This window comes from Danaus plexippus (genome assembly GCF_018135715.1).
Source record: "Danaus plexippus chromosome 13 unlocalized genomic scaffold, MEX_DaPlex mxdp_15, whole genome shotgun sequence".
NCBI classification, from domain to species: domain Eukaryota; kingdom Metazoa; phylum Arthropoda; class Insecta; order Lepidoptera; family Nymphalidae; genus Danaus; species Danaus plexippus.
This window is the reverse complement of record NW_026869849.1, coordinates 1,277,618-1,421,796: the sequence shown is the minus strand read 5'-3', so window position 1 is coordinate 1,421,796 and position 144,179 is coordinate 1,277,618. Positions and strand designations below refer to the sequence as shown.

The window sequence follows — 144,179 nt, the reverse complement described above, 5'->3', positions numbered from 1 at the left end:
TGAGTAGGAGATTTTAAATTGTTATGCTCGTTGCTGATATTAATAGTAAAACGAGTGAGTGTAAATTTTATTTGAAATTCATTTCTAGGTGCAAATTCGTTCAAAGTAAATGTAACGTATTCCTGTTGCAAAATGATAAAATACTTTGCCCTTGCTTTTGCACTTGCAAATTTTTTGGTGTGAATTCCATTTTTTAAATCGTCATCTTTTCGTGAGAAGCTTTGTAAATCATTTGACATTGATTTTAAAGAAAAAAAAAAATCATTTGTCGCTTGAACTGCAACTAGAGGGAGTAGAAAAATTTTACATAATTTGAATCTTTGTATTGTGCAATGTGAATTAATTTTGTTATCCTTTATTATAATAACATTAAAATTCAAACTTAAAACATATTTTTTATCGAAGAAAATGAATAATTTAAGGCTCAAAAGCGTGTCTCGTCACAGAAAGTGAATTCAATGTTAAGGAATAATATTCGTTACTGTTGTTTTATCAGACTGTAGACGACTAACATTAACATTAAATGTTTAGACTGTGAATTCATCGTCTAGGGGACGTAAACGTTTAAAAACAAGTTTTATTAAATTACAAAGACAGAAAATTATGAGACAGTTATAAATCCTGGGTGATCCTATTAGTATTTCAAATGTACTGTCTATTTCTATGTCATGACAACTAAAATGTTAAGTAGAAATTACAGTATTATATGATGCATGATAAATATTTAAAGCAATTTAGTACAAACCAAAAACAACAAAGATTTATCGAGAAGAAATATTTATTCTTATTTTTTTGTCACTTTTATATCCGAGTTATACATAGTTCATAAAATATATGTCGTATTTTTATATAGAATTTTGAGATGACTAAAATATTGTATAACGAAAACATTAAGCAACAAATTCTCAGATCTTTGTGAGGTGAAATAGGAAAGCTGGGATTTAATTACTTACACCTGATACTCAGCACACAACGAAATAAATTTTACTCTTGCTTTGTTCTTTGTAAATGAAATAAATCAATTAGGAAATAGGATCGAATTGTAAAAAAATGGAAATTTCCGTTGAAAACTGTTTTACTCCTTTGCTAGTTTTGTCTGTAGAGAAGTGTATAACAAAATTAACGAATATCTCTTAGACTACTTGTGTATTACTTTTGAAATTACTTTGAAAAGATAAAAAATAATATTATTTATTGTGTATTAGGATAAATTTAAGCTCAATCTGCATGTACGATGTTTTTTATGGTACATAAGAAAATATAAATATGTTTTAGATTTAGTTTCTAGTCCGCAAAACTAATAATTATATAAGTTGCAAAATTGATAACACAAGTTGACGGTGATTGGAGTTCTAGTGAGCAAAGGCAATTAACCTCTCAGTTAAAATTTGTATTCAGATAATTCAAATTTTTATATGTAAGTTATGATATAGATAAATAAGCCTTTAATAGCATTTCCTATGATGTTTATGAAGCGTGTAAAACAAATTACGTCTGTGGCGTTATTGAGCTCAGAGAACTCTCGAGGGAAAATATTTGACCCGAAATAACGAATCATCGTCCTTCAAGTCGAAACGGAACACATTTGTCACTATTGCAAATTAAAGATTAGTGCGATTCATTATATACAGCGGTATTACAGACTCCTTGTGTATAAATGAAAACAATTACTCTTTCTTTTCAGTGCCTTATTTTGGTCATTTCATTAGACCAATCACGTCACTTAATTTGTTGTGATACATTTTTATGTATTCTATCCCAGTTGTCATTCCTCACTTAAAAAGATCCATCAGATCAAAACGTAAATCAGATACAATTAGTGCTTCTTTTCCACGCTTCGTGGTTCTGATCTGATTTTATTACTTTAAAATTTTAATAAGAAAAATATTGTCTCGAGTTGATATCATTTAGCAAAACAGTGTATGTATGTAGATATTTTTTTTTATTTACTGTTCTGGTAATCTAAGATGAATAGCTTCATGTTTATTGAGACGTCCAATCAGGTTGTAACTACGCAGTTACTGTAAAATTCGCTTTTTAAATGCATTTTATTCAGAAACTGTATCATTCTGATGCTTGTGGATGGGTACGGTAGCTGTGAATTGAATTTACTTTACGTTGAAGGACATTTATTTATAGATAAACAAATAGAACAATTAAATTTTATATAAAAAAACTGTTTATTCAAATTGAAATGTAATATAGATTTAAATGAAATTAATATATTTTCGGATATAATACGCGGATTTTATTATTTTAAACTACATAATCCCCGACGTTTCGGTTACTTTTCAGCAACCGTGATCACGGGCAGACGAGATGTGTCGTCATCAAGACGCGTAGTATATCCGAAAATATATTAGTTTCATTTTAATGAATAAAACTCGCGAAAGTCTTAGATCTCATTATGTAATAGAGATTTTGAAAATCTTAATTTATCAATCCTTTAATGATGTTTCGTTGAAACTACTACCTTATGGGTATTATTTTGCAAGATAAGAATTAATAATACCTCCTCGGGTGGGTAACTTTGGGAATAAAATATATGAATTAACCCTTTATTTGGCTTGCCAGAAGATGTTGGTAATTTTTTTTAATACAAAATAAATCCTGTATACAAACTAATGATAGTAGAATGCTACAAATCGGGGGTTGAATTTTGACTGAGTTATTACAAGTAATTACTGATGTGAATTAAAACACACAACAATACACAAACACGACCTTACTGCTCAAAGCCGGAAACGTAGTAAATGAATATCCTAGTAATTCTCAAGTCTTAACCCAGTAGTCAGTTCGAGTAATGAAAAAGTAGAAAAGTGAATTAAACAACTACAATTACTTTGTATATTTATAATCGTGAGAGATAGTATATGTGCAATGACATTAAAAAGGATGCTTAAATAGAGAGTAACATAAATTTTCCGACATTTAATTTGCCAAATTGCTGATAGCGATTCAATAAAACGAATTGAAATATCTATACCGAATATATTTATGAAAAAATTACTTATAGGTACATAATAAAGATAATTTCCCGTCATATAGACACTCAAAAAGTTTTACATTACTCCTTGGACACTATAAATTGCAGAAAATCATATACATAAATCACCGTATCACCGTGCTTTTTAAAAATATCTCCTCTTTTTTGGAGTAGTCCCACTAGACTTGATTAAACATTCAGGATATTTGTTAAGGTGACCAAACCTATGTGGTTTCATTATTATATGTTAAAACCACTTAGTTGATAATCCAAGAAACTGATCAGTTACATCTGAAAGTCTTTATTTCAATTGTTATTTAGAAAATCACATGTTTTACTAAAGATAAATGAATATTAAATACAAAATGATTGATGTTTATGTTTTTTTGTCTTATCACTTTTATCGGAATTTATCATATACATAAGTGCAAAACATGCGAAGAAATACAAATCGAGAAGAATACATTTTTCTGGTGCTTTTTAGTATTTTTATATATAAAAAAATTATGCAATTAATTCAATACCTTTAAGAATCATTTTGACTGTAATATAAAAGAGACATAGCAGCTTTATTGAACATTTTCTGCTTTACACTTTCTTTGGGACTGAAGTTATAGCTAAAAAGACTTCAGATTAATGTCCTTTTCTTTATAATTTAATACTATTTTCTAATTGACTCACGTCATCTATTGGTATTTTATAGTAAGTGTTTTTAATTAAGTTTCTGGTGTAGTTAGAAAATATCCCAGCATAGCGTTCCTTTTGCGCTACAAAAAAATCGAAGGATTTATCCTTAAAAGTTTTGTATATATAATTCTCTCAAAATTATATTTACGAGTGAAACATTTTTCTTAATAGTTTCGATGTAGTATGCAACAGTGCTTAAAATAATGACATTATAAAAAAAAACTAAACAATACCAAGGAACAATACAGGATTACACAGCTACAGTGCATGTATAAATATAAAAGTAATATAGAAGAAAATATCTTATCTTCTCTGAGTATATAATGAAAGGAGATCTATTGTTATTATGAATATTGTCTGTATGTTTTACAAGCTTATTAAAGTTTTAAATTTTTAAAATTATTATTATATTATAATTTTTATTAGAATTTTGTTTTAATATATCAATGTGGTTCAAAAATGATATTGATCACTTCACATAAAATTTCTGTGAAAAAAAAAAGTTTACTTAAAAACGTCATTCATGATAAATCCTATGTTTTTATAATCTACCTATAAAATAATATGTGGGCCCCTTAAGCCTACATCTGTGTCTGAAGTCCCAGACACCGTTTGAATTTCATCTCCTTGCAAAGGAATGGTCCCGGCCCCAGTGAATCCATGGAATGCTCAGAAGTTTCGTCTGTCTTTTAAGAATTATAACCTATCTAAAATAATGAAACCAAAAATTAACAAATTCTAAATTAAATAATAAGGTATGGAATCTTGGGAATTTAGATTCAGTTTCAACTTCGCAAGTTATAAATTAAAGAATCTAACACTCGTTTTATTAATGTCTGTTTAAAAATGTGTCAGAACATTTCACCCCTCTTCTTTGTCGGTTAAATTTGGGCAAATAACCTTTCACTGCGTCGTCTTCCGTCTATTCAAAATAAACCCAAAATTAAATTAATCACTATCGTGATCAAAGAACGTAGGATATGTTTTAAAAAGGTAGAGAATCTTAAAAATTTCCTTTTTAGTAACAAACTGACGTGATTTAAAGTTTTAAAAATATATACCTAGTAAAGTTTATTATATTATTAAAGTACAAAATAATATTTAAACTTATTTAAAATTATTTACTTTTCAAGAGTACAGTCTAAGAAAATGTTGGCCAGTTTCTTTTAAATGTAATAGCTAATTTATAACAAATCCACAAGAGACGTAAGTATTAAAAATAAATAAACTCTAAAGATATCCGGCGATACTTAGTAAGAAATCAACTTTTAAGAAATTTTTATCTATGCTAAGACTTTACCATCAGAATAAAATTTAAAATTAACGAACACTTAAACTTACTGGCGTTTTAAATGATGATTATTTTCAATACATAATAATTGAAACTAGAATCAGTATAACTACTGATGTGTAAGCCAGTTGTATGTAAATCATGTTGTGCATAAGAGGTATAGGTATATGTAAAAAATATATTCATACGTGAGATTGTTTTCAATTGGTTTTAAAATGTTATAATCACTATAATTAGTGAATAAAAAACCTTAATTGAAGGTACAATTGCAGAAGAAGATTAATACAAATATGTGATAAATAATTTAACAACCAACACCCTGAATATAACAGAAAACAATTACAAGATAAGCCTTCAAAACAACATCGTTCCGGTCGCTACGTGTTAATTCCAAAATATAATTTTGTTTCACCATGATATCAAAGGGTATCCAATAAATAAACATACAGCCCGATTTACCATAAATTTTTGATATATCAATCTATTATTTTGACATCGTCGTTTACTAATTGAATTTCTCAATTTCCTATTGAAATATATAAATATATATATATATATATTTACGTAAACTCATTTAAAACTTGAAGCTCATGTAGATATCGTTGAATGTTTTTGTTAATGAAAATATCATAGCATATAAGAGGATAATGGCAATAAGACTTTTTAGATTATAACCGGAATTTTTTCTTTCATTTCTGTGGAATAAGCGATAAAGGAAAAAGCCATATATTATATCACCAATGGTTCAGATAGAGTGTCAAGTTATGGTAGAGACATGTAAAAAGAAAATATCGTTCTCGAAGACTCAATTCAGAAAATGGCGATTTGCGTTGTAAAATAAATGTTTATTTGTCTGAATCATGAAACTTTTGCTGAAAACGGCATTTGACATTTGGTAAAATTTTTAAATCTTTACAAAGTCTGAGGAAAGTGGTATGGTGAAGAAAGGAAAGTATGGTGAAGTTTAAACAGAAAATGTAAACATGAATTTATTATACGGAGCAATATCCTTTCCAATTAATTTTCCTACCGGAAATGAAAATGCTCCTCCGGTTTTTCCCTCGGCTATGAAGACAAAGTTTTTTTTATATATATTATATATAATTTGTGTAAATGTCAATTTCTGTGTCTTATAATTTCGTTTTAAAGAACTTTGCCATTACACTATTATCACATTTTGAGTATCTATTTTGTTTTTTCTAATTTTTTTAAACATGTTCTTTAAATATTAATGATTATTATCATTAGCATTACCTTTTTTGCTTTATAAAAATTCTCTATAAACAAAATATTTTTTCTCGTCTCACCTTTTTGAAATAAATGAAAAGAAAAAAAAGAAACTATTCTCAACAAAATATATTTATTGTTTGTTCAATATAAATCTTTAATTGTTATAAATGTTTTTATGACATTTTGCTGGTACTTGACGTTAGTTTGACTATTTTATCCTTAAGTAACTGATAGTAATGCAAACCTTTTGTTTACTGACACTATTATTTATTTTTGAGTATATCTTCTTTACTGTAGTTATCCGTGAGATAGGATAAGAATTACTACATTTATTGACTGTTATTGACATTTCAATCTAAATGTCCTGTTTTTTAATCGGCAGAAACAATGTCACGTTGTGAAAAAAGATTCTAGTCAAATGGAAAATCAAATCAAATCAAATCAAATCTACTTGTAGAATTCTTCTTTCCGCTCTTGAGTACAGGGAACACTTTACTTTTAGTAGGTTTACCCTAAGTCGTCGTGACCACGGATATTACATCATTACTCGTCTCCAAAAATCAGAGAATTCCTTGGGCAAATGGTTTCGCCATAGAGAGATTCAACTCCTTAGCCTACGCACTTACTTCAGGACGATCGAAGAATTCTGGACGATTCAAGACCAATTTTTCAAAACATCATACCCTTAACTAATAACACAATATCCGTGAGGGCAACACAACATGTCACACTCAAATCATATACCACATATGATAACAAAATAAACGACAAATAAATTTTGCAACATAAACATTCCGAGTTTATAATTGCAAGCCGCATTACTAACGATCGCCTCATGCAAGATCGCGTGATCAAGACCGCTATAACATTAAGAGGCTATTACTCTAAATAACTAAAGATTTAATGAGGTTACACTAATTTAATTTATTTCAAATTACCGATTTTTCCTTACCTGAATCAGACCTTAAAGAGAAAAAAAAATGACAAAAAATTGTCTTGAGATATACCTATACTTTTGATTGTTTCGATGTGTAAAATAAATAAAGTGTAAGTTTTTTCTCAGCATCGATTAATGTTCTTGGAGCTGTAGTTACATATAAAAAAGAAAATATTGTCCATATTATTATAATAACAAAAGTTAACAGTTACATTTTAGTTATGTACGTGTAACTAAACCCTTTTCGTCACGCTCGATAAAATGCCACAAAGTTTAAGTGAGTGGGTAATGGTTGAACTATTAAAATAAAATATAAAATTAGGACAAATATTTCACCAACCACGCAAGAGGTGAAATATTTAACAAACATTATAGGTTACACTAAGATTAATGTGACATGGGGACAATTATTCATTGTTGAGTTATGTATGGACTAAGATTGAGCGCTGAATTTAGTTTACGGGATCAGTTTAGTTTAAGGAAAAAATTAAAGAAAACTGCTATTCTATGTATGTTAGGTTTACAGTTTTCTTTATTTAGTTTGAGTGAACAGTTATAAGAGCCGCTTTATTGCTGGTACTGTTGCAGAACTGATTCAGAGAAAGTTGAGCTAAAATGAAAAGCTTGATGAAATATAAATTCTACTGCAATGTGTTTTAAGTATTGGGTATATACAGACGCTTTACTTCTAAAATTTTTATTACAACCTAGGGAAATATATATTACAAGAGCGGTGTTATGGAATAAGCCGTAATTAGGTACAATTTTTATTTAAGGAAAAAGGAAACATGTTTTTGATTCTTCTATTTTTTTTTTACGGAATTATTTCTAAAAATTTATCGTATAGATTTAATTATTATACCGTTTTTTACTGATATTAGTGATTCTCAATAATTTTGAGTGTGATTATGTAATATACTTATAGTCAAACATAGTAACAACATTAATAAATAGCCAACGAGACGATCTTTAAATCTCAATAACTTACTTAGCAGAGATTTATAACTTATTTTCCTTTCGTTTTAGATTTTTTTGTATCTTGTATTTCACATACATATTAACCGACATACTTATCAAGAAGATATTTATATAATTATACAATTTGTTTCAAGATCTTCTCAGGCATTATTATATTATTCGAGATGTTAGTGGTGACAATATGACTGGCAATTTAAATAAAAGATACGATCAGCTCGCATTCTTTCAATGCTCAGCAGGTCGATAGATCAGTGTTGTGCGCTGACCGTTTCAGATCAATTTAGCAATGTTTGGTTGATTGAATCTAATATGAAAATAAACAAATTTCTAAAGCTTCGTAATTCTTAAGACACGTTAATATGTTAGCCTCGTCGTGTTTGGTATAGTAATCGTTAGGTAAATTTAGAAACATTCGTGCGAACTGAAAATTCTGAAACTGAAATTAAGTAACAAAATTATCTACCTATTTTATACTGCTGAACTTTTTAAAACTTTCCCATTTACTTGATTGTATCCGTACTTAAACAGTTAAATATTTGAATTGTTATGTTGTTTCGAAATACGATCTTGTAATATTAAAATAAAAAGCTTGTATATATATACATATATCGGCGCAAGCAGCTTCAATGACGGATGCAACATGGAAATAACTGGCATCAATTATTATAACAACTTATTGGTCGTCGTTACTATTGTTAAAAGTTAAACGAAATCAAAGAGAATAGAACTATGTTTGAATTCTGGTTTAAATATGACGTCTGGACGCACGATAGCGGACTGCAGAGTTCAGCGAGTGCGGAGCATAAAGAACCTTCGAGAAATACAAGAACATTTAGAACAATTGAAGTTTCATTTTAAAATATCTGGAGCTTACTGAAACAAATGACATTAGAGACGTCAGCGAGGCTGGCGTCCTGTCTTTAAAATAATGAATTTATAATAAATCCGATATATATATATATATATATTTATTTGGGAGGCGAATAATCGTTAAATAGGGTTGAATAAAGAATTTTAATATAATATTGCTATCAATAAATTCTTAGTCTTTCCATTTATTTTTGTAAAGGTTTTAGTATTTATGTTATAAAAAAAAAATGGTTTTATATAACTTTAATTATAATATTTTTTTGTTTTTATTAATTATAAACGATGTTGAAATTCATCACCATAGTTTTTCTTTACACAGTTTTAAACACTTATCAAATTTTACACAATATTTTTTTTAAAGAAGGGTTGAATAAAAATAAATAACTGAAATAAATGTAAAATAATTGCGCTAACAGAGCTGAATATATTATAAGTAATAAGAATCCTTATCACAGCTGCCTCCGTCTAGAATCAGTTTATTACGCAGGAGCCATTACTTTTATCAATATTCATTGTATTACTTAATATATTTGAATTGGAGGAACGTAAATGAAATATATTAACGATGTTCTGTTATTTCACGTTTAAATTTGAAACATCTACAAATTTCTAAGATTTGACCTTCCTCCGGACTAAAAAAGGTGTTATATCTACCCTCCTGTCCCAGGGAAAGCGCTGTAATTATGTAGGATTTGCAATACTAAATGTCTAGGATGCACAAAAAACCCAAAGTTAATCCTTATTGTCAATTTGAAGCCCTTCGGGATTGCTTTTCCATAAAATATTTAGGTTATGCAGGATTATCCTAGTGGGAATGCCTCGGGTTACTCAAGGTAGCCCTTCTATCGTAGGTAAGGGGGCTCATTACATACTTACATACATTACATACTCCTTCCTAGCTATCTCTAGCTAATCGGATCGCCAGAGACCTCTTCCTCCGTGATCCGTTCTACGGTTCTGGTAACTATTATCTGGTAACTACGCAGAAAGATGCCATCACGACCCAGTATTTATTGATGCGGAGTATAATCTTGATCAACCTCGAATATGAGAGGTTACTGGATCTTAGAGTTTAGGACGCATGGTGTCAATGGGGGAATGGTACTTATGAAAGGCGAGAACGTATCTATCCTAGCTAACTGGTGCAGGACCCAGGACCAGAGAGAACCTGCTTCAACCTGCGTGAAAAAATTTGTGTTGTCTTTTCAACCAACAGCCGAGGTTGGGCCTTGTCACCTCCACCCTCGACAACCTGACCCTTTCTCATTTGGTATATTATATGCGGGGAGACCATTGACCAAAATAGGATCCACGTATAATGCCATGTTCCTTACCATAACTTATGGCTAACGGTTTAAGTGGTCACCTGCTGAAAGTGTAAAAAATTTGAAATTTTAGTTATATATAATAGATACTCGTATTATCATAGAGAAATCCTTCTGTTGGAGAGAAATTTCTGGAGGGTATATTAAAAATATTTTTATCGGCAATATAATATGAACGCCTTTCAATTTCATATGCGTTGAGTCCGAAACTTAATGGCCAAGAGCTCACAAATTTTTGGCTTACAATGTAAACTGATTTATTTACAAATTAAATGACTTAGTTCAAAGACAAATTAATCATGATAGAAAAAGCCAAGCTTTTTTTTTGTTTATAATTATAATACTAACACAATCTTCATTCAAACGCTGCATGACCTGAGACATAATTATTACAATTCAAAACATGACAGTAAATGTAAATATAATTTAAAAACACGGGTATTCGCTAAATATTATTAAATTGCCTTACCTGCCGTTTTGGCCACGTTTCACAAGCTGTGGTTAGTAACTGACTGTAGCAGCACCTGGCCGAAACTTCTCAAAGCAAGGTAAATTAAACATGATTGTATTAATCCAGGTGTTTTAATATATATCATATATATTTGTTATCAAGTGAAGCGAACGTTTCAAGGCTATTATGACAGTAAATATTATATTCTTTTTATAGAAGCGATTAAAAAGTTATGTAGTTAGCGATTAAGTTATTGATAGGAATCTTATTACAAAGTAGGGCGTGGGCACTTTAAGATCATTAAAAATTCTATTTCTGTGAAATTTTGCTCTGTTAGCTATTATTGCCCTTTCATAATATAAATAGATAAGCCTTTAAAACGTCTTATTTTATTTATATCCAAAATATAAATAGAAGTAGGTTAATTTTAATTTTCGGGGTCAAATACGGCTGCAGGAATTTTTTTATTGTCATTAATTGTAGGGTTAGTGTTCAATATCTAAGATTCACTTTGATTTCTTTGATCTCGACAGTTTGTCGAATCCTGAAGTCCATTACTTTGCACTGACATTAAAATCGTCGAGCCTTTATGTTTTAGGTTTTCTGAGTTATGCTTCTTATATTGAAAATAGCACTAGTTAATAATCTTACTAGGCCAGAGATAGGTTAGTAGGAGGCTGAAGGTTTCTTTATTTCACTCAGATGAAGATGTAGCACCTGTTTCAGATAATAAGCTAATTTATCTATGATGATTGAAGTTTCATAACAGTAGCAACGGTTATTCTGGAGTGTTTTTGGTGACTTTTAAAAAAAAATTTGGCTTTCAGTAGCCGTTATTAGTTCTCCTCCGATCTATTGGTTCCAAGTAGACTATCCCGTAAGGACTAGCCTTTATGCTTTCAGCGAAAAAGAGCTATAAATAAGCGGTATCGCATTCCCTACCGCATAGATTCTTAATAATACAGTAACCAAGAAGAGCTTAAAGACTATCAAATTTATTAAAATAATATTTTGGCAAATAAATTCACGTAGCTAATGAACATACCTAAACGGATGTACTGAAATGTCAAGCTGATACAGAACGGGATAATTTATTTATTATATCGTTTTCTCACAGAAACTAAATATCGGTAGATTATCCTGTGGACTTTCAGCCTCGAGCTGCTGATAACGGCTGTTAGAAGACTTGCGGTGAAAGTAGTTTCACGGATAAAATAATATTGGTTGTGTGACGTTCAAGATTTCACACAACAATCACCTAAATGGAGTATCGAAACGGGTCTTAATGCCCTAAAAAAACAGCAACCAGTCTCGTTGTTTAATATAAATATATCAGTTTAAAACAAGGAAATGTTATTACAACTATATTTTCTATTGAATAAGTCCTACGTTTTATTAGTCCTATTAATAATAGCTATACTTTTATTTTAATTCACTTTATATTCAGTAGTGTATTTGTATTTAGGTTTTTTAATTTATTCAATGTATCGGTAATTTTTCAGACCGTCTCATGGTTCAGAGCGGAATCATTTCTCAACGTCTTTCGCTCTTCAACCATCCAATTCATCTTAATGATAAAACTCCATGTCTTTAATTTGCCACATACGTCTTTGAGTCCTAGTATGCGCTGGAATTGATTGTCTTGTACGCGATACTTTATTCTTTAAATTGTAATTTTTCTTGTAAAAAAATAAGAGGAAAATACATTTGATATTATATATACAATATACATTATCCTACTTCTTTCATTATTTAACATTCTTGTGCTTTAATTTCCTTCAACTGTATACCTGTCAACCTATGTAATTCATTGTAGCAATATATTTTATACGTAAGTAAATTTCTTCTAAATATCTATTTCGTATATTTAATAGGGATAAACTAACGAAAACGAGACGGAGAGGGAAAGATTTTAAAATTGTTTTTATAAATGGATAGTTTAATACTAAATTAATTAAATTGTTATTACATTTAAGGGAAAAATTTACTCTGTAGATATACATACGGTAGTTTATACATACATACATATATATATAAAGGCGGAGTCAAAAGCTGGCTTCTATAACAAGTAAGATATTAAAATGTACACGCCTTTTAAAAATTATTATTCCAAAAATAACTAAAAGCTTTATTGATTTTTATATAAACAAAACTAGTATTGTTCCATCACAATCACTAAAAGACAGACTTCGACATTGTTCAATTTAATCATGGTTACATATGTAGGTACAGGTGTTTTATAATTTTGGCCATTCTGAAACTTTCGTACAGACAAGAGAGGAACATGGAGATTTAGGAACAATTTGTAAATTTGACCTCACACTGACACATTTGGGATAATTGTGGTGGTCATTTCTGTGGTCAGGAGACAGCTCGAGTTATATATGCCACCGTAAGAAATCAATGTCTCTGACTTTCTTTTGTCCCTTAAAATAATAACTTTTGTTAATACTCACTATTTATAACTTGTTTCCTGATACAATATTTTCCTACAACTTTACTTTAAATATATGTCTATTGTTATGGTTATTCTTCTTTTATCCTACTAAATGCTGGTTTAACCAAGTTTTAAAATTCAATTTTATATGATAGACATCGTAAATTTTTCCCTTTTCTTGACAAACAAACAAATAAACTCATATTGGCATTTATAATTATTATTATTAATAATAACATTATAAAAATCGGAATGCAATATTCCATATCGCCCCATATATTCATAGAAAGTTTAAAAAATATTTTTTTATGCCTTCAACTTATTCTATATATAATACATTATTCAAAACTCCAAGAAGACAATATAATAATCATTACATTTAAAATGTTTATAGTTATATATACTCGTATTATTATGCGACTTATAACTTTATTGGTAAATTAAAAAATCGTCTAAAATAATAACAAGGTTTGCGTTCCGTTTAATGTTCGCCAAAGTTATTTCAAAGTTTTTATGAATCTCTTATTCTTGAACATCTGAATAAAGATAATAATTTTTACTTAGTGTGGCTTACATTCAAATTATAAAAATACGATGACTTATGGCACTGATTTTATATGTAGATTATAGGCTTCACTGACTTTAATTTAATTTTCTTTATCTTTTGAACATTTAGTTTAATTTAATTTTACAATAATTACCAACGATAGACAAGACATCGATTTACATAGCATTATTAACACTATAATCTATTCACTTTTATTAAAAGACTCGCTATGTATATCAGGTTAACTTTGTATATGAAAAATATATCACAAATTGAATTATTCAAAATTATTCATTATCATAATTTTTATATAAATATGCTTAGGTAGGGAGAGGAGCTTGGACAGTGGAGGTGAGCGTTTAACGCGCGTTAGTTAGGGGCCCCTTAAACCTACACCCGGGTCGCAAGTCCCAGACACTGTTGAAGCTCCACTCCCTGCAACGCAATGGACCCGGCACCCGCACGGTGAATCCATTGAATGCTAAGAGGTTTCGTCTCTTCTTAAAATGATAAAGTATCAATATGTCCTTATTGAATAATTCTTTTTTCATTTGCGTTAGATTATGCAAAAAAAATCTTATCTATACTAGAAGACGTATTGTTGCTATTGAACCTGTAACAAATAGCAATTTAGTTTATTAGAATTGAAATGGTCTATCACGTCGTGGAACTTAACTTAAATTCAAATAGAACGTGAAGAAGAATTTGTGATTAGTCTTATTATTTGAAAAACTCGATTGAGTTTGACGAGTTGCCTTTGACTAAAGCTGTTATTGAATGTCATCAGCATATTTCATTTCTTTGAAATACTTTTAGCCTTCAATATTGAGTGTTCAGAAGTTATTACTTAATATAACGTTAAATATATTAGTCACTAAGGTACATCTATATATCTAATAAGTCATTGCGTATTAAGAAACGGTTATCTTTAATATAAGTTAATTATTTTAATACCTGTGTTAAAAAAATATTTCTTAAATAAGCAACAATACATTTTTTATATAACACATGATGATCAAGTAAGCCGTTCTACTTTTCCTGGAAATACCGACTGGAGGTGCCACGCAATCACATAAAATTACCTCAATTATAATATAATCGTTTATTTCTATTTAATATTATTAATGGGCAATAAACTAAATTACTGAAATGAAATGAGAAAATAAAAATTAATGCAAATTAGTTCTCTATATTTACAAGAGTTCAAAAAATTAAAATGCAAAGCATAGTATACATAAATAACAAATGATAACGAACAGGGTAAACACAAACATATATTCAATAATCTATAGCCTTATATAGGGTTTTCCATTAAGGGCGCTTAATCTTTGAAATGCAAAAAAAAATACATGTAGGAAAGATATTTGCGAAATTTTTTTTTTATTTGGAAGGTCTATCGACCCCATTATGTATGAAATATGACATCATTCAAATGACCGCCACGGCTTCGGTTGGTGGCGCGCACACGAAAGGTCCAATTTTCGATGACTCTGGCGCACAAATCGGGCTGTATTTGATCGATGGCGTGGCGTATGTTGACTTTGAGGGCATCGGTGGTTTGCGGCTTGTTGGCATAGACCTGCGACTTAAGAAAACCCCACAAGAAAAAGTCCAGCGGGGTCAAATCGCACGATCTCGGTGGCCAGTTCACGTCGCCTCCGCGCGAGATGACCATGTCCAGAAATTGCTCGTGCAGAACTTCCATCGTAGCGTGTGCTGTGTGGCACGTAGCGCCGTCCTGTTGAAACCACATGTTGTCCAGATCCATATTCTCGATTTCAGGCCAAAAGAAGTTGGTTATCATCGACCGGTATCGCTCACCATTGACGGTGACGGCCACACCATTATCGTTTTCGAAAAAATACGGACCAATCAGGCCTCCGGCCCAAATCCGCACCAAACAGTCACTTTCTGCGGGTGCATTGCCACTTGGTGAACCTCGTGTGGATTGGTCTCGTCCCAAATACGGCAATTTTGCTTGTTGACATAGCCATTCATCCAAAAATGCGCCTCGTCGCTGAAGATGATTTTTTTGCCAAAATCGGCGTCAACTTCCAACTGCTCTAATGCCCAGTCAGCGAACACACGGCGCTGTCTATGGTCATTAACCTTGAGCTCTTGGGTCAGCTGGATCTTGTACGGGTGCAGGCTCAAGTCACAACGCAAAATTCGCCAAGTTGTCGTCTGCGAAAGGCCGAGTTCCTGTGCGCGACGCGGAATTGACTGCCGCGGGTTTTCGAGGACACTGTCGCGCACAGCGGCGATATTCTCGGCAGATCTCGCGTTACGTTGACGCACGGGAACCGGCTGATTGTTAACTGACCCGGTTGACTCGAATTTGTCCACCAATCGACGGATAGTCGACTCGGCAGGACGATCATCGCGACCGTAAAACGGGCGAAGTGCGCGGAACGTTGCTCGAACTGAAGACCCATTTTCATAAAACAATTTTATGATTTGCACGTGCTGCTCGACACTGTAACCTGCCATGGTGGTTTGGGAGGACGGAATGAATATAACACACTGCATTTGACAGCTGTCACTCAAACAACATGGCCGCAATCAGCTGTCAAAGTTCAAGCGTCCCTATTGGAAAACCCCATAGGTGAAATCCAATTAAGTAAGTTAGATATATTTATTTATGAATGTCAATTGTAAATTATGAAACTATTTTAGTGTGAGATACAATGAATTATGTAGGAGCGGAAACTGAGTTAGTTATTAAACTATTGGGAATCTTTCTGCTAAGACTCTGATAGATAGCTGTCAAAACACTATTAGCAAGTTTACGGGGAACGGACAGAACACATAAATCCCTTAGATAACTTTGGTACTGACGCATATCATATAAGGAAGCTGTATCTGCTATTTAATAGTTTTAAAAAAGTTCAATATGCAATATTCATAATACCTTAAAATTTTTTTCAACACACTTTGCTCTGGCCTCATATTGAGATTCTATATTTTTTGTCAGTAAACTTTTATGTTTAATCCAATAACTGTTAATGTGGTAATTTTTAGATATATGAGCTTTGTAAACCTTGAATTTATTGGAATTATAAATATTGCGAAGCAGATTATTTATGTCAAAGTAAGAAGGGTTAAGAAAGATCTTGTAGTATGCCGAAAATGCTTATCTATTCAAAATATCCAGTGTCCTTCTTAAGGATCATTGTTGAGTCCTCCTTTGTTATATTAGGAATATCTTTTTTATGAAATTACTTACTCAAGCAGAAAATATTTAGACAAAAATTTATCGTGCCCTTATAAAGTTTGGGCATTTTCAGAACTTATGTTATTTTGTCACAAAATTGAATGACATTGTCTTAAAATAAAGCTAAAGATTGTATACCTTTTAACCGGTTCTTTGTGTAATTAATTTTGAAGAATCCTTAGACCTTAATGGAAAAGTTAAATGAAGCAATTAACACTTTATGGCGTTTCAAGAAGAACGTGAAATATACATTCTTTACCAAAAAGGAAAAACTCATTTTTTTTCCTAAATAGATTGTGCCCTTTTTCTTGTCGCTACCCGAAAGTTCGGTCCATTGTGAAGTTAAAGCAAGAAATACTTGAATATTAAAAGAACTTATAATTTCAAACGTCTGTCGTTATTTACATGTACTTATGTTTATTAATTGGAAAGTGGAAAAATAAGTAACGTTGTTTTAATGATGGAGAACATTAAAATAAATAATGTGATTCATCTACGTCTTAACGTCAATCTTATTATTAAATTAATCATCTAGTCTAATCTAGTTTCATACTCTCAAGAAATTTATACAACTAAAAAAATGTAGGATGATTCCAACATTGTTCGTAAGAAATAAGTCAGTAAAATATATTTTCTTTCAGTCAGTAAAATAAAGATTCCTTAGTAGTATGAAGGAATCAGGGAGATAATTAATCTATAAAGGATGGAGGGCGGGTTAGGATTTATATGAGATGATAATCATATGAATTAGTTTCTTTTATTTTTTTGTAATATAATAATCTGAAAATATTAAGACAATTTATTCATTCTTAGAAAATACTTCGAAGGCAGCCCTAGTAGGTTATTTTCAAATTTGGTTAGGTAGAGAGATGAGTTTTGACGTTGGAGGTGAGCGTTTAACGCGCGTTAGATAGAGGTCCCTTAAAACTACACCTGGGTCGCAAGTCCATATCACTGTTGAAGCTCTTCTTCTTGAAACGCGATGGACCAGGCCTCCGCACGGTGCATCCATGGACGCTGAGAAGTTTCGTTTCTAAAGGAATAGAACATTTTTTATATTCATCAAAAAATTAGTTAAGAGTATTGGGAATTGATAGTATTTAAAGTGACTTCAATTTCGAGAACAAAAAGTAAAACATAGAGAATTTGTTGCTTGAAATACTAGACAAAATACATGCTTTTAAGAAATTTTTATAGTTCTCAAAAATAATATTTCGTTATGCGTCTCTATATAATAAGTGTAGTTTGAATAATTTTTGATTATTTCAAGTTTTATTGTGACGTATGTCTTATAACCATGTTGGGGACAAATAAGAAATACCCCACCATCAATTCATTCGTATGAACAGCACATATTTTTGCAGTATGGTATCCTCGACGCGGTTTCATTTTAACAAGTCCACTATTTTATACATCCAATGTAATTTACTTAGATCATTCGTACAATGACACAGTGGAGCCTAACTTATATCGTTAGTTAAACTTTTTGATTAAATTCGTTCATTAATTTAGCAGCTGTTGTTTTACCTGAAGTATTTCATATAGTTCTATCTAACCCCAAATATTTGTAATAAAAAATATTTAATAGTATGAGAAAATGCTTAGTATATGAAATCTGTGAATGAAAACGTTTTACAGGGTCTTACATGCTGAATTTATTTAAGTCTCTGACCTTTTATTTATATTTTAATTTCAAATAATAGAGCTGAAAATACAAATATTATAAATAGGGATATGATTAATATGAAAGAAGCAACGTCAATAGTTCTGGAAATGCTTACAGCGAAACGTACAGAGACAACCTTTTACAGCAAAATAAACAATTTTAAATTAACGTTTCTTTAAAGGTGAAGTAAGTAGTTTTTATAACTTTAAGAAATACACTAACGATATATAATTTTTAGGAAATTATAAATTTCGACTAAAATAAACTTAAAAAGAATATCTATTACTTATACATATGTCAAAAATTATAATAGTACATGTATGAAAGATAAAAAAATAATTAAAATTTGACATAAATACACAGATCGTGAGCAAAGGCTGTCCTAGTATAATAATTAAGTATCTTTTCGCCTTACTTGCCGGAGATTGGAGCTTTAATGAGAAACGGTATTATGCATACGTGTTAGTTATAATGTCGTACGTGTTATGTAAGACACATTATTACATAAAATTTCAGGCGCACCCTTCCACGCCTTTTGCAATTTGCCATTGAGTTTTGTTATTTTAGATACGTCTGAAACACGAGGTGACGTGGGCTTTTTAGCTACCTGAAAACGATTTATTGGAATTGAGTTGTAATTACAGTAACAAACAATACTGGGATCATATCTTATGTCACATGTTCTAGGAAAAACTTACACAGTTACGTTGTATTGTAAGGAATAATATAATTTGAACATAAGAGTCAAAGTAAAGTCCCCTTGATAATTTACATTTTCAAATGAGATTCGTTGATGTCATTTCGTATATATTTATACAAGTAAAGTCACTTAAAAACCAAAATCAATTAATTAATCCCATTTAAAGTAAATTAACATTAAATATTAATACTTACACATAATTATACATAAAGAAAAGCTCGGATACATTTTTTTCTTTACCATTTTGGGAAATCCTGTATCTATTTTGTTCATGTGTGATTGATAATGATCTGTGTGTGTGGGCGTGTGCGAGTTTGTTTAATATATCAAGGAAAGATAAAAAGTATGTATGTGATTTATACATTTGGTTTGTTCTTAAATGATAGTGATAGTGAAATTTACAAAACTCCGTATAAGCATAATTTAAAAATAGAAATTATTTATCTATGTCATATGGAGGAGTAAATTAAAATATGGAATTCGAATTCCAAAACTAAGCTACGCCAGTCTATTCTATTAATTGATTTGCACATAACGTCTACATTGTACATACGAATCGGTTATAACATGTGCCACATTATTCCTGTAACCTAATGTTTGCCAAAATGTAATTCACTAATGTGAAATTATGGTAATTCTATCTAAATACGGTGGAAATTTTAGTAGGCTAATAGTTTACGAATAATATATTACAGATAATATGAGTAGTTGTTAACTAAAATGAAGATGTTTGTATCTTCTTTTTTTCTTAATTGTACCAAAAAGTATGGTTTATTACATTGTGACGAAGGAGTTGCATAATAATAAAACACTATTTTAAATACTATTAAAAAATATTTTGCCACAAAACATATGGGTAGAAACCGTGTTCCTTGATTATCGGTGCTGAATAACAACTAAGACGTATTGACCACCCAGCGCAGACACACACACACACACACACACGCACAAACACGTACATACACACAAGCAAGTACACTCACACAAGCTCAAGCACACAAGCACATACGGCAACCTACACACACATACAGTTGGGTTTGTTAGCAATGCATTGTTTATTTCTAAATATAAGAACGTTATCATAAAGCAACGTTATTGGAAATTGAAACAGTTTTTCAATACATTAAACACTGAGTGCGTTAGGTTTTACAACTGTCATAGAATACATAAATAAACATATAACATATGAAGTACACTCATTGTATTAGTTCATAAATCAAGATTAAAATTAAAATTTAAACGAGACGAAACCTCTCAGCATTCCATGGATTCTCCGTGCGGGTGACGGGTCCATCGCGCTGCAGGGAGAGGAGCTTCAACACTGCCTGGGACTTGCGACCCAGGTATAGGTTTAAGGGGTCCCTATCTAACGCGCGTTAAACACTCACCTCCACTGTCCAAGCTCCTCTCTGTGCCTAACCAAATTTGAAACGAGCCTGTTAGGGCTGCCTTCGACGCACGTTCCAAGAATGAACTGATGTTAGTTCTTGACAGGCCCAAGTCTTTTAGCAGGTTGTAGAGAGATTTGGCTGTTATACCTCACGCTCCTATTTCTACCGCGTTAAAATTTTAGTGAGTTCGTTAGTGAGCTTGTGATACTCGTTGACCTTGATGGCATGGTCTTTGTGAATATTTTTATGTTTATCATTAACTGCACACATTAAGTTAAGTTAAGCTGTATTTCCGTTTCATTGGTGTGCCATAAATGTAGGATAAATACAGTTTTTTTTTTGTATAGCAATAAGGAATGCTGATTTGATGCAATGGACCAAAAAAACTATTTAAATAGATGAATCAATAATATACATCATATCGCAATATTATTTAAATGAATTCATTAATTTCAATGATTACTAATTATTGGACTGAATATGAACAAAGTCGCTGTACATCAATCATGTGTTACGGAAATTTAATGATTAAGAAAAAATTTTTTTTAAAAGGCACTTATGATATTCTTTCGTAAACACACACAACATTGTTGAACTAATTTTGACTACGTGCATATCAAATTTCAACGGAATTGATTTGGTGTTCACACTTGTTACATTTACTTAAATATTGAATGCTGACAATTAACATATTAGTATATGAAACGATTTTTATTACTTATGTAGAAACCAATAAAAATGCTTATACATTGCAATTGTTAAATACACTAAAAGAGAATTTAATTTTGGCTATAACCGTTTGTTCTTGTTATGGGGTGCTTGGGTTTGATGAAAGTGTGTAAGTGTAATTGATTCAAAACAAAATTGGTAATCTTATTTTAGAGAATAGTTAAAAATATTTTTTATATTTGTAATCCCACCTATGGTAAAATGAGTAATAAAAAAATTTAAAATAATGAATATTTTGAAATTCAATAGTTCATCATAAAATAAATAAATTATTTATATTCTTAAAGTAACGTAATATTTATAATAATAATTATCCTTAGACTTTTAAATTACATGTTCATATATTATTTCTCTGCGTGTTTTGTAGTTTACTGATTTTTTTCAGTGAATTTAAAAAAAAGTGAGCATTTTTATTGATAATATAAATATAAAGGATTTATAATCCTTTTGGAAATATCGTTATTCTTAATCCAACTAATAATAAAAATATCTTCTATATTTTACCTTCAGTATAAGTTCATACCTCATGTTTAAAAAACAGAAATGCACACGTTTTCTTTTAATAAAGAGATAGAAAGGTCAGAGATAATTTTATAATACTGTAACTTTTTTTCTAACCGTTTCTAAATACCATTTATTGTTGTCTTAATAAAAATAATAAACTACAGGTAACCTCCTAGGTACAGAGTATAATTTTAATATTAATTTTATTTATTATTTTAAAATTAACAAAGTGAATGTAAATATCTTACGTATCTTAATACTATCGGTGTTTAGTTCAGACACACGATAAAATCTCTTACTAAGGATACCAGTGTAATACCCATAGTGTAAAGGAGATTCAAAGGCTCAGGTCAACATTGTTATCTCACTATACAGGCTTAAAGGCTTACGAAGGGTAATGAATTTCGTGTTTGTTTTCCTTTTCCGTCTTTTACAATGTATGAAACGCTTAGGAAATAATTAAACAATTTCTTCTAGTTAATGTATTCCTAAATGGATATTTGTAAAGGATGTTTGGTCTCAGGGATATCTTTCCAGGGTATCGTTAGAGCTCGATAACTTAATTGGCAATTAGAATTTTAATTAAAGCGTAAGCCTTCAATTTTTTATACCTTTATAATTTAAATATAGCATTTTTTTTATATTTAAATATAGCATTTTTCTTAGATAAAGCAGTTAGGAAAAGAATATCCTATGAAATTAACTCCAATTTAATCCTTTGTTACTATTTGATTATTGCTTATAAATTTTTAGTTTGGTAATTTCGTGTGTTGCCAATAAAACCGTATAATATATATATATATATATATAGATATATATATATATATACATACTCGCGTTGTCACGACGGGGTTCTGAAAATCATACTTGAAGCGGTTAGTCTTTCGGTAGCTAGAGTGCAAAAGGAAATAACCGCAAACGAGCGATCAGTTGGTTTCGTGAGAGAAGGCACTAGGGCTATTAAATCAAACGGCAAACCTTACTAAAGCGGCTTCATATTGGACTATAATGATGGATACGTATGATAAACAATATAATATCCCAGAGGATATTTGTGCGTCAACCTCCAGACCAGACATATTTATGTATTCGCGAATTTTAAAGCGCGTTGTGATTAAGGACAATAAATATTACGAGCTCACTAGAAATAGGTTCGTCGTGGGTTGTACGCGGTAGAAGTGGGAGCGAGAGGTCTAACGGCAAAATCTCTCTACAGCCTACTAAAAGACTTGGGCCTGTCCAGAACTCATATCAATTCATTCTTGGAAAGTACTTCGAAGCAGCCCTAGTAGGTTCTTTCCAAAGGTTAGGTAGAGAGAGGAGCTTGGACAGTGAGCGTTAAGATAAACCCATTAAACCTGGGTAGAAAGTCCCAGGCACTGTTGAAGCTGCTCTCCCTGCAACGAGTTGGACCCGGCACCCGCACGGTGAATCCATTGAATGCAAAGATATTTCGTTTCGTTGTTCATCTTAGTGCTCCAGATGGTTTTTCAATATCGACAGTATTATTCGAGTCCTTTGATGACAATATGTCCCAAAATAATAAAAGCGACCTATTTCAGGAGAATGTTTTTATCATCCAAATAAACTTTTATTAGATTATGAGATTTTAAAAAGTGGATTATGGTAGACAAATATGTAGTCTACATTTGTACTAAAATATTTAGTTTATATATAAAATTAGTGTTGATTGAAATTAATTTTTAAGTAAATTTCTTCTGAACCTTACTTTAGGGAAACTTCCGAAACTTGAAGCGAAACTTACTTCACCTTTGCTAAACAGTAATCGAAACTTCGGAAACATGTAGGAATAAAATAATAATAAATGCTTAGTTATCCGAATAACATATAAAACAAATACCTTTCAATCGTCATTCCTAACGAGAAAAGTATTAATAAACGTATACAAAACTTGTGTATCTTTCCGACTAAAGCATCCTTTCTTAGAAGATCCCAATGATAATAGATACTTGTCTATAACAGCTGTCTTTTTTTCGATAAGCTGCGGTGTGAAGCTAAAGGATCGCTTATCTCTGTCTTTCCATACCAAGCTGTTTAACTCTTTCTTACCATCCTAAATATCTATATATCACTGGCGTCCATTGTCGATGGTAACTCTGTGTTACATAATTTGTTCATTATAAAATTAAAAAAAGAATACAACAAGAGCCAGTGACAATAATCCCATAATATTTCCTACAAGCTACAGCGCTACGTTGATCACAGATAGTATATTTTTGTTAACTGTCAGTCATGATAACATTTTCTATTTTCAATTATATCAGTTTTATGAGTGAAAATATTTTCAGAAACTTCATAGCAACTCATTTATAAGTATCATCAACTGAAAACAACTTAATCACGAGTTAAATATAATAAAATATGTTGAGGTTTTCTATATACAGCCTCCTTAAGATGCATTAACATAAAACTAAACTACTAATCTTTGATTTCGACCTATAACACAAGTTATCTAACACTTTTGAAAATGATATCTAATTTTCTGGAATATTTATTATGTTTTTCTAAATATTCTACCTCATACTAGGGGAATGCAGAAACGTTATACGTGTATTAGTCATTCAATCACGCGAAGCCTAGCGTAAGCCTAAACCCTTTGGATAAATATTTGTATTTACGTTTCTCTACTGCAGGAAAAACACATTTTTATCGTATAAGGAGGTCCCTTGTGACAACAATAGCCCATTTTAATTCAAATATCTTCATTAAGTGATTCTAAATAATAGCTTTTTTTAAATATCGAATTTGAAGCATATATTAGACAATAAAGAAATTTTCTTTGCTTGTGAGATGTAGGTTTTTATTTTAGTTTATATTCGTAGTAGAGAGAAATATAAAGAGTAACTATAAATGGCTGAATAGCAATATTTCCATACTGCATCGTGACTGAGTTTGGTTAATCCAATTTACCGCTGGTCCGCAAAATGGCATCCGACATTTGTATTACTGGAAACGGTTTGTATAGAACTGAAAAAACCTTATTATTTAAAAAATTTCATATGAATTGCAATAAACTAGACTGAAACATATAAATAATACATATATATTGTATATTATTACACTTTTAGTCTGTCTTTTCTTTATAACTTTATTTTTAAATCATGCTTTGAAAAGAAAATTTTTTTTTGCCAGCTTCCATGACCGAAGCTGTCACAAACAAAATGTGTTATTAGAATAACATAATATGTTCTTTACATGCTATTGAGAATTTTTTATCACACAAAAAAAAACTCCTTCGTATTAACTACGTGTGCTTTTATACATAAGTGAACTGTTTATCATTCCAGGCTTTTTATATCAATTTTTTGCCTACATTTTCATAATTATTCGTGATGTCTGCGGTATCCACTGCCAGTTTTATAAACAATACAATTGAATATCTATTATTTGACCTTACAGTATAATTTATTGAAGGTTAATTGATAAATGTCATATTTAGTCAGCTGTAATAGCAGGAGGAGCACCTTGGTATAGTTAATTAATAGGTTAGGTACACGACATATTATTTGATCAAAATTAATGTCTAATTGTATTTAAATTCCACTCTAATGCGAATGTTGTATATTCTGTGAAATATTTTAAAAATATTATGCGATGATACTTTTATATTTTATTTAATACCTTATATAAAAGGATTAAACAATTTAAACTTAAGCCAATGTTATATCATCAACCATTTTCGGGTAAAACTATCTCATATTTGTATAAAAATATTATTAAATTTTTACTATCAATATGTTTAAGAATTTTTGACGAAATTATTTTAAAAATATTTATTCAAAATGAATAATATAGAATGAAAAATTCATCGATATTCTTGGTGCCTGCGACTTCAGATATCGCGTTTCTGTCGATATGCTAATAGTATATAGGAGTGAATTTGAGTGGATGAATTTAGCATTATCGGTACGGAAGCTCCACCCGGTAGATATTCTAAATAAAATGTCACTTTTAAAATCTATTTCACTCCCCAAGTTACAGGTTTAATTTCTGTTCATATGGAACGGAACTTTTTCATTCGAATCTTTCAAGAATTAACATTTTATGATATTTCTTTTGGCATTTTATCAATATTATATATTTTTTAATAACTAAGATCAAAATTTTCAGTATATCCTATTTTATGGTAGCCTGTTATTGTTTAAGGTTGTAAAATAATAATAAACATAGTTATTGGCCAACGACTGATTGAAGTAACTGCTAAATAAAAATACAATATTTTTGAATTTAAACAACTTTCATGTCTTTTAATGATTCCTTTCGTACACGTGAGGTTTTTAAGGTTTGTAATTGAGTATTCATAGGCCAAAAATTATTGTTATCATTTTGGAAAAAAGCTGACACTTTCACACTGCTCTCCCAATATTAACCAAACATAGCTAAGAACTAATACAAGGAATCTGGTTTCCGATGAAAAAAAACTCTACTAAAATCGGACGATGCATTTGAGAGCTACGATGCCTATAACACACATACATACACAAATATATCGACGTAAAACCTATTAAGCTGCCTTTTTGCGATTGGGATTAAAGATTAAATAAGTAGTCACAAACATTTCAAGAACTTATCCTATGACACCTGACCCTTATATTTTAGTTTTAGTTTCTTCTTGTTCGAAACAAGAAACTGAAGCTTACTAAAACTTTTCTACTAACCGAGGCTTCAGTACGAGAACCTCGAGTAAACTTTGTTTCGGATTATGTGTTGTTTATAAATACTTCGTTTCGTATTAATACGAGTTTATAAGGGAGTCGAATAGGTTTTGTAAATATTTATACTATGCTTATGACAATGGACGTTCTTGAGAGCTTTCATTTATTGTACGTGACGTTTGGGACCAGTATAACATTTGACATGGTAAATATTTATATTTATATAAAATGATTTAAGCAAGTAGTTTTCCTAGCAGTGATTTAATATAAAAATAACCATTATTAATAGACATAAACGTTTTATATCAAGTCTAGTTTTTAACGAAGCAGTTAATTATTTCAAAAAAATTTTTAAACTATACTCGCTTCAAAATTGGACAAATAGAGCCTGAACGGAAGTTGGATGTCCAATATTTAATTTTTGAGGAACCCAATTTGGTTTACAATGAATATGCCTCGAAGTGGAATTGTAATTGATCGCCGATAGCAATTTTTAATTGCTGAGAATGTTTTAATTGGGGAGTATTTTATGTCATAATTGACTTGAAAGATAAGTTACTATTTTGTTAAATCATTATGCCTTGTTAATTTTCGTCCCGTTAGACGTTGTTAATATATGACGGTTTTATTTTATTTATCAATAACTGATACAATCCACATCGCAAGAACATGTAGCTGTTATAAAAAACCTTGTGTTTTAAACTTCTTACTTCATAACCTACGTCAATACACTAGTGTGCGAAGATTAAAGGATTTAAAATTGGAAACGTGTGATAATGAAAATATGTCATAAGAATACAGAGGTCATAGTTTTATTGGTATATTCTTTAATAATGTTTTATCCCCGGATGCTGGGTATATTTTTTGCTACATCAGAGGCTCTGTATTGAATAGTGATAATTGCCAGCTTTAATAAAGCACCCACGAAATACATTGTAAGTTTCACATTGATTTATTTTTATTGGTAATAAATACTCAGTTGAATTTGGGAACACGTATATTAAATTACACTTTATAGTTGAACTCTCAAAGGTAATAGAATTTTGAAATATGTTTTAATTAAGTAATATATGTATGTATAATTGTACATACAAAATTATTCAATATATGTTAACAATAATATATTTGAAATATGATCAAAGTGTTCTGAAATTTAATCTGTTTTTAAAGAAGTTGTTTGTTTCTATAAAAAATTGCATAAATAATTTATCTTATTATGATAATCGTTAAAATCGTTAAAATTTCCTAATTGGAGAAAAGTCTTTTAAAAGACTTTTTTGGTCAAGTGTCTTTTTTAGTGATAATGACGAAAAATAAAATAGGCGTAAATAAGAAAATAGGGGAAAATAGGAGTAAAGTACTCTTCGTGAAGACAAAGAGTATTAGACGTGCATTCATTAACAAGAGAATCGAATACTTATTGCTTTTGAAACGATTTATCATAGTTAAGGTTTTATATTCTACAAATATAAAATTAAGATTACACACAATCTAGACTAGATTTTGTTATATCAAAGGGAAAGTTGTGAAGGAAAATTATTCTTTTATAAGGGAATTGTATTAAACGCTCTAACCTAACGCTATTGGTAAATACTATAAATAATGTAAAATACAAATTCATGTTATTTCCTTCGCTGTTCATGTTTCTTTTTTGTGGATCAAGGTGATGGTTGGCATTTATGTAATTATCTGAATAGGCCCCATCATGGGGTTGACTGGGCTATTGGCATATTCTAGCTATAGAGAAGGTTTAAATTGACACTAATTCTATAGTTTTCTAGTAAGCATTTTTTATATATGTGTCACTTAAATATAAAAAAACATACAATGGTTATTTAAATTTTATTAGGGTCTCTAGTAATGACAATATTGCCTGAATTGCGTGAAATAGTTTTATATACTAACTTCCATGCCTTTTTCCATTCATTCGTCAATCTATATTTTTTAGCATAATCAAAGTAATTAAAAAAATTGTAAGGATCTTGTTGAACCTTGACATGAAGTTAACCTAGGATTATGTGAAGACATACTCCCTGATGATGGCGAACGGAGCGTTGGAAAAAATAGGTTTTGGAATCATAGCAAACAAATCCTTGAAACCCATTCCATTGTACTAGCGGTAAACCACACCTAGTAGATGAAATCTCTCCTGAAACTTAATAGTACATAATAAGTCCAAGTTGATAATAGGCTGTACCAGTCTAATGATGAAAGCATAAATCTATGTACGGTTGGACATGTATGTGGAGGTAGTACCGTCGCCCATGGACATCCGCAATATAGTTTTTGAAGATGAGTTGCCACCCTTGATTTGGGAAAAGGGAAAGGGCAACGGGCTCTCTTACTCGTAGGATGATACGCAGCCATTTAAGACTACCTCACGCCGATCTTCTGTAAGAGGGTGGTTCTTCCCTGGCTGAGCCATCCAATGTTTGAGCTGCAGTAATTTGACCAATGCTAGACTCTATAACCTAAGGACTGCACTCAGGTTAAAAAAAACAAATAACTAAATTAGTGCATTTAATTATTCAGGCAGTGACTTATTAACCTGCAAGTATTCTATTTAGTAAAAAATATTACGCATATGACTGTAAGCCTGAGGCACCGACTTCAAAAGGTGATTAGATATTGCAAAATTGTATATATTTAGATAGTTTTTAAAATATATTATTGGAAAGTTAATGAAAATAGTGTTAGTTTATCTACATTAAGTGTTTAGTCGATTTTTGTGTAGATATTAAGAATTTATTATTAGGTACATACATTTAAATGTTTTTTTTTTTGCTTTTTTAGTTCCTGTATTCTTATGTTGTTGCTGTTTTTACGGAGTCGGTTCTTATTAACTTTATATTAATTTTATAGTACTAACATATACTCTTATAAATATTTTTTTAAATATATTCGATCCATTTTGAAAGGTGATATAAAAGATTATACCAAACTGTGTTCCGAAGAGAGTTAATATATTATCCTTTTTGCCATAGATGCTCGGTATAACGATATCTTTGAAATGTTAACATACGCTCGTGTTCTGCTGAATATTGTTCCGTATCATGAAGGCAACGAAAATGGCCTGAGCTACCCTCATTATGGGATGATAATACCTAAGTATATCCGTAGCACATTTTCTGATAGAAACATACATATGTGAAACATGTTTTATAGATATTTTTTTCATCACATTACGATTTATAATAATAATAATTTTATTTAATTAATACTAGAAATAATAACAGTAATCACAATAACACTTTTATCTTAAATAATCAATTATAAATAAATCAATCATCAATCAATCAATACATATTATAAAACAAAGTCCCTAGCGACGTTTGTCCGTCTGTATTTTCGCGATAAATGGAAAAACTGCTGCACCAATTATCAAACAGTTATCACGAGTCGATAGCGTGATTCTTGAGGAAGATTTAAGTATATAATTTGTTATGTTTTTTGTATTTAAATGTGTGTATATTAACGATATTTGTTGAAGATGTCGGAAAAACATGAGCCGTCTGAGAGCTCTTATCGAAAACGCTGCCTTAAGTATTTGAGGTATAACAAAATAATATATGGTGGAATTGTGTAGTGAGATCTAGTGAGATCTAAGATTTTCGCGAGTATTCATTTAAATGAAACTAGTATTATTCGGATTTACTACGCGGATTTTATTATTTAAAAACTACATAATCCCGACGTTTCGGTGACTTTGCAGCAACCGTGATCACGGGCAGACGAGGTGTGAATGTCTGTCAGTTGGTCCTTGTTATTTATCATCTATCGCCATCGATTTCTTAATTTTCTGGCGTACCGCTCTTGATGCCGGCAGAATGCGCTCACGGTGTCTTGAGGTCCTGCGGTGTGGTTTCGGACATGGGATTTTATATTTTTAAGAACGGGGTCCCAGGTGTTTGAATTGTGTATTTTATATAGATCTACAGAAAAGTCCGCGGTGACATATGTCTATACCTTAAGGATAACATACTATATCCATTTTACAACTTTCAAAAAATGGCTTTCCTAAAGCGTTTACTGAAAAGCTATTTATATAAATACGGTATTAAGTCTTATCAAAATAAATTACTTCATTTTCCAGCCTATACCACTATCTGTAAATTACTTTTTAAATCATTTAAATCGGGCGTACCATTTGAAAGTTATCATAATATAAGTTTAATAATAATTCTCAAAATTAAATAGGCTATATTATATTTTTCATAAAGAGACCGTGCGAAGCCGGGGCTGGTACCTAGTCCGTGTATAAAAATAATATTACTTGTAAAATGTATTCAGTTAATATAAAATGCAAAGTTATTCCAACCCCCACTATTTCGTTATGCTGTTTCCATTAAAGTTTCAGTCAGACTAAAATTTTGATTAACATTATACAACTTTTAATTTTTGCAAATTGTATGTTGTGGATTACTTTTACTCGCGATTTGTTGGATAGATATAAGTTATGAGAATCGAGAAGTTATTTGACATGGTTAAAAATTATTGTAACGCTGCACTGCTATGAGCCACATAGTTTGCTAGTCTGCTCCGAGCTACAAGACATATAAATTGTTTTTCTTAAGAATGATAAAATATTTGAATTGAATAATTAAGGTAATTATAAAATTGGCTATAATAATTTTTTTCATAGATTTCTAAATAATGTAATACAATTTTTTCAAAGTAACCAAAACACAATAGTCTATTTTCTATTGTTTATTTCAAACAAATATTGCCATAGCAGTTTTGATCGTTAAATTTATCAACCATTATATAAACTGCTTTCCAAAATAAAGTTTCTAAGCGGTCTTATTATACTGTATTAATTCGTGGATAATGACTATAAAATTTAGGGAAAATTCCACTAAAAACATTTTGAAACAATATCAATGACTTAGCGAGAAAACTAAAGGAGGCAACTGTATATTGCTAACTAGTGATTTAATGGAGTTCTAAAATTACCGTTTGTCGGTTAAATAGAGATCTAAAGATAAACTGGGAGAAAATCTTATCACATATCTGGATACGGCTGGGTTTCTAAATCCTCGGAGACAGTCAGATCCGAAATAAACCTGTATCGATTGATGTGTCACTGTTTGGATTTTTTTCGTATTATCAAAATCAGAAAAATTTAGATCTTCGACAAAACTATAAGTAAATGTTTTCGATTGTCATAAAGCGTTGAACAGGAATTACACCTGCGGGCATTTTATATACGCAAATAGTGATGACGTCACAGGCAAAGCTTACGTGACAGTATTATTCTAAGTGTAACTAAAAATAAAACGTATAAGAGTTGTTTTATTAAAAAAAAAATTAAAATATAACACAAACCTTTTTTGAAATAAATATTGCTTTAAGAAAATTTTGCGCGGCTTCCTTTTCCTTTTTTCATTTACAGATTCATTAAAGTTCAGCATCAACCGTATTTAAATAACATAAAACAAGTATAAACATAGAGAAAAGTTCCATTTTCTTATTAAGTCAACAAAGATAAATTAATCTCCTGCAATCATTCCTTTCCGAGGTAATCCGTAATATTCTTTCAGTTCCCAAGGGATCCTTTTTCTTATTAGTTTTACACATCCAAGTTCCCATGGTAATGTACATTTCGTTTTCTCGTAATTTTTATAATAACTCACAAATAATATAGTCCTAATATAATTGAAGTTTAATGTGGATTAGGATAAATGTCAAGGTGAATGCTGTGTAAGTTATTGGCTGCGCTATTATTAGTCTCCTGAACGCATAATTTTTTGCTCATATTATATTTTTTCTAGAAAATTATTTTCTTTGCTCACTATAAAAGAAATGTTATGGAAAATTTATTATGAGTTATTCCAGCACTGAAACGAATAAACATAAAATTCGTTAAAATAATTCCTTTAAACCTACACCTGATTCGAAAGTTCCAGGCACTATTAAAACTACTCCCCCTGCGACGCGATGGACCCGGCACCCTCACGGTGAATTCCATGGAATACTGAAAAGTTTCGTCTCCTCTTTACCTCTGCATTATGTGTGTTATACCAATACAGACACCTTGAGGCTTTTTTTTTTAAGTTAATATCGAAAAGGTCATCAAGAGATTTGAGTGACTGAAACAATACCATCATCTTATTGCAATCAATTTAAAAAGTCATTTAAAACAAAAAACTAATTTTAAGTTTTTTGAATACTAATGTTACGACTTGGTTAACATTTTTTTACACATATCGGAACGAATCAGTGTCATGTATGTTCCATGTGTGTCCTAGCCCAATAAGCCCATTTCCCTTATTTCACATTCAAACCTTATTGAGTTAGGATTACCATAATTTGATGCTTGGAAATAAGCCTATGCCGTAATACGTTCCGTTTTAATTTCATCACGTGTTGCGGAATTGAATTATTTACGTTAATCATTATTGTAATTATATTTTAGGATTAAATTTACTCCATAGTTTTGCTCTCTTTTTGCCCTTTTGAAAATTAATAGTAGTGTTTGTTGATGAGTAACGAAAGATATATAGACGTATAGGAAGTCGAAGATTTTTTTAAAATATATTGTTTACAGATGAATAAATAAAATAAATATTTTTTAATGATTTTATAAGGATAAAAACGATTAAAGAATGATATGTCTTATCGTATGGCCGTATCAAGCTGTGGTTTAAACTTACCACGAAATAAGCATAGTGAAACGGACATTATATAATTTTACTTTATAGACTTTCGCACAGTCTCATATATAAGTTATTTCTTTTATAAATGTCCATAAAACTTTATTCACTTGTCTTACAATGCAATATCCATTCTTTTTATAAACTCTAAGAGCTATCATTCTAAGATTTAATTGCAAAAGTACGGAGCGATCTTCCGTAACGCTGCACACGAGATAGCGGTGTTATAAGCGTAGGTTTGTCGATACAAATACAGCTAAAAGTGTCCGTTTGTGATTATTGTATCAAAAATCGATTAACACTATATAATCATACTAGGACATGAGTGACTATTTTCAAATCAATTAATATGTTTCACTGGATTTCACTGAATTAACATAACCTTAAAAGTTCTATTTTAATAAAACGAGTCATATTTGTGTAATAGGTCTTAAAATTATTACATTAAGTTTCTAATACTTACTAATGTTGTATAACTATAAACTATAGCAAAACAAATATTAGTATGATATTAAAAAGAATCATAGTTTGTATAAAGTATTCTGATATTTTAACTACAATACAGTAAAAATTCATCAAAATTCGTTCAGTAGGTTTTTGTAAGAACGGTCAGCAAAGATCCATACATAATTCAGAGCACAAAACATTTCTGCTGTGACGTTATGTGTAAATTTTTCCAAACAAAACCTGGGGTTAAAGAAAAGTCTTAAATTAGTGAAAAGTAACAAGATGTCACTTTTGCTCATCAGATAATAATATAAAGAACATGCTAATTCTAACAGTTTTCTGCGGTTATAAGTACTGTTGTTACTTCTTATGAGATATAACCACAGTAATCTCCAAAAGAAATTGTAAGTTTAATCTATACAAGAATAAATGTTATGAAAGGATTTTCTTATATGTTACATATCATATTCTAGGTTACATTATAAAACTGTCGTTTGCATGTTATCTGACTCTAGTTATAATGCAGCCCAGCACACGAGAACGTGTCGTCCTTGCAACTAGAGAGATCGACCTTGCAACACGTTAAGTTCGAGTACTTTTTAAAATGATAATGATTTATTTTTTAAACAGATTTTTTTATTTAATGATAGGTCGCTTTGAGTTAATCTGTTTATAATATAATATACAATAATGTTCGATATTTAAAAAATCCAGCATTAAAGATACGAATGAGACAAAAAAAAACTTTTTTTCTAATACTATAAACAAATAGACAGTGAAGATAAACTTCGTTAGACAGTCCAGTAATTTTCTTGCGTAATTGAATTATATATGTCCAACTTTTGTATCCAAAATGCAACAATATAAAACATTTTTAAAACTTAACAAACATAGTCATATGTCCACAGAAACTTTCGTATCCAACATTTCAGGTAGATAAACAATTTTATTATTTACACGTGATGTCTGGCATAAATTGCAAGAATAAGAAGAAATATAGTGTTCCCAAGTTTCGGAGGATGAGAATTTCTTTTGATAAAGTCTTATTACCTTCGGTACAAATTCCTGTAGATGTTTTAGTCAGTATTCCAAGTTGCTTGGTGAGTGGTGTCTTTTAAAACAGACGTAGAATTTGTTTCCTCGTTTTATTTAATTTTATGGTTTTCCACTTTTTTGTATAATAAATAGAAAGAATTTAAATGAAATATAAGTGTAGTTTTAATTATTGGACTTATAAAACGTTTTAAAAATGGATTTTGAATGTCATCTTAAATTTATGTTGCTTATAATATAAGTTAAAAGTTGACTTACACAATGTGGAGATGACAAAAAAAATATATTCCTTATCACAAAATGCTTTTATGTAAGAGTTTTTATATTTTGTTAAATGTATCATTTATGACAGTCATGTAGAGAACGTCATAACTTATCATTTAAATTCTTTTTAAAGAATGATGTGTAAAGATGTAGGACAAAATATAGATAAATAAGTTAATTTATTTATTGCAATCATAAAACGTTGGTCTTGAAGAATCCTTTAAGTCTTTCATAATAAATGCCATTTTAGTTGGTTGCCTGGTCATTTATTTTCTTTTATAAGTATTAACCTACTCATTTATGTATAAATTTAAGGATATTTGTTATACCCAACAACTTACAAACATTAATATATAATACTCTTATCTTTATATACTAAATTTGTAATTTATAAAAAAAAATTTTTGTAACAGTAACAACCCTAAAGTAAAATGGAACATTACCTATACAAGCTACGTACATAATTCAAACCAAAACCATCTCAGATTTATAAATATAGATTTTTATTTACATAAATTATTATGCAGAAAATTCGAATATGAAAATGAATTATTAAGTTGGTAAGCGCCATCTACTGAAATAAATTGCAAGCTGCAACTCACACTCACACTCACACTAGCACAAGGCTTATAAGTGCAGCGCCGGTTAAACAGTTTTCGCTCAGATGTATAGATGGCGTTATAAGTTTAATTACGTCTAATCCTTATAAAGTTAATTTTATATGTTAAGAAATTATAAAAAGCCACTTCCTTTTACTGAATAGTCTCATTTTTTTATAAACAGAAATATTGCAAAATAAATTGGTGAAAACTTAGTGCAAATAATTTAAACTACAATAAGTATACACGGAATTCATCCAAACACTTGGACAGACATGCGTATTTCTCGTGAAATTTTAAGTGCATGAGATTAAGTTTTAAAAGGTTAAATATCGGTTCAGGCTTCTGTTGACTTAACGTAAACTAACAATCAGTAATTTCCTTAAAATTACATTGCTCTGAAAAGAAAACAAATATGATTTTCAAAAATTCAAAAATGTTATTATTAAAAAATGATTTAAAATAATATCAAATTTAAACTACAACAAAAACGTAATTTAATAGCAAAATGAATAAAACAAATAGTTAACATTTGATAGAAATATGACGTATAATATCGAATATAAAAATCAATCATTGTAGATATTATTTTACTTATGATCCGTTATTTATCTTATTTTATCAAAAATTTCTATGGAAACGATCAGAAACATTAACCTATATACTACTTATACGTTGAGAAATTTTTATTCAAGTACATATATAATAATATAAATTATTTTTTGTAACAAAATAATAAATATTTTAAAAGAATTTTATAATAATACTGGTATATAACGTATCAATTAATTTGATAAAATCATTTGTGTATATAATTCAAAGTGTATATATATAGTGTGTTGGAAAGTCATTATCGGTTTTTTCGAAAAAAAAAACTACGTTATTTTCAAGACAATAGAAAATTTATGTATTCAAAAATTGGCCACTTGATTTTATACATCTCGCTTATTTTTATTTATGGATTTATGGATGCCATCCCAAAAAAAAAAATGTTCTTTGAGCAAAACCATTCATCGAGTCTTTTCTAACTTCTTGTGCTGCTGCTGAAGTGCTGCTCTTCACGCTCGTGTCCCTTTGATGCGAAAAGTTGATAGTCGGCACAGGCCTAGAGAGTGAGGAGGGTATCATAATATGTTCCAGGTGCTTTCAACGATTCCTTGACCGATTTCGTTTTATGACGCATTGCGTTATTGTGTTTTAAAATTACTTTAACGTGTCTCTGGGCCCATTCTGGACGTTTATTGATCAATGCGTGGTTCAAATTAATCATTTGTTGTCGGCAGCGATCATTATTAACTGTTTCACCAGGTTTCAACAATTCGTAACACACCACGCCACTCTGGTCCCACCAAACACAGAGCATTGTCTAGCGACCGAAACAATTTGCATTTGGAGTCGATGGGCCGGCTTCATCAGGTGATAACAATGATTTTTCGCGCTTAGGATTTTCAAAGTAAATCTACTTTTCATCACCCTTCACTATTTGATGCAGACATGACTTCCGAATATACATATGAAGCAGCATTTCTGAGACGATTTTAAGATTTTTCATTTGCCTGACATTTATTTGATGTGGCACCCATATCCCTACTTTTTGGATTCTCCCCATTGTTCGTAATCGGCCGCTTATCGTTTCTTGAGCAATATTTAAGGCTTCTGCTTCTTGTTTTTGAGTTTGGTTGGGTTCTTCATATAATAACTGCTGAAGTTTTGCTTCTGAGTCTTCAAACTCTTTCGCAACGATCGCTATTTTTGAAATGTCTAAACCACACCTCACATTGTTTTAAGGTTAGAGCCAGCTCACCGTACGTTCCTATCAGCAAACGACGACTTCCAGCGCCTTTCTTCTCTTGATTAAATAAGACAAGTAATGGGTGCCGTAACGTTTAAGCACGAGACTTGACATTTAAAAAGAGGTATAAATCTATGAGGGTGTTACTCTCGCAATATATAAGACGTACATCTTTGAAGCTGTTGTTACTTGAATAACTGTGATGTGTGAAATAATTTTATTCCACACTCTAGCCTAGCGACATCTTTTAGAAAAACCGGTAATGACTTTCATTTAAACCATAATGAACTTTGTCAGTATTTAATTCTTAGTTTATTTTTTTTGTAAAAATATTTTTTTAAATAACATGCCTTTCTTTCACTTCCAGGTATGTGTCATCGAATATAAATATAAGAATATGTACTACTATTTATTGTTATATGGTAAGTATTGAATATTACAAATAATTCAGTGTATAAAATATTATATGTAATTGAATGTTTTTTTTAATAAATTTAAAAATATTTTCTTAGGAAGCTGAACATTATAATTGCTACCACTATTATATTAACAATATATTCTTAACTGAAACGTTACAGCTATTAAATTTAATCTTTAACGTAAATTGAGTTATAATTTATATTTTGATAGTCTTTATATAAAATATTTGATCGAATATATATCCGCTTTTATGGATGTTATCTGAAATTGTAATTTCCTATGGAAATTGAATATATATATAAAATAGCTACTACTGAACTTTAGATATCACGGATTTGGAAAAGTTATGAACATTGTCTTAACATAATATCTACATAGCGTATATTTAAATGCGCCATCGGTAGTTACATTTTTACACTTTTTCTATGGAACCGTAAATAGGAAGAATAATGTGTCATAGTTTGGGATCAATTTCTTTCTAAGCAAATTAATTACATGTTCATAAATCCGAACATTAAGTCTCAGTTATATTGACATAGAGGGATATGTTTGAGCTGAAACCAATTTTACAATTCTCACCCTTGTGAATACAAACTTCCAAAGCTCTTCCACATTTCGATTGGTGCCTTGTGACCAGAAGTTGGTTATGTATGTGCTTACTTTAGCGTAACGATGTTTTTTAATTAATATAATATTATACTTAAATAAAATCGTATATTTTATGAAAATTTGTTGATGAACAGTTTCTTGAATTGGTCTTGATGATTAATAGTATTTAATTTTTTATAATCATTTTACGTAATACGACGATGAATAGTATTTTTTTGTCTCTTTAACGCATTTTGTAGACGCGTGTATATATTTTTTACTAGAATGGTCCATTCTTTTTTTTGGAAAATCCGAATACTCCTATTTAAGGCAAAAATATTCTATTGTTGCGTGGTGGAAAGATTTATAAAAGATATAAGATTAATATTAAATAAATTTTCTAAGTGTAATTATTTTGCATAATAAATAATGTTAAAATTATCGATTTTTATCTTCCTTCAAAAAGATTTGATGGATATTTGTATATGGTAATAACAAAATTTTTAAATAACGTACATAATGAAAGCATCGAAATGGATTCAAATTTGTGCTTCTTTAGCGCCCCAGAAGCTTTTCAATTATGCTTTTTTGGATTTACCTGAGTCTACATCATATCCCGAAAATATTTCGAAAATCTAAGCAAACTTGCTGACAACCCTGTAATTATGCAAAACACAATAAAGACGCAACAATCCGTTTTAAATAAATAATTTTAAGCTTAAAATAGACAAAAGAAACTGACTTCATGCAAGAAATTCAGGCTTCAAACTTATATACTATGAAAACTTATTTGTCCGCACTTGTTGGAGAAGGACTATATTAAAGGCAAACTTTATCTTCTAATTCATTCTAAGATAGACTTTTGTAATCCAGCATTGCTCATTTAAGGGTTCACTTAAGTGCTTTCTAAATTTGACCACAGTCTAAGTCCTCTAGTAGAACGTTACAAACTTAAATGTTTATATTATATGAATAATGTTAAAAATACCTACCTACCTACCTTATTATAATACATGAGATCACATATATTGCATCAACAAATTAAACTAATCATGACTAGTTATTGTATTTGTTGACTGGATGTGATTGAATCAATTAATTATATGGGATAATCATTGTTGACCCAGTACCAGTACCGTAACCCATTTATAACACACGTCTTCTTGTGATCCTTAACATGTATAACATAAGGCTCAAAATACATTAAGTTGTCACAACAACAAAATTTGATATACACGTCAAACAGAATGAGGTTAGTTCAGTCATACAATCAAACTAAATAAGGTTGATGGCAAAACACAAGGCGTAATTAATTTTAACCCTTGTTGGGTATTCTGATATATATCTGCTACCGTTGCTGTATAAAGATTTAACTTTAATATTTAAGTTGATCGAGAGACCTTAGTTATTTACGTAATGAGCCCGATATATGTCTGAATTGATATTGTTAACATTATTACATTCAGAGACTTATAAGTTTTGATTCGTTTATCTTACGCGTTACGATAACATGACAGTTTATCTTGGATTTTGGCTTTGGTGATGTTGAACGAATATGAAGCATAATCACGTTTTTAATAGTAAAAAAAATTTTTAACCCAGTTACTTGAATTAAAATTTAAATAGATAGTATAGAGCGAGAAATTCTTGGATACGAGCGGGATTTGAACCCGCGACCTCTAAGGTGTAGCGCTAGTTGCAACACATGTCTATGACATCATCACTCTATTTATTCTGTTTCAATTTTAATAGAAAAACAAACACTCAAACCTAGACGACTTTCATGTAATATATCCAACAGAATTAATATGAAGCTGTTTATTTAAAATTGTCTACAACACATTACATTATTCTATGATATTATAATACTCACAATTTCAACTCAATTAAAACTCCTTTTTGAAGCCTTATAATTAAACTAAAGCCTAACAGAATTACACCCTAATAGGTTACTGACTCTCAAAATCTGTTCTCACGTGACAAGGTAAAGCCTACAAAGTTACAAAGTTTAACAAGCTTCGAGTGAGCTTAAAATTTTTTTAATTATATAAATTTATACAAATTTATTTATAAATCCGATTTCCAATTATAAAATAGGCTTGATATTTTAAAATTATATATTACTGAAAATAATAATATATGTAATGGATTTAAATTTGATTTACGAAATTTCAAAGGATTAGAATTACTTAAAAGCGTAATTAAGTTAAATATTATAATTAATGCAACTAACTTTCAAATATAATGAGTCATACAAAATGAATCAATTCAATTAATCATACTAAAATTGCATGAAAATTACAGCCACTTCGTGCTTCCGGATTTACCGCTGCAATGGCCATAAAACAATAATTCAAATTGCTTTCCGACACTATAATTTCAGCTCCAACTCGTGAAATGTGACACGGAAGGGTCCCGGCTGACCGTTTAATAGTCCCAACGCACAAATTCTTAAGAGTCAAAACTTACACCTACGTAATAAAATTGACGTAGATTTTATTGTCCATTGCGCGCGCAGGACATGCCGCGAGAGTCATACTCCGCCGGCAGTTGCCAGCCGGGTCGCACGCTCTTTTTCCTTTACGTAAACATTGCAAACCACAAAACAAAACACGATCCTGGCTGGAGGTTACACGTTACAAAAGATCCATAGACTCGATCCGCCATTCACGCCAAAATATCTGTCAATTCAGCTAGTGATATAAAACGAAGCAATAAATCGGTGTTACTAGTTTTAATTACTTTCTGGGGTGGTTCGACGGTTTGTTTATCTCCGTGTATGTGAGTATGACAGAAAAGTTCAGGATTATCGTCTTACGTAAGGTCTACTCATGTGAAATTACGATTTACAAATAGTTTTCCCTTCGATGACTTCGTTACGAACTCAAATTCGGGGTCAATTTTTGTTTAATTCAACACGGCTATAGTTCATTTATAATTTCCAAAGTGCATATCTATATAAGAAAAAAATATTTTGATAAAAATCTTAGATGAGATCAAACGAAATGTTGTGTTAATCATACTAACCATGTCAATTATAAAATATACTAATTTTTTTGCAAAAGTACATATCACTTGCACATTTGTTTTATTTATCTTATATAGTTTGTTTTGTTTTAATATATGTTATTAAATTCTGTCATATCATGAAAGTAGAAATCAATAAAGCACGCCTTATTGTGCCATCAGGTCATACATACATTTTGATATATAATTTAATAAAAGATTATGTCACAATTTATATGAATAGAGATCACCTGAAATATTCTTCTTTAAATCTGTGCTTCCATTCTGGTTGAGGTAAGCTTGGTATAGTGACCCACTATAAATCTCAGCCTTGGAGAGATTAAACTAAATTGCCAAATATATCAACATCTTTGCTGTAGCGGTAATCATAAGTAAGCTGTGACTTTATTGATAAATAAGATTGCCTCTGTATCTGATCTGATCTGATGTTCTGGTGAGAAAATATTTTAAGAGAAAATACACAATTATGAGCTTTTCTTTCGGGAAATTTGATTCTGATTATAATTTTTTGACTGATGTTATAAGTGTAAGTTTTTTTTGGAGAACTTAACTTACATATAGTAGTAATAAAATATTTTTTTTAATGACCCGAAAGAAACAGATGGCAGCATTTTTCCTATCCGCATCCTCTGAATGAACAATTAAAATCTTTTACACACAAATTCCTTACTAGACATTTTTTATACATAAAAATCTTTAGTAGACACGTTCATACATCGTAGTGTCATTTAATTGATATGAAATTGTCACATTCAAAGTCAATACAAATAAAACTCCGTACATCGCCCCGTCCTTTTCTATGATCAATATATAATCTTTCAGATTTTAAGACTCTTTCATGTTTGTATTGAATGAATATTTGGAGCGGCAGAAGCCATTCAACTTCGATATTTCAATGGACCGCCCTTAATAACTTAGATATTACTTCACAATATTATATCAATGTCATTGAAAGATTATCCTTGGCTTTATATTTGTTGACACTACCTATAAATAAAATTCTTTCGGAGCAAAAAATTCGATTGATAAAATAAAATTATAGCTTTTTAATTTGATAAAATTAAAACTGAAATAAAATATGAGAGGGATGACAATTGTTCAATACATTTGGACAATAACTAGTTTCTTTTTATTCAACATATAAACGAGTAAAATAGTATAAATGCTTTTTATAACATTTACATAACTTATTTCGTATACTTTTGAATTTTTGAACGAAATACAAAAGGTCTAGTAAGCTATATTGTTATGGGACCTCCAGAAAAGTTTATTTAAATTATCAAAAACCAAATCATACTTTTCAAAGCCTTATACGATCGATAAACACATGAAGAAAAAATTTTCTTTATAACTTTCCGATCAAAGGCATTTATTTGTAATCTAGTCACGTAGTATGAAAACGTGAAGACTGAGAAAGCATTTGACGATATTATTTTGGTACATTAATAATTTTGTTTGCAATACAGATTTTATAATTTAAGTCGTAATTAATCGTAATCGTAATAACAGGCCTTAGACGTGAGTTGCGGGCTCAAATCGGGGACTTTTCTGAGACCCCGGAGGACCTCCCTTCCACTGAGGGAGAGATTCCGGAAGCGCCCAAGGAAATGCATCCTAAGATAGTACCCGGACTCGACGGACTGACCTCTGACATCTGTCTATAGTTCTTCACTCGCTTTCCCAAACTCATCACAGACATCATGAATAGATGTCTGTCCCTCCAGTACTTGCCTGAACAGTGGAAGAGAGCTTATGTAAAAATCATCCGAAACCTCATAATACTAGACATTTTTATGATTAGTAAACTTTCTTCAAAGACTAGGCGACTTATCATGAGAAGTGTTTAATCACATGCATTTAACAGTATATTATTATAAAGACAAGGATTATTTTTCTATATAATTCCAATATTAATGTAGATTATCGTACCAATGTCTTATTGATGTTTTTATTGAAGTGTCTACGTAGATTTTGTGCAACAAAAGTTGGCAGTGTTACAGTTTCACGGTTGTTTTGGCATGGATTTAATATAATAAGTAGTTCGTTAAAAAAAATATTTCGTTTTGAAAATTTACTATACTTTAATATAAGCTACCTTGCGTTAGTAAATAATCTTAATAAAATCCCTTTATTTTATATCAGAATAACATACGAAGATGTACTAATTTTTAAATAAAAAATCATAATAAGTACTTTTATGAAATAGTACATAAAATTAATAAATTAAGTAAATAAATAAAAAGAAAATCGTAAGAATAACATGAGATTAGTTCCTTTTCTTATATTCTTTCGTTTTATTTGTCGTAGTACTTGAAAATTTTTACTGCTGTGATTACGTTGAGAGGCTAATTCCAAAATGATAAGTACTGCTTAACTTTTATTTGATGTGAGCCTTACACTGAAATTATATATAGAATATATTATTATAAAAACATTTTCATTATTAAAACAATATTGAACAATTGAAAGTCCGATATACATGCATTTATTTATAAAATAATATTGTTTACTGAGCATTCCGATAACTATATACATGAATGTTTATTTTAAATTGAAATGCTAAGTCTATTTTTGCCTTTTAATGATAAATCATTATTTTTCGTTCAGATTGCACTTAGTGGTTCGTTTAGTGCTAAATATATAATACACTTAAGTAACGATTACTATGACTCGCGAGAATACAAAGATGTTATTAGACAAAACTTCTTCCAATTTCTTATCTGATCATGACAAGGATTTAGATCGTAATGTCCTAGTTTTGGCGAAAACAACTGTTTTGTGAACGCCTAAGAGGTAAATCGGTGCTATATTCAAAATAATTGTAAGACTTAAAAGTTAGGTTATATGACCTGTTTTGATATTAGGAGCTTATCTGGCTAGTGCTTTTAGTAGATTTAAATTATTCGCAACTTTATAGATATTATTCAATTAAAATTAGTGTCAATTGAGTTAATCATAATCATCATTAGTTCGTCTGGTTCGTTTAATCTCATATCATTTATAAACACTTGTCTTGGTTAATAACAGCAAAGCGTGCTCTAAGGAGAAATTATCTTGTAACTGCTAGTTTTTACACTTATATTCTGCACACGTTTAATTGAAAGTTTATAGAAGTTTAGTTTTAATGTGAAAAGAGATACAAAATACCTTTTCAATTAGTAAACGGAAAATTCAAACGAGAGCAGAACTAATTAAAGTAACTTTTAGAATCTAATTTTAAGGCTTTATGCAGGTCTATAGTAATGATGTTGACCCCTTTGTGAAACGAATTTCACGCCGCTGATTGCGGTTATAAGATTCGGTGATATTGTGGCAAGTGAGGCCATTTTTTAATATTGATGGCTGACGATTTATAGACCTTAATATTCCATAGAAGCAATTTGAATTAAATAAATTTAAATTGATTGGGTCTATAATATTTTATATTAGAGGAATGACGGAATAAAATGCTGTTAGATGTGGTGTAGGGTAGAGCTTACATTACTAACCCCTGCAAGAAAGGCTTCGGCATTAAGCTTGGCAAAGATTACAAAGTTAAAATGAAAACTGTACACTTTGATAGAAATACTGAGATATGTATCTTAATAGGAACCACGTGGTTAGTTAAAATTCAAACGTTTTCTATGTTTGGATTAACGCTTCCATCCAGGAGGATATTAAGGATGCTTTCTTAATTTTCCTTTTATATTACTTATAACTATTTGAAAAATTAAAAAAATCTACTTCTATTTATAAAAAATGTATTTGAGGTAAGGACGATATATATCAGGTTTTATACTATTTTCAATATCATTGAGTGAAACGAGGACTGGCATGTATGTCATATTTGCGAGCAAGCGTCACTTGGTTATTGCTTCACTTTATTTCAGTTGAGGCTTGAGTTTCAGAATTTGGACCAACCTTTTAAATTGCTTTTTTGTATCCTTTCGATAGAATCCACGTCCTAAAGTTATGGTAGATTCAGTCTATTCTTAATATTATTATTATAATTTATACGTATATCAGACGAAACCTCTCAGCACTCCATGGATTCACTGTACGGGTGCCGGGTCCATCGCGTTGCAGGAACAGGAGCTTCAACAGTGTCTGGGACTTGCGGCCTAGGTGTAGGGCAATGGGCCCCTATCTAACGCGCGTTAAACGCTCACCTCCACCGTCCAAGCTCCTCACTCTACCTAACTAAATTTGAAACGAACCTATTAGGGCTGCTTTCGACGCACGTTCCAAGTTTCCACTTTTAGCAGGTTGTAGAGAGATTTGGTTGTTATACTTCTCACTCCTACTTCTACCGCGTACAAATTTATAACGAACCTATTCTTATTCGTTGAATTGAGTTGAGTTGAATTCGTTGAGTTCGTTTGTGAGCCCGTAATACTTGTTGACCTTGCTGGCATGGTCTTTGGGGATGTTGGTTTCCTAAGGCACCGTAAACTCTATTATATACATATATTATAATGTATGCGCATATAATTATGCAATTGTTTTTGATACCTGCAAAACATTTTTGACTTTGTTTGCTGACAAGCCGAACGGAAAGCCTTGTATATGTGAAAGTATCCTCATATAAGCGCTAAATTTAATTTTCCGATTTTTCTTTTTGTTTGTTTTTTTTTGCAACGTATTTAGATTTATTAAAAACTAAAGTTGATATAACACAAGATACTCCGATAAGTAAATAAGAACAAAATAATAAGGCGATTTAAAATGTGAAGAAGATATTTCAGCATAGCGAAAATACACCATTTGTTCCGGGGCCAAAGACAATATGTCGCAGAAGTAAATAAACTTCTGAAGAGGTGTCAGTTTCAAGTAAATTTATACCAAGGAAATACTGAGTGAATCTTAATATCAAACAGTTGCTTTTTGAGACGATTCAAGTAATGTCTGGACTATAAATCACTAAGATAAAATCTTATTACTAAATATAAATAGCAAATGAAGCCAGTGAAAAAAAAATCACATGTACAGGATTATATCCTAAGCGATCCACAAAAAGTTTAACCATACCAAAATTATTATAATTGTCATTAAGTGATAGACCGAATTGAATATTTATTTCATTTTGTTAGGGAAAACAATATATTATTATCAAATACTGTACCAAGTTCTTTTGGAAGCGACAAGTCGCAAGTAATCGCGACTATTGTCAAGAATCGTGACAGCCAACTCATTTGTCACTGGAGAGCTTTAGTTCACGCTGCCTGAATGAAAGCGAACCGAGGACATGTCAATGTATATTTATTATTTTGATAAATGTTGATTTATTGGAATGGAAGGATAAAACTAAAACATTGATTTTAAAGGAAGCATTTTAAATCCACCACAATCGCCAATAATCAGACCGGACTTGCATCCTGATGATAAATATTTTCAGAACGTTGGGTCTTCTTAGGAGGAACCACGATGAGATCCAAGAATTACAAAACCCACAAAATTTTAAACCAATATACATCATGGACGGTACCTAAAAATCAAATACTAGGGCAAAATAATCAGTTTTTGTTGTCGATCGAGTCTCTTTACATCTTCACATTTTCTACGAATACAAGTATTCGTAGAATATGTAAGATCTCGAAAATTCTATGCACCACATTGATATGAAAATTAAAAAAATATTTGAAATTTAGTGAAACATGAATTTAAAATATCATTCATCTCTCAAATTACACATCAAGTAGCTAAACCTAGCGGTTATTTTATGCCAAATTTATATTCATAAAATATTCTTGCCATTGTAATATTTATTGCATGTTCTACATATTTGCAGAAATACATATCCGAATGAAATAGGGTTTTAACGTCTGATTTTTGATAATTTAATGCTCTGCTAAGATTTGTAAGCGTGTGAGGAGAAATTAATTCGTCAGCACACATTCCGATTGGGCAGCACGCCAGAATTTGGAACAATACGAAAGACGCTACTAACAATTTATAAACCAAAACGTTTTGTTTTGAACTACTTCTAACACATGCATATGTAGTAAAATGACATGTATTGCTAATCAAACGGAATAACTTCATAAAAACTTCATTATAATAAGCACCTACAATTTACATGTATATTTAACTAGTTTTTGCCCGCGACTTCGTCCTCGTAAATTTCAGAATTATTAATATATAGCTTTTACCCGCGACTTCGTCCGCGTAAGATAGTTTTTTTTGTATAGTAGTATGAAAAAACCTGAGCTGTACTTTATTGTACGTATGTTTGAATTGTGCCGAGATGGGATGGGGCCATACTAAGTGTGATTGTCATAGGTTAGGTTAGGTTAACACATCTTAAGAAGAAGATAGGTTACTGCAATACATTTTTATGTACGATGTTTTTTGTTTTTCCTTCCTTGGCCAGAAAACTAATTTTTCCCATGGGAATGCGTTGTTTTCCTGCCGTCAAAAGTAACTCATGTCCTTTCTTAAGTCTCAAACTATCACCTTACTAAATTTCGTTTAAATTTGTTCAGTATTTTAGGTGTAAAAGCGATCGGCCCACCTGAATTTCCCCATGGGAATGCGTCATTTTCCCGGGCTCAAAAGTAGCCTATAACCTTTCTTGGGTATCAAAATATCTCCATACCAGATTACGCGCAATTTGTTCAGTAGTTTAGGCGTGATTGAGTAACAGACAGACAGACAGAGTTACTTTCGCATTTATAATATTACTATGGATAAATAAAAAAAAAATTGCAAATTAATCATTCCTAATAAAGTGTCTAAATAAAAAGTTTCACTGTTATATCTTCAAAAATGAAATTTTTCCATACGAATATTCATCACCTCTTTTTACCCATTCTCCCTCATTTTTTAGTGATAAAAATGTTCTTTCGTTTATCATAAAGTGTCTAAATACAAAGTTTCACTGTTACAGCATTAAAAATGACGAATTTTCATATGAACATTCATCCCCTCTTTTTACCCATTCTCCCCTATTTTTTTGCAATAAAAATAATAAATAAAAAAGTAGCCTACGTTGTTCCTCAGGGTCTATTCTATCTCTGTACCAAATTTCATCAAAATCGGTTCACTGGTTTAGGCGTGAAAGCGTAACAGACAGACAGACAGAGTTACTTTCGCATTAATAATATTGGTATGGATTAATATAATTGTCAACTTTAAAAATGCTACGCGACGTATGAATTAAATTACTGTTTTTTTTTTCTTTTATTAAATAGATTTTTTTGTTTTTTTTGTTCTACAATTTTTTATCTGCTATTAATTTCTTAAAAATGGAATTGTTATATCTGCAATGATCGTTTTCCGCGTACTGAATCCATATAAAAACATAACAAGCAAGCAAGCTTATTGGAAAAACAAGAAATAAATAGAACGAAATTTATAGTTAAGGTTTCTATATAACATTTCAAGAGTAATTTAATTTTAAAATATTATTCTTAGTTCCTATATACATCATGACTTTACAAGGACATTAGGTTACTCGAGCTTGGATTTCCGATGCACTTGGATCCCTTCCAAAAATAAGGAAACCAGTTTAAGAGACCTCTTCTGATTAAGCCTTAGTTCTTCGAAAAGTATATTTAAGTGCTGGTTTGTTGAAAATGTTGGATAAGTAAAGTATTAAAAGTTGTGTCTTACTGATTTTTGTTTTGGTGAAAAAATTCAATCGATATATCTTTTAATATTGTTATTTAATTTAATACTTAAATGTACGCTGCCAACGAAACAAGATATATTTTATAAATAGAATACAGCTATCTGTGCCAGGACTCCGACAGACCTATAACTTGCTCGTTTCGGTAACAACTTATCAGTTGTTTGTTGTAGTTGTTGTAAATAACCGATATTAATATACTACTACATAAAAAAATATATTTAATAGTGCATAAGAAATTTCTCTAATATTACCTATAGGTTATATAAAATGTGTTTCAATATCTTTTATCGTATACCTTGCATCATAACAGTTTGTAACGACAATTGCCTGTCTGTCACAAATTTTTCTCAGACACTATGTAAAACGGACAACTTATTTATAGCCAATGCTATGTAATATGAATGTTGCAATTTTGAACTTTAAATCATTTCTACTATTGTGTTCTTCCTTGTGGGGATCATGAATTATAAAAATCACTGTTTAGATAGAACAGGAAACAGTGACCATTAAAATGGTTTATATCCTGGTTTATCTAAACCCCAAGGCTTATTCATCCCGGATTTATATTATTGCGTTGTGGACAAATGCTTGGTTTAAATTAAATTATACCTATATTTTACTTATATATTATAATTGCTAACCAATTTAAAATTTAAATTCTAATAGAAGCTGATTAATTTTTATCATTTTTCGATTATAGAAAAATATGTTAGCACAATGAGGGATGTTTACGTTATTTCGTAATTTAAAAAACATTTAGATAATACCGCATTTTTAAACTAATTAACTAACTTAACATGTAGTTTAGATTTCATAGACTTATTTTTAAGTAAACCACAAATAAAGTAATTCTATATATTAAAAAATAAAGGTTTAATCGTCATGTCTGTGAGAGTATCATTTTTAAAATAAAAAAACTGAGAGCTTCATACGCGAGAAGCAATTTAATATAAAATGTTACCGCAATGCTTGATATGCTATTTAGTTTAATAGAACGTAATGAGAATTGAGATTCATTCGCGTGGAACTATTTAAGTCTTAAAAACCATTCGTTTCAAAGCCTGATTGTATTAATAATTTAAAAAAAATACGTATTTACTTTTTGAATAAATATACCTTGATTAGCATCTTTACTGTTTGCTTAGAAAGAGGCTTTCTTTAATTAGAAGAAAACTAATATAATACGAAAATTATTATGTTAAAGTTAATTACGAGTACGTATATTTTTATAACTAAAGCGCTGTTGGCATGTTGAATTGATAGATTAGTTTCATAAACATCTATCACATTACGCAAAGCAAAAAGATCTAAAGGAATCGGTGAGAATTTGTTTGTTATATTAAGATGACATAATATTATGTCAAAACAAAATTATTGTCCATAGCGTTTGTTACTATTACAGAATATAAGTTTTGTCTAATAATATTAAATTATTAAAATACATAAAGCTTCTTCGAACTGGTCTCCAATGGCCGCAGGACAGTTCCATAAACCTTGAAGCCTTACATCAATAATAGCACGCACTCTTTCTATGGGAACATTATTCACTGTCAATCTTATGGATTGTTTTAGGAATTTCAAATTATAATACCATTTGAAACAAGTCGTGCTCTTTAAATAGGCCATAGATCCATTCGTCTATGACCTTCAATCTTTCACTTTATGTGCTTTCTTAAAGGATCATTCTTGGTTATTGAACATGATCTGTTGTGGGTCTAAATTATCTTCTTAAGAATAGTATCTTGATAAACTTAGTATAATATTTTCATATAGTTTTCTCAAAGATATTTCTGAGGACCTCCTGCGTATCTTGTTAGATAAACAGTGAACAGTGATCGTTTAGCATAATTACGGTCATTTTGTATGTCTAAAAATTTTCAATTGTAAAATAAATCTCATCGGTGATCTTTCTGTGTCTTCCCTTAAGTTGTTTTTTTTTGGTTTTAACCAAGCTATTCTCCTTCAAATTATTTATAAAGAAATGGCCAGTGCGACTCTTATAGGAAGGCTATCTCTTATTTACCTTTTAAAATAAGCGTTATGGTTTTAGACGATATTCATCTCCCAAGATAACACCTGCTTATGGACAGGATTTTTTTAAATCCTTTATTGCTTTGATCGTATTTTTTGGTACGAACAGAGAAGGTTTTATTGTACCTGTAACAATCCGGTACACAAACTATTGAGTAATATCAAGCGTATGAAAGATTTTAATTCAATATAATTGTATTTGGCTTCATACCTGTTTTATGAAAAGCGATCGCAGAGTTTTTTTTTTATTTTTTATTATAACATCTTATTCTCTTTCGTTTTTCTTATCATGCCAATAAATATTAAAACATGCCAATAAACGAATAATTATATAAAGTTATAGATTCTAAATTTAAAAACAATATTTTGTTCATTTTTAAAACTGTAACATTATTTATTTCCAGGTAAGTATATTTTCCTTTATCATGTTATACATCAACTTTAATGATAAAATAAAAACATTAATGACGTATTATCATGATATCTTATAAAGTGGCGTGATGAAGCTCTATTAACTGAATTGTAAACCTTTTTAATATTATTATTTTCATGTCAAATATTACGCCATTATTTCTATGCTGTTCCAAATTTAAAAAACATGATGAAAAATTTAAACCAAGCCCTCTCTATTAAACCAAGCTCTTTCTAATAAACCAAGCCCTCTTTTCACTCGAATGAACTAAGACTAATACGACTTAGAAAATAATAATCGATCGCAAAAATTTTGAGCTGCCATATTCCAGGAGCCGAACTGTATTAAGTTAAAAAATGACCATCTGAATTCGCATTAGATTTGTCGGAAATTTAATGTTTTTGTATGATATACGATATCGAAGTTATAAAAGAGATCAAGGTTCTTCCCCCAAAACACAATTAAAAGAAACAATATGTTGAAATAAATAACATATTTGTATCTATTTTAATTTTTATGGCTTTCAAGTTACTTTTATAGTTTTCATATCAAATTAGCTCTAATGTAATGAATATATTAGGAAACAAATCTAAAATTAACTTGACAGCAAAACGAGTTTATCAATATCTTTAGTATTCAATGAATCATTTGAGTGACCGTAGTTGGTTAGTGGACTGTTGTCAAGACCTGAGTTCTACCTGCTTTTATGACCTTCAAATGCTTTATAAAATATTTGACGTCAATTGTTATGTTTTCTTTGACCGATTCTTTAGTTGGACGCAAATAATTTCCCTTTTTCGGAGCCATGGATGAGAAATAAATCATATTTTTATTTAAGTACATACCCAAGTCTTGATCCAGACAAGTTAGTCTTATTATATATGATAGTAAATAATTCTATTACATTCTGTTGGATTGTCGTCTTTTTAAGGTATTACTTGCGTTATTAAGAAAACTGTTAATGTATGGTTGGTTAAACATTATTTATGTACGTGCAAAATTTCGATACATGTAAATGTTTTTATATCAAATAATAGACCAATTTCATTTAATTTTAGTTTAAATTGATATCATGAAAATCTTTATTCCACGATCGTGTACGGAAGAAAAATCCTACCGCTGGTTCCGAACTAATCAATGTCAAGCGAGACGAATTGGCGATACTTTCCCGCCCCTGATAGAAGGACTACATATTAGCCTGCCGATCTTTTTATTCGACGTTTTTTATCGCATTTCGTGTTTCAAACAACGTTAAAATTATAGCTTTACATACGATAGTTTTTGAATCTCAATTTGAATTATATAATTCAATAAAATTAAACGTGAATAATGAACAATTCGGTTAAAAAAAAATCGCTATAAAATTTTAAAATTTTATTCAATGTCAGTAGATCAAAGAATCTGTATAGTTTTTAAAAGCAAATACGTCATGAGGCCAAATTTAAAAACGTAAGTTTCTGGACGGATACGTGATGGCTTGTAATCTTATAGATTTATTATTTAAACGCTATCACTACTAATTATAATGTATACTTTAAAAATGCAGCTGAATAAATTGCTTTTTTATTTATTTATCGCATAAATTGGTTGGGCATTATCGGGAAGGCGTTAAGAAATATTGGGTCGTTCGTGTTCTGGGAGGAAGGAAACAGTAACAAGTGATAAGTATGGAACACTATTTTAAGGTTTGTTTCGTTTTTTTAATTATTATTTTCTGGATATTATTTTATATAAAAAGGAGCCAATTCAGAATTTCAGGTCTATCGTTAATATTCAAAATCTTTCCTTTGGTTATTAAAAACTTTATTTTATTTTAACTTTGAGTTTAATACAAAAAATACTCAAAGTAATATTTAAATAATGTTTTACTAAATATAGATATATATGTAATCGTAAGTATACGATACATGTACCAAATTTGCCTTTTACAATATATGTCTGTCCGTATGACAGTTTAAGTGATGTTATAACGAGTAACTAAGCCTTCTTCCAGTTCAGATTTTTATGAATATAAAAAATATAAATTGACTATCCTCCACAAACGAGGTCACGAGTACAGCTTGTAGATAAAATAGAAACGTAAACAAAGATGGAAGTAGATTAATGAATAAGATATACTTAACAATAGCGAGTTCTCGACGAACTGTGACTTTGTGGTATTGAGTGTCATAAAACAACAGGATTATATATATAAGGGTTAACTGATTGCTTTGTTTCGTTTTATTATTGTTAAAATAAGATGACCAGTACTTTATAATGTACTAATAATGACACATTACTGATCTCTTTTCTTTAAAAATGTAGAATAAACATAAATCGCATTTACCTACATTTTTTTTTTTTTTACATGAAATTTATACGAATGATTTCTTTATAATAAATTTTTGACTAAAGGTCGAATACATTGCGTGTCTGTTTACGCTAAAGTTTAAGAATAATATTCACTATTTTCTTTTTATCAAATAGAATTTTTCTTATTACTGTCGAACTATTTAGGTCATAGAGTAACTTACGTAGCAAATCTTATCTTCTGAATTGGTTGCGCAAAACGCATTTCAATTCGAACACTGCATTTCTGAGCTTAGATTTTGTAAAGTACTTGAGCAAAGAGTTGAATGTTTTGTCAGAAAGATATATGTCCTCTCCGATGGAAGCAAATTGTTACGTATGCACGTAATTAAACTTCCTTGTAAACGACACAATTTAATTAATTATCTGAAACAAAAATGTTTAACAATATGTTCAGAAGTATAGACATATTATGTATTACCCGGTATTGAATTATAAGGTAGGGGAAAGAGCTTAGAATATTACAAATATAAAATTTAAACAATCACATAGAAAAATACGTCATAGATTTTCAACAAGTCATCCGGTGTTTTATTGAGTGGTCATTTGTTTTATGAAAAAATAAATTTTAACACCTCTTTATAACTCAGTTCTTACCGTCAGATCTATATATTTATTTAGGCATTAATCAATTTGCTTTCTCTGTTAATATTGTCTGTAGTAGTATATTACGGTTTCAATATAAATAGTTGACATCAAATAACCATATTATATATTACATTGTATTATTTAAACGATTCACCCTTAATTACTCGCTATAGAAGCAAAAATAAAACTAATAACATGTGCTAATGATATAATTAAATTTGGTAAAGAGGAACGTCGCGTGATTATAACACATTAGACGAACAAACGGTCGTATGAGGAGACTCCATTAGGTAATTGGAAATTTTAATCATGTTTCATTCAAAATATATGGGACAGTTATTATATTTTTATAATTAAATAACATAATCAAGGACGTTCGAGTAATTTGATAACTAACATAATTATGTGTCAGTGTTAAGAGTATACTCAATTCGTTGTCTGTGCAACAATGTAAAGCGTACTAGGAATGGTATATATACTATTAAGAGATTAGTACTATTTGTAAAAGCGAATTCCCGATATAAAATTTTTAAACGTAATTATTACATTGTAAATTTATATAAAAAATTCTAGTAAAATTTAGTTCACGTTGTATAATAATCATAAATGTTGCTTATTCTTACCTTAAATTATATTCTAATATAATAAAATATAATATTTTTTTTATATCACGGTAAGTTTTATATTGTTTGAATTTTAGTTATTGTTAGGACGAAGGGTGAAATGTGCAATTATGTACTATTGTCAAAAGATCATTTAATAAAATATTATTATTTTTTTCTCATGTGTCATTGATAATGCAAAATTTATTTACCTAACGATAAAAGATTTTAAGATAAAAAGTCATATCATTGGGGCTTTGTGGCTATCTTTTATGATTTATAATTTTCATTTTATGTACTACTGCAGCGAGTTAAAAACTATTACATTAAATTTTTTACGATTCCTTCAATGAATGAATATTAAATTGACATATTATGTATATCCAAATATATTTTATTTTGTTTAATAGAAATATATGCTCTTGTATTTTTAGATAGTGATTGTTTGTGATAAGTTATAATGCTTTATCAAAATAAAGAATTCTGAAACAGTTGGCGCCAATTAGCATAGTTTAATTGGCAATTATTGAGTAAACTGCAACGCAGCGAGAGCACACTTATGAATAGTACGAGCGTTCTCTTTAACAGTCGCCATTTAAAATACCTTTGAACCGAAAGCTTAAAACACTGATTTTTCACACGGATTAGTGGGCAATCGTTAACATTTCCTTTCATATTTCATTTGGTTTTACGCTCGTGTTGCAAAATACAGTTTTTGTACTGGAAATTAAAATAAAATGCTCATTTTATTATTGCTTTCCGTATAGTATCAAGTTACTGCCTAATACAAAGTAACAATGTTTTTTACTTACGTAAATAACCCTAGGAGTTTTGACGTTTCTATCAGAAACCCTTGAATGTCAGATTATATCTCTCTGCACGAACATTGGCAAGTTGGTCTCTTATTAATTAATTATAAATAGTTTTACTAATATTATATATTTGTTGAAATTGCTAAATTTGATTTTTTCATGTTCATAGCACATTAAGGTTAAATATTGAGATTAAATTTATTTTCAGGACCAAGCTAATATAACTAAAACAATCCATGTGACATTTGTCCTCAGTCATAAGTAGAATAAGTGACATGAAAAATGTAGGGAACTTAGTTATCGAGCGGTCACAGGCAATCTCGAACCGGTCTGGAAAATGTGACGTGTAACATTTTTAACATAAAAATGAGATTTTTATATCTCCTAGAAATGCTGGGATTATTTTTTCAATTTCATTATTAAGTTGATTTGTAAGAATTATATAAATTAGGCCAAAGTTAACGTTTATATCACTAAATCTGATATTCAGTAAAGACTACAAAAGACCTTGTTCATTTTACATTGAAAACTGAAATCTCTTTTAAAATAAAAACACATTTTGCTGGAATTGTAGAGAGCTGTGCGGAGTTTATACCGATCGCAGAAACATCAAAGTTAGCAGGCGTGTCCGAAATCACATCGATTTTTAAACTTCGTGCATTTTTTATTTTACTTCTAAAACGATGGAACAAAATTAAAAAGATTGTGTCGGTTTTCATCGTGATTGGACACGCGGTTGCAGTTAAAGTTCATATATTATTTAAAAACCTAGTTCAGGGAGTGTTTGAAAAACTTTATATAGAATAAAATACTGTAATGTTGCGTTGGTATTGGTAGTTTTATAAAACTATTATACTAGTATGGTCGAATGTGAAGAATAATTTTTCGCCTATGTACTTGGTAATTTTTTCCACTAGGTACAGATGTGGCCGGTAATGAAAAGTTGTCTGGTCTTGAAATCTATTTCATAGAACAAAGCGGTCTGATATTGATCACAGTGATTGACATATTCAATTACCGCTTACAATACACTAAGACGAAGTATATTGTATTGTGATATTTTATTTATTTTTTTTTTTTCATTTATTGTATTCGTACTTTAGTTAAATAGCGATACAAGCAAAAAAATTATAGCGTTAAAAAGCTAGACTATACAATTACCTCTAGTTTTCTACCATTACTCAATCAAAACTACAGGAATGATGGAAGGAAAGAGTTTTTAGAATAAGAAAGAGGAAATAGGACCTCTGGCATTCTGACGCAACGAACTTGACGTGACCTACTTCACTCTAATTTTCTTTCAAATGTAGTAGTACTTTGGGTAAGCCAAAGTAAATCTTCCTTCTTTTGACTTAAACAAGTATGTATCCTTATAAAGCGGTTGCGTAAAAACATGACGTGACACAAACATTCATGTTCAAAGTGTAAAGTATGTTATTCCGGGTTGTATCTTGAATACGCTAGATCTGGCTATAATTGGGCTCCAACAAAGCAAAGTTCTACTTAGTCTCATTAGAGTTATATAAAGTAGAAAAGCTACAGTCTAATTCCTGTAAGGCTGTAGTCTGGGTGAGCGTTGACTCAACCGCAGAGGTTCGGCATAAGGTAGTTAGTACAGCTGTGCTTCTTGCTATAATTAAAGCGGCTGGAAAGTACAAGCTTCCTTTTTCCATTACAAATTTCACCATTTTCTTCTCTTAATATCGCTTAAGTTACCACACCCTAAATATAACCTCCAGAGGCTCTTTGGTGATAGCCACATACCATCAATTGCATTATAATTATCATACTTATATATTTTTTTTTCAATTTATATTGCATCAAAACTTTTACTGGCTACCAGTTAAATATTTTCACCCGTATAATTTACTAAATATCTTAAACTGCAGAACGTTAATAGTATCAAACTAAGGAATTTTAATTAAGACTATTGAGATTTGTATTATAAGGAGTTTGCTAAGTGGAAGTCAAATGTGACGCCCTGTTATTTTATTCAGTTTTAAGGAACAAAAGAGCTAATTGCAAGATAACTAGTTTAGTTCAGATGCTACTATAAAAATATATAGTTTGAAGAAGAGAAATTCACTTAACTCTCTTATAAGCGTTTTAAATAACAAGTTTACTTTTTTAATTTTTATTTGTAACGTTTCATTAGTGACACTTAGCTTTCACGTCATATCAGTGTTGCTACTGCTATGAATATTTCTGCTTTTGTGTGAACTTCGAACTTCTGTTGTTAATGTATTAAGAGATATTTTTTTTTATATTTTCAATACAATTTGAAGATTGAATTTAATATTTGTTCCTGGATTGGATATTAAGTATGAGATATTTATGGAAAATTGAATTTTAGTGAAACTGTTAGATCGGAAGGGAAATTTGAGGGCTTTTTGGTACGTAATCCTTGAAATAATATGGGTTTTGTTGTATATATATATATATATATATATATATATACCCCTATTTATTATATGACAAAATGTATGAAGCTAAATAATAAAATTTGCAAAGCATATTTAATGTTTTTCTAAATATCATCTACATTTTCTATACTAACAATATTTTTACATAACATGTTTCTTTATTATTTATGGTAACAGAATTAATTAAAAAAAATAATTAAAAGACTGTATCACAATGTGATCAGGCATGGCCAGTAACATGTTAACAATGAAAGGTGAAAAAATAAAATACAATTCTTTCGAAAGAGTTTTTAATTAAAATCGGAAAATCCGTGCAATATCTGTACCATAGCTTGATTACTATGAGTAGAACAGCGGAACAATATTGAAATAAATTGATAGGAAAATTACGATTGCATATTTCTTTTAACCCGAACAGGAAAATATTTTTAATCGAACAAGAATCTAGAATATTTTTTATCTCTGATACTTTTTGGTTGAAAATCTAAATTCCATGAGTCGTCTCGGAAATTTTAAAAAGCGGAATTTAATATTAAGTTAAAATTAATTGCTCTTTACGCCCTGATCGCATAAATATTAAAACCTCATAGGTTTTTAACATGAGATCTTTCATCATTTTGTTGCTATTTTTCTACTATTAACAGTTCTTAACTTGAAAATGATACAAGATATATGAAGCCGTTATTTGATTATCTTTTGTAGTTATAGTTGTTCGACTATAGCTTACTAGATAGAGAGTTGACCAGCATTGTACTTTCTCGAATATTGGAGGAAAATAGCTACTAAAGTTTGATCGGATTACCAACGAGTGGGAATATAGGAAGCTTTACTTTCTGCGAGAGTTATAAGAGCTCTTTAATTTAGTGTTACATTAACCGTATAAAACCATGAAAAATATGTTTCCATAATTTTACGTATGAAAAATTTATATGTAGCTTTTTTGTAACAGTCATTTGTAAAGTTTAATAAAATATTGGAATATTTAAAAAGAAATATGCCTGGAAATTGTGGAAGGTATAGGCGTATTCGTCATTTCAATGCTTGAAATAAAATAAAAAAACTATAGAATTTTTAAAAAACCTCTCAATAATTGGATGTGAATTCTCGTTTGTATAATGATATTGTAAAAGAAGTCTATAGCCGTAAATAAATATACTTAGCTTCGGCACGTGAACAGCATTGTGACTAAAATCAACGCCCAACCTATTTGAAACCCTTTCGAGGGGATCAAATGATTACGTGGAATCAATTTTAAGGGATTATATGAAAGGGCAAATGAGCGCACAGCAACGTTACATTCACTGTAAACTTATTGAAAGATTGCAGGCAATAGCTTACGGAATTGAATTCTCATATTTCTATTTAAATATATCGTAAAGGTATCGTATTTCTTCACAAGTATAGATTACGTGCTAAAATTACACAGTCACTTAAACTGATTTAATTCTCGTAAAGTTCACCACACACCCTAATCGAGTCACATAACTGTCATGGAGCGAGTTTAATCGCTGCTAAGTTCAAACTCATAAGATCAAAGTTTGATATCAGCTAAGTTCACAGTTAGCGACAACATTCCGTGCTGTGTTTCATGTACGTATAAAGGTGAAACATTAATCGATAGGAAATAATCCAATTAATTGTTTATAAAGCAGATATAACATAAAAGAAATAAAGAAGCTTATAGTCAATAAACCATTCAAACTTATGACTGCAGTACTATAAAATTAGGTATGTGCGTAAGTTCTTAACCAAATAGGAATTCAGTATTAACCTTTAGGTTTTGCAGAAATAATCAGTGAAAATATTCAAGATTCCATGATGAAACAAACCTTATATGTAATTGGATTATTTCCAATGGATTCAGCATTAAAAAGAGCGATTTCTTCTTAATTAAGATTTGTTATCAAAAGTTCATGTTTATAGTAATTTTTTGTTGTTTTCTTAGGGTCAATTGTTCTTGTAAAAGTAATACTTTAGGTATTGCTTTAAAACTTTTGACTGCAGATGGTTGCCATCAGTATAAAGTTGACTAAGAGGCTGCATAGTCTAGGGTAAACTTATATACAACTTTGTAATATATATGTATTTTCTAACCATATTATTTATTATAGTTATGTTCTTAAGTATTTGCGAGACACTAAATATTCTTATGACGTTTTAAAGATATTATTATTTGTCTTCAAACTAACGAGCTGTAAACTCTCGGTAGAATCAACATTTTGGACCGGCGCAATGGAATTCATTTTATTTGAACTAGACAAACTAAATATAATGAAATAACTCAAAGTGCAAGCCTAGCATACAAGGGTATTGTATCATATAACTTAATATTTATTATTATTTGATTGCGGTTACTAAATAAGTTTTATAATACTTTTCTTATATGAATTAATACTAAAATGACTTAAACATGGCCACTTTTGAAATAAGATAACTTTCGTTTCATAAAATCGGTTTTAGCGAGTTGAAATTTATGTATACACTTAAATGACTGGTTTGTTACATACTTTATGAGGCCAAGTCTAGTTTCCTTTTCGTATTATACTCATAAAGAATGAAGTCATTAACTGTCCTTTTTGTTCTATAATTCTTGGTCTCCATAAATTAATTCAATTTTTATTTACATAAATATTTGCCACTTTTTGAGAAAAACTCCTTAATATTTCTAAAATAATTTAAAGTTGATTTAAAAATCTCTCCTATCGACATGGCTTATGTTATAAAGGAGTTGAAATCGCAGCTCACAGTATTTAACTCTTCAAATTGTGAGTCTCAATATATTTATATTATATGACTGATATCCAGACAGTTTTATTATACCACAGAGTTTTAGATACGATTATCTTACGAAGTTTCTTTATTTTACTAAGCTTTGGTCTGAAAGATAAACATATATAAGTGACGTAGGTTAGGCGGTCTTATCGCTAAGATTCGACTTCTTACCAACCCTTATGTTACAACAAAACTTTAGCTAGAAACTGAATCGGGTATTGGGGACAAAGATAAAAACTCACACACGCATACAATATACGTTACAACTAGTAATATATATTCATTCTGCGGACAGCATAGAATGAATATAATTTTAAAAACATTTTCGTGAGGCACGTTATGGGTAAGATAGTGTTTTTCAGACAGGATTACTTGTTTTCTCTAAAGAATAAAGGCGTTTCTGTCTAAAATCATGACGAAACGCTGAATAGAAATTATGAAATAGGAAGTCGTCGAAGTTTCTGATGATATTCTGATACTTGTTTGCTTGAGTCTCTGTAGTTTTAACATAAGCTTGGTATTTAGTTGGTCCTCTGTTCAATTAAGGTAGCGTGCATTGGCGTAATTATATAATTCGTCATGTACTTCCGTCAGCTAATAGGGTCGTTTAAAATATTAACTTTGCTTTAAAGGAAATATAAAATAAAATTTATTAGAATTTTAAACTTTCCCACATGTATTCCTTTTAGCTAAAATTAGTAACTCATTTATTTATCTAAAATTTCCTACGTATTAGCAAACTCGTATGTATTAATTTAATAGCAGGCATTACATACTTGGTCTGGCGGATATTTGTATTCCTTAAAACCTTTGTTAGAGAGCTAAACGATAGCGTTCTCTAATTACGGAACAACCGTATGCCTTATGCTGATTGGTTAAGAGTGACATTCAAGCTTAGCTTGTCCTTAACGACACCAGCTTTAATATATCTACTGAATTTTTGTAAAAAATATTTTATTGGTGCATTGATATCCCTTGAATGCTTTTCATCGTAAAACTGCAATGTACATGTAACGTATTCTTTGAAATTAGTGCAATTTTTGCATTTTTTTTTATGCTCTACAATTGTCTTGTTAATATCAAACATTAATAAGTATAACCCAAAACTAGCAAAAGCATTGGTAAGATGTCATGCGATTTTTTAGAGTCTCTGCAGGAATATAAAGCTTGAATTTCTGCATCTGTTTTTTATTATTGGACAAACATATTCACTAAAGGACTCCATCCTTTAGTCTCAGAGTATCTAGTATCCGAGCGAATGCTTCCTCATTCCTAAGGCGTGTAGAAAAAGATTGAAATAGATAGTCTATTCACATTAATGTTTTCATCTATGTATATTTTGAATGTCTTAAACACACTATTGAATAGGCTTCTATTATTATGTTGCGTTCGTATCTTTGGGTTTTATTTTCCACCACATACAGATGCAATCAAAGGAAGAAAAAAGCTTTATTACATGTCTATGGGTGGTGGTGATCTTGTACCATTTCATCGGCTGGACCCTCTTAATTTTCTTTGAGGAACTTCAAAAGGAATAATACTTAATAATATTTGAGTGAATTTATGGAATTTTTGACGTTAAATATTTGATGACTCGGGCTTACCAGAGCAAAATATCCGCTCAGAGTATTTTCAGGAGATAATATTTTTATAATCTCTTTTATATCTCGTTAAAATATGAAATTATTTCACCATTTATAACACAGAAAATAAAAGTGCAATATACTTGGTATACAGCGGGCCAGATGTTATCGTGTCATGTAAAAATTATTTAAGGTTTTATTCCATATTTTAACTAAGTATATTCTGGAATATTTTTAATTAAAAATATATAAAAAAACATAACATTATACGTTTATTCTATATACATAAAAAGACATAAGCGTTTAAGAATTAAAGGAGTTGAAAATTTTAAAAGCCTCAAACTTTTTTATCTATCTAAACTACACCTACAGTCTACACAATAGGTTATTTTTTTGTATTTTCATGGTCATAAACCGATAAACTCTCACTTATACACCCTCGTCTTTTAAAGTGGGTCAAAAGTCGTATTTATGTAATTACTTTAGTTTTTTGAGATAAAGCAACAAACTTAAATAATTCAATTGCAGTCATAGATATTTGTTAAAATATATTTTGAAACATTTCCGCAATCCCCTTTCATTCTATAGTCTATTTAATACAATTATATGAAGTGATTTACTCAAATTGCATTGTTACGTTCCGGATTATTCGCACGCAGCGAAAGTTACTATAAAATTTATAAAAATTTTAATAATTATTTATTCATTCATTATTCTTATATGGTTACTATAGTTAAATAAAATGTAGGTGAACTTGGGAAAAATATATTTTGTGTTACAAGTCTTCGCTTAATACTGGCAAACTTCCAGCCGATATAGCTTTCAACATCTGTGGAGACTGGTTGGCGTTGTGTCTCATTGGACCTGGAAGCTCTATAGTCTCTTCCTTGAAATTATCGAAATGCAATAAAATTTACAAATATCTTACTAAGGGGAATTTAAACTACGTGTCGTGTAACTTTGAGGTTAAAAAAATCCAAAAAACCGAAATTCATTTTTCTTTTTGTAAATAATCTGCAGTTGTTTAAAATTCTGTGCTGTGTTATAATGTTATATTAGAAAAAAATTAATTACGTTTCAAGAGATTTTTTCTTAGCTGTGTCTTTATGAAATGTTTAATGCATCGTGAAGGAAGAAGTACGACCCGTCTAGCCATTAAGTCAAAATATTTATTGAGGAGGTACGAACTTATACTTTTAATAATACATTAAAAAAGAATTTTCATAGTTAACTTTTTTCTGATCAGTGTTGGCAACTCCAACTCATTTGTAAGAAGTTTTTTTTTTGTCTTCTTGCAACACTGTCTCTGTATTTTGTCACTTTACCTTTTACTGTCATGTTATGTATTCAAATTAATACTAAATATGGTATTAAAACAAAATCCCCGGAGTCGTTTTCGATCAGCTTTTTTTCGCTTAGCAATAACTCTATCCGCGGAACTCGTGTATTAAGTGCAGTCATGTATATATTTCTCTTTTTAAATATTTCAAATATTTTTTTTGTTGTGGATGAGCACTTGATAAAAAATCATCAATGGAATAACGTGTAAAATTGACAAAATATGAAAAACATAACAACAGATGAAACACAATAGTGTGTTTGTTTTAACTAGTAATAATTCCAATGAAAATTAAAAACCTCAGCATCATTATAGAACGCTGAAATCATATTATCAGAAATTTTGCTTTACTTTTGCCATCATTGATATGATGTTACATAAAAATAAAATTAATCGTTAACATAATTATGTGACTAAAAATTTATGTCTACAAGCCCTAATATTAATCTGTATTATTAAAAAAACCCCTTAACTATAAAAAAAATATATTAGTCAACGCAAATTTTTCGTGATATTCTCGAGTCACACCTGTACATGCTCTTAATATAATAAACTGGGACATCTCTGAAATTAATAAATATGCAAAAACCGTAAGCGATAAAGGAAATAGGATATTCGAATGCATTTGTTACTTCTGCGTTACGTGAAGTGAGGTAACCAGCTGTTTCAACTTTAGGAAGAGTTAAGGTCTAATACCTTGGCACTAACCGTTATAAAGCTATTTATTCCTAAGTTTTCTAAAGTAATAATCGTGTGGCAGTGTATTTATGAATGGAGAAACTTTGATATTGTAAATATGTAGGATAACTCTGTTGATCTCAAAAACCTTAATATTCTTTATGATCTTATCACGTATATAATATAACAAAATATAATTCACTTTATTATTATGTTGTTATTAATTTGATTGATTGATTGGCTTTTTCCGGAAGAATAAATAGAGTTATTATACTATTTTCATGGATTTCATTCAATTCGAAATAAAGAAGTATAATTGAAACTCATTTTCTATGAATCTTTAAGACTATAAAAGCTGTTTTTAATGGAATGCTAGAGTAATGCGAAATTTACAAAACTTGTGTATAAAGAAAAACAAAGTATACACTAGACTTCTAAGAAAGAACCACTCGAGGGCTCTACACTAACCCGGCCTTTCACGTTGGTGCTTTAAAAATGTTTACTTTCTCTTGACCACGTTTTGCCTCTTGCTGCTTGGTAATTTTCTTACCTATTAACACTTATTCGCGATTAGTGAAGACTTATTTTCTAGGCAGATTTATATAAGATATTTTTCTTTAACGATATTAAACTCTCCTTCAATTGAGACTGCGAGTGTTGTACTGCATATATTATTCTTCTGAAATTCTAGTTTAAGAACTACAAAAGGGAGAACGTTTCCATTTATATTTTTCGTTACTATAATCATAGCTTTTCGAATAGATTGAATTTTGGACACTATCGGGAATTATGAAAATTTTTAAACTGAAACATCGTACAATCAAATATAATATTTCCGAGTATAAAGATTCAGAACCAACTCTAAAGCCATTATTTGTTTCATATATTATTTATACATGAGAAGAATGAGGAAGAATTTAATAATTTTAAAAATCTACTTTGATAGAGTTTTGTTATGTATCCATTTGTATGTAAAAATTCAATAAATATTAATTCTAACTTGTTACTTGTGACGGTCGGTTGTTTGGTGTATGATAAAAATAAGATTTAAGGCATGACGTAACATTGTGTCGTACTAACTATTCTCCGGACGACTCTACAGCTCCAGTTAAAACTTTTTAATTAATGTACAGCAGTTTGTTTTCAGCTTAATAGCCGTACAATAGTTAAGCTCGATAGCTCTTAATTGGATTTCGATATAAATTGAACGATGAATTAATTTTAATTTATCTGTTTAACGGAATAATACATAAATTATTAAACCTATGATACATTTAATCAATCAATACTTAATGAACATTCAGGAGAAAATGTTATATCATGGTTGGATTTGATTTTTTAAAATTGAGTTCTCAGCTTCAAATATTCGATTTGTTATTACGTATTTATCAAATTTAAATATCAACCGGTAGTATTTGATAGAATTATATCCAGTAGTACTGGATAGAGTACAATACAATACGTTTATTGATTTTCGTTTATTGCGTTTGAAATGTCCTATCGATTGCACAGTTCAATTACCACTAAGCACCTTTATGATTTGCATTCAAATCTGTCTTCTGTAATAATTACGTATTCCAAACATTGCTAGGTTTAGTTATATTTTAAAAGAAGTGTACATACCTGGTACAACAATTGTTTCTCAATATCAATGCATTGCTGAGTTAATAGTTAATTTAAAATTGAACTAGAAAACTTAGAACAAAAAGTTCTTCACATGAGATGGAGTCACTCGTAAACTCTGGAATATCAATAAAACATAAAAACTAATGAGGTCTCTGCGAGTCCTTCACAGTAATGTTAAAGACTATCTATCATTTCTCTATCATTTTAGAAGAATTAATGGACAAGATTTGACATTGAATTCGATGGTTTAGATTCTTTTTTTATTTCAGTTATTGTGCATTCGGTATCACTTCTATAATTTAGCATAAAAGATTATAGCGATCACTTTAACTTTTTTTTACAACACATTATTTCAATCCAAAACTACGGGACAAAGACAAAGCCAAAGCGTTATTGCCATTTTATTATGGAATAAGTAATGAATTAAAAAAAAATCTATCTCTGTTTTTTATTATTATTATTATTATTATGCACGTTTAATCTCAATTTCATTTATAATCAGTACCATATGTGCAGCTTAACTTTTAAACAAAATATTCATATTATATCTGATTTCACAAGCGTTCTATGTTATATTTTATTTTAAATGTTTTTCTTCTACTGTTCGAACCATCCAGCAAATATATTTTACTTTCAGATAAGTAATGAACATAAATATTATTTGATAAAAACAACGAATTATTCTTCATAAAAAATAAAAATAAATTCGAGTGCTACTGGACTCGATTCAATTATAAAGTCAATTGTAACGTAGACTGTGATTCAAATTCGCCTAAGTGTTTTAAGTGTTGTGGCGGCAAGTGACGAAATCAAAGATGGCGTTCGCAGCGGCACGAATGATTTTAAAAGACAAAAGACGGAAGGCATCTAAGGAAGATTTTAGAGATCCCCGAAATAGGAGCAAGGTATATTGTATAATCTTTTACTGTATAGAACCTCGAAGTATCATGATTTCAAGGGAGTATGTTTTAAATACAAGTTCAGAAATATTCTAGAATTGTATTCTATATAACATGTAGATTATAATATTAGTTTCGTTTAACTTAAGTTCAACATTAAGATATTATGTTGGTGGGTCGACGAGATTTATTACTTCATAGTATTTCTGATCCCATTTCATTTAACAACCTACTTAATGGTGATTTATTTAGTATAAAGTATAGGACTCAGTTCATTAGCTCGGTTCGTTCGGAAATTGCTCATTAGGCTACGTCAAGCGCGGTAAGTGAAGAGCTACTTCACCCCAAACAGTTATTTGTTTGTCTTAATATGTAACAAAGAAAATATTACCTTATGAGAAATATTGCGAATATTTTTTTAGTTGTCTTAAGTACAGAGTTGATACTATAAGCATATTGAGTAAGTGTTTTAACGAATATTACTCGACGTTTAAGTTCATTTTATGTTTATATTACGAACCTAAGTTTCTATATTTTAAAAGTATTACGTCAATTTAGTAGTAAAAAGTGGTATTGAAATCGAAAATATAATTCAGTCAATTGTTCTTACAGTCAACGATTAGCGTCAGTGACCACCTACTCAAAAATATTTAGTTAAATTATAATAATTATTAAAATGGTACGAACTAAATTTAAACGAAAGTTCTGTAAATAAAACGCTTCTTATATTCTGGTACTTTCATAAGGCTTAACTTCTTATACAAATCAGTTATTAAAAATACTTTTAAATTTATACACGCAAGGGAACTACAAGCTTTGTTATTCCCATTTCGTTCATGAGAAACTAAATTATAGAACGATAAATCATATTTTAGTACCACATAATTCTATTCATGGTGGACAGTTTATTATGTTGATAAATGAAATTTTCATTTATAATCGTAATCTGAAAATCTCGTATTATATTAAAAAGTGTAGAATTTTTTCCTGAATCAGGCCAGGTGGGCGAAATCCGTGTAAATAAACATAATTGCGCCGCTGTCGGATCTGCCGCTTGCGACGGAAATTGCCAGCCGATGTATGGTTTGAACGAGACGTTTAAATTTTTACCTTTATTTTTTATATAAGACTTATCTCTTGTTTTGTATGGAAAATATCTAGTTTATTAATTTAACTATAGACAGTAAATAGAATACTACGTTTTATTACACAGTTACTTTTCTGTTATATATGATATATAACTTATTGATTTCTCAGCTTTATAATATATGAGAATTCGGTAAGTTAATCTTGAAATATTAAATAGATAAAGATAATTAATAGATGTTTTTAATCTGTGCTTGTTTATTCCACGTCGTACGTGGGTGGCGGAAGTATGGCCGGTAGCCATCGGAAATTGGTTTATGGATTGCAACAGAGTATGTTCAATAGGTACTTTATTCTCTATATCCACAATACTCAAGGTATTTAAACCGTTATAAAATACTCATTTAAAGTAATAAATGTTTGCAACATTGTTGTTATATCTTTGTATGTGAAGGTGGTGTAATAAAATTATTAAATCCAATGTGAATAATATTGTTATGCTATTATATTATACACAGAAAGTTTTCAAACAATCTCTTTGGAAATCCTTTCGCGTAAAGTTTATCGAACTTCATCGTTATGATACACGAAATAACTCAGGAGACGAACCGCTTGGGAAATATCATATCGAGTAGGCTTGTAAAAAGTGTTAGGATGTTTTTATACGTTTTATAAGAAATACATATAAATGTATATATTATTTAACTGGAATGGAGCAGCAATAATAAAGAGCTGTGTAATGCGAATGTAAAAACGTATTGTTGATCAGGAAATAGGAAAAACCTCAAGGGATTGTTCGCGTTGTGGTTTTCATGTGATTGCGATTGATTTCCGAACGAATCGAACCGTCTTCGACTCATTAAATGCGGTGCGGATGTTAACATTATTTCTATTTATTAAACAGATACTTCTCTCATACTTTATGTTTTATTTTTTATCATTATGATTGAAAACAAAATATTTTTTATGCCATAAGTTCATAGCAATGTTTAATGTTATTTATATAACAATCAAAATGCTTCTATCTATATTAAATCATACAAACTATTCGTTAAGTATGTTAGTTATGATCGAACCTCCTTTTCCTTATTCCTTATATCTAGGTCACGGCAACTTATGTAACGTAGCAGGGACACCCCTGTAATCTATGGCGGATATAAGCAAGACTAACAGTAAAACTTTTGGATAGCAATCATTAAATTCTGGAAGATTGGATATTTGGAATGATTTACGGATAAATTTTATTTTAACAGAATATGTTTGATTATATTTTATTTGAAAATCTTTTATCCTTGAAGGAATATATATTATATATTTATATATTAAAGGACGCGAGCAGATGAACTAACCAATGGTAAGTTATATTCTAGGTCCTGTGTAGGTTTATAGACTATGGGGATATATTTTTATTTTTTAATCGATGTTGAAATAAAAGTGATTTTGGAACTTGGTATTAAATCAGCGGCTAATCTATAGTAATTCTTTCTGATTACAATTAACTTATAAGAGCGACTCAGACTGCAGTCATTGCATTCTATTTGAAAAAAAAATTTTGTTGTGAATAATGTGTGTTGCTGATTGTCTTGGCAAGAGCTTTGGGTGTTATGCTTTGTGTGAGTGACTGTACAGCCTCCCACAGCTTGTATTACATATTCTAAATGTCTTTACCAATGCCTTCCAAAACTGGTGTAAGTAATCTTGTATGTGACTGTACTATCTAAGGATCTTTAGAAATCCAATGACTGTTTTTATTTAAGTGATGTGTTTAATCTGTGTGAGTATAAATTTATTTAAAAGGAACTTTTCTTCGCTTCAATCTGACCAAACTGATTGTCTCACTCTATACCCTATCTGTACACAACGAATGCTTGCCTTTACAATTAAATGTTGTTTTTTTAAAGCTGAATTTGATGCGTTATATTGTTTGATCAAAACAGCTTTAATATAAATTGCATATCTATTAATAACTGTTCTATGTACTGTTGACCAATTAGGTAGATATGCTGCACGATTTTCTTATTTCCGATCAAGCACAGTGCACGTTGCTATGACGATATACAGGTCACTGAACTAGTTTTATTTTAATTTTTGGTATGTTTGGAATAAAGTTCACATTAGGACGATAATAAAAATTACAATAACACTTTTTTTTAATGGAATTTCTTTCATTTTGCCAACATTCAAAGGAATACACTGGAAAAATAAACTTTTGTTTTTAGCAGAATCAAAGACATTATTAGATAGACTATAATTTAAAGAAAATAATCATTACATTTTGTTTATACGATGCATAATATTATGATGATACATTAACATAATTTATGTGGAGATAAAACTGCGGCAGCAAAGTACTTAACATATTACTGCTGCAGACATCTTAATATATAAATAAATTAAATATTTTTGAATCACAAGTAAGTAACATTTTTATTTGAAAGAAATCTTTTCACTTACCTGTAGTGTTTCTTGAATTGAATACGCTTTTGATGAGCATAAGGGAATTTGTGAAAATTTGCTCAACTTTAATTAAAATACAGAAAAAACTTTTGATTTCGTAACAAAATCCGCCGAAATTCTATGTAAAAGGTATTGAGACATTTTAGATGAATTCGTTTTGTGACCGGCTTATCGTCAAGTAATAGTAGGTACAGCATGTCAATCTGTTGGTCTTGTAAACTGCTGTATGCTTGGTGTATAGGAACTATCTTTCTTCTTACAGGCCCGGAGCGCTAGCACCAGTAGCTTTAGGAGTGTAAGTCAGGTAATCACAGTTTGTAACGCTTGATCACGCCTGGCCATATTTATTAATGGGTTTTTTCGTTGTTATAATCGGCAATGATTTTATTTGATGATGCAATCTAATGTTATATACCTATTAGCAAAATGAAGGTCTCCAAAAAAGATTGAATGAGGAATGACTAAGATTATGCGTTTCCCATCTAAGGCTACACCTCGACTTAACAAGAGGGATGCTATCCATGCATTATCCAGTATATGTGTACATATGCGGCTCTATGTGATACTAGAAGTAGAATAGGTTGTATGTCTTCGTTTACCCATGCATGAATATATAATGATTCAAATAAAATCATTGCCAGGAATTATTTCATGGGGCATTTGCTATTTTACAGTAGTTTAGCAGTAGAAGAATCACTGTCATCTGAAAAATCACCATTTTCAAGCTAAAATCAGGTAAACAAGTGAATTTCAATACAATACAAAAAAGTTTGCTTAGAGATCAAGGATTTAAATACATAAGTATAAATGATGTAACAGTTTTCAATGTTATGTAGGCCACGGGGGTTGGAAGCTCTATTATTAAGTTGACAGTATCTGTAACATTATTGGCACTTTAAGTACTCCCTAGATTGCTAAGTCGTTATGTTAAAACATCCCGTGACCCAAAAACCTACTTCAAATCAAACGGACGTTTCTTCGTGCGAACTCCTATCTTTCGATAGCTGTTCCCTGACGATCGTTTAATTGCTTTAGACCCCCCTTATTAGAATATAAATTGGTTTCTTTTCTAAAGAGAAATCCTTGAAATTAAATTTTAAAACAAATGTGTAATTTTTATTAATGTTATCTTGTAAATTGCAACATTAATAAAATGCTTATAGATGTAAGGTTTTTTTTAAATTTCTTCTATTCGTAATGAGTTATAGAAGTCGTTGATTGCTTAAAATCATCAAGTGTGTAAACCTGTGGCTGTTACTTTTCATAGGTAAAAAGCAGTTCAGCTAAGCCAGGAGTAAAATAAAAAGCTATTATATAAAAATCTTTCAAAATAAAATAGTTCGAGTAACACATCGTAATTATTGCGGATAAGTTAAAGGCTCTCGTTGAAGAATGCGAAACGTGTTAGAGTAATGGTTGATAATAAAGATAAACGTATTAGTTACGCATTGCTTTTATTTTTATAATAAAAACAAATAAATACAAATAAGGACTAGTATGGTTTGAAATTTCTACGACTTTATATTAAATTTAATCACCAGTCATCATCTCCATGAATTCTGAAAATAAATATATTGTTATATAAAATGTATTTAAATAATTTAACGAAGTCATTATGAACAATAATATTTTGTAACATCTCGTATTTCAAAATCGTGAGCCGTAACTCCACAGAAAATTATATTACGTCCAATTATACAGTATTCTGTGTTAATTTTCAAATAGGTACTATTATTTTCAATTGCAGTTATGTGCTACATAATCAAGGATTTAGTGTTATATTCGAATTTATACTCTAAGCAGTAAAACTTAGAAAACAAAATCATATTATTCAATTATTTCTTTTCAAGTTAACCTTTGTAACTTAAAATTTCAACCGGCTTCAGACGACTGTTTTGGAAAGAGTATTTTTCGTTTATCTCTAATTAAAGGCCGTCTCTAATATTATAGAGTTTAAGGTCTTGAATTTTACAAATATCATTTACCATCGAAGTCAACAGTGCCTGAGGAGTCTGTATCTATCTCGGCTATCATCTCATTGAGTTGGTCAGGAGTTAGTTGATCATCGAGTGCTGCTAGTATCTCACGGAGGCTGGATGTTGGGATGTAACCGTTGCCTGTGTAGTGAAAACAAAATTCCTTGTTCAAACATATTAATGAAATTCATATAAAGGATTTTTTATAATAAAATTAAGTACAAGTAATAATGTCACTCCAATGTCGTCGGAGCTAGTAATTGTTTTAAAAATTATTATTACTTAATAATAACATAAAATTCTGGAGAAAATTATTTTATGAACTTAAATTTTTACTACCGATAAATCTATACAATGCAAGTGTTCGAAGTACAGCTTCAGTTTTCTTCAGTTTAGCGTTTCTTCCAGTAATGTCCTACAAAATGGCTGAAGCTAGTATTTATAGTTTTCAAATACAACTTGATACTTAAGTGTTGCCATTACAAAATGACAATGGTTCAGTATTATAATTAATTATAATCGGTCATAAAAAAAGTATTCTAAGGATTACTGTATATTATAATTAGTACTGCACGGATGGAGCCAGTTGTAATACGGGGATAAGAACAGTTTAAATTTACTATAACTTTTGTATTTGCAATTTAAATATAAATTTAGGCAGTGTCATAAATGTGTCAGCAGCGGAATGCACTTGGGATGAAACATTTTACAGTCAGGTAAAATCTGGCACGATATTGAACTTAATTCCATCAACAGGCATAAAATATTTTAGTGTACCTAAGCGAAGTAGTTCTCACACTGTCCTGATTTAAAACTGTTAGTATGATATAAATAGTTAGTTATTCACGCCGATTCTCTCTTGAAATTTCTGTTACACATATAACGCATAGCATTTAATTGATTTGCCAATGGTTATTCAAAGATAAAATAACTTATATTTTTTTTCGAGCTTATAATATAATAATAATAATAATTTGCTTATTTCAGACAATTTACAGTCCATTTGTTAGTTATCAAAAAAAACTTATGTATACAAAATAAAATAAATATAAAATGTAGTTTCTAGTTCATGAATTTATAAACAATAAATAAATTTGTGTTATTTTAACATAGCTTTCATCTCACATGAGAAAACTCAGCTTTGTTACTATTGCTATTGTTATTTTAATGTACAAATATAAAATCATTATGAATATATAAGGCTCATTTGGGGTGGTCGAAATTATACAGCGCCTGAAACGTTGATGCCAGTTGTAAATGACGCCACGAACGCTGCCTATGGGAATAATTTTCAATGCCTATGGATTGTTCTTTGGACTCCAAATTACCATGGATTTAGAAGCCTTGCCCTTTAAAGGTAACCATAAATCATAGGCTAGTGGATTAAGATCAGGACTTGAGGGCGTTCAGTCGTCACCACTGATGAAGTCGGTTTTAGGCAAGATTGAGTTTATAGAGATTTATCGCCTCACGGTGAAAATGCTGGAAGGACCATTTTGGGTTATTGAACGTGGTGCTATTTAGGGGCTTAGCTACTTCCTCAAGAATGTTATCTGAATAAACTAGTACGGACGTTTTTAACCTTTTTGCGTAAAAATATTTCTCTGTTACTCCTTTGTAACTTACCAAACTAGCACTGAAATTAGAAAATGCCCACGTTGGACTCTGTTGGCTATTTGGGAAGTTTCTTAAGAGATCTAACTCTCAGCAAAAATACGCTTATTTTGATAGTTAAACATTTCCCGAAATAAATTTTGCTTTATTTCGGTAATGATTTCTTCCAATTTCTACCCTTACTATCATGATTATCTTTTTCGTTTGAAAACTTCTTGAATTACCAAAATAGTTTGTGTCCCAAACAGAAGAGATTTGATTGTACCTTGAAATTATCTGGTACGTAAACATTTGACTAATACCAAGGGTATAGAGGATTTTAAAAATTATATTTGGCTCCATACCTACCTACTTTATGTAACGCAATTACGATTTGGTTCTTTTTATTACCAAATTTTGCAATATTGGCCAAGCCATTAATATTAAAGTAAAATGAACAATCGTATGTGTCACTTTCTTTGGAATCTTTTTAATTGGAATTCAGAAGTAATATATTTGGTATATTTACTTGTAACAGTATCAATCCCGACTAAGTATTAAAAAAAGTGTCTGTTGAGATCCTGTAGGCTCTTCTTAGCACAGCTTCTATACAAAAAGATTGCATATAACTTATAGAAGACGATGACGGTTTATTTGTATAATTTAAAGATCTTATTGCAGATATCCTTTTCCATCACAAAGAATAAGAATTACGATATTATACAAGAAATGTATTGTTTTAATGACATTATCTGTATTACGTTATACAGAATATTATAACCTGTGCACTGCGCTATGTCGACGTATTTTAATACGAGGTGAGACGTCGCCAAAGTCGGGGGATTTGCAAAAATGTTTCCATAAAGCAAGATAAGGTAGTCGGATATAATATTTTTAGGATGACATATTGCGTGTTACATTACATGTTACTGTATATTTTTTAAAATTGGAATTTTCATGAATATTTTCACTATAAACATAACATTGATTTTTGATTTTTTTTTCTATGTTAACATATAATATGAATAGCTACATATTTTTATATATAACCCAAAATATTAGTTCTATTACTATTTATTTAGTTTTATAGTGAAAATGTATGATGTGAATAATATAATAATTAAAACTAATTGCTGTCATGGGAAAAATTATATATCTTAATTATAATCTTTCTTCCATTCTAACGAAATACGATGTTTCGTTTTACGTTTTAATCGATAATTTTTTTATCTCATGGCAGAAACAGAATTTAATACAACATAAAAAAGAAAACAAAATATTGAAAATTAGCGTAACACAAGATTTCAAATAGTTCACAAAGTGAATTATTCCTAAATAAAATCACGGAAACCTTAAACATGAATTCCAACAACCGCTACGTCTCTCATTTACTTATATATGTATCTGTACGTGTAACATGATTGGAATCCAATTAATAATTTTTTCATGTGTACACATTTTTATATATACTATATTATGTCAAATTTAATCTACGATAATTTATTTATAAGTACTTTATTCGTCGCGTGTTTCTGTTTAAAAAAATTTCAACATTCTCGATGTCACTTTAATAAATTACTGAAACAATTACCTTGTGAATTTACAATAGTGACACGAAATTCATTTTACATTTCAAACAATTTTATTTCAACAGTTGCAATAATATATCGTTATTAGTCACGTAGCTTTAGTTTTGTTTCTGTGACATTATTTTTCTTATTCTTTTTTACTAATTACTTTTCTTAGTGTTATATTATTATAGCGTAGTGTTTTTTTTTATAAATAGTTGATAGTTTATACAGACTTCAACACACATATACACACACGGAATGAAAAACACAAAGAAAATTATATATATATATATGTGTGTGTGTGTAAATGTGTGTGTGTGTAAAGACATAATTCACTGGTTGATAATTGAACAGTAAATTTAAAAAAATAATAACAAAAGTCAAGGTCTCCCCGTTTAATAAAGCATTTAGTTTAGAACATAATTTTATTTCAAAAAACGCAAGTTTAAGAATTTTGAACAATGTATTTTTTTTTTATTACTTTTACAATTTTTTTAGTTTAACATCGAAAATCTCTTAGCTTAGACTTCGAGCAGCTTGTAATTCATATAATGATCTGAGGAAGAGTATAGGATATTAGTTCACTATAATAGACAAAAATTGCAGTAGAAAAAGTAATCTGCGCTTAATTTAAGTCAATCTGAAGCGTAATTACAATGTTCGGTACGAGAGCCAAGTAGGTCGATACCTTCTAAAATATATATAAATATTAATGAAAACATGATTTTCAATGGTTGTGATAATTCAATTGTTTTAACAAACCTTCTATTGCACGAATGAAATTGGCAGAATACCAAAAAAATTTATACACAGAAGTTACTCGATATAATTTAAATTTTATTACTTTCAGTTGTTCTAAAACAAACTAATAAGCGATTGAATATTATATCAACCGAATAACTAATTTTATTTGATCTAAATTTGTAAATTATATTTAAAATTATGTACTATAAATAATATGCTTATCGAGAAATTTTACCATTAGAATTTAATTCACCAGCCTTACTATATCTTTGCACAGTTTTAGGGCTACCAGTATCTTATCCATATACTTGTATATCCTGTGCGATGTTTGGAGAACAGAATGTTTGAAACGTTCCCCTTACTACGTGTGTGCAAAGTAACTCTACAGTCATATTCTGCGTCTTGCAGGTTCAAATCCTGATGAATTTTTCTCTATACATTTTTTATTGGAATTTTATTTTAAACTATCTGCTTTAAATGTGTCGACGCAAATTCGTGTTAAAGTGGGTTGTATTCTTATGGTCATAGTGAAGGTAACTAGATAATCGTGTTATATTGTTATTCACTAGGAATTATTATATATAGTATATATAGTATAATGTACCTTAGGACTGGGTTACAAATAACAGAACAATTGATAGCATATGAACTTGACAGAACAGTACTAGCTGTGGTAAATATAATCCTAAATACCATACATAATTGATGGTTTTTATTTCAAATTGGTTCTAGATTGTAAGTACCTCAAACACATTTTTAAAAAAATTCCTTTATTCTTATTCTATTAAGAGTTTATTTTAGAAAATAGATATGAAGTTTTCATTCCGATTCCGTACGGCGAATATAAACTTTGAAGGGGTAGAATATCACACCTTCAAGTTAAACACTTTATGTATAACCTGAGCACTTACACTTGTAAAACTTATATTATATGTAACTTTTTGACTGCTGAAATATGAAGGCCGTAACTTTATTGTAAGATTATATTTATTATTAATAATATATAGTATTTTTAACCGACGTATGAAGTGAAAGGGTTCGGAACGACTACACCATGTGTGACCTTGGGATGAAAATTAAACCGTTCAAGAATACTGACACGATGTTCACAGATCAAAGGACGCATCTGTCTGAACTATGAAAGTTGAAACTTTTTTAATCATGTAACTTTGATATTGTTTTTTTTTTATGAAAAGCGAAACATTTTATGAAAAGCGAAACGAACAACAGACAAGCGATTTGATATTTCTAAATTGGATAATAGAATATTTATAATTTTTTAATTTAACATAATAATCGCAGGACCTTTTCATCAATAATGTACAAAAACTTGCAGAATATATGGTAATATTGGCTTACAATGTTTGATAAATGAGTTCAATACTGGGTTTCGATTTCGGTAAAAATTGTGTAAAACCAATACAAAGCCATCTCAGCAAATAACGAACAGATAACAACATCTGCGGCTCAGACGATACATTATGTCAGCTGAGATTTTTGGAACGAACGATTTGAGATACCAGGAATTACACTATGAGATCGTTATTAGAGTGTCATTTGTTTATATAAAAGCTACATAACTGGCTTGGATGAAATTAATTTTTATATTAGAAGGCAATGACCTAGATATTACTGCTTATTAAAAAAATATTAGTAAATTATTGATTTAAAATATTGTCATATAGATTACATAAATCAATTCAAAAACGGTTACATTTTTTTTTAATTGAATTTTTTTATTTTGAAATATAATTTTAAATGCAGCAAAGTCAGTTGAGAAACTAGTGACTTCATGGTATATAAACGAATTTACTAGAATATACATATATATTCATTTTAAAAGTATCACATTAATTATGAGAAGTTACACTACAGAAGAACAGAATCCTCATACCTTCTTTGTCGTAAAGCCTGAAAGCTTCTTTCAGTTCCTTTTGCAAGGCTTCGTCGTCCTCGTCTAGGAAATGCGTCGCAACCCGCACAAATGAATCAAAGTTTAGCTTTCCCGAACCTGAAATGAATGTGTCAAATGTAAAACGGTAAATAGTAAATTACAATCTAATAAGACGGTATAGAATGAAAAAATCGTGCCGGATTTGAACCTGAAACTCCCGAAATGTCGCGTTGCAGTTACTTTGATTATTAAGCTGTCATGTCATCACGAAAGTCAGGCGTAGTTAATAAATATTTCGTTCAATATTTTAATTTAAGTACTAGCTCAATATTTAAAACATAATTATACGAATGTAAGGTTATAGTACATATTAAATTATACTTCTTTTACAAAGAACACTTTAAGATAATTTAATTGACCATGCTGTCCGCTTGAAATTTGTAAAGTAAGTAATCTTTGAATTTTGTTGTAATTATTTACATTTAACTAAGAAATAACGCTCCAGTGTTAATATTTAACTACTTCGTAATTGTATTTAACTTTTTTTAAGAAACATAGTTAAGCAAGTTTTCAGATTTTCCATCTCTTCGTTATAATTATAAATCAACTATGCCATATCGATTTGCGGTTACAAAAATTTTATAGATCAATCGATTTTAATTAAATTATATCAATTTAGATAATCGATTTCCTCATGCAAATATAACCAACACTGCATACTTCAAAGGCTAGGGAAACGTATTAATATGTAAAACGTATCCCAACAGAGGACGAAGGTCGGGACTATTCGGCCGATTTTCAAATGTATCCATTAATTCAGGTACCGTCGGTAGTATTTTACATTTATCTTTATTTTTAAATATTAATTTACATTTATTAATTTTTCTTTCATAAAAATTACGAAACGTCGGATTGAATCGGATTATACTTGTTCGACTAATTTTAATCCTATCCCATCTTACATAACAAAAATATTGTACCCATTTATAATAATAACAAGTGAATGTTCCGACAGTACGGAGTTACTCCCTCCGGCCGAATCAGCGTTTAGGGACACAGCTAAGCGATTTTCAGGGTTGTAATACAATACTGTACATTATTGCGTATCGGATTTAGAATTTAAATGTTTAAAGCATTTGAATAACTTAATAATACTAACAAATAATTCAAGTTGCTTTACTAACTAAATCATCCGTTACGTATATTCTATTTTAATATAAATTCAGTATAATTTAAATAAATAAAATATGTAAGTAGAAAGTAAAGTAATGAAGAAAATTTTAATAAGATTAATCTAACGAATCTTGACTTTTTATGTTATTATATTTTAAAGATGTTTTTAATATATGGCAGCTCATGTGGCCCCTAAGAAAAATTGTCATTATATATCATATAAAATATTAATTTATTGCTTTAAGCATACCTCATAAAGTTTAAAATAATGTTCCTATCAGGCGATTGAAAAACAGCTTTGAACTATGATCGCGAACTCACGTTTAATATTAAAGTTATTTTTGAATAAATGAAAATTTTATACAAATTTAATAAACAATGACTGATTTAGATTCTTTTCAATATTATAAGCAACAGGAACATGTGTTGCATTTTATTTGTAGGATTATATAGTAATGTGATGTTTGTAAAACACGTATATACAGAAATAAATTTTGCCTCACATCAAAGCGTACACGAGATGTAATCGTCACCAGCGGCGTATCTTAAAGAGGCAGTAAAAACGTATATTTAGAACATTTCCACAAACGACAGAACACTTTACGACTTCACGTCTAGTTAAGAACTTGTCAAGAATTGACCCGTAACAGCTTCCTCGACAATAATTTCAGCGAGTGCTTCTTCTGTATAGCTTTAAAACTATTAACAATATATTATATTAGTATTGATAATGCATATCGGGTTTTAGTGTACGGCATTTGTTGAATCAAAAACATTACTAGTTTTAGATAAATTAAATACATCCTTTTGCGTTTTATTTTACATTTGAAATATAATTTTTTTAGATATTTTTAAAAACGTTTAGTCAAACTACATATTCCATACATCAGTTATTCTTTATTGAATTTTAAAATAAATTCTAATTCCTTTGTCTTAAAATTTGTTTTCGAAAGAAAAATTTTTTTATATCTATTTACATTGACGATTTTTCTTTAATTTTATTTAACATAATGGTTTCTTAATTGTGCAAAACACGATAAATTTCTTCAGATCCTTTCACAATTAGCTATCGATCACAAATGTCAAGAATTTGTTGCGCAAACAATATAATCAATATATGTATATACTCTTTAAACTAATACATAAGTGTAAGTTTACTACAATGTCCCACTCAAACAGAATACAAAAATGATCACTGAAATTTATCCATAGATAACGCTGGGCATAAAATATAAAGCCATTTTCCTTATGGTATTTTTTGGTTATAATTACCGTCAACATCCTCGGTCTCCAGCCTCTGGTCCAGCTCGTTGTCATCGAAGCTGTGTACCATCGTGTTCAGGATAGTACGCACTTTCTCCTTCTCAATTCTTCCCTGCTTGTTCGAGTCGAACATACTGAACGCGCGTCTCAGCACTATACATACAAAAGTACCGAAATATTTTATATCATATATGCATATTCCATTTGTATAATTCACACATACACATACAGACATTCATTGACATTTATAAATCTATTAACATTTTATTCAACCGGAAAAGGAGTTACTCTTTTTTAAGGTTGGTAATAAATATGTATGCGTTTGTTTTAAACTCTGTAATTTAAAGAAATATAAAAATGACAAATTTTAAATATCATATCTTATAAAATTTGATGAAGATAGTTTAAAATCTTATTTTAATCAACTGTTATTTTTATTATAATAGTAAAATAAGTAAAGCCGTGAGCGAAGTAGAACTCGTCGTTTTTTAGTGAAAAGCATAATGACAATGAAGAAGCCGCCGTTTTTAAATTGACAAAGCTCTAAAGAACGTATTATGCTTTGTAAACAAAAGCTATGAAAATGAAAGAGCGAAATATTATGATAATGTGGAACAGAAATTTCCTTTTATTTTATTTATGCTGAACATTTTTTATTAAAATTGCCGAGGCTTATTGTCTTTGGTAGTTAGTTGTATTAGTGAAGACTCCATTTTTTTTATTCTTTAAAGAAAGCGGCTTTAAAAAATATCTGATCTTTTCTTTTAAATAAAAGGCTTGAAAGTACATTATAGGTAAGTTACTTATACAATAATAAAAATAATAACTAATGTTATCATTAAGACATTTATATTTAAAAAAAAAACTTACTTGTAATCTGTTCATCGTCGATTTGATTATTCTGTAAGCCCCAAAAAAATTTTTATATTAAGGAATTAAAAAAATATATTTAAAATTGTTAAAGTTAAAATAATTTTTATATAATTAACACACCATCTTGAATCAATCGAGTTAGGTTGTTTTCAGCCAGGGAAGCGCGGGGCTATCGAGGCGATTGGAAACCAACTGGCCATCTACACGTTCGAAATTTAAACTTTCAGGAATGTTAAGAACACGGATTGGACACAATAAACGCTGTAATAAACATCTAAATGTAACTAGCGCCTCAAGTGTACTTGGAATAACGTGTTGAATTGAAAATTAATACAAATTTTCGTCTGTATATAACTGAAAATATTTTTTTTGCATTGAAACATATGCTATCGTATAATATATATTAAAAAAAATATTTATTCGTGATATAAAACTTTAACCGTTCTCGTTATTATTGTCACAGTGAACATAGAATGTCATAAATTTCTCAAACAAACAGTGCCGCCATTATAATAAATGGACGTAGAGCTTGTTAATGTCCAGTCATTTGTTTTAAATGATCCAATTTGTAAGCCGATGCCAGTGTATTAGTGTAGTATTATTATTTAAACCCATTATGTTATTAAGCCGAGCGGAGATTTGTGTTATCAAATTACACTAAACAACACGGAAGCTGCATACAAATCAACCGTTTCGTAAAAAACATTTTTTTTTTTGGGATACACGTAATTTTTAATAAAAACTTACCAGCCCTAATAATTGACATCTGATACAATGGCGTCGTATAAAATATTTTTATGGTAAAACCTACTTCGATATTTACAAGTATTAATACTAAATAGTTTCCACTATATCTAACTTTGTATGTAGAATAGGAATGGTTGATTTAAGTGGGTACTTATATTACTCGTATCGCTTGAAGCGCGTCAAAACTCAAACAAATTATTTTTATTTCTGAATAGGATAATTCTTATGCCCCTTTTAAAGACAACATTTTCTAACATTATCGCTTAGAGGTAAATAAAACAGTGGTAGTCAACATTCGAAAACTATTGTCTTGTATATTTTTAGCGATATTAAGATAACTCAAGAAAGATTATATTCTTTGTGGCTTTTCTATCCATGCTGAAAGTATGCAAATAAAATCTATAAATAAATCTTTTGGTTAGTCCAAAACAATAAAAGTTCAATTAACATAATCTTAATGAGAATATTAAAAATACCTTAATTTTATTTTAAATTAATTGATTTCTATAACAAAAAATAATTAAAAAAAGTCTAAACCATCGTCTCTATAATGCTAACATATTTACATTATATATTTATACTTCTAAATAAATGACCTTAATTATTTTTATAATAGGTACATTAATACTATAATAATATGAGGAACAATATTTATATTCTTTTAATACTTAAAAGATAATTATATAAGGTGGCAACCGGAGGTTCCAGGAAAACTACGAAACTTACTTATATTATAAGAAAAAATTACATATTAAAACCTATACCTAAGACTACATGTTTGAGCCGATTTTAGGATAGCAATCCCATTCCATAGCTTGTGTGGTGTCAGGAATCTTCTGGTTCACACGGCTTGGTTTTCGTTCCGCGGAGTCAGCGGCGTCACTCGTTATATGATATTTTATCCATACAACGATGTTGCCCCGGCGATGTTCATTTATTTTTTTAATATTTTGCCCGTACGTAACAAGATTGTAAAGAACCAATATAAAATATAAACGTCTTTCTTTTAAATGAAAGTATTGAAATGAAAAATCTCCTTCCATTTTCAAAGCTAAACTAATCACTATTAGTGTACGAATTTATTAACACTTATATTTATATTAGTTTGAAGAGAGAAGGCGAAAAAATTCTATTGGCAAAGAAATAAAACATAAATCGAAATGTATGCAAGATACTATTATTATAATTTTCTTTAAGTTTCACCACATTTCAAACTTATAAATTTCTCATTTAATCGTATGACAGTGAAGTAATGCTATATTTTTGGAAATTTTAATTATTAGATTTTTTTTTTCTTATATCGATATCATATTTAAGTAATTGTGTTCTAATTTCAAAAAAATATTGCCACAATCCCGCCACCCGCAACGTCCAACGTCCAACAGTATAACATATCTTAACAGCTAACAACCGCATCAATAAAAAAAAACAGTTCCAAAGAAAATAATCATGTCATTGGATTGCCAGAATTTCGTATAAATCTACATGTATTTATAATTTTACGACTTTCACCGAGGTAGAAAAACGTTGTGTTGTAAGACATTTTTATGAAAACTATTTTGTCGACTATAAATCGTCTGCAATAAGATATCGAACGAGTAGGCAATCTTTTTTATTTTTATTAATAATATTTATTATTCTACTAAGTATTATATTAAGTGTTAATCATACGAAAACTAAATTACTTTGTCATCAAATAAAACCGTTTTAAATGTGTACAAAATTCAACAAAATACATAATGATTAATAATTGATATGAATTATATGTCATTATGATTGTTTAATACGCCAATACTTAAATATGAGAATATCAAACAAAGTTACTATGTAATATGAAAGGTTTACTAAACTACCCCATGAAAACTTTCTATTGACCTCTAATTACTCGTAACGAAGTCAAAGTCACGGTTCGGAGTCAGAGCCCGCATATGTTTAACGACTCAAAACTCATCCATCATATAACAACCAACGATTAATGATATTTAATTAACTTCGATGTCGCTTGATATTTGACAACATTAAACTAACTTGATTCCATTAAATTATTCCTATATCAAACAGTTTTATATGAAATTAGGTAAAGTATGATGAAAAATTGGTTTTAAAGAGTAAGCATGTACGTATTGATTCTACTACAATTCTGTATTGTATCTCGGGAGTTTAAATTCGTTACGTTTGAGAATTATTAATATATAAAACTATAAGGACGGAGGTCATAACAAAGTCGCAGCTTGTGTTAATTTTACAGTCGTTTATAAACTGAAACGAAATTGTTTGAATGGTTTTTAACACGTTTCAAACAGATTTAACTACAACTAACTTCATTATATGAAACATTTTCATATTTCCTTTCACCTTTTTGTTTAATATACATTAATAACATGAAATACAATTCTACCTCTAGTATTGTAAATCAGGAATAGATATGTAAAAAAATCAAGGCTATCAAAAAGTAATATGTTCACTATTAGCTCTTAAATAAAGTATATTTTTCCATTAATACGAGTATCTTGTTGTAAGTAAGCTTAATATTAAAAATATCAGTGCATTAGATTGCTTTTATAGATCCCAAAAATTCTCATAGTATTGTTCCGTAAATGTCGGTTTGTGTTATAATAATATTTTTTCTCTCAGGCTCGGAACAAACCAGCTGATGGCGGTGGTCACGTCAATCAGAAGAATGCCGCTGGACAGAAAACAACACCGACAGGCCAAAAAGGTAAATATCTTAAATTATGTATTTTCTATTTATCTATATCATATTTTCTTGAATACAACCAAATTATTATTCTATATTATTAGATATATGTAAGTACTTTGTAAATAAAATCAAAATTCAAAACATTTTTTATTTCAACGTAAGACATAGTTTATTTGAGACCATCAAAGCTTATTTTAGAACTTAATAATAAAAGCGAACATAATTCTCTTTCGGTTCCAAAAAATGGATTATATCCTATTTTATTCTCTCTTCAGATATATTCTAATAAAATCATAAAATTTGAATCATATAAAATATAACATTTTTACAAATCGACTAAATTAAAATTTAGGAGCGGCGAGTAAAGGCGGCCCGAAGACCCCCGTGAAGCCATCAGCACAGAAAGGAGCAGTAAAAACGGCGCCTCCCAAACAGGCAGCAGCAGCAGTGAAGACACCTCAAGGGAAGAAGAAGAAGGGACACAAACATCAGCAATACGAACTTATTGTTACCATCAATCTGGTAAATATTGAAATATTTGTATAAACAATATTCTCACTTAATTAAAGCAGCTACTTAAATCTCCCCTCTCGTCATATTATTAAAAGTAATCAATTGATAACAAAACCTTAGAAATAATAATAGCCATTGGAGACAACATTTAGACGATAGGTTATTTTTGATTCATATTTTAATTAATATCTAAATTCCATCTTATACCTAAATACAGCAATTTTCTATAAGAGCACTGAAATTTTTGATATCGTATTTAAATGACATTGCAACAGTTTGTACGGCACCAAAGTAATATATAATATTTTATATCATCGTTGTTAATAATTCGTGTCGGGCAAAATACGGGTGAAAATGCAACTATGATTTCAATAGAACCAACGATTGTGTTACGCTTCAATGGGTCAGTTACCCTGATCCAGCTATAATCAGGCTAATGAGGTCACCCAGGGCGTATACAGAATGAAATTTGATGGTCATTTGAAAATACGAGAAGTTCTCCGGTTTTTTTTTTGTTTCTATGAGAAACAATTCGTTTCTGAAACTATAACTGTTTATAAAAATAACTAAAGGTGTCATTGTTTCATCATCCTACTGCGATCCGTCGGCAGATCATAAAGTTAAGCCAAAAATAAGACGAAACACAGAAACGGGTTACAATTTTAAAATCATTAAACATTTTAATTTCATTCATAAAGTCCCAAAGAAATGTAAACGACGGTCTCATCTTCACAAACACCGAAGTAAGCCGTCGGGCTTCAGAATAGATTTATGAAGCAAAGCCATTATTCCGAAACGAAAATGACATGTCGTTATTGGCTTTTAAATATGACATTTCGCGTTGCTTTTGTTCGTTTGCAATTTTTTTATAACATATAACAGATTTCGGAATGTTGGGGCGATACTTACGTAGCGTTTTTTTTTGATACATTTGTAAATTTTATGTAGAAATTATTAACTAGGTTACATAAAACAATATGATGCTTATAATGTCTGTACACATTTTACAATCCTTGAAAATTTTATATTGATATTTCTGAACGATGTTATTATAATATTCAGAAAAATATTTAACCAGTTATAGCTTCTGAAACTTTTTTTTTTTGCCTACATAGTTCGTCAACGGTTTAAAGATTTTATGATCATTTATCATATAATATCGCTCAGCTAAATTGACATACCAGAATAATCACTCAATTAGTCCAACGCCATACCAAAGACAAGGCGTGAAAATTTCCGGTCCGCTGCTAATTCAATCGCATATTTGTTCACTAATATAATGGATCGCTGGCAGAAAATTATAGTTTCATAATGGCTTGAATTTTTATCATATTATACTGATTTAGCTATTCAGAAACGTTTCTCTGAGTAATACAAAGCAACGGACTTGATTCTATTAAAATTCTATTTAAAAACAATTTGAAAGCGCTTTGTAATGAAACAGACATTCTCAAACATTTTTGTGTAATAGGTTTTTCTCTTTTTCCGTTTAATATAACGCTAGTTCCAAAAATATTCAACATTGTTTCAAGCTGGTCCCGAAAGAAATAATCTTTCAAGTACAATTTTAAAGGCGTTTATTTTAAATGATAAATGTTAGAGATGATTATAAAGGAAATTGATTTCGTAATATCTAGAATTATTAGTTAGAATTTAACATTTTGTAACTAAAATTATGACAGTTATTTGATTTACAACTCGATAATTCAAATAATTATAATATAATACTTATATTTATCAGAAAAACTACGCGTGATTTATTTTTGTAAAAAACTTCATACCCCGACGTTTCGGTTACTTTTCAGCAGCCGTGATCACGGGCAGACGAGATGTGTCGTCATCAAGACGAGTAATTTATCCGAAAAATATTAGTTTCATTTAAATGAATAAAACTCGCGAAAATCTCAGATCTCAATCTAATACTATTTAGGATCCCACAGTTGTTACAACTATGGTTGACACTAGTATAGCATCTTTAATTATTTTTAATGATTGTACTTTTTACTTTTTTCGATTTAATCTCCGACACGTCATTATTACATATCGTTTTTCATTATTTTGAATAACATTAGATTTAAATGTTCTTTGTTTGAATAATAATATTCATAAGAAACAGATTGAGGTGGAACTTATAATTTACAACATCTCATCATTATTTGTTATCGACTCCCGAATCAAAAGAGTAGTATAACAAGTGTCACGTGTATGTATGTGTGTCTGTCTATCTGTAATTTCGTAGCTCTCAAACGGATCGACCAATTTTAATGCGTATTAATTCATTTCGAAGTAAATAAACCATGAAGTGGTTCTTAGTTACATTTTTTTTTAATATCAGTCATGCAGCGTAAGAGGACGAGCTCTTTACCAAAGTGATGTAAAGCATCACTTACTCGCTTATTCGTTTTATCGTTGTAAGATTTTGGAAATATTAAGTTTTTTGCCATCCCTATAAAAATTGACAAAATAAATGGAAGAATATTTTATTTTTACATTTTTCAAGTATAAATAAAATTTATATAAAATTAGACAATACTAGAATTCAATGATAGGCACACGAACACACATATAGATATTTTGACCTATATAAAAAACATGAATTGCAGTTCCATACATTGGTAGAGTTTAAAAAAAAATATATAATAAAAATACACAAATATGTAGTGAATGATTTAAGAGATTGACATAGTGGTAGAGCGCTCGTAGTGTTGCGCAAAAATACGTTTTAAATATAGCATACATATAACCCAGCTGTCAGTGTCGCGACGCGTGTCACAGCTGACCTTTAATAAGTCGCGAAAGTGTCAACAAAAATAAAAAAAAGTATTAAAATCCCATCGATAAAACCTCGATCAGAGACAGTTCAATCATTTGTTGCATGTCGTTGATAACTTTATTATATTCGATGTTATTCCGATTTATTGAACTTCATTTTTGTTTAGCGAAATTTTACGTTCTATTAATATGTGAAGTGTGTTCTGGATATTAGTTCCTTCGCATGGATTACTTTTGTGCCGGTATTAGGAAAAGTTTCCAATAAAAGTTCCGAGGAAGGATGTTGTGTTCTGTGTAAGAAGTAGTTTACTATCGGATATGGCGCAGGCCGACAGAACTGATGACATCTACAATAAAGAATACAGAAGAATACGAAGGATTACCAAAGATTTGGCGACGAGACAAATTTCTGTTAGTTTTTTATTTTTTTCTAATTTATATCCGAACATGAACATATTAAATACAAATTAACTGTATAATAAATAAGTTTATATTATTCTAAAAAAAAGTATTCCTATAAAAACTCTTCAAGCACATTAAGACACATATATTAAATTGTTACTTTTTGTTCCCAGTCTGAATATGGTCTTACGGAAGAACAAGTAGCAGGTAAGTGAAACAACAATAAAACATAAAAAATCATAAATTAACCTAAACTATACTATACATAAAAAAGGTGATTTTCATTTTAATTGAATTTTATAAAGATTTTAATTGAACAAATTCAATAAGAGTTATTTGAATCACGCCTGCTTTTAAATTATTTTACTCGATAACGTTTTTATTTACCGATGGAAGTCACAAAGGAATTCTAATTAAAATTTGTGTTCAGAATTCAAGGAGGCTTTCATGCTGTTCGACAAAGACGAAGACGGCACAATAACGATGGCGGAGCTTGGTGTCGTGATGAGATCTCTCGGACAGAGACCTTCCGGTAACATCATTAGAGTCACTTATCATCGCTCGATAATAATTATATATTTATTCCATTTTGTATAAAGATAATACCAAGGAGAACGTATATATTAGGAAATTAATTGTTGTCCGATTTATGCAAAATATATTTAGGTATTTGTGTATAGAAAAGATTGCTATATGTATTAACATTTCCTACATCGTATTTTTAGCGATACACGAGGTTTGGAAGTTAATAAAAAATTGTTTTATATAGAGATTATAGACTATATAATATATAAAGATCGTAGAACATTTCTTTTGAAGAATTTGTATCGTATGTTATAATCTTATTTTTATTCCTTTAAAATTTATTTCCTCTCCTGCTTTCGAAGTCAATAAAAGTAGTTTTATTATTTTCTTTGATACAAGTTTCCTTTGCTATATATATATAATATAATGGTTTTTTCATTATTCCTTCAATTATTTCAACAGAATCAAAAATTTTAATGTAAATGATGTTGATTAAATTACTTCAATGATTTATAATTTTGTGCAACAAATGAAAATTTGAGATATAAATTAAAACATGTTTAGTATTTATTGTTAGATACGACTCGTGTTATTATTGTATGAGATGCTTTAAACGACATAGCTCTCATTACGCTTGCATATAATTATCGCTATCAAATGCCAAATAGCGAGAATTTATAAATAATCAGTACAGTCATGTATGTGTATCTCACAGACCGTTTTAGAAATGAAAACAAATTAAGCCCACAGCATAAAACGATTATTTTATATTATAAGTTATAAATAACCTCTTAATAATAGGTACATATAATGTAATTCATTGTTTTTCAAAAAAATTTATACAACTAGGCCCCGGCGAGATTCGAACTCACGATCTCCTGTTTACTAGACAGGCGCTTTAACCAACTAAGCCACGGCGCCGTTTGCTGGCTAACCGAAATAGCGTTTCTAATTACGTATCTTTAAATTCAAAACATTATCACACTAATCTCGTGAGCCTATATGGCATCAATTTAACAACAATGACATACTTTTAATTATAACTAGTTGATTATTTTCATTTATTAAAAATATTTTAGATCGATGAGCTACAATACTATAAAGTTATCCTCTTAAGACGTTATATAAAGAGTAGTTGTAATATTTTAGCCTTTAGACTCAATTCATCTATAAAGTCATTAAATTCGGTTAACCTTTGCCTAAAACAGTTAACTGATGTTTTATTAACAAAGTACTTTAACTGTAGTATTCTTTTATTTATCACCAACTTGTTATTTGGAGGAACACCAATGAATAAATGAATATACAGCTAGACGTTTCAATTTGCGGCTCCTGTTAAATTGGTTTCCATGAATTTTTATGTACTCCATCGTTTTAGATTGACCCCTTTATTTTTATGTTTATTAATTAAATAATACATACGTAACCAAAAATAGTTTATACCTGCTTTCACGAGTCATAATAAATCTGTGCCTAATTAGTTCCACACTTAAATAGCTAAATAGTATTTTTATTTGATTTGTATTCAATTATTATATTTTAACTGTTTTTTGCATGCATTTATATGCATGCAGATACGTCAATAATTACGAATGAAATGATTTAAATGTTAAATCTTTGTCTTGGTATAGCAAACAAAAATTTTCCATTCCATTAATTACAAGAACATAAAGCAAAAGAAATGTTCTTTATAACTAAATAATGGTAATCCTGTTACGTCTTTTTGTAAAATTATTGATAAAATAATATTAAGTACCTCTAGTGATGTTCGCAAACTTTAAAATCTATTCGAATTTATGTACATTCTTGGTCGATAAAATTTAGTTCATACCGGTTCTTTCTGACGTTTTAGTTAAGGACAAACAGTGACTTTACATGCGAACGTATATTGAAAAGATTTATTAATATATGTTAATTATTACTCAGAACATAAAACCATATCGATATTTGATTCGTCTATAATGTTTAATTTTAGCGAGACCAGTATAAAATGGCATGGAGCACTCAACATCAAGATGGTGATCCTAATTTCGTATAGATACGCTATAAATAAATTGTTTTCTTTTATTTTAATGGTTCCCAGAACCCTAACTTTCAATTTCACTAGAAAAAAAAATCATAAATCAACAGCGAGGAAGGTATTTGAATTTTAAGAAGCATTATTTAAAGTAATGTTTCTTGATGCATATTCTCAGAGACTGAGTTGCGAGATATGGTGAAGGAAGTCGATCAAGACGGTAATGGTACCATCGAGTTTAATGAGTTCCTTCAGATGATGTCAAAGAAGATGAGGGGTGCTGACGGTGAGGATGAGCTTAGAGAAGCTTTTAGGTGAGGTACTATTCATTAAAACAGGTATTTGATATTGATAAAAAAATATGTGCTATTCAAGATTAACCTACCTACAACTATACTATACCCATCTGCTATGTAATAATGTACAGTACTTTAATAGTATTTTCTAACAATTTCTTCCCAAACCCAAGTGTAGCAGACTTTAGATGAGTGACGTATGAATTCTGCCTTGAAACTGACATGCAATTGATTTCGATCGCTTCAACAATACTCCACTTGTATGATTCAAAAAGGACAAATAAATGGAAATATTGGAATGACAACATCTTACATGAAAAATATTTTATACAAGAGCCATTCCATTAAAACCTTTTAACAGTCCTTTCCTGTGTTCTTCGTATATTTTTTTGTCGTTTGTTTCCGGTTCATTTTGAACCGGGATAATATTATGGAAGTAAAATGTTTGCTTTCCTCACCTACTAAACTAAAATCCAAATCTATCGCTGTCATAATTTCAGAGTGTTCGACAAGAACAACGACGGTCTGATTTCATCGGTGGAGCTGAGACATGTGATGACGAACCTTGGGGAGAGGCTGAGTGAGGAAGAAGTCGATGACATGATCCGTGAGGCCGACCTCGATGGTGACGGCATGGTTAACTACGATGGTAAGCGGACCTTACATGATAAATGAAACTAAGACTTTCAGTTACAACGCTTTTTGTATCCTTTTATACTATATAATACCGACGTTTCGGTTCCTTTACAGCAACCGCTTAGTATCCGAAAAAAATAATTTCATTTGAGCGAGTACACGCGAAAATCTTAGATATTAATATGTTAAAAATATCTCTTAAATGAAACCACCATCCTAAATAATTCAAATATAAAGGAACAGTTTTCTACGTTCGCATGTTTTTATTATCGATAATAACGTTAAAATTTACAAGCATATAGCTAAAATTAATAAAAAAAAATTAATTATTCAAGGTTTAAGAATCTCACTTATTTCTAATTATAGTTAATTCTAAATCAAAAATTTCTGTTACAGAGTTTGTGACAATATTGACGTCGAAAAACTAGTATGCAGCTGATAAACCCAAAAGAGATCGCCCCCCACCGCGACCGTACCATCCGGAACCGAGTCAGCTCGGGGGGAAAGAAACTCTTATTTAAGTGTTCGTGTGTTTGCTTTGGGTTCAAACAGCCTAACTCCCAACGAAGTTATGTTGCAAATGAAACAACGGCCTTTGAGTGATTTAAACCGTGGCTCCGTGTTTTTTACATAGTTTATCGTTTTTTCTCGTTTTAATTTGGTGTTATATTAAGGTTTGCGAACCACTGCCTTTGGCTTAACACTGTTTGATGTTGGTGTTGTGATGTAACTTATTTTATGACACATTATGTAATATGTACCTACGTATAACGACGACTGTTGACGTAGCTTCGCTAGCCAGGCGTTTATTGGAATCAAGTGCTTCTAAGATTTAGTGTGATTGATTCACTGTATAATAACATGTCCCGTGGTTTGCATGCATTTGTAAATATTGCATGTGTGGAGCATATGTTATATGTAAGTAGATCAATGACGTTCGAAGCGTGTTTTGGAGAGTACTTAATTTACTACGCGATGAAAAAAAAACACTTCGATCGCGTTATACTGATCTTATCGTTATAAAAATGAGCTGTATTAGTTATCATTCATATTGAGAGCTAGTTATTAAAAATATTAAGAACAAAAGACAAGTTCGAGTTAATTGAATTATAAATTTAACTGGATATAGTTGATAGCTCGTATACTTCAATAGCACGTAACTACAATTAATGGTAACTATGTTGAAGTGTGTTATTCGTAATATTTTATATGAAACATAGATGTTAAAATTTATTATGTAGCTGATAGATGAGGTGTGCGTTTTACAGACAGGTAGAGTTATCAAATAATTGAATGACGATATTCGTAAGCTGCTCATCATCGTCGCAAGAGTCTTTGCAGACTAGTCGTGGTCATCACGTATCAGTGATCCGTATACATGATGGCTTTCATGGGATGATAGTTGCAGTGATTTCTCCTTGCCTCTGCACCAGCACTTTTTTGGGGCTATTTAGGCCCCAAGTCTTGCTGTAGCCTGTTCCAGTCAGTGGTGTCTAAATACTCTTAGAAAGTACATATGACTCGGAAAAGATCACATCGGTACTTGCCAGGTTTCGAACCCTCGCCCTCACGTATGAGAGGCGGGCCTTTAACCTCCAGGCCACCACGACTATCATGAGCTATTATAGCTTTTATAAACAAACAAATGAAGTCACATTAAAATTGTATTATAACATTTTGTTTTAACGTAATGACTGAAAATTGAGATTATATGAGAAATATCTTTTTGTAATACAAACAAACAAATAAAATAAACTCTCTATTCCTTATTTTTTTTTCCAAATGAAACTAATTTACGTATATAACTAGAAATTTTCCGTTAGAAATTAATTTGAATTTTTTTTTAAATAATCATATAAAATCTCGTTAGTACCTATTCAATTTGTTGTGTATGTATTTTGAATCGTATAACATTAGGTAAATAATATAAATCATTGCATTCCCTACCAATATAATTCTATTCACTTTAGTTAGTCTGTTACCTGTCTGTATGACGTCACATGGCATAGATTTAAAAATCGGTTGTGTCCATTTTGTAACCGTTGTAGTGATCAGTATACATGTGTAGTATAGAAGTGTTGTAGATCTCATAAGTCTTCCACTAAGCGAAGGTTGACTGAATTATGAGATTACAGTTTACTATTGTTACTAACACGGCCATTTTATAATAATATTATTTTATGTGTTTTTATTATATAAAAATTTCGCACTACCGTCTTGATTCGTTAAAAAATTATATCCTAATGATCCAAATTTTAAAGGCATGCCAAATATCAATGATAATGTACTATCAATTCTAGTTAAATATAATTTAAATACATTCAAAAGAATTATATTTCTGTTAGTAAATATATCTATATATTTTTTTTTTTTGAATTTATAAAACGACGAAAATAATATAATGCCAAGAAAAGCGAAAGATATAATTAAATGAAATCTTATTTATTATAGTTAGGAAAATATAAGAAAATATACACACTCCATGAGAAAATTAATTATTTTCAATGTTAAATATTTCCAAAAATTATCTATTTATTTAAAGTACGAAGGTATAAAATTATAAATACATTGTGAATGAATATAAAATTTAATTAGCAATACGAAAAGCCTGGAGGCTTTATATTAATTGCAATATATTTATTTTTTATTATCATATAAATTTATATACAATAATGACAATAAAAGAACATAATATAATGAGTCAATTTTACATAACAAAAAACTATATTTTGGATGAACGATTCAATAAAATCGCATATCACACGCAATAATATTAAGAGAAAAAAAAATTATTTTATCGAAAATATATTAAAAAGGTTTTACTGTTAATAAGAAAGATTATTTACATCATATTATTTGTTGAAGATTTATATTAATTATATGTATAATGATTGTATATTTTTGCAAATCGCAATTCTATTGTCATGATAATTTAGTTCATTATTCCATAACATTTTGTGTTAAGAAGCGCTAGTGATAACCGTACCTCTAGCATGACTTCGCTTTACACTATTTTTAGCAAAAACAATTAGTTGTCAAAATTACTTGTATGAAGTAAAAAAATTAACCAGAACTACGCTTTAAGTTGGCAGTGGCAAAATATTCCACGATTCCATTGAGAATGAAGCCATAGCTTAAAAATAAGATTAACCAGTTATAACACAGAATAAATAGAAATTAAGTTCGACAGTTAAAAAAAAAAACAATATATTTGTCCCTATTTTATCATACTAGAGGTACAGACTCAATACTCCATGGAGGTTACATAATCGAAATTGATTTAAGAAAATATATGTATATTAATAAGTTTTTTTTTTTATTATAATTAAAATTGTAAAAATTTTGTTATAAAATCCTATTATCACCATTGTTATTGCAATAATCAAAAAATTTCTCCATTGTAACTTAGCGTGTAACACGTTAAACGTTTCGAAATTAATTTAGTTTTTGAACAACGATGTATATGCTTTCGTTTAAGTGCGATTGGTAGCACTGTTCTGTTATTGATTTATGAAAGTTGGTAACAATGAAACTAGTATCTATAATGTACTGTTATAAATATCGCAAGGTAGATCGATGTAACTAGAAGATTATACAGGCTTCGTATGAAAAGGACGTTTTAATAAAATTGATATGTGAATAAAATCTGATGTTTTAATTCATTATTGATTGATAATATTGGTTATTATCTATGGTGTGTAATGTTATTTTTGTGTTATGTGTACGAGTATATACGAGTGGTTTTTATCTCGAAGAACCATTTGACTAAATCATGTGATGGGAGCACACATTTTTTCTCTTTCAATATGTTTTGAATTTGGACATGAATGAAACAAGGCACCTTACAGCATTGAAATATGCATTAAATTACCTAATTACAAATCTATAGTGGAATATGTTTAGTACTTTAATCTTATTGACTAAGACGTATTAATATATCATTAAACTAAATACATAGACTTAACAACAATGTACACAGATGACACTTGAATATCATTGTAATCTCTTTGTTTTATGTAAATCTACACAATGTTATACACTCCTAATAACAATAGATAAACAATAAACAATAAATTCTCTTTATAATATTGAGACTTAGATTAGGAATAAGCATAATCTTAAAACATTAAGAAATACAATCATAACTATAATAATTCATCACGTTTTAAACTAAAACTGGATTAAGAGTAGTTATGATTATTCTTGATATTTAATTCCTTTACATTAACATAACACGTGTATGGTCTGTGACATCACGTGCGCACGCGCATCCATCACCGACCAATCAGTGGGCTCGCTCAGCTCACGCCTGTCACGAGTCATGCGCCTGTATTGTGGACTGCCAAATTATTCGTCATGGAGATGCATCATCACTAAAAACATTGGTGTTTAAATGTTGCTATAATTATAACTAATTTCTATATCTATTGAATATATATAGCAGATATAAATAAAAATTATTTATGATGATCAACATTGATACTTAACTATTGTACCTTGTTTTTTTTTTTAATTTAATTTGAATGTAAACCATGTACGGTAATATTAAGAACAAGCCTTTTTTAATAGATTACACGTTAAACAAATAAAACTGATTGTTTTTTCGAGATGATTTTATAAAACTTATATATCACATAATATCTACTCCATACATTTTGCGATAAGAATTGCGGAGGCACGGCCCGGTTCTAGATAACTTTTAATTATACTACACTAAATAAACGTTATCTGTTTAACATAAAAATAAGTTATTTATCACATACATATGTTTTGACAAACTAATCTATTTAAATTATCTCGCTTGATTACCATATCATGAAAAAAAATATAATTTAAAAATCGAAGACTTAATGATTTTACGTAAGGAACGAGATGACCAGAAAACCTTCAGTCATTGGTTGATAGTTTAGCGTAAGCATCTCGTTTTTATTTTGAGTTCAGTGTTCTAGAAAACAAACTTCAATTGAAATATCATAAGTAGATAAATGTGAAGAGCTATGAGATAAACCTAGAAATGCTCATCTTGGCTAAGCCATTTAAATATATCTGGCGAAATTTATGCACGTGGCCTATATCGTCGACAAATTTAAGTCAGTTACAATATGTCCATATACTTTGATTGCTTTGTTTCCGTCAACTGTGGAAGTCATATGGCCAAAGTTCTGGCACAGATGTGTAAAGAATATAATTGTGTATTTTCCTCGTGCTGCTTTTCATTCCCTCGTTGAAAGTACCGGAAATTTTTCGAACGATTTCTTCCTTCCTATCCCAATTTTATGTCTTTAATTTAAACAACTGCACATTTTTTTTTTAATTTTTATAGATTTTTTTATTTACGTAAATAATTATTATTGATATATTTTTATCATTAATTTTGTATGTCTATCAATATGATAGTCAATATAGTTGAATTTTAAACGTTGCAATTATACGTAAATAAAAACAAAAATCTAATTGTATCTAATTAGCAAAATCGATAGCGAAAACTGTCCATAAACAATATTCCAAGCAGCTTTATTGTTTAATTAAGCCGTTGTAATATGTATGATGACATTTGAAAAATATAAATATTTGGTTATATATATGTTTATATTATATTTGTCAGGTTTATAACATTTGTCCATGTCCACAAATAATTACCAACTTGTTAGGGATTTCACCTGTTTTAAAGACACTTTATTTTCAAATTACTGCCATGCCATGGGTTTTCCCCGGCACCATACTAGAATCAATAATAAATATTATAAACGCAACAGAGTCTATCTGTTTTCATTTCGATTTTGATGTCAAGAAACCTTTGCAAAGAAATAGTTTATTGCTTATTTATATCCAACTATGAATAAAATTTGAAAAATTTGAATATTAAATTACTTTTATTATGTTTTTGCTATTTAAATTTAAACTGCATCTTATTTTTTTTTTCGCAACATTTTTATTTTAATTAAATGTATATAAATGAGCAAATTTTTATTAAATCTATGTAAAGTTGCTGGTTTATCAAGAAGTAATAATGAAATAACAAGTATGTCTTGTACCACGTTCTGTAAATATTTTCCTCCTATACTGTAGTCATTATTAAGTATTCTATAGCTAAATATTAAATATATATTATATGAGACGTGAACATTTATTGGTCAGTTAATATAAAAATACATATAAATGACAATAAATTAAATTTTAAATTTTAAGCGTGTGATATAAGGACGAGTTAAAATTTTACTTCCTCAATACAATACACAGCTTGTCCGCAGATCACACATAAGACGAAATATTTTAGTGAAATTCTAACCTTGGAGCTGCTTTTTGTCCGATAACCGAGAGATAGAAATCTTTATCGTTGTTTTAGCCTCGTTCCTCATTTCTTCGTCTGTATCCCACCAAGGTCAAAACAAGTGTATCTTATTGTTAGACAGTAATGCAATATGTCATTACATTATATATATGTTGCCTATTTTTCATCTCCTAACTTTCCGTTTGTTATCAACTTTTTCTTGCTCAGTATTTGATATATTTTATTTTTAGTTATACAATAATGGATATTTTTAATATATTTTTCTTTCTCTTCTTACCTTGTTAGAACAACGAACGATACATATTTAAAAGAACTAAGATTCGACACTGAAAGGTCAATGTCAACCTTTGATAAATTTAGGGCACACGATTTTTATTAAATCAGATTCAATAAAATATAGTTTGTTGGTATGTGACATTCAGTACACATTTATATAATCAAGTTAGGTTAGAGACAAAATTAATTTAAAATACGCGTATCATTTAACTAGACGTTAATACCGGTCACTATCAGGTTATTCCCGAAATTATAATTTTGGTAAAAAAATTAAGTTACAGTTTGACAAGTTACTTAGAAGTAATTCATAAGTCACCGTTGTTATATTAAACAAATGAAATTTCAAAGTAGATGTTCCACTTTATATTGTAATAATAGCTGGTAGTTTTTTTTGCGGTCATAGAAAATATACTCCACCCCACGTGTTAGTTATTTTTTTTATATCAAAGGTAAAGATATCATGTTTTTAAGATACGAATCTTTGCTGACAACAGTGACCTTGAATATCCTTATAAAAATTGCTTGCAATGATATCGTTACGAGATACACCTTCCTATTTTGTGAAAGTCTTCATCAATTCCATACAAGTTTATTTTTTACCATCTCATACAACATCCAACTTTCCCTTCTAAATAATTCAATCTGCTGTTATTAAAACAGTATATTATATCTGAAAATATATTCTCATAATAAACTATTAATTTTATACGGTACAGAATGGCAAGTATATAGTATACACAGTTTCTAAGTTCCTAAAACAGTATCCAGCGAAATTCATTCTTGCATCACGCATTGTGTAGGCGCCATTGATGTTAAGAAGGATGTGAGTTATTCTCATAGCAATTGTGGTCGTATTGCACGTATCTCGTGGCCTCCAATCCTTGTCACCTGATTTTTATGTACTAAATAATAACAATTACTTTCTTGGATTAGACCTGTTACAGTTAATGTATTGGATAAAACCATTGTTATTTAATAGAAAAATTTTGTTGGCGATTTTATTTCAAATATCATCTATTGAGATATTGGTGTGGATTTGATTTACTCCTTCATAACATTATTTAATTTTCTAATTATGCAGCAAGTTTTTTTTAAATAGAAAAATAGACTTATAACAGTATTATTTAAATAAAACAGCAAAAAAACTCTCCAAGAACACAAGATTTATATCATTAGTTTGTGTTCTAAAGCGTCTAATAATTTTTAACACATATTTGAATTGCTAAATAATTAAATTATTTTTATGGTTGTATTTTTTACAGAAATAACACATGTTTACGAGGAAATTTTGACAACACACGCTAGTCAGTAAAAAGACGAAAATAACTGGTTTTTTCTCATGATTTAATGACATTTTATACTTGAGTGACGGGAGAGAAAAAAATATAAAAAATATATATATTTTTAATTAGTAGCATTTCTTATACAGTTACTATAGTAATATAAATAGAAACCGATTTGTAAATATAGGCTGTTTTAAGTGCCAAGTATTTAAGTGTCATGTGTACTAAAACCGATATTGTTAATAAGCCCACACACTTGACTTTTAATAAAGACAAAATTATCTACATAACATGATAGGTAAGCGTACATATTATATCGTTTTTCAGAATCACATTATGTAACACTCACATTGACAAACGTATGTTTTTTGATGGTTATTATCTTGAATTAAGATTTGATCTGATTTTTTTATCACCCTATTCAAGAGAACACAAAGTAACTGATTTTATTTCTGACATATGTCGTATCATGTGAAATAACTCATTGCGTTTCATTGGACAGAATCAAAGTTCAAATCTTGATAGAACGATGCATATATGAACCTACTTCAAATACTTTTCATGAGTATATTTATATTTTGCGTGTAATTTTATAAAATTTTTTTCGTATCGAGAACTCGATTCATTTTCTGTATCGATTTTTTTCGAAATCGAGTTTTTGGTACCTAACAGCATTTACGATAGCGATCTACAGACAGAAGAAATCTTGTAAAAAATTTAATTATATATAGACATTTAATATGTTTATTATAAAAATATAATTTCCGTTAACGTACTATCGCGATAATTTCTTTGACTTGTCTTTTCTGTCACCCATTAAAGATTTATATCAGTTACGTAAACGTTGAAGAACGTTTAAAATAAAACAATCATGTATGTGTAAGTATATAATATAAGTTGTTATAATTATTTTTTTAAATCTCAGTTACGACATTAATCATTAAAATTTTGCTCTTGATAACATATACGAGTACGTCAGCGGCGGTCCCACGGCGGGCCGGCGTGCTTTATATATACAGGATGTTATATTTTCATTAAATACTAATATGTATGTAATGTAAGGAAAAAAAAATTAAAAAATAAAAACAAAATTGTTGCTGAATATTCCGCTCACAACTCGATGACGCTCAATTTCCTTGTTAAGTTAATTTCTAAAAATTAAAGGAAATTGTTTGTAAATAAAATAAACAATTTTAATATGAAGGATTTATAACAAAGAAGATAATAACATAATAATAACCCGTGAACACGGTTGCTGCAAAGTAACCGAAACGTCAGGACTATGTAGTTTAAAATAATAAAAAAAAGATATGCAATCCGAAAATATTAGTTTCTGTATTTAAATGAGAATTTTCGAAAGTCTTCATAACATTAAGAAGATAATTAGATAAATACAACCTCTGCTCTATTAAATACATTTTAATATATGTATATATATAAAGCAACATCGGTATCAGTGTCTTAATTAAACAGCCTATATATCTTTATATTTTTATTAACAAATCCCAGCTATAAAACCCGACTGGAGGAGATATTCCTCAGTCGGGTACCATTGTCTCTCTGACCACGTATTTTTGAAATGTTATCTCACTTACATTTATTCTTATTTATAAACGTTGTTAGCGGATATTATGGTAAGGATAAATCATATCTTAAAAGTTAAATGTTAATGTGTCTAACGATACGTTAGAAAACTTTCTAAATATTCTAAAAAACATTATTTATCAAATATTATGTTGCATAATCAAATTTAATGTACACAGTCTAATATTTATATATTTCCGTTGATCCAAATCACATGTAATTAATATTTATAATACAATGTATATTGCAGAACACTTATCATGGACATAAAGATATCTCAATTACAACATAATTCAATTAAAGTAGATTATTGTATTCTAGTCACAATAACGACATAGTTGATAAAGAATAGAATAATACTCGTATCTAGCTGTGTAGATTGAAATCATAATTGGATTAAATCATTCAAGAATTTTTAAATTTTTATTACAATTTAAATGCTTCCATAGAATACATTACGTTGCGTGTAACAACATGTTAAGAGCATATACTAGATGTAATACTTTGATGATAAATAAAATTGCTTTAATTAATAGTTCGAACACGTGAGAGGCAGAGTATTAAAAAAAAGTTACATTGTGTATATTTTTGTGTTATATTATTGCTAACATAATATTATATGAAAGGTCAATACACATTATTGTTTGCAAATGGATCTCGTATATGGAATTTTAATATTTTAATACCTCGGATTGAAAACTGTTTTTTTTTTTATTTCTAAGACTTTCGCGAGTATTTATTGATATAAAACCGATATTTTCGGATTTACTACGCGGATTTTTTTTAATTTTAAACTAGGTACATATTCCCGACGTTTCAGTAACTTTGTAGACACTGTGATCACGTGCTGTCGGGCAAAAGGCCTGTTTACTTTTGATATAAATTCTAAAATATTTCTTAAAATTACTAGCAATTTACAGACTAAAATCAATATATTACTTGTCATCATCAAATAAAAGTGCGGAAATCCGCCAATTTGTTGTCAAATTCGATATCAGAGGTAAACGCGGTTTTTAGTATAGTTAACCCATTTTTGTATGAACATTGGCATCAATGGAAAATTATAAGTTTCAAATTTTGCTCAATAATAAAAATGTTTGTTTCATACCCAATCATGTAAAACTTTTTAATTGAGCGCTGATATGCATGGAATAGTTTTATTTTTGGCCCAAGAAGCGATACAGTTCTTGAAAGGAGTCCTAAGTAAAAACTAGTTAACATTTTTCTTCAAATTAATAATTATTAGAATCTTAGAAACTAAATCGTTACAGAAATATTATTTTTAAAATACATACGTGAAAATTTTCTAAAATTAATGAATACAACTTAATATATAGTATTTCTTTTATTTTATAAAGCAACGTAAAATTAATATAATGTTATAAAAAAATATATAAATAATTCTAGAATACTTTTAATGTCAAATTAAAGTCTAGCTTCTGTATTCGATAAACGAAATATTCATCATCATCATTCAATGTTTTTTCCTTTACTTTTTAAAGGTTCTTTAGAACAGGTTCTATAAAAACCTGTTCAGTCTCAAAGGAGCACCAGCCTTAAAACACCGTTATTGCACAATGGACACGATCGCGATTTATTTGCTTGCAATTCAATAAAATAATATATTCATCTTATATCCCCATATAAATATCTCCTACAATATATAAATTAGAATATCCCTTTGTATAACAATAATAAGTGTAGCAATACAAACATAAATAAGACAAAAAGATAATCCGTAATCGTATCATCTTCAATCTTAAGTTAAATGATATATAAAAGATAATTAGCTCGTAACTTTTAAATCGTTCGTAACACGCGGATGACTGTAGTGCAGTTGGTTAAGACGCGGGATCGCGGTCGAACGGCTATGATGGTGCGCTTGACATTTGCTGTTCTGTTCGTAATAACGTGCGCCGGCGCAGGTATGTTGATTTAAAAGATTTTTTAACTTTTGTTAACTATTACTTATCTTTTGTTAACTATTACTTATCTTTTGTTAACTACATTGTTTGTGATTTTATATTAAAACGCGTATAAAAATATAGATAAATGAGTAATTAATTTAGCAACAGATGATTAAATGGAAAGGCGTTTATTAAAATTGATAATGTGATAACTAAATTATTATATTTAAATTGATTAATCAAAAAAAAAATGCAATGTGAAAGGTCTTTTATGATTTCTATTCAAGAAGAATAATACCTTTAAATATTTATAAAATAACGAATAATAATAATTATTATTTAATTAAAGAATGTTATTTTTTCACGTATTATCTGACACATTTCTTAATATTGCCATTCCGTATGATAATTTGTAACATATTTGTCGAAATAGATATAGTTTATCGACTTCAAATCGGACAAAATTTATGTTTTATGCGAAGTTTTTTTGCGGACTCAATCACAGCGTTATAAATTCCTGTCACAGTGGTATGTTAATGTTATGTTAATCATATTATTATGTTTATTTAAATTTCTTTTATTTATTATAAAAAAATATGTTGACATAAATTATAGTTATACCGTTTTGTACGACATACTTTTATTCCATAAATTAATTAATAAAACTAGTAATTTTTTCAATCAAAAATGACATATTTTATCTGTGAATTTAATTCGAAACTTAAGAATCAAAATGAACCGTAATCATAAAAAAATAAATAATAGATCCTGCTGATATATTTTTGTCCGTGTTCGGATAAAATGATGGAGTATAGACGCAAAGCTTACAACTTCATTAGAAAAATATGTGATATATAAAATATATGTAAACGATATCTGACTTTTACGATCAATAATATCGGACGCATGACGAAAAATTTACTTAAAACATTACGTGACATCGATTAACTCATGTACGTGACCATAAAACAACTATTCTATGTTAACAGCGTTGTTGAATACTTAGTAAAAGTTACTTCGAATAAATGACGCTTTATATTAGTCAAATATTTGATATCTCCTACATATTTCTATGTATATGCTTTTTTCGCTATTTATTTTGTTAATAACTTCAAGCTAACAGATTACTTTCATTAGAAGTGAAATTAATTTCCATTATAACTTCACTTATTTGCAAATAAGTTGAAAGTTCATAATTTTAAGGAGTGTAATCAAAACAAGGCATTTTAATAACGAAAAATATAACTCAAACAAAATATAGTTTCAGTTTCGCATTAAACTTATATTTTATATTTAACAAAATGTGGTAATGTACTAATTTAACTCTTTTACCTCAACGACGAGACGCATCCTTGTGTTTTGTAGCAAAGCAGCTAGCAGCAGCAGAACGATAAAACAAATAGTTTAGGATTTAATTACATATAAATAAATGATGTTGTTTAGTTATGTTTCAAACGGTTATTTTTAATTGTTGGTATAAAACTTTCATTCGAAATTTGGAATTTCCTAAAAAAAATTTGCTCTTTAAACGTTTTCTAAAAAATGTTTTTACAAAACTTTATGCTTTACTATATATAAATTTTTTAATACCCTTATTTTAATATCATGAAAATTACCTCTATTTACACACACACACACATATATTCGTGATTCGTATATATATATTTATGAAGCCATGAGGCCACTAGCATTTAAAAACTCTAAAATCCTTTCTCAGTTGTTAATTTCAAGTACGCAAAAAATTGCACAGCAAATTATATGGGGGAAACATATTTTCCTGTAGGAAAATTATAATGTAACCTTATAACTTTCATTGTTTTTTATAAAACTTTCATTGAAACTACAAATATGAAGGTGAATGAAAAAAAAATTAGTTGAAATCAAAATTAGAGTCGTGGTTGCTTTTTTAACCGTATACTTTTTTACCCATCGGTAGTGCTAACTTAGTTCGAAGATCCCAAGGATGAAATACGCATATACTTTTTTATAGCTAACGTTTGAACACTCCGAACTTTTACCTTATTATTTAACTATATAATTCATAAGTTTTTTCACGTCCATTGGATTATTTTAAGCTTGAATCTTAAGTAAAATTATTTTTTATATGTTATAATAATGTATTTATTTTGACATAGGTACATATTTATGTGGTCACAAAAAAAGAAATTTAATTATTAAATATATTTATTACTAAATTAAGAAAGATATTATTTAAAATATTCTTATTAACGCATACGATGTTGTGATAATATCTATAAATAACCAGTTTTGCCCGCGACTTCGCGTTAATTTCTGCATCTGTAATATATGTGTTACTGACCGGGCGAACTCTATTTCACCCTAGAAGCCATAAATAACCAGATATTGAAACTTATTAGGTTTTGTTCTTCTTTTTCGATCGAACAAAATTAAATATCCCATGTCCATCTCCTGGTTCTAAGCTATCTCCCAACCGATTTTCAACCACATCCCTACAGCGGTTCTTGAGTTATAAATAGTGTAACTGACACAACTTTCTTTGATATATGTAGTTAAATGCTCATGTCTATGTATTTATGGTACAAAATAGTAATTATAGAGGACAGCCAATTAGCGTTGTGGAACGCTAAGTTAGACATTGTCAATTTCTATTAAAACTGGGCTAAATACATTATTTGAACTAGTAGGTGACATATTTTTATTTAGAAACATTACATTATCTGACCATCAACGTTCATTAAGATATTTTCACGAAACAGGATTCTTAAACTTAACTAAATACGTCTCTGTATAATTCCGAGGTTGATATTTTTACAGATATTGGATTGATATCTTAGAACATTCAAAGCAATTCCTTTCGTATTATGAACTTAAAATATTATATACTTAGTATATACATGTTATGATTGGAAACTTTATCTTGATAAACGTCCATACAAAAATATATTAAATATAGAATTCGATTAAATGAAATATTTTCACTATGAAACTCATAAAAGAATATTTTTATAATTCCAGTATGAAATTAAATGTATTTAATTATTTGAAATATTCTTGCAGAAGATGTCGTCTCCACACCGAAGCCGAAAAAAGTTCTGGACACTGTTATGAATCCAGCGTACATACCTCTGGAAGAGAAGCATGGATCGTTTTGGAAGAAATCCGCTTCGGAAGCCTTGAAATCGAAATTAAAAGAAACGGTTAACACTAACAAAGCCAAAAATGGTATACTCTTCATCGGTGATGGAATGTCTATTGCGACTATCATGGCAGCGAGAACACTGGCCGGCCAAGTCGAGAGGGGTCTAGGTGAAGATAATGTGCTCGCCTTTGAGAAGTTCCCGATAGCTGGACTGGCGAGGGTAAGTTGTGATTACATATAAGCAGAAGATATATTTACGGATGCAGTACTAGTTGTAACAATTTAAAGAATATTACAAATACTTTAATTTTCTAATCTAAGTTATCGTCAATTTAACGAAATTCCGAATTACCTACACGTAATAACATGATATTTCTTCAAAAGCCAACATCCGGCCAGGAGAAAACATCAAACTGATGTAATCGTATAAAAAAAAGAAAAAAAAAGTGAACGCTTTACCCAATAGACCGAAAACTTAAACTCAATGGACAATCTTCGTAGAAACTTCTTGCTTTCAAATGAGTTTTTAATAAGAATTAAAAGATCGCACAAAACGGTATAATTCATTGTTAAGCTAAAACGTTGTTGACAAATATTTTACACTTGCTTCCTATAATCTCTCAATCATGTATAACAATATAAATTCTCATCTTACTACGAGTCAAACATTTCTTTGATTTCACAAAGAAATCACTTATGACTAAGAAACTTGCTAATAATTTAAACAATAAAGTAAATTCTTTCCGTTACGGTACATTAAGGTATCATGCATATTTGTGATTGTATAAATACAGTTGTGTAAAGGAACGTTTATTAGTTAATTCTCGCAGCTTTGTCCGAGTAAAAAAATAATATTCGTCTTGTATTTAATATTTATATTTAGTACAATTTATTGTTTAATTTTATACGCTAAACCTGCAAAGTATCTGAATATTACCAAAGCAATTTAATGTGTAGGAATAAATTTCAGTTATAATCCGTATGTTGATCCACCCTAATGAACTCTCACATTTTTAACTATAACGAAATAAAAATTACAATGACTTAAATTTTTCTTAATTTTTTTTAAATAAAATTAACGTTTGAATACTTAAAAGAAAACCAAACAAAGTATTCAGCAGTAATATTGACGTCAATAAATTATAAAGTTGCCAGTGTTATTTACTACGATCTTAAATTTACTATGTTTAAACAAACAAACTAACTCTAATGCTATATAAAACATAAATCCATACTTATCTACAAATTGCATAACTGATGAAGCTCTTAATTTACTTATGTCAGCTTTCTGCTTATGTACTTACTAGACCTTAAGTTTTTTCTGCCTGGAATTCATTGTTCAGAGGCAAGATAGTGCTACTTTCTTTCAATAAAATCTTTAGCACATACCTTCGATGCTCACTCACCTATCTTACGAACAACTAACTTAAAATATTTGACAAATAATAGCAAACACGTCTATAAAGTTACATTCCATAAATTATAATATTATAACGATTTTATTGGCTACTAAATAGCAAGGTTGAAAAATAACTATCAATAGAATGTATACAAAACTTATCCTCGAGTCTAACAAAAGTAACGGGAGATCATAGGAGCCATAGCACTTAAATTAAATAAAGATAACAAATTAAACGATAAAAAAATATCACAAAGTAAATAACCATAATAATAAAAAAAATAAACAGAGCTACTTTGTACATTAACATTTAGTTTATTAACAGTCGCCTTTTTGCTATCCTGTTTTAATAACAATTATGTTTTCTCTATCAAACTTATTAAGTAATAAGCCTCATTTGTCCAAAATAATTTTGTAAGTTTTATCATATTTTAGAGGAAGGGAATTTAAATGTCTGTATTGCAATGACAACCTATGACAAAGACCTAAATTATTGTGTATATTACAAAAAAATTCAATATACAGAATGCTAGTCGAACTATAAGTCGTGGTATAAATTTTAGTATGCCAACTTACTTAATACTTACTTAAAGGCTCATTACTAAAACAAATCTGCTGTGTCTGTTGCAATAGGATAGACATTGCGAAGTTCTTGTCGGATCATTTGCGCTAGCAGGGGTAATTTTTACAAACACTCTTTTTTCAATTTCCACAACATGTTTATCAGTTGAAGATTTTGGTGCATACTTGCATATTATTAATGTTCATGATTTGCTTTGCCCCATCTGTAATCTTTCTTGCTCATGTTAAATTTTAAAAATTGTTTCGATATAACTTCTGGAAAGTGATATTTGCAGTCCCAGCGCAAAAAAAGGACAAATAAATTACATTTCTCATTCGATAATGATCAGCCGCTGCATTCAAATAGCAACAGCACAAAATACGGAAAACTCAAGGCTCCCACATAGAATAAGTGTAAAAGGTTAAGTTATTAAAATATGTACAATTAATGTTCTAAATTCTATACCATGATTATATTAAGGACTAAGACATTTCATAGATTACGCAAATTTATGCAACTGCGTAATTCTAGCGACATGACATAAGAAACTAGAAATCCGGTAATCCTTTCGACCGAAACACTACGCCATCTTACTATTTCCACATTTTTAGTCCGCAGACCCTGAAGATCGTTCCAGTTTTAAGGGATGATAGAATTTTTTTTGGACTAGCTCAGAATTAAACTTATATCCTCTTAGTTCGCATTATCATCATTCTGGTAATGAAAAGTCATAAAAAAGGTTCAGTGGCGTACAACACAAAGGCACTTCCTTTCGAAACTTACAAAAAACGATTCCGTATCTGTTCTCAGAATTTGTGATCAAAAATTATATACAAACTATTTTAATTACATGGATTAAACAAACTAGGAAAAATTCTATATTATTATTGTTAATTGAGTTCTTTTAATATACTATCATGTTTGCATATCTCCGTACTTTGCCTTAAGGTAAACGAAAGCCATTTTGATTAGTTAATCATTTAAGACACTTGAAGTGTGATTATTTACATAAGATAATACGAGATTGCTCTGACAAAGACAGACGTGTTTTTTTATTCAATGAAATTTGTAATTTTTTTTAAGGTATTTTATAGTCTTATACGTATAACAATATCGCAATCTTTAAATACACTTACTAAGAAGTAGACAACGAGAATAAGTATTATATTCTTACTAAGCAAACACGTGTATATTTTGTCAATTACGTATTGAATTTCTATGTATTGTATATGGTTTAATGCATATTACTTCAAGAGGAACCGTAATTACTTCGAAGATGTATAAAAAGAACTTTATCGGTTCATTTATTTATCATATAATATATTGGAATATGCATTAACTGCGTCGGAAGACTTCATCCGGAACATCAAAAACAGTGTAATTTGTCGGTAAAGTTGGTGTTGTGTGGTTGACCAGCCGTCACGAGTGTCACGTTCAAGGAAATTGCAGAGGTCGCACGTAGTTATTTGAAAATTCATTCTCTAAATGATAAGCTAGTACTCTATGGTGACAACCCTGACGATAATGACTTTAATTATATTTGTAAGATTAAAATAATATTTCGAAATATATAAATTAAAATGATTGAAATCTATAATAATAATAATTCTATTGTTATCTTAGGAATCTGAATTATATTAATGATACTTACAGAGTTTAAGGAAATAGGTGATTGTTTGTGGCACTCAAAATTTTCAGCCTTAAATGTACTTTACTTTTACTTATCCTTAATTTAATGTGTTGCGAAATTATTATTCCGGCTCAACTAATTCAGTTTGTGTTTATATTAACGACGCTGTTGACCTTTCGATTATATAATATTTAATTTAAATCTAAAAAACATTACCTTTCCGTTCGTTTATCGTATGTGAATGCTTATTAAAGATTTGCACAAAATGGCACATGTGTTATGCAATATGTCAAAGTTTTTTAGCTTGTAGTTGAAACACATATTGCATAAACATATTTATTTTTTAATCTTTTTCGTCGAACACTACTCGTATTTTCAACTATTTGAAGACACACTTCGAGTTACAAACAATGATAGGAAAGAAATACAATAGGAAATCGTCGCCATGCCATGGTAATGTATCTCCAAGGTCAATAAACAATAAACTCATTTCAATAGAGGATGGACAGGAGATTGACAAAATAAATAATGACAACAGCTTTAAGGCTGACATATGACACGAGGTAGCAGTGATGGAAATATCACTGACAGTTCTTTTAACCATCGTGTAAATTAAATTCATAAAAATCTGGTAGATTTAAAATATTATGATGCTTCAAGAACTCTTGGTCTCTGCTTCTTGACAATCAAGACACGCTTTTCTTTTTAAGGAATAAGGAACTCTTTAGTTGATTCTCCTTATTTTACAGACATATTGCATTGATGCACAAGTCGCGGATTCGGCGTGCACCGCCACTTCCTACCTCTCAGGTGTGAAAACCAAATACGGAGTCATAGGCTTAGATGGCAACGCGACCAGGGGTTCCTGCTTATCCCAGTTGCATAAAGCGAACTGGTCTCCTTCTATTGGCCAGTGGGCTTTGGAGAACGGATTGGATGTTGGTAAGTTCGATATTCTTTTCTTTATTTAATACCTATATTATAAAACCAATATTATTTGTCATTTAGATTATACGATAGTTTAATAAACTCATTAAGTAAGGAATAGGAAATACTATAAGAAATTGTATTCAAATTTACATTAGATTTTAATCACAAATTTAGAAATTGTTTGCTAAACGAGTAATCTTTTCATCTCTGTCGTTTGTCAAAAATTCTTGACTATATATTCAATAATTCAGTCAACAATCGGATATTATTTATAATTCATGTTTGTTTTTTAATATCGTAATAGCAACGTGTTTGCCAGTTTAAGATTCCTTAATTACATTTATCCATACTTAATGCTATACTATGTCTTACGTCACTTCCTGGGTGTTAAGCATTCGATGAATGTTTTTCGAACTATAATAAAAATATTAATTGAATCATTTATGTTATTATGAAAATATTTTTTACATATTTTCGAAGTAAGTTGCATGGAATGAGTATCATGAGAAACTATGACTCCAATAATTATTTTAATGACATTATTCGTAAAAGAAACAGTACCAAACAAATATTAGTTTTATTTCTTTGTAGAATTTAGAAGCAATAAAATATATAGAAACAGTTTTTGGTGTGGTATTTTTAATCACATTTTATCTTTAGGTTTGGTAACCACCACAAGAGTTACTCACGCCTCACCGGCTGGTATGTACGCCCATACATCCGAGCGGAACTGGGAGTCAGATGCTGATGTACCCGAAGAATGCCTCAGTTTAGGATGCCAGGATATCGCCTACCAGCTCGTCACTGGCAACCCTGGACGACATTTCAAGGTTAGCGATTTTCACATCAATTTATTAAAAAAAATAAAACCTAATGTCATGGTGGGTATCCTCAGTTATTATCTCTACTACTTAAGCTAGAAAAACAGACTCGCTGGACAGAAATTATTAAAAATATTCACTATTATACCGTATGTATATATGTAAAACCATTTAAATAAACATCTTCGGATGTACGTCATTCCATTAGTGTCATAGCTCTCGGTTTAGTCTTCATTCTTCATAACATTATTGTCATGCAAATTTATTCTGTTCATGTAAATAAAAAAAATAAAAATAAACCAGAAGCTCATTGAGAGACATTAAAAAAAAAATACCGCGAATATTTTTTTTTTTAAACTGTCCTGGGTATTGAGATAATAATATATACAGCTACTTTTAAACAACGATTCTTACGACTTAGATACTTACATATTGTATTTTATTGTTTTTTTTTATGACAAGGTTTTAACATTAAACATAAAAGAAATTTATATTTCTTCTTTTAAATTAAAATATATTTACAATATGAAAAAGAAAATTAAAATCATTTTATATATACTAAGTGATTAATGCTGTAATTGTCTTGAAGTCGCTATAAACAGATGGCTGTATCACGCCTTCTGTGAATGATTGCTACTTACTTTGAGATCTTTTTTGCAGCGAAATACGAGAGAGATATTTATATAATCCATTAAAATATGTTAATTCTGTGACATAATTCAACATTATACGTATCTATACCATTCTAATAAACGGACAATATTTGTCTTTGATAATTTTGATTCTTCCGTGGAAAGGGTTATAATTACCTACTTAATAAGATAATACCTTATCAGGCTGTTTAAATGAATGTTATGTATTATATGTTAATATAATTGGAACATTATTTAGAAATGTGTTATTCAAAAGGCTTACCGCTTAAACCAGACCAAGTGCCTGTAGATAATAGGAAACTATTCAGTCCTGTCGTTTCAAACAGATCTAGAATAATATTATTCTACTTGTAATACGTATATGATTGTACAAGTGTTACATAAATTTTTCAACAATAGTTAATATTTCACAAGGAAAACATATTGTAAAGGTTGGCGTTACAATAAATTTTTATCAATGTCACACAAGTGAAATACTGATGATTATTTTTTATGTACTTTTGTGACCACACTTAGCATTTTATTTCATTAGTTTTTTTTTTAATTCTGATTATCTCTAAAAACAACAATATGTGTCTTCAAAACTCTAAATATATAGATTTCTATTACGGAAATGAATTCGAAAAAATGAAAACATGCCCTTATATGGCAGCAGCTTCTTGCATAGACCTCTATAACCTATTCATCCATTTTTCTTTTAACATTTATTTCTTTAAATTTGATTATTTTGCGCCTTATCTTCTTTAATTCAAGAACGAATTACAGTTTAAAGGATTATAGTTTTTGTCATATTTATATCAATTGTAATTAATATCAGAAATATACGATATGTATGAAGAATGACTAACAATGTCACTATTTAATTTCACTCAATTACTTCATTATTATGAATTTTGTATGTTTTATCTAAATGGAGTAAAATGTAATTTTATTGGGTGCCATTTGATTCTCTAAGACTTAAACATATTTGATTTATTTCCAGGTCATCATGGGAGGAGGTCGTCGTGAATTTTTACCAAATATTACATCTCCATTGACGAATTCGACAGGCAGAAGACGAGATGGAGTGGATCTCACAGAGCTGTGGCATCAAGATAAATTGGAAAGAAACGCAACACATCAATATGTCACCGAGAGGAATGAGCTAATGAAAGTAAGATAAATGGCCCTTAAACTGATACAGAAAACCATATCATATTATTAAATTTATTACAAATAAGGCATATTACATATTTTTAGGTCTTCGAATCAGATGATTTGCCGGAATACCTACTAGGATTGTTCCAAGATGATCATATGGATTACCACTTACAAGCTAAGGACCAACCAACCCTCGAAGAGATGGTGGAAGTCGCCATTAAAGTGCTATCAAGGAGTTCAAAGGGATACTTTTTGTTTGTTGAAGGTATAAAAATGTTGGAGTTGTTTTAGTAATTTTATCATATATCATGATGCTTGATGCTCGGAAGTAGGATATTAAAGTGATCCAAGGATTTTCTAACAGTTTTCCTTGTTAAACATTTAGATTATTTAAAAAGGAAATACTGTATAATATAATTTTCCTTATCAAATTATAATATATAACAATTGCGATATTTTTCTTATTTTCATCTCAAAAAATGTACTGAAATATTATCCTTTAAATCAAGGTGGAAGGATCGACCACGCCCATCACGATAGCTATGCCTACTTGGCCCTAGACGAAACCATAGAATATTCGAAGGCAGTACAAAAAGCAAAATCCCTAACAAATGAAACGGACACATTGATAGTTGTTAGCTCAGATCACGCACACACTATGACAGTAGCTGGTTACCCCTCCAGGGGTAACGATATTCTGGGTCTTGTGGATGCAGCTCAAGGGTCAGATGGCAAGCCATACACAACAATAAGTTACGCCAACGGTAAAGCCACGTCTATCACTGATAAAGGAAGAGTAGATTTGTCTTTGGAAAGCGATTTCAAGAACAGTGAGTTTTCAATATTCTTCTTTTCAAATCTTTATATAGCAATACAAATACTATCCTCATAATAAAAGTTGTATGAAAAAAAATGTATAACTAATTGTCACTAGCTAGTTTCATATAAGAGTTCAGGCTGCGTACACATTTGATGAAATCAATTTATTTCTAACTGGAGTGCAGTTTCGCCCATACCTTTTGCTCAGACGTTATCGTTCTTCAGTATCACGATTATTGCAAATTAATAATATTTTTTCTGTTTTTTATTTGGGTTATGTAATTTCGGACATAAAATAATAATGATAATGTTAAACTCGTCTGGTTACTTCCAGGGAAATTGGACTATTCTTATCCAAGTTTGGTTCCGTTGGACTCCGAAACCCACGGGGGTGAGGATGTTGCTGTTTTCGCGAGTGGACCCTGGCAGCATCTGTTCACATCCAGCTACGAGCAGTCCGCTATACCACATTTCATGAGTTTCGCCATGTGCCTCAACGATATAAAACATGAACAATGCAAACGGCATAGAACTTTATGGACGTCTAGTAGTACCATGAATAAACCAATCAAGTATTATATCTTAAGTTTATTAGCTGTGATTTTAATAAGTATATCCTATTTCTAGTAAGTGAATTGTTAGGCCCTAGATACTTAATTTATTTAGTTACATTGTTATCTGTATTAATTCTTCAACAAATACAATAGTTGTTTTTGGTAACTGTTGTTATTATTATAATTGTTGTAAATATATTATTTTCAACTCTTGTTAAATAACCATTAGGCTGGTCCTAGATTTTAGATACAAAAGATTTAATGTTCCATAAAATTATTGATGATTTATGTTTATACAATGCCATGAACTTGTACAAATATTACATTTTTATTACTTATAATTTAATAGATGTTCTCTTTAATATTATTAAAGATTTTAAGTTAAATAATTCGCTACGGTTTACTGATTACTCTTGCAAATGAAATTAACGCTTACAAAATGTTGTCTTCCAATATCTTTAAGGTATTGAATTAAAATCTATAGTATATTTCATAATGTAATTATCAATAATTATTACCTCCAAGGAAGGACATGTGATAACTTTAATTGTTGATGAAATAAATATTTGCTGTTAGTATTAATATGTTAAATAAATACGTTCCTACGACGATTTGTGTATTTTTTTATAAATAATGTTAGGTATAGTCGACTGTGACGAATGCAAAAATATTAATCTGTATCGCATACCTACAGCGGAACAACTACGAAACTGCTTAGACATATACCTAGTAGAACAATATCCTGTCAATTGTGTGGTATAAGGAAGGAAGGATGTTCAGCAGTATCGCTCGTTAATTATATTTTATTCATACAACACAATCTGTTTAAAGCGCCATCTCTTGACGGTTTAAGTAACAACTTACTTTTTATGATGTCTATGTAATTCAATATAATTGTAATAGATGTCAGGTTATTAAAATTAATAGGGTTTTACTTTTTTACTTTTTATCCGAGCAAGTGCTACCTCTGTCGGTTCTTATATCCTACCAAAATTTATAATTTTGAAAGTTATATTTTAAGCAAAAATTTCAAGACATTTTTTTGTGGAAAATAATTTAGAGCTGCTCTGAAGAGTTTCCTATTTTATATCCTTGGCATTCTGATAATATCTGTAGGGAAAGTTTTAACCTCGAAGCTTCTAAATTTTATAATAAGTAAGAAAATAATTTAAAAAGCGTAAATTTTGACTACCTTCAAATGGGATTCTACTATATAAATAAAATCTTTTATTGGATGTTTCAGCTGGTACCAAATGGACAAATAGTAAATTTTTATGACACCAGATTTTACCGACGCCACAGCCGCATTAAACCTTGCGTGTATTTATATATATATATATATTCACAAGCACACGTACAACATACAAATCCTTTTATAATCACATAAGAAGTGCATACTGCGTATAAACACTAATAAATTGTTTGTAATTTCAAATTAACATCTTCACTAAAGGCAGATAAAAGTACTTACGACGCCTATATCAAAACTGACATTTTATTTTTTTTTTCCGTATGTCTGTTTCTTTTGGCGCATTTCTAGAAAATTTTGGGCTTTCAGTTGCAAATAGGTCATGTCATAAGCTGTGAGTTATTTTAGTTTATAACTGAATTCAATATGCAGGAGGCTCTCAATTTAAAAAAATATAATTGTTAAGCTATTCTTCATTCGATGATATACAAATTTCCATTTTTCAAAATAAATTGTCCTGTGGTTGGCTTATGGGGACCAAGTCAGGGTCTCATAAATCCTCATGAGGATGGAGACGTGTCTCTTCAAGCTGGTCTACGCAGTGGAAAAAGCCGCAGGCAACAGTTAGTAGGTATAGCATAAAAGTTGAATGTCAATGTCATTTACATGTTCGTTACGTTGAAAGTATTAATTGCCTTTGGGAAATACCCTTTCAATTAAATAATCGAAAGGTGTCCATTTAAATTTTTGATATATCTAAACCTATATAAATTCTTTTATTACTATAAAGAGATCGCTGATAGTATGAAATTTCGTAGACTATAAGAAATGTATTTGATTTGACTTTTATATAAATAAGATTTGATTTGTAATACATATGGAGGCATTTTCGGTAAAATATACAACATGTATGACGCCGGCCAACGATAGCACGATTACAAGACATGCTTTCCTTCCTCGAACTAACCACTTGTATAAAGTTAACATTCATTACAAATGCAACGAATACCTAAAAAGTAATTTAAACACGAAAAATTTGGTCGAAAGAGAAAAAAAGACCGCTCTCTCTTTTGTCACACACTGAGCTACATCAAAAATAATATCACACATATATTCTCTAATCGGAACTCCTGGATTTTGTAGAGTATTTTTTCTTTTTTTTCAAAATAAATAACCTTTTCATCGCAAAGACTGTTCAACTCGAATTTATGAATCCGAAGAGAATATACTTTCACTATATGCATATGCTGAAGATGCACGTAGTAATAAACACCACTTTTATAAGAATTCATATAAAAGTGAATTTTAATATTGACGATACTTGGGCATGATGTTAAGTATGAGTTATAAAATATCGTCTGCTATGTCACATTTGGCCCTTAATTTTCTATCTGTAATTTAATTTAATTTTTAATTATAATTCAACTTAAATTAAGATATGTGTATTTCATTGTAAGATTTCATATATTTGAATGATCACACTGTTTACGTATCGAAAAGAAAAGGCTACAGCTGCCTTTATTACAAAGCAATCATTGGGAAAAAATGATTTGCTTAGACACGTATAAGTTAGAATAAACGTAAATATATGAAATTTATTTATATGCAATAGAAATCCTCCTCAAATTGATACAAATGATTCTCCCTACTATTTCGATTAAACATACATCAACTATATTATAATTCATTTTTAAAACACTGATTTGAACATTATCGGAACCTAAATATTAGAAGTTTAATTTAATAAAAAATTTACGAAGAATGTGAAAAACTAAACAGAAGCTAGTGAGTATTACATTTCCATAGAGAATAACAATAAATTTACTACAAATAAAAATGTCCAAAGCTGTGTACATTCGTTACTCACGTCAAATATTATGGCTTATGGCTTGTTGACTTGGAGTGATTCAACCTAACCCCTGTGAAAGTAGCCTATATAAAATATAAGGAATTGATCCCACTCTCATCCTGCCAGGGTCTTTGACATCTGTATAAGGCATTGGTGTATCGTGTATTATAATAATAATAATAATAATAATAATAAAAATAATAATGTATCAATAATAATTTTAAAACAACTTCCTTATTACAATACTGGTATTATTTCTAATTTAATGTAAAACTCTTAACAAATAATGTCTGTAAAAAGAATATAAAGGAAAAACAATTTAATTATTCGTGTTTCCATTAACTTAATAATCAAGTGAACTAATTTCCTCTTATTAACTTTACTAAGAATATTAGTAGTGAACATTCACTGAGTTCGGAAATCCACTCCCGGCTCTAAAAAACATAGGAGGTAGTATAAGTTATTTGATAATAAAAAATGTAGTACTCTAAGTAGACGTTAAAATTATTACGTATTAATTCTAAATTAATATATTTTTAATCTGATATTTAAAAAAACGGAAAGAAATACATATGACAAAAATAATATACTGTAACGTTTGTATGATATAGTGTATTTTTTTTATAAATTTAACATTTCATTGTAAGTTTCGTAAGAAATCATGTCCTGATTAATAATTTAAATAACGAAAAATACAAACTGTAATTTTCTGTTTCAAATATGAACTAATTACCGTCTGTTACATGATTGCATGTCCGCTGGATAACTCACATTTTATTCGTTATTTCAGTACAAAACTGTGACGAAGGTCATTCAACTATATATTTTTTTATACCTTAACATACTTTTATAAAGAAGTCACGGTCAACTGTTAGTACGAAAAAGTAATGAATAGTTGTAGGTAGGTAAGGTACACGTCAAAATGACATTTCTTAAGTCAAACTGTTATGTCGATGTTAAATTTAATTGATATTTTTTTCAGCAAGTCTCACATAAAATGTATTTGAATGATAACGAACTGTCGACTGATAACATTATAAAGCTATGTGCACATTGCGTATGAAATATATGTAAGAACTAATTATAAAATTTAATGTAAATTATAATGAGAAGGTATCGAACCGGCGCAGATAATGAAAGGATGTAAGCACTACAGGTGTTACATGTAATAGAATAAATAAGACGATACAACTAAGATAGGTACCTATACAAGTTGTCACATTTAATTTTACAATATAAATATTATTTTTCTGTTCCATTCTAATATTAAAAATTAGGTAATGTTAAAGAAAATACTTGAATTAAAATTCAGGTACAATATATGGAATGGAAATTAATAGATACGGCGATGTTATATAGGTAAATTTTCTTTATTATCACTCACTTCATAGGAAAAAAAAATCAATTTATTTTTTAAATTTTTTTTTTTTAAGTAGTTAGTGTTGGAAGAATCTATTGTAGCAGTTCTATATTGACTGTCGTTTTGTAATAGCAGTGCAGGGCTTCCCCTAAGAAATCGATCTTTAAATGTCATCTGTTTCTGGGAAATGTTTTTTACTTGTGATTGTTAAACCTAAACTATGTTGACGCAGATGAGACCCGCGTGTCGTGTCAATCGTCACGCAGATGTTTGTATAGACGTAAAATTAAATTAGAGGTATAGAGCCGCTACAGATTATTATAAAACAAAATATTATTATAAATTTTAATTTATTTGTCTCTAACCTAACATACGAATTCAAGAGCTAAAAATTTAATATAGTTTAAGTTTCTCTTTACATTTTTACGAAATGCAATACATTTTAAGATCAACACATACTATATTTAAAGCGTCGCTTATAAGAGTAATTACAATCTCAGCGAACTGAATCATATAATAGAAATTTAAAATGTCATTGACAGCTCCATTCAAATCAGTGTCCAACGGATATTGCACTTTTAAGTAAGTTGAAAGGAACGTTCCCGCCAGTGTCATGGCAACCGTTGGACAGTAGCTTTGAATAATTAATTCATAATACGTGTATACACATAAGTGAAACATGAATTGAATGTATAAAACATCTTCCGTAATTATTTAATACAAAGAAATATGTGGTTATATACTTGTGTTGTGTTCGTGTGCGTTATTTACACAAGTGGTAGAACTGTATATAGTAATAAAAGTAAGTATATCTATTCTATATATTAATTAAGCTAAAAATATTATAATTGTGAATATTTTGTAGCTATTAATTGTTGCTCCTAGCCGAAATTAAATTTATTTTATATATAAATAAATGTATATAACAACCCATGAGACATTATGATTTTTTCTCTTCACATATTAAACACTTTTTATTTAAAAATTCGGATGCTTCAAAATTTTGTACTCTAGTTTTCATCGCGTGTGGTCTCACTTTTGAAATTAATTAACTCGCTTGTTTTTGACACTTCCCCCAGCATTTTCCTATTTTTCTCTCAACAAACATGTTTCGAAATAAAATGAAAATTTCATGAATATCAAATTGGTTACATAATTTTTAAAACTTTCAGTTATACATGCAAATTAGTTTTGCTCATGAAAATATGTATAAATAAATTAAAAATCTTCTATGACACATAGAAAATACGATTTTACTTATGTATGCCATTTAAATTGTTCTGATGTCTACAAAGTTTGATTACTTGATCATATAGTTATTAATGATACTATGAATACATATCAGATAAACTAGATAATAAGGTACCTAAATAATAATAAAAAATAATAGTTATAGTCACCGGGAGCATAGTTAAAACTGTTCGTATCCAAACAAAGATTACGTATATGTGTACATAAAAATTCATGGCCCATATCCTTCAATAACTATTATTTTAAAACAAATAAATAGATTCCGAGTTGATTTAAGTGATTCTCCAAATATATTGCCACAGCTTTTAAGATTATTAACACACAACCCTTCTTAAACTTTTATCGGATTTGTCAAAGAAACCGAAACCCTTCCTATTTATTTATAATGTTAACTCATGCTAAATAAACCTATCTCAGGGCGTTCAGAGTGAAAGTTTAGAAACAACATATAAAATCATAGGAAATACTGCGTCATAAACTCGAATCAGAGATAATTATTTTAAAATACATATTAATTAGATCTAAGATTTTCGCGAGTATTCATTTAAATGAAACTAGTGTTATTCGGATTTACTACGCGGATTTTATTATTTAAAACTACATAATCCCGACGTTTCGGTTACTTTGCAGCAACGGTTACGTTGCAATTTTGCAACGTTGTAAATCCGAATAACACTAGTTTCATTTACATATTAATTGTTATTATCTGCAAGATAATTGATTTCAAAATTAATCGATATTTATTAACGTATTTATACAGACAATTTCAGTATCATCTTAATTCTTAGTTTACGAAATTATTTTTTATTTAAAACATCGATTGTGTACGCACGTATTGTGCCTTAATTAGTTAAATGGCTCACTAACTAAACATTGATTTGTAAACAAAATATTTCGCTTCTTATAATTGTTGTGCATTCTATCGTTTAATGTATATTTTAAGTCAATGTTTTAATGTTTAAAAAAAAAATGTTGTATAAATTACTTTCTTTTAACAAATACATTTCTAAAGCAATATTACAGGAAGCCACTTATGAATTGAAGTAACAATATATGTTTTGGGAAATTACATTTAAGGTTTAATAATGTTCTCATAATTTAAAGATATTAAACAAATAAGTAGATACAATTGATGTGTTTAGTGAGATGTGGTAATTGGGAACGAATGTGGGAATTTAATTAAATGAATGTACATCAACATTCTATTATATTATTCTGTTCTCATTGTATGTGCCGACATTGATAGTTAAAATTGGTCATTTATAAATTAGAATACCGGTTATAAGTCACGATATTCAGCTATTTGTACGCGAGTTGTGTTTTTACGAATAATCGGAGCATAATCTTGGTGAGGTAAGTTTAATTGTAAACGTCTTTTAAGGAGATATAGATGTGTTATTATATAAGTTTTATTTGAATAAAGTTACATGAGGTTAGATCTCGATAAAAAAAGCCTTGACTAGAAGAAAAGGGTACGAAGAGACACTAAATTTATTGTGATCTGATCATTTTATTTGAAATCAAATTCTATATTACAAACAATTCTTTAATACCAGGACTTCAATTTTCGTTTAAATTATTTTCGTTCGTTCGTTCGTTTAAATTTAAATCTATTGAAAATAATATTACCTCTAGCGCCAATCAGCCGTGACGATTTAATTGTGGAAACGTAGGCCGTAAAGGACAGGTGTTAAACAAACATATTATTGTTATAAAGATGTGGTTACAAAAATTTCTATGGACTTTACTTGAACCATCCAAACCATCCGAAGAAGAAACGACTCAAATTAATCTCGTTAATAAAAAAATATATTGTTTTTAATGCTTTATAAAAGCATTAAATATTGGTTGTGACCACTCAGCCGTATTAACTTTGGATAGAATAGTTGAAAGAATGAATCTAAGTTATAATACTAATGTTGGAAGTACGTTTGGATTATTTTAAATTTTTTATTCATATATATTCAATATTTAGCTGACCAGGAATTATTTATAATAAATAAAATATTCATAAGACAACCTTTAGTTTTGATATCTAATACAAATACCTGTTTAAATGTACTGCCTCAATAAGAATAATGTAAACGACCCGTGATGTAGAGGTCTGTCACTCATCATTTGAGGTCACAAATACCTATTGCACGCTCTTGTAGGGTTTCCGATTGGTGATCGAGCAATATTAGTTTTGCAACTTAAGTAAAACATTCACAACCAAGAAATATATCAGACAACCTGTTAATTACAGAAATAGTTAATATACTTGCGATATTTTCGGAGGACACAAATAAATTTTCGTTGTCCAAGATTTGAACAAAATACTCAAATTCTTTTATTTTCAAAAACCACCTTCGATAATTTTTGTTTCTCGTGATAGTAACTCAGAAAAATAAAAATAAAACGAAAAATTGATCAATAATACATTTTATCATATAATTTTTATATTCCGCATACATGCATTTTCACGTTTCTCGTCTCTTATTTTATTCGCTGAGATAAAACTTGATGTTTCCTGTGGGGCCATGAGTAGTTTTTTGTCAACATTATTTATAATAAAGCGTTTCTTTGATTACTTGTTTATCATTCTAATCGGTCAAGGTCCGCTTTCACATAACCCCACGTAATAGATAACTGGCCGATATTTTGAAACGGTCGTTAATTTTCTTATTGACAGTAGCCTTGAACTGAGTGTGGAAACGTACACAGAGTTTAGCAATACATTAACTATATCCATGGTGGTTTTATATACATCTTTATTGGAACTATATACAACACTATTATTGTATTTACAACTACTTTTTCATAAAGCAATAATGATCAGATGTTCCACCTGAAAATAAAAAATTACAATCCCTTAGACGTCCAGATGGCATATCTGGAAATAGAAAATTAAGATGACTCGACAATGGGTGTGGCAAATTGATTTTTTTCTACTATAGGAAGATTGACGGGACCAAATGGGTGTACAAAAATTGTAAAAAGTATTAACACTTTAATTTCTATAGGAGAAGTCTTTTCAGTCATTGAAGAAAACGTAACTGTGGTAGTTAAGACAGAAAACGAGATATATTTTGGTTTTCCTTTTATGGAAGGGAAATCTGTTTAAATAAACTGCCTTCAATAGGAACCAAATTAAAATATTACAATGTAAATATATATATATAGTATCTGAAAATATAATTTCCATTATCACTTAACACAGAATAAAATAACTTACTGACATAAATACATATACAGTTTTTGGGCATAAAAGAATGTATAGTATTATTGGTATTTGTTTTTAGATTCGTACACTAGAACGTTATTTGATGAAAAGAACAAAGATCATTGGAAGATACAAGCACAATGGACGCTACGGGCAAAGGTATGTACAAATATAATTGTTTATAATTAACAATTTAAACAGTCATATCAAAATATCTTATAAAAAATTACAATGGATCTACCAAATATTACACAAGTTAAATTATGTGGGCGTTCCAACTGCTAGTAAGAATATTTATTTTATTAATGTAATTTTTTTTAAAGCATATTTTATCTCTCACTTTAATTTCGATATATCAAGTCGACACTAAAACATCATTTATATATGATTATTAACTTTACAGCTTTCGACTCCACAAAACACAAAAGTTGCAAAGAATGTTATACTTTTCCTCGGCGATGGTATGAGCATCACAACGCTGGCTGCCACGAGAGTCTATTTAGGGGGTCAGTACGGACACAACGGCGAAGAACTGAAGCTTAGTTTTGAAAGCTTTCCTTATACTGGACTAGCGAAGGTGCTTTTTATTTTAGTTATTCGAAAAACTAAAACTGACATTGTACATAATTGATATATGAAAATATATTCGTACTTAACAATAAAGTTGCTAATTGTTTAAGATTATCTATTTGTTTGTATATAAAAGAAAGTAGTGTTTCTTACAATTATTACAACTCTAAACTGGCTTCACGGACTTGGGTGTCAATTGATTGGGAGGTAAGTTTAGAAACAGGAGACGGAAATACGATATTTTTTATCCCGTTGGCACCGAAAAGAAACAATATAACGTAATAAAATCCATAATTTGTTTTTTACCGCCCCTAAGGCGGAGAAAAGTTGTGCAAGTCAGCCGTACATTTCTAAATCTGAAACTCACGAAGAGTCACCAAAGAAGAGAAAAAACTCACGAAGAGAGACCAAAACTAGTATTATTATAAAACAAAACATTCTATTAGGTGTTTTAAATGACATTTTTAATTCAGTTTATTGACAAATACAAAACAATATGTAATTAACTCAAATAAATATGTATTTGACATTTTAATATCCACTAAACAAATACAATAATTCCCACAGTCGTAATAATGTTATCGGAAAAACAATCAAATTAATTATCGGCTTGTTAACTGTTTGTATTATTTGTATCATTTAGAGATTTATGGAAGTGACCATAACGAGACTTTGGTAACTATTTAATGAATTGCAATGAGAAGTTATCTTAAATGTATTTATAATTTCTATTACAAACCACTGAAGTATTAAGTACTTTAAAATACTAACTCTTCTATTAACGGTTATCTGCATAATAGGCCACCAAACTATGGACACATATTCGCGTTATATTATTGTCTTACTAAAATATCCGTTTTTTATTCAGTGCAATCAAAATTTCTTGTAAATTTTCCAATGTTTCATGAAATTTATGTATTACTAATTTCTAAGTTTGATATAACTTGAACTCTCTTGTGGAAGAAAGATGCTTTTTATGAGTATATTGTGATAAGCAATTTTTATCACCAATTAAAAATATTAGACCTAGTCAGCTTTATGACATTCTAAGTAGAGTTGTAAAAGGCCTACTGCTTCTTATCTCAGTATCATTCGTCAGCATAAAAAAACAATTTAATAATTTATTACAACATATTTTCTTAACTAGTTTTATATTGTTTTTAGACTTACTGCGTGGACCATAATGTTGCGGATTCTGCTTGCAGCGGCACAGCGTATCTGTCTGGAGTTAAAGCTAATAGTGGAACTCTTGGCTTAAGTGGATCAGTAAAGAGGGGGGACTGTGCTGGTCAGAGGGATGGCTTACACTCCGTCACGGGTTTGATGGACTGGGCTCAAAAAGCTGGCAAGTCTACAGGTGAGATTGATAGTTTTAACTATCAAAGAGTCCACGTGCATTAAGCGTTGTACTCGTTCGGTAGGATAGTAAAGTGTATTACAGAGATTTCCTTTCTTAAGTTAAAAAAAAGTTGTCCACATAAGGCCGTATAACATTATAAACAAACGTTTGTTTTTCTACATATGAGTAGAGGTGTGAACAAAACCTTTTTAAAATTAAATACTATTATAAGATTAGTCATTGGTTCCGAGTTTAAGAAAAGGCAATCGACTCTTGAATTTGTCATATATTTATAGACAATATTAGTCATGAGTATAAAATTCAACCGATTATCAAATATTGAAGTAAAAAACTGCTAACCATATTATCAAACTATTGATTCAGGTATAGTGACAACCACGAGGGTGACTCACGCATCTCCGGCAGCTGCGTACGCGCACGCCGCCGATCGCAAGTGGGAAGCGGACGCGGATTTACCGACCCGCGGTTTGAAATGCGAGGACATTGCGTCACAACTTGTCAGAGGCAGAGTTGGCAGCGGCCTTAATGTAAGGATAGAAGCAAAACAAACGTTAAAACTATTTTTATTTTCGATGTGATTTGTTCTCCATGAAATAAAACGATCATTCATCATATCTAATGTATAGTGTTTATGGGACGACAATTTTCTTTGGAGAAATTGCAACACAAAGAACTGGCTAAACAGAACTGCAGTTATTCCTAATTATCTTAACAAAACAAAACACTTAAGTAATACTTATAGATTCTGGTTTTTAGCTAGTTATTTATATTAAATAGCTAATGTATATTAATATGTGGGTGAACGAGGATATGGGACTGTAACACTCGGTTAATATAATATAATGTGATTGGATTATTATAATCAAATAGTTCAATGTCATTTAACGTGAAGCCAAAGGATAGTAATACACGACCAACTGAGATCTTTATGCGTGAAAGTTGTTATGTCTGTGTCCGCGTCAAATGTACACATCCGTATTCCTTGAAGTATTAAATTATTTTAAAATATATTTTCACTGAATAAATAGAGATGTTACGATGTACTACAATTTATAAATATATTAGTTAACTCAGATTCATGACCTCGAAAATATAAGCGTATGACTGGAAAATACATTGAATTCGTACTATAAATATATCTGGGAATTTTTGCCGGTAGTCATGACACGATTTTCAATCGTTACTAATCTAATATAATATAGTATGCAGTTATAAAATTTCTTCTATTGCAGGTAGTTTTCGGAGGTGGAAGAAAAAATTTTATGCCTCGAAGTGAAATTGATTCAAATGGCAATTCTGGCTACCGAAATGACGGTAGAAATTTGATCAGAGAATGGCTCGTGAAGAAAGAAAGCCTTGGCATTTATCCCAAATACATATACAGTAGAAAAGAGCTTTTAAATTTAGATAATAATAAGTACGGTAGTGTATTGGGTCTATTCGCTTCTGATCACATGTCATATCACCTTGAAGCCGGTGATGAGGAGCCTACTTTGAGCGAAATGACTCAAAAAGCAATTGAAATTCTGTCGCAGAACACAAAAGGATTTGTCCTGTTTGTTGAAGGTAACAATTAAAAGTAACAATTTGTTTACATCCGCACCAACAGGTTATTGACCACTAGATATTTAATTGATATTAATTTCAGGTGGTAGAATAGATACAGCACATCACGAAACCAAAGCACGTAAAGCGTTAGATGAAACAGCTGAATTGGCTAAAGCTGTTGAAGCTGCATTGAGGATAGTTGACATCGAAGAAACCCTAGTTGTAGTCACGTCAGATCACAGCCATACAATGAGTTACAGTGGTTATAGCAAACGAGGATCTGATATATTAGGATTTGCTAATGCAAAAGTGAGTAGGCATTAGACGCTATTAGTATTAACCGCTGTACATATATCATACGACAATAGTTTCGAAGATGAACAAAGTATAATAAAAAAAATTGTTAAAAATATCCTTTGAATACAATTTCCTTATTCTAATCTCCGTCCTACTTAGGTCATATTTACTAGAAAATTTAAATAAATCGTGGCTATCGTCAATAACTGAAATGTCCGTTCATCGATGATTCATAAGATTTTATCATGTTTGTGTCTCAACAACTCCATACATTGTTACTTTTGAAACGGAATGACTTCTATAAAATTCTAACACGTTCCGTGAGACATTTACGACTTAGATACTTAGTTTTTTATCGTTATATTTGATTTTTTATTGGGAAGAAACAAAAATCAAAAGTATACAGAAATTGGTCGAACCAGACCCTCTCATAATGTAACATCTTATCTAATACTCCAGGGCGAGTCGCGGTTTCCGGTTTGATAATTCCATTTATCGGACATTAAATTTGTTTATTATTACTCATCCCCTGATTCGATCTATAGTAAGTCATCACTTATAATCACAGATTAAATAATTCGTTTCCCTAAAATTTAAAAGATTTAATCGAACTTGATGACAAAACTTTTACAATTCATTATTCTAAGCAATCTCCTGTTTTCGAACTCAATGCTAATTAACCAATAAAAGTTCGTTGTTAAGCATACATTACGAACAAAATTTAAAGTGAACTCACATACGTGACTTTCAATACTGAAATGATATTATGAGTTTACTTCCAGTACAACGCATCTGATAACCTGCCATACACCATCCTGAGCTACGCGAACGGTCCGGGATCGATGTCGAGAACGAATTTCAGACATAATCTCATGTTTGATAATATGAGTACGTATTCTTCTTATAACCTAAGAATGAGCCTGTAGAATTGTAAGAGCAAATTATTTATACGTACATTACAATATCAATTAATCCGTTTATAATGTTTCTTAGAAAATATATATCTTTTAAGGGAATATGAAAGGATTGATAAACAATCACATATTTCGCAAGAAACGCTAATCCGTATTGGTTATCTTCATATACCAGTACTTTTTATATTTAAAACACGTAAATAATTTATTTTAATAATTGTTATTATGAATCCTAACTATAAATACTCTTTGGATTTAATAAATATATTTCAAAATGTTTTTCATTATCTAATATTAATATTTTATTTTCAACAATAACCGCGACAAGATTGTCATGTCTTAAATCTTACTTTATTTCTTATATGTCTATTTTTTTAAAGATTAAATACAGTTTCGTAACAAATTGTCACTTTTATTTTATTAACTCTTTCAATATGCTTGAAATGTACTTATAATATGGTATTCTAACTATGTATATTGATTTTCTGCAGATGACCTTAATTACACATATCCATCGCTGGTTCCAATACCTCGTGAGACCCATGGTGGAGAAGACGTGGCGGTTTTTGCCCACGGGCCATGGGCTCATCTCTTCAGCGGCAATTATGAACAAAACTTTATACCTCATGCCTTAGCGTATGCCTCCTGTATAGGACCAGGCCTCACTACGTGCAAATTATAAATATGTCTCTGTCTTTCTGTTTTATTTCTCCATTTATAATCCAAACATATGGCAAATCAAAGAGAAACAGATATATTATTACATTGGGAAAATAATGTACATTAATTGGATAATAAAATTTTACTGAGTTTTGTTTATAGGTTGACTTTTATTAACAGAAGTCGGTAGAATGTTTTGTGGGTAAAGAATCATTTCATTCGGCTTACATACGCTATAGACTATAGCGTATGTACATGTATATAAACATGTATGTATATAGACTATGTATATAGACTATAGCCTATAGTCAATAAAACATTGCGATAATGGTGTCTTGTTAATCACAGCTCGTGCGGAAACCGCATACACGTTTATTTGGCCGATAGCAAGAACTTCTAGTCACCTCAATATCTACGTAATTTGTTTTTTTTTTAGTTCAGAATAATCAAAAATAAAATTAAATAAAACTCTATTCACAACTTTCCTACTTAGATGACATTTTAATCCAAAGCAGCGTTAGTGCCTTGCAGTTATCGTGAACTCATGAAACAAATGTCCAACTCCTGTCTAACTTAATCAATTATTAACTTAATATAAATATCAAGTGCGCAAAACTTAATTGAGTAGAATATTAGTAAGGTATTTCGATATTGATTCTTAATGAGATATGAGTCAAGTAGTGATAATCGAGAAAACTATTATAAAAAAATCGCTTCATGTAATTTTAAGTATACTTCTTATTACAAATATTCTTATTAAAGTTCTATCAATGTATATAGATTTTTATCTCATCTGATGGTTGAGATCAAACAATTGGAACTTCCTGTATACACTCGCATATTTAGAAAAGACTAAATGAAGGTATTCTGTCTCTTCTGATTTATTTTCTCTGTAGTTATGCGAAACTAAAGCGTGTTGAATATTGAAACTGATACGGCTCACAAAACAGTCGAGGAAGATAAGGAAATGATAACACAAAGTAATACGTTGGAGGTAATATATTATTGTAAAAAAATATAATAAATACATTCTCATTATACATATTGAATCTAATAAGTTGATACATAAAGTGTCAAATAATTTTAAATATGAAAATTATAAAAAAAATATAATATTTTTTTGTCAAATAAATATTAAAAAGATGCCAATTTGTTCTATTACACAATTGTTTTTTTTCATACTCAAACAAACACACACAGACACACACACACACACACACACAAAAATACTACTCTAACAAATGTCAATGGTCAAATGCTTTTTATATCTAAGTGTGATTCAAGTTCCAAACGATAGACAGGTGTTTTTGAAAATAAGTTAAATTTATTTATAAATTAAACATTTATCTAATTTTATTCTTTACTTAATATCTATGAATTACGATTTCGTATCAAATAATTTACAGATAGTTAAAATAACAGTTAGGAATGTGGAATAGATTTTTCAATTGCATTTTGCCTTTCCAAAGGTGCTATAAAGTGGAATTTCAATATTTAGAGTAAATGTTTGCAAAAACTTCACATAGCAAGTTTAGTTTCAACTAAGACACATATGGCACGTCTGGAGAATAAGTCAGAACATTTCAATGGTCATTACTAAGTCTTGAGCCGTTTAACAAACAACATCAAAGTTTTAAATTATACGTATGTACCTTCACATACTTTGCATATATTGAAAAGGAGGTTTTCGTTTCAAAAATACTGTCTCCAACAAAAGTATGAGCATATTTGAGAATGAATCTTGAATCACACGTTTATTGTACAAAATAAAATAAATAAGAAAATATTTGAAGTACAGTAGAGCTTCTGAATAAGAGTAGATTAATAGCGCCTTGTTCATTCGCAATATTTATGGATTTCTCGTTGTAAACCATAATGTTTATGGCACAAAAAAATGGCAATGAAACGGGTATAGCACGATCATTTTTTGTTAAATCTATTTTATGAAATAAGTCAATTTCATTTATAACATATTATAACTTATTAAGACATCAAATGGAAATGCAAAATTTGTTGCCTTTTTAACAATAAAAAAGCTGTTGAGAATGAAAAATTATGAATTTTAATCTGATTCTAGAAGATTTCTTAAAAGTATAATCTCGTAATCCATATACAAGATAGTATGTAACGTATTAAGTAGGCGAAACCCTCTATGTTACGAAAATATTATATAATATATTAGTTTATATAATATTGTAACAAAATGCCAATCGTCAATCGCTGGCGTAGTCTTTTATTCTCTTGTTTTATAGAAACTTTTGATCCTAATGTCAGCATCTTCTTCCTCGATTCGTTGTGTATCTGAAAAAATATGAAAGAAAATTAGAGCCATGGCCATAAACGAAGAACCTTCTGTGCAGAGAACATACGAAGTAATTGTTTGATAAAATATTCTTATACGCTTCATATATATATTCGTGCGTTAGAAATATAAGCATGTGAAATATAGATAGAAATGACTTTGTACATGATAGTATCAACGTAGATTTAATAAAAAAATGATGACTCCGTGTGTTGCTTTATATTCAAACTTGTGGTAAGGAGGCACAAGTTGACGGTTTATAATTTTCTCACATGTATAGTTATAGTCTCATATTATCTTCTTCGTACTGAATACAATGGTCTGTCAACTAATACTTTCACAAACAAACCGTCTAGTAGACACATACATGATCATAACCCAACCATACTTTATTCTAATATGCACAACAACGTCTACACTTTATTAAGTATAACCAGTCCTATAAAAAAAAAATACTAGAAGAATTTCCATTCTTCTACGTAATTTAAAAGCCTGATATAAATTTTTAACAATAAATTAATATGAATAATTGTATACATTTCTTTAACTTTCTCAATGGGTCATCGCACTGTTATTTAACTTACTAAAACTGGTCAAACGCATCGACCATGAGTAATGATGACTAAGATACATAAGAACCTTGTTTGACCTTCTAGAATAACAAATATGACATATTAACACATAGAAAAATATATTTGTTATAAAAAATACGGATACCATTATATAATGTAAACTTTTTATATTAAATTTGCTGCTTATTTTAGACTTCCAAAATAAATAGACAGGTTTGAAAACTATTTTACGAAAATAGCTTCGACTTTGAGAAAACTGTATAATAAAAAACGTGGAATATATTCAGCTTTTTCAAAGTATCTTTTTAAACCAGACTATGAGTGAATATGATTATGAGTGTACATTTGCCACCAGACAATCGAATCCAAGAAACATATCCCCTTTTTTTATACTTTTCAATATCGTATATATTTTTAAACGAATTTTCAATCCCTTATCTCAGATGTCCTAACACGACTTTTTGGCAAAAATAATCAGATATCTTGAACTCTAATTAAGGATTAAATAAAAATATTGCACAAGTCATAAATACGAATTATCAAGTCATATAATATATAATAAAATAGAATACACCAATCGACCTTTTAAAACCGGCCTTTGCTTTCCTCTCACGCAAAATATTTGCATCTTAATTAACGTTTCTTTTATCAAACTGCAAACATTTGTTTAATGATTTTGAGCGGTTGTTATGGTGTTTGTGTTATGATAAAGTATATCGCAAGTTATACGTCAATGGAGTTGCAAAAAACATAATTTACAATGCCTCATAGTTATAATTAAATCTTTCATAATCGGTCTCGAGGTGTGAAGGAATTCATTTGCTTCCGTATTACTGTTTATCATTCTTAAATAAAAAAAAAAATTATGTATATATAATTCTTCATTAATTATTTTTTATTGTAAACGGTTTTCTATTGAATCTTCATTTAATTTAAATATAATGGCTATTGCTATTATCTTACTTATCTATATATTTGAAAAGCGTAAAAGATTAAGTGTGCGGTGGATGTTAAATGAACCTTGTGTAGCAAGTAATAGTGTTTATATTTGCTTACAAAAAAAAATAGCAATTAGAATAAATGCTAACTGAAATCAAAAACAGTTTTCATAAAATTTGTTGTAATTGCTTTAATTGGTGCAGTAATATTGTTTGCATTTTCCCATGTCAACAGCCGCATATGCTCGTCTAATAATTTATAAGTTCATAGTTAAGGCTGTACTTAGACCGTCGTTTACAGTGTCTTAAGATATATATATTTTTTTTAATTCTGTGGTAATCGTTTTCTAATAAAATTACGTGATCTGTATTTATTCAAGTTAGTTAATGCTATATTAAATTAATATTATTGCACGAGAAAAAAGAGTCTTAAAAAATTAGCATTATTTTATTTTATTTTAATTAAGGTACCTATATTTGGTTTGCGTTTTTTAAGAATCAGATCAATGATTGTACTTCTAGGTCTAAAGAATACATTCGCAACAAAGCAAAAATTTAATAAGCAAAAAACATTATTTTTTAAAAACTCTGTATGTTATCGTATTTCTCAATTACTTTAATATGGCGACGCTCAAAGGTGATTGTAAAAATTTTTTCCTTGACAGTGACATTTATTAAAGGACACGAGAAACTGAAATGAACCGTCCCGATTGAACGATGAATATTGCAAGTCAAACATACTGTATGATTGTCCACACCCGTTACTTTAAAACACTTGTACATACGTTTATTGTGACTTTTGACGTAATGGAAACATATTATAACATAATTGTATAGAAAATTGGATACGTCTCAAGAAATAGTTTTGATGAATACCTATAGTAATAACAATGATACTTGGTGGAAAGAAATTTTATGTTTATTACTGAATGATACAAAATTCTACTTAACAAGTAGAGTCCAGGATCTATGTCCTTTATTACAAGACGGTAATAGTTTTTCATACGACATCATAGTGAAATAACTATTGAAGCAGATCCTATGGTATACTCATATGACAGTGCTGGAAGCCATCTCTTTTCGTTTCAGTCCAATCCCATAATAACTCGTCATATACATTGGTGCTGCAAGGGGTGATGGACACCAGTTACCATCAGACGTATCGTCTTTTTGTTAATAGTTCAAAAACAAAGTTAACCGAACTGAACACAACCACTTTTGATATTTTCAAATCATTTGTAAGCATTAGCAAGACCAAAGCTATGTGAGATTATTTTTTAATAGACTTCATAAGGTCACGTAGTGTCGCATAGTAACTATCAATTTAATTTCAATATAATATTAGTATAAGGTAAACGCGAACAGTCTTACATATACCAGTTAGTCATAACACTAAAGCAAAATCAAATGTGATTCACCTTAATTGAAATAACCACGTATGTATTGAAAATCTTTCATTGGGATTTTAACATTAAATAATTGTTTTATAAACGGTGTTTAAAATGTGGTTTATTGAAAAAGTTAAATGAAGAATTACACATATATATTAATGCTTCTAATATATACATTTTTTTGAGAAATGTAGGGTAGGGTAACACTTATATTGTCATGCGTACATATATATTTTATTAATGCATTTAAATACAATTTCTAAAGGCAGTAATTAATTTAAAAAAAATAATTATTTGGCAGCTTCTAAATTAATTTAATTTAAAGACTGACTAATAAATAAAATTGAGAATACCGAGGCTTTCAATCTTTTTACACTATTTTAATCACAAAAAGTAACTTATGGCAAAACATAATAGGTACGGTCTCGATATAATGGACGTGGGTACACAACATATATAATAGCATCCATTTTTTATAGACCCCTTTATTTTTGATTTAATTATTATGAAAATTACTCGTAATTAAAATTGAAGACATGTTTCTCAGAACCATCTATTAAATGTCAAGCACGACCAATAAAGGACTGGTTTTTTTTAACATTACAATAATAAACGAAAAAAATATCTGCACATTTATTGGACCTTTTTTTAATTTCAATTTAATGAATTTTTTAATGGATACATATTACTTGCTAAAGAGAAATTTAATGACATAAATAATCTATGATAATATAAATAACTTACTTATTATATAAGGGATAAAAAATCAACTGAAATATTATAATAATAATTAATATCACAAGCAATTTAATTAAATTTAATTATCTAAAAGTAAATTCAATATGATCAGTACAAAGAAAATCACGAGTAAATAAAAATACTTCTAATATAAAAAACCTTTTTTAATCAATACCAATCATATGGAGACAATTATTGTATTAAGATCGCAGCATATAAACTAACTTAAGATAAAGTGTGAACTACTGTGACTCAGACATCACAGCTGATGAGTTAACGGTAGCGTATTGTGTTATATAACTCAAACAGGTATTGTACTAATCTTGTATATTAATTTACATATTATAAAACATAATATTTTACACGGATACTGTAGGAATAATATCCATTAATTAACAAGAAACTAAAAAAAAACATAGTCAATTCCTTATAAAGTAAAAAGTATGTCTCAAACAGTCTATAAGAGCAATAAAAACAAACTTGAATACTTTTATTAATATATTTGTAATACAGTAATACGGTCAGACATAAGATGGAGAAAGTCGTGAGATATTTGATTAAGGACGAGTGACTCATTGATTTGCTTACCGACCGCATGTAAGGTGCTCCTGTATTTTATATAGTTAACCGTTAAAGGAAAACGTGTAATTAATCCGCGTATAACAAAATGTACTCAAAATATATACGAAATTTAAACCTTTTATATGTCTTAATAATATAAAATAATCTATACTAATAAATGGCTTACAAAGATGTGATTAATTGCCGCTTTTTGTTATTCTAATGTTTATTTGTCATAAGGAAGTATGAATTTGTTAACCAGATGCGATTGTTATTTTAATCAGAACCTTAAAAGGAGTGATTTTTTAGTCGTATACGCTAAGAAGAGAGAAATAAAGTCAGCGACACGATATTGTGTAACGCTTCCATGATATTGCCATTGATAATTTGATTGTTTTACTTAAATTGTACATCTGCTTTAAACACATATAATGTAATTGTATTTCAAAGACGCAATGAACTGTGTACAAAACTTCAATTCAGTGTTTATTCATTAGCTAAAGAATTAAATCTAGAGTGGTCCTCTTAAAAATAATAAGACAAAGAGTTTAAGCGATATAAAATGTTTATATGTTATGATACTTATGTTGGTTTTTAAAATATTACCTAATTTGAAGATCACGACGGAGACCTCAACTTTATTTCCTCGTAATAAATACCCGGTTCGTTCAAATATTTCTGGTTTTTCTTATAAATTAACGAACTAAACACATTTTTTTTGTATGCATTAATATGACATTGCGGTTTGTTGAACACGTTAAGGTGTAAAGAAAAATTAGCGGAATTGTGAAATTGCGGGAAATCCTGATCTCTGGGAGTTAAGTATGTATTGTTATTCTAAATTCAAAATATATTATTGCGACACATATTTTTCTCTATTCTTATCGTTTATTGTATATTTGCCTATATTAAAATATAAATTAAAAAGTATATATATTCTACCAATATATATAGAATGCAACTGATTAGTAATAAACCAGGTTTTTAAAATTATATTTAAAAAAATTGAGATTAGAATCTTCAAAACTGGTTACGATATGTACACAATATTGATAATTAAATCAAAACAAAAAATTTTCCTCAATTATTGATTTGGTAAATCTCACGATACCTTTATCGAATTAAAAAAAAAAAAAAAAAATTTGTTGCGGCCAAGCGTATAAAAAACACAAAATGGGACATCACACTTACTTAATGCTTACTTACTGGGAACAGGGCACACAAAGTAAAAACGGTAAATTTGGCACAGGTTTGAAATTAATAGCACATTTGCCACTCTTTATGAGATTACGTTTAGTTCTCACTAAAGGTTCACTTGAAGCTATTCTATACTCATTCGTGTCACTGTATAGTCTCTTTGAATCGGATAGATTGTTTGAAACGATAGATCTAGCTTCTATTAACAACGCAACGCACATTATATAAATAAGTAGAAGCGACTTCATCTTGTGTACACACGACCTCAACCAGCGCTCGACTAAGGTACGATTGAATATGGCCGTATAAATATTACGCGGTGGCGCGGGCGCTGCGCGTGAGCACAGCCTTCCCCAATAAAGATGATCATAGTCGCTACATACTTAATGTATACTTAAATCATGTTACAGTTGCATTGCAATTTTATTATGCATATACTCAATTAATATATTATATATGTTATTAAATTGTATTAAAGAAAATTATAATACTGAAATATTAAAATATTACTTTTGTTTTGGTTTTCTACATACGCTGTCATAATGGTTATTCATAATAAGTTATGATTTTTTTATTTAACTAATAACAATGTGTCAATATACAAGTGTGAATATGTCCTTATCTGTTGGACAGGTGAGTCATTTAAATTATTAGTGTTGAAAAATATATTAAAAACTAAGAAAGGAATGTAGTTAGGATCGGTTGTATATAATTTAATAAAAAAATAGAAAAAAAAAATAAAAATGTTGTATACCTGTTATCTTTTTCTGTTTTATGTGAAGGGAAAATTCTCATCGCAATGACTCATCGATGAAGTTACAAGGGACTCATATAATAGAATAAGTTTAACGCTTGATAAGAACGTTTCATATTTTATTGTGATACTCCCTACGAATTATCAAGGTTGCGAATAAATAGGTTTTATATAGATTTTTATTTGAACTTACTTAAGATCAAGTATATTAAGTGGGCTATAAAATCAGAAACAGTCATACTTCATTCTGTACATTTGTTCTAATAACCTTAATGTGTGTTTGAAACTTTACATTGTGCTTTATTCATTGAATATTAAGGTATATTTTTTATCAGAAGCTCTCGGGAAAATCAGCGAGGAAAATCCCGTTAAGACGTTGGATATATATAAAAATATACATTTATTATTTTGTTATATGAAAAAAAGAAATGTAATGCATTTCAAATCGTAATCTGCATTAGAAAGTTGTATTACATCTCGAAATGAGGGTCACATATTTAGCCGGTGGCGCCATTTTTTTATGCTCGTAGTTCGCGGAAGCATTTCCAAGATAATTTATATCGACTACAGCCTCCATTAGTATAAAAGCAGCTAATTACTTCTAGGATCAGAATTAAGAGACCAGATTTAATGATAATCAATTTAAAAAGTTAGAAGTCAGAATATAAAATTAAATAGTAACATATTCAGTTCTTAATGTTTATAACTCAACACAAAGACACAAAAAATTGCAGTTATTTCCTCGATCTTAAGAATACATTTTAAAAAAACATTAATTTCTCTTATCGATTTATTGGAACTAATCGCTAAGGTATGCACGAGATGACATCATTTCGTTATTTAAATACAATTTCCTGTCTAAAAGATTAATTTGTCATATGTGCTTCTATTGTCTCATATCAGAATCAATATTTTAATCGATTTGCTCATACACATTATCACAGTTTAAGATTACTAGCGTTATGTCGCTGGTGATATATTATTATCTTTATATGTAGTCCACGATTTCCATTATATTGATATAAAATATACTGCATGCCTAACAGATAACAGACCTATAAAAGACTTTAGTCAAAATGAAGTTGTTATAAAAAAAGATATTTAAAAAAATAAAGTCATGACTTTATTGCGTCAGTGGCTTGTGGTTAAATTACATATGCCTCCGCAAGAAGTCTTGTATACTCTTGGTTGATCTATGTTTGGAAAATACCTAGAAGGCTAAGCAATTATCCCAGGCTAGGAAAGATAATATTGCCAATCGGTAAAAAGTTGTCGTGACAGTAATTTCGGACACCAGAGCTCAAGCGGATGTGATTCCGAAGGATTTTATACAAACTCATCATCAAGTTGAGTCCGCTTTGCAAGAGCCTGTTTTATGTAGCGTCATGTACATAAACATAACAATTATAAACTAAACCTCACACTTTCCCAAACTATCCACCCTAGAATAGAAATATTCAAATTTAATTTATTTATAATGAGATCTAAGATTTTCGCGAGTATTCATTTAAATGAAACTAGTATTTTTCGGATTTACTACGCGGATTTTATTTTTTAAAAACTACATAATCCCGACGTTTAGTTTTTAAAAAATAAAATCCGCGTAGTAAATCCGAAAAATACTAGTTTCATTTAATTTATTTATGCCCAACAAGACAGTATTCAACCTTCAAGGACAGGAAAACTTCAAAGTAGGGTTTTACGAATACATACAGAGTAACTTTAATTCAAGTTCAATTCGTCAAATTACATCTTAATAAATAATATAGACTTATCAATAAAAAAAACATTTTAAGTCAGTTTTTAAATGAACTATATAAAGTCATAAGGAGTAGTATGCGAAATTCTTAGATACATTTATATTCCTAATAAGGTGAATAAACTACCTTAAACATTAAGCAAATATGGACCATATTTGTTTCATAATAGTTTTTAAATCTAACCTATTAAAGTTTTGATTCTAAAATCCTTTGTGAGATAGATTCGATATTAAATAAAGTATTCTTGTCAACATCAAAGGTAAAAAAAATATCGATAATATAAAGGTAAAAATTCGTTTTCTTCAATAAATTTTCAATTGTATTATTTTCAAGGTCAATTACAAGTTATCTTTCTAAAACTTAAACCACTTTACTACAAACTATTTAAAATTGAATTTAAATTAAGGGAAACCAATTTCTCTTACAATTTTTTTTCCTAGCATTAAAACAACGTCTAATGTATAGTATATTAAGTAAGCTCTGGAAATAGACGCTACTCCTTCACTATATTAAAAAAAAAATCTATAAAAATTTCAGCTGAATGTCGCCTATTCCAAAAATTCATTTTTAAAAATATGTAATTTGTCCATATCACACTTTTTCTATATATAAATGTCATACTCAAACATAAAAATTGTTATTAATCCAAACAACTAAATAATGACCTATTAATTTTTTTGAATTATGTTGAAAACTAAGGAAAAACTAATATTATTCATAGATGAAACGAATAGTAAACATCAAAAGTCTAAGAAAATTATCTTTCCAAGTTAACTACACTCTAATAATTAATTGTTTAAAACTTTTTATTGATTCTGAGTTTCTCAGAAGTTTTGTTTGATTGTTTAAAACATATTAATATAAATTGGATAATCTGCGACTATCATCGTACCTGATAGAAATTGACGTAATGCCATTAATACGATTTATTGCCTTTTCAGATTTTTCATATACTACCTTTTTAAGAACATGTTGACTCTTACCATGAAGCTACTAAATTGTATATGCCAGGAAACACAGACACAGTCATCTGTTATAAATCTTTTAAGCATAAAGCATATTTCTTCGTCGTGATGCAAGAAGGAGTTCGAAAATAATACGGAAGCCCCTTGAATGTCAGCTGATAAAAAGAGAATACAGAAATTAAATTATAATTCAGTTATTACCCACACGCTCCCAGTGTATCATATAAAATGAGGGAGGTTGACTATTTTACGCTTATGCTCAAGGCTGACTTATTCGATCTAAACCGAATCCTGGTCACCGAAATCCAGATCAAGAACACCTGTGCTGTCATCTAGATTACCAACAGCAACATAAAATGTAGTCTTCACTTGTAAACTTAATGAAATCTAAAATATTTTTTAAAACAAACAAAATAATGTACGCACTATAAAAAACTAGTCAATGGAAACAAATTATAAAGAAAACTGTATCCAAATTAGACATCTATTATCATAATAAATGTAGTCAACACATAAAATGTTGAAATAAAAAAAGAAAAATATCGAAGGAAAAAAATATGCTACATAAAAAAAAATACTTTAAACATTTTATTATGATTATGTTCTTATCTAATTTGAATTTTTATTAATATTTATAAAAGTATCAAATTATAAGAAATCACAGAATTTGTTAGTAAAACAAAAACCAACACAGATCACAGAAAATATATTCATTGAAACCAATACTAGTAGCTTTAGGTTTTTGGAAGATCGAAAATATCTAACTTACACCTAAAATTGTTGAAATTAAGTTGTTCGGCTATTGTTTGTTTATTGTTTTATATCTACATGCTCCTGACGTTTCGATTACTTTACAGCGACCGTGAACACGGGCTGACGAGATGAAGGTGTCTCGCCTTTCATCTCAAATAACAAAACGAGTTTTTTAGTTTAAATGTGTACATGCGAAAATCTTCGATATCACATTAACTGACAGCTAGTTATTGTATTAGCACTGACTTGAAAACTATGACATAATTATTTATTAATTTCCTATTAACAAAAAAAGTAATGTTTATTTTTTAATTTTCATTGTTTCAATTATTTTTTCCATTTCAAAATTATATATATTTATCTCTACGTAAATCCTGAAAATTGCTCCGACATGGTCAAAATATTCTCTAATTTTTCATAACAAATGTTTACTTAAATGGCAAAATTTCTAAAAATTTATTGTACGACTACATTTCTGTAAATCCATAGAAGGCGTTCCTTTTATAATTGATATCTATAGGAATCTAAATATCAATAATTTTCAACAAATTAACGTTTTTTCATTGTTTGTCCTTATCATAACAATAACAGGCAAAATTTAACATCCATTCAATAAGAGAGAAACATAGATTAGATCTATTGTACGTTACAAATGTTAATTCTACGGAAAAGTTACTAACAGTAAACATTTTACTAATTATAATAAAAAGGGATGATACGTTGCGATTGTTCTTTGCATCATTTGAATGCCTGAAAATGAGCAATTTTTTTGAACACATGTAGTCTTGATATTTTTCGTCACGCATTGTAATATATAAGTCGTGTTGGCCTGGAGGCTAAAGGCCAACCACTCATACGTGAGGGCGCGGGTTCGAAACCTGGCAAGTACCAATAAGACCTTTTCCGAGTCATATGTTTTTTCTAAAAGAATTTAGACACCACTGACAGGCGGTGAAGGAAAACATCTTGAGGAAACCTGGACTTTATAATTTCAAATTATATGTTTGAAATCGCCAATCCGCCTTGAGCAAGGGTGACGATTAATGCTCTAACCTTCTCCATGTGAGAAGAAACCTTTGCTCAGCAGGCTCCGATAGGCTGTGGATGATGATGATAGTGATTGTAATATATTACAGATATATATTTTTCGTATAGCATATATAAAATTAGAAGACAAAGACAGAAATACAAGATAACCAGTACTTAATATTAAGAAAATATTTTGATAATAATAATTATGCTAAGATATAATTAACCTTTATACAAAAAAAAAACCTTTAAATACCGGAAATTCATATAATACTTAATAACTTATCAACATCTTTTATATCTATTTTAATATTATCTTATATTGTGGACTATGTTTCGATATTTTTAAACGTTAATTATATGATAAATTTTTAGACAACATATTGTGTTTTATTCTAATAGTTAGCATTTAGGGAGTAATCGTTCTTAATTCGTTTTTAAATTTTTAACTACTTTCCAATGAACAACTAATCTCGAATGTTTGTACGGATATAGTTGGGATATATGAAAATATCAAAAGACCTATAAGCATCCACTTACTTATATAAATTTGTATGGCTTCGTGAATTACAAGTAGCAAGGTTCTTCTGTGCAGTCCTCCGTATGTTATTGAGAGTTACTTAATTTAAGACTGACATAATCACTTCATTTATAGGTTTTTTTTTTAAATAATTGATTATAACACTATTTTCATTGTTCAGAAACACCCACAGAGAGATTTATTTTCATACAAACAAGTAAAACCAAAAATGAAAATCAGCTCCTTCGTAAATTAAAACTGCAATAATTAAGACGAAGTTTATCAAAATTGATATATTATTTTTCCTGTTGCTAAATCCAAATTTCAAAATGTTTATTGTTCCTTTTGTAAGATATTAAATTCATTTTATTTATATTATTATTATTATTTACGTCAACGGCAACAAACGAGCAGATGGCCTACTTGATGGAAAATAGTCACCATCGCCCTTGGACGTCTGTAACATAAGGGGTGTAGCGGATGGGTTGTCGGCCTTGATTGTGGAAAAGGGATATTAAAGGGTGGGAAAAGGGAAGGGGCAACCGGCTCTCTCACTCATAAGACGAAACGCAGCCGTTAAAGACTACTTTAAGGCCATCTCATCTTCAGTGAGAGTGTGGTACTTCCTCGGTCGAGCCAGATCATATGCGAACTGTAGTAACTTGACCACAGCTAGGCTCTTCCACCTTATAACATATATATATATATTGGGTTATTCAAAAATAAACAACAACAATATTTGGATTAGAATAACAATAACATGAAGGATTAAATATTTTTAAATATTAAATAAAGTACTACTTCTTATATATTGGTCATAAATAATTAATTGGTCTTATTTTACAATATAATAATAATTAGCTGATATTTAAATAGGTATTATTTTGAACGACACATATTTTTAAGAACTTTCAGATCAAATTACTCAGTAGAGGGAACAAGAAGTTGTAGCGTTGGACAGTTATGGGTTGGTAGCAGATTCATATTTTTATTTCACTTATTTTTTTTGTTTTATTATCATTTATTCAACTTCCATAAAGGGTTGCATTTAAAAATTATAGAAATTTTAAGTTCAACATAAAGTTAAACACAAAATATTATTGT

The 144,179-nt window shown here is 29.6% G+C and overlaps 4 protein-coding genes, 1 long non-coding RNA gene and 1 other non-coding gene across 8 annotated transcripts; 3 read left to right on the top strand and 3 right to left on the bottom strand.

The window, feature by feature from the left end:
• The first annotated feature begins 67,026 nt into the window (after positions 1 to 67,026).
• On the top strand, positions 67,027 to 96,069 carry LOC116770157 (calmodulin-A-like). Of its 2 annotated transcripts, XM_032661516.2 has the most exons (9): positions 67,027 to 67,191; positions 70,991 to 71,032; positions 85,197 to 85,281; positions 85,616 to 85,785; positions 89,124 to 89,157; positions 89,381 to 89,482; positions 91,671 to 91,806; positions 92,289 to 92,437; positions 92,821 to 96,069. In XM_032661516.2, exons 1-9 carry the CDS (start codon positions 67,102 to 67,104, stop codon positions 92,850 to 92,852), a joined length of 840 nt encoding a protein of 279 aa, XP_032517407.1. In that variant the 5' UTR covers positions 67,027 to 67,101; the 3' UTR covers positions 92,853 to 96,069. The 2 variants fall into 2 exon arrangements, with proteins under 2 accessions (XP_032517407.1, XP_032517411.1); XM_032661520.2 differs by lacking the exons at positions 67,027 to 67,191; positions 70,991 to 71,032; positions 85,197 to 85,281; positions 85,616 to 85,785 and adding an exon at positions 88,512 to 88,959.
• On the bottom strand, positions 72,169 to 82,033 carry LOC116770158 (troponin C-like). Its single transcript, XM_032661521.2, has 6 exons — positions 81,936 to 82,033; positions 81,813 to 81,843; positions 80,952 to 81,095; positions 78,507 to 78,623; positions 72,714 to 72,845; positions 72,169 to 72,287 (listed from the first exon to the last, which is right to left on the bottom strand). Exons 1-6 carry the CDS (start codon positions 81,936 to 81,938, stop codon positions 72,259 to 72,261), a joined length of 456 nt encoding a protein of 151 aa, XP_032517412.1. The 5' UTR covers positions 81,939 to 82,033; the 3' UTR covers positions 72,169 to 72,258.
• On the bottom strand, positions 90,323 to 90,396 carry Trnat-agu (transfer RNA threonine (anticodon AGU)). Its single transcript has one exon. It is a non-coding gene; the product is annotated as a tRNA-Thr (tRNA).
• Positions 96,070 to 101,792: 5,723 nt separating the features above from the next.
• Positions 101,793 to 116,003, top strand: LOC116770214 (membrane-bound alkaline phosphatase-like). Of its 2 annotated transcripts, XM_061527760.1 has the most exons (9): positions 101,834 to 101,909; positions 103,692 to 103,784; positions 106,806 to 107,107; positions 111,228 to 111,420; positions 112,069 to 112,238; positions 113,865 to 114,035; positions 114,122 to 114,287; positions 114,532 to 114,852; positions 115,176 to 116,003. In XM_061527760.1, exons 1-9 carry the CDS (start codon positions 101,855 to 101,857, stop codon positions 115,466 to 115,468), a joined length of 1,764 nt encoding a protein of 587 aa, XP_061383744.1. In that variant the 5' UTR covers positions 101,834 to 101,854; the 3' UTR covers positions 115,469 to 116,003. The 2 variants fall into 2 exon arrangements, with proteins under 2 accessions (XP_032517482.2, XP_061383744.1); XM_032661591.2 differs by lacking the exon at positions 103,692 to 103,784 and having other exon boundaries at positions 101,793 to 101,909.
• Positions 116,004 to 120,410: 4,407 nt separating this feature from the next.
• On the top strand, positions 120,411 to 129,630 carry LOC116770445 (membrane-bound alkaline phosphatase-like). The gene is made up of 9 exons (XM_032661922.2): positions 120,411 to 120,595; positions 124,326 to 124,405; positions 124,650 to 124,823; positions 125,981 to 126,173; positions 126,540 to 126,703; positions 127,409 to 127,742; positions 127,825 to 128,033; positions 128,804 to 128,909; positions 129,427 to 129,630. The coding sequence occupies exons 1-9, from the start codon at positions 120,523 to 120,525 to the stop codon at positions 129,615 to 129,617; spliced, it is 1,524 nt and encodes a 507-aa protein (XP_032517813.1). The 5' UTR covers positions 120,411 to 120,522; the 3' UTR covers positions 129,618 to 129,630.
• A 949-nt stretch (positions 129,631 to 130,579) lies between these two features.
• LOC133320218 (uncharacterized) lies at positions 130,580 to 137,634 on the bottom strand. Its single transcript, XR_009753656.1, has 2 exons — positions 137,289 to 137,634; positions 130,580 to 131,896 (listed from the first exon to the last, which is right to left on the bottom strand). It is a non-coding gene; the product is annotated as an uncharacterized LOC133320218 (long non-coding RNA).
• Between the last annotated feature and the right edge of the window lie 6,545 nt (positions 137,635 to 144,179).

Coding starts and splice junctions, on each gene's coding strand:
- LOC116770157 (XM_032661516.2), top strand. CDS start 67,102: ATGGCGTTCGCAGCGGCACGAATGATTTTAAAAGACAAAAGACGGAAG. Junction 85,786..89,123: donor TTATTGTTACCATCAATCTG/GTAAATATTGAA, acceptor TTTTGTTCCCAG/TCTGAATATGGTCTTACGGA. Junction 89,158..89,380: donor TACGGAAGAACAAGTAGCAG/GTAAGTGAAACA, acceptor ATTTGTGTTCAG/AATTCAAGGAGGCTTTCATG.
- LOC116770445 (XM_032661922.2), top strand. CDS start 120,523: ATGTGGTTATATACTTGTGTTGTGTTCGTGTGCGTTATTTACACAAGT. Junction 127,743..127,824: donor ATTTGTCCTGTTTGTTGAAG/GTAACAATTAAA, acceptor TATTAATTTCAG/GTGGTAGAATAGATACAGCA. Junction 128,910..129,426: donor TCTCATGTTTGATAATATGA/GTACGTATTCTT, acceptor GATTTTCTGCAG/ATGACCTTAATTACACATAT.
- LOC116770158 (XM_032661521.2), bottom strand. Junction 81,096..81,812: donor CGACGATGAACAGATTACAA/GTAAGTTTTTTT, acceptor TTGTATGTATAG/TGCTGAGACGCGCGTTCAGT. Junction 72,288..72,713: donor AGGCACTGTTGACTTCGATG/GTAAATGATATT, acceptor ATTTATTTTCAG/AATTCATGGAGATGATGACT.
- LOC116770214 (XM_061527760.1), top strand. CDS start 101,855: ATGTTATCTCACTTACATTTATTCTTATTTATAAACGTTGTTAGCGGA. Junction 111,421..112,068: donor GGAGAACGGATTGGATGTTG/GTAAGTTCGATA, acceptor TTTTATCTTTAG/GTTTGGTAACCACCACAAGA. Junction 114,036..114,121: donor AGAGGAATGAGCTAATGAAA/GTAAGATAAATG, acceptor ACATATTTTTAG/GTCTTCGAATCAGATGATTT.